Raw genomic sequence first — 144,179 nt, forward strand, 5'->3', positions numbered from 1 at the left:
GTTTGAATAAAACCCCAAGCCCTGCTCTTCCATGGGGACCACCATGATCACTTTTTGCAACAAAAAGTCAGTCTAACGCTAGAAAGAGAGACTTCTTTTTCTCTGGATCTTTGGGGACATTTGACCTGAGGAAACGAGGAGATGGGAATTCTCGGAACGCTAGTTTGTAACCTAGAGCTATTGTGGAGACCACCCATCTATCCTGAAATTCTTCCTGCCAGACCTTTGAGAACTGCAGAAGTCTTCCCCCCACTCGAGCGAGCAGGGACGCCCCTTCATAAAGAGGATTTAGCGTTCTGTCTTGTGGGTTTCCTCCCCCAGGACTTCTTTTGATCTTGGAGTTGACCCTGAGGTTGAACCTGATGGTGGAGGCCATCGCGGCTGATGCCTGTCAGTGCTGGCTTAGCCCTTCTTCCTCTGGGCTGGCCTCTCAGCTGTCGGCTAATTGCCAGCTCTCTTCTCTTTCCACAGTTACCAGCTGTTCCCGATGATGCTTGTCTGACCTGCCTATTTAAAGCCTTCCAGCTCACTTCTCCTTTGCCTTCGCATTGGTCACATCACTAGGAACCATCTCCTGCTGTTTGTTTCAAGACTGGCTTGCTGACATCCCTCCTGGCTTCTATCCTGCTTGCAGTTGCTCTCCTAGGATCCCTGACTTCCGGCCTGGCTGATTACCCGATCTGGTTAATGAACTTTGGCTATGCTTGACTACGCTTTTTCTTTTTACCTTTTTATTTTTATTAATAAACAAGTGTGATTTGATTGTACTTCTGTCTCAGTCTGATTCATGGTTCCTGACAGTATGTGAAGGCATGAATTCAGAAGATACAGTCAATCCACTTGTTGGTAATATTTTTTCCAGATTGGATGAGCAAGATCACAGCATGGATCAGTTTGCCTTGGCATTACAAATGCTCCTGAATCGCAGAGCTCACCTGGAATCCCCCACGGTGGCTGTTGCAGGTCGTCGTTGCTGCTGCGTCAGTCTCTATGCAGGCACCCGCCTCCAGTATTACCTCTATAAGAGGTATGTCTGGTTCTGCTCCGCTTTCCCAGCGATTTGGAGGCGATCCAGTTCAATGCAGAGGGTTTCTCAGTCAGGTTGAGATATACTTTGAAATGCTGCCCCAGGCGTTTCCCACAGACGGAAGCAAAGTAGGGTCCGTGATATCTTTGCTTTCTGAGAGAGCCTTGGCCTGGGCTAACCCTCTATAGGAGATGCAAAAACCTGTTGTCTTGAGTTACCCTTAGTTTGGGCCTCCTTTAAAAGGGTTTTTGACATTCTGCTGCCAAGTGCCTCATGTCCATCAAACAGAGTACGAGAACTGTTGCCGACTACCCCACTGAATTCCGTACTCTGGCAGCAGAGGTTGCTTGGAACAATGAGGCCCTCCTGGCTGCTTTTTCCCATGGTCTCTCGGATTCCATCAAGGATGAGATAGCAGCCCGAGATATACCCACTGAGCTGGAGAGCTTGATCTCGTTTGCCATCCTCATTGACTCCAGACTCAGAGAAAGACTTTCTCTTAAGGAGTGCTTGCGGAAGCCTCCTGTATGTTTGCCTCCGAGCTTTGTAGTCCCACCCATGCCTCCCTTACCTCCCATGCCTCCTGGTACAGAGTTGGCCAGTGAAGATGAACCCATGCACCTGGGCTTCATGCGTCTCTCTGCGGATGAGAGAGTCTTTAGGAGGAGGGAGAGATTGTGCCTTTATTGTGGCCAGGCAGGTCCCTTTTTAAAGTCTTGTCCTACCCGCCCAGGGAACGACCGAATCTTGAGTTCCTGTCATGAACAGACCTTAGGTGGCGTTATTTTATCCCCAGTTATCCAGAAGGATAAGCCCCTGGTTTTGGTCACCCTTTCATGGGCTGAGTCGTCCATCAAGATACAGGCTCTAATCAATTCTGGGGCTGCAGGCCTGTTCATTGATGCTGCATTTGTTTCGCAGCACTCGATTCCGCTGCAGCTGCGTGACACTCCACTTGCCATTGAGGCTCTTGATGGGAGACCTTTACAGCCTGCCCATGTAACTCGTGAGATGGTTCCGTTGTCCATGGCCGTAGGGGCTCTTCACCATGAGATAATCCAATTCCAAGTTATTTCCTCACCCCGATTTCCACTGGTTATTGGTTATCCTTGGTTACAGAGGCACAACCCCTCTTTTGATTGGCTCCGTGCTGAGGTTCTCTCCTGGTCACCACAATGCAGTGAGACATGCTTCCTGAAGGTATCCAAGGTCCTGTGCACCGCTTCACTCCCCTCCCTGCCGGAGGAGTACCGAGATTTTGGCAATGTCTTTGATAAAGGTCAAGCAGGTAGTTTGCCTCCACAACGACCTTATGATTGCGCAATTGACCTTCAACCTGGTGCCATACCTCCTCGTGGCCGGGTTTCATCCGCAATTCCTTGTCTCCTGCTGGTGCTGGTTTCTTCTTTGTGAAAAAGAAGAGTGGTGAACTGAGACCTTGTATAGATTAAAGGGGTCTAAATCATGTCACGATTAAGAATGTCTACCCGATTCCATTGATTACTGAGTTATTTGACTGCCTCAAGGGAGCAACGGTTTTCACGAAGCTTGACCTGAGAGGGGTATGCAATCTCGTGCGCATTAAGGAGGGCGATGAGTAGAAAACTGTGTTTAATACCAGAACAGGCCTGTCACGCACCTGGTCTAGGAGCCCAGAATGCAGGGAGCGGCCTCTCGTAAGCCTCTGGCTCGAGAACCCCTGGTAGAGGAGACATGGGCTCAAGAGTTCAGAGGGCACAAGTGCCAAGCAGGTGTAGGACTGGTCCAGACCTCTGGAGAAGCAGTAGTACAGCAGGAGTGCAGGTCCAGCAGGCAGCAAATGGTGCACAGGAACTTGGCAGGAACACTGGAACAGCTGACACCGAGGAGGTGTCCTGTAGTACGGCAGAAGGCTGGAACAGCAGATAGCAGGAAGGTACTCGGAAGTCAGGCAGGAACACAGGCAGGGTCGGACAGGTTGGATCAATACTAGCGGGCAGAGTAGGTACCACACAGAGGCAGAAGGGTAGTCGAGGTACAAGCCGGGTCAGTAACAGACGAGCAGCAATCAGTCCAAAGGAAGAGGCAGAAGCGTAGTCAGGCAAGCCGAGGGTCGGAGGCAGGCAGCAAACGGACGTTGTCAGGAGCAGGCCGGGTAAACAGGAATCATGTCAACTAGATAACAGGTAGCAGGATCACAGGACACGCTGTAGACTGGACAGCAAGGAGGCACAGTGACAGATTCCCTTAAGTAGCCTTCTGGGCGCCAAAAACAAGCACCCGTGTGTGTCCGTGCGCCCGTTCGTGACATTGCACACCCACGTGCGCCCGCTTGTAACATCACACACCCGCATGCGCCCGTTCGTATCATCGCACACCCGCATGCACCTGTTTGTGCCAACACGCACCCGCGTGCACCCGTTAGCGCTGATGCGCGCTCTTGGATCCCGGTTAGTTCTTAGTATGGGGATTCTGCGGGCAGGTCTTCCATATACCACTGGATTACCAGGACGCCCATGACATTCCCCCCCCCCCCCAGGGGCAGCCTCCGGATGCCCAACTGCGCCATCTTACTCAGATAGGACTTCTCAAAGGCAAGAATCAATCTCTTGCCATGGATATTGGACTCCGGATCCCAGGAGTTTTCCTGAGGCCCATGCCCCTTCCACTTCACCAGAAATTGAACTTGATTGTGTCTTCTCCTGCAATCCAAGAGGGATTCAACCTCATTTTCAACTTTACCATCGATGATCACAGGTTCAGGGGGACCGACCTTCCAGTTGGCAAAGGGATCTGGAACTGCGGGTTTGAGTAGGGCCACGTGAAAGACCGGATGAATCCAAAATGATTCCGGTGACTTCAGCTCATACGCCACGCTATTAACCCTCCTTACAACCGGAAAGGGACCCACAAATTTTGGACCCAATTTCTTGGACAGGCAAGTCAATTTCAAGTTCAAGGTAGATAGCCAGACCTGATCCCCGACCTTGAGATCAAGTTCCCCCATTCTTTTCCTGTCAAACACCTCTTTATTGTAATTCTGAGTCCTTGTCATGGTCTCCTGCAGAAGCTTGTTGTTTGAATCAAAGAAGTTTAGGTTCTCTTGGACGGCTGGTACCGGACACTCTGGAAGGTTGTTGGACAGGAACAGAGGATGGAAACCGTAATTTGCAAAAAACGGGGATTGTTTCGTGGCAGAATGAACAGAATTGTTATATGCAAATTCGGCAAGGGGTAGAAGAGGAACCCAATCATCCTGGGAGAATGAGGAAAAGCAAGGCGGAGATACTGTTCCAGCGTCTGATTCGTTCTCTCCGTTTGGCCATTTATTTGAGGGTGATAGGCAGAGGAGAAGGAGAGGTCAATCTTCAGGGTCCCACAAAGTGCCCTCCAAAACTTGGAAGTGAATTGCACTCCTTGATCTGACATAATATTTGCGGGGATGCCATGGAGTCTCACTATCTCCTTGATGAACGTCTTGGCTGTCTCCGCGGCAGAGGGTGTGCCCTTCATTGGCAAAAAGTGAGCCATCTTAGATAATCTATCCACCACCACAAATATTGTAGTATAATTTTCTGAGGGTGGCAGCTCGACAATTAAAACAATGGAGATCATCCTCCATGGTCTTTCCGGGACGGGTAATGGCTTCAACAGTCCCCATGCTTTAGACTTGCTGCCCTTGTTCTGGATGCAGGTAACACATGCCTCCACATACTCCTTACAGTCCTTCTTTAACTGTGGCCACCAGAACGTACGCTGAAGCAGTTCTGAGGTCTTGTGCACCCCGAAATGGCTGGCCAGCAAGTGATCGTGACAAGAACTAAGGACCGAAACTCGCACTTTCTGGGGAACGAAAATCTTGTCCTTATACCATAGAAGGTCATCCCTGGCCTGTAGAGTGGTATCAGGTGGGAAAGCAGCACCAATAGAAGCTTGTTTGATTTGAGACAGTAAGTCCCCTTGAAGCAGGAAGAAGTTTCCTGAAGACAGGATGGTGTCTGGGGACAAAGGAGCTTCAGGTTCACTGTACATTCGCGACAAGTGTTCGCGACATTCGCGACAAGGCTTGGTGTTCTTCGGCCCGGGACGATAAGTTATGTGAAATGAGAATCTGGTAAAGAAAAGTGCCCACCTGGCCTGTCGTGGTCTCAGTCTCTTGGCAGTCTTCAGATATTCCAGATTCTTATGGTCTGTATAAACAAGGAGCGGGGGAGCTGCTCCTTCCAGAAGATAGCGCCATTCTTCAAGTGCCGCCTTGATTGCCAATAGTTCCCGATCACCAACGTCATAGTTCCTCTCTGCCTCGGATAACTTATGAGAGAAAAACGTGACTGGGTGCAGAAGGGATTTAGGTCCTTATCTCTGGGAAAGTACTGCCCCAACCGCTATCTCTGAGGCTTCTACTTCCAAGATGTATGGCAGGGTCGAGTCAGGGTGCTTTAGAACTGAGGCTGAGATGAACAGGTCTTTCAAAGTTGTAAAGGCCGCTTGAGCTTCAGGAGTCCACTGGAACTTTAGGCCCTGCTTGGTTAATCCTGTGATGGGGGAAATGATGATGGAAAACCCCCTTAAGAACTTCTTGTGGAAGTTTGCGAAGCCCACAGACCATTGAATACCTTTCCTGTCAGTAGGGGCCGGCCAGTCCGGAATGGCAGAAACCTTCTGAGGGTCCATTTTAATGCTTTTCACCGAAATGATCAGACCAAGGAACTGGATGCTCCGTTGTTCGAAGACACATTTTTCAGGTTTGGTGTATAAACCGTGAAGTCGGAGTCGCGTTAAAACGTTTCTAACGTGTTCTCAATGTTCAGCTAGGGAGGAGGAAAAGATCAGAATATCATCCAAGTAGATAATAACAAATAAATCAAGATAGTCTCTGAAAATGTCATTTACAAAGTGCTGGAACGTGGCAGGGGCATTGCAAAGGCCAAAAGGCATAACCAAATATTCAAAATGCCCGAACCGTGTGCGGAAGTCGGTTTTCCACTCATCTCCACTCCGAATGCGGACTAGATTATAGGCACCCCGAAGATCCAGCTTGGAAAACACTACTGCTGACCCCAGTCTCTGGAACAGTTCTGGCACTAAAAGCAGAGGATATCGGTTCTTAATTGTGATCTTGTTAAGTGCCCGATAATCTACGCATGGACGTAGGGAGTCATCTTTCTTCTACACAAAGAAAATTCTTGCACCCGCCGGGGAGGTGGAGGGTCGGATAAACCCCTTTTCTAGGTTGTCATCAAGATAAGTCCTCAAGGTCCCTAATTCCATTTCTGACAACGGGAAAATTCTTCCAAAAGGGATCTCCGCTCCGGAAAAAAGTTCTATCGGGCAGTCGTACGGCCTATGTGGAGGTAGGGTTTCTGCACCCTTTTTACTAAAAACATCCAGGAAGCTGTGGTAAACTTTGGGTACAGCTTGACGGATCTCAGCATCCACTTCTAGGCAAAGTAGAGAAGAAGGGGCATCGTTGACTTCCGGTAGACAATGCTGAAGACAGTAAGGGGAGAGGAATTCCATCTTCCCCGAGATCCAATCGATTTGTGGATTATGGACTCTCAGCCAGGGCATGCCTAATATGATGGGAAATAGAGGAGACTTGACGACATCTAAACACAGTAACTCCTGGTGAGTCCCGGCAATGGTGTTAAGCAGAGGTAAAGTCTCCTGAGTTACTGGCCCTGATTTAAGAGTAGAGCCATCGGCCAAATACACAGAAAGTCCTTTTGCCGTAGGCAGAAGGGGAATGTCATATTTGGAAGCAAAGGACAAGTCTATGAAGCCACTGCAAGCCCCTGAATCAATTATAGCGTTGGTTCGAATATTCCCTCCTGGGAGCTGCAACAGAATAGGAACAGCCAGGTGAGTAATACTGTTCGGCAAAATGGGAGTAAGAGCAGGAGAAATGGAAAAGCACTTACGAAGCTTTGCAGGGCAAGTACGTACAAAATTTCCCGGTTCTCCACAATACAGGCAAAGGTTACCGGCCCGCCGGCATTGGCGCTCTTCAGGGGTTAAAGATGGTCGAAGCAAACCCAGCTGCATAGGTTCTGGAGTATCCGAGACGGACATAGCAGGAGCTGAAGAGGCTGAATGGGGGGAACTAGGCACACGCGGTAACATCCAAACAGGACGAGAGGTTCCAGAAGATCGTTCCATGCGACGCTCTCTTAGATGTCTGTCTATCTGGATGGACAAGTCTATGAGGGCTTCTAAAGTCTCAGGGATGCCCACTCGGGCCAGTTCATCTTTCAAGGACTCTGAAAGACCCATACGAAACTGGTACCGTAAGGCAGCATTATTCCAGTTTGTGTCGGAACTCCAGCGTCTGAATTCTGACACGTAGTCCTCCATGGGTCTGCGGCCTTGCTGCAGGGCGTGCAAAGCTGCCTCTACGGTGGCCGTTAGCTGCGGATCCTCATAAAGCAGAGACATGGCCTGAAAGAAGGTGCTTAAGGTATCCAGAGAGGGATCCTTCTTTTCCAGGAGACGGTGAGCCCAGGCCTGGGGTTCACCTGCCAGCAACGAAATAACAAACCCCACCTTGGTGGCCTCAAGAGAAAAATTCATTGGTTGTAGGGCAAAGAAAAGTTCACAAGAGTTACGGAATGCCCTGAATCTACCCCGGTTGCCAGGCATGGGAACCCTAGGTTCTGGCGGCATCATCACCACTGAAGGTGCAGCAGAAGTCCCGGAAGCAGAGGGTGTAGATGCAGACAGGGCTTGGACATGTTCCTCCAGCTGGCTATAGCCCTCTTGCAGGCTATTCACCACCTGAGTAAGACCAGCAAGGTGGCGGCAGAGCTCGTCCATAGGAGAGGCTCCCTGCGTGGGCTCTGACATGGCTGTCCAGTACTGTCACGTACCTGGTATAGGAGCCCAGAATGCAGGGAGCGGCCTCTCGTAAGCCTCTGGCTCGAGAACCCCTGGTAGAGGAGACAGGGGCTCAAGAGTTCAGAGGGCACAAGTGCCAAGCAGGTGTAGGACTGGTCCAGACCTCTGATGAAGCAGTAGTACAGCAGTAGTGCAGGATCAGCAGGCGGTGCACAGGAATTTGGCAGGAACACTGGAACAGCTGACAGCGAGGAGGTGTCCTGTAGTACGGCAGAAGGCTGGAACAGCAGATAGCAGGAAGGTACTCGGAAGTCAGGCAGGAACACAGGCAGGGTCGGACAGGCCGGATCAATACTAGCGGGCAGAGCAGGTACCACACAGAGGCAGAAGGGTAGTCGAGGTACAAGCCGGTTGGCTAACAGACGAGCAGCAATCAGTCCAAAGGAAGAGGCAGAAGCGTAGTCAGGTAATCCGAGGGTCGGAGGCAGGCAGCAAATGGATGTCGTCAGGAGCAGGCCGGGTAAATAGGAATCAAGTCAACTAGATAACAGGTAGCAGGATCACAGGACACACTGTAGACTGGACAGCAAGGAGGCACAGTGACAGATTCCCTTAAGTAGCCTTCTGGGCACCAAAAACAGTTGCTAACGCGCGTCCTTGGATACTGGTTAGTTCTTAGTATGGGGAACTGTGGGCAGGTCTTCCATATACCACTGGATTACCGGGACGTCCATGACAAGGCCATTATGAATACCTTAGGTGGCGTTGTTTCATCCCCAGTTATACAGAAGGATAAGCCCCTGGTTTTGGTCACCCTTTCGTGGGCTGAGTCTTCCATTGAGATACAACCTCTTTGAAACGCTCAGGCAGTTTTCCAGGAATTTATTAACGATGTCCTCCGAGATTTGTTGCAATTGTGTGTGGTGGTTTATCTCGATGATATCCTCATATTTTCCAAGTCCCTGGAGAGCCACCACACAGATGTCTGTTGTGTACTTCAGAAACTAAGAGAGAACAATCTCTATTGTAAACTGGAGAAGTGCGAGTTCCATTGTGAACAGGTTACATTCCTGGGCTATGTCATTTCCACTGCTGGTTTTTGATGGACCCGGAGAAACTTTCTGCAGTCCTACAGTGGCCTCAACCCGTGGATTTATGTCCTCTGCAGCGTTTCCTGGGCTTTGCCAACTACTATCGGAAGTTTATTCTTAACTTCTCGTCTCTGGTCAAGCCTCTGACTGATATGACCAGAAAGGACGGTAACCCACAGAGTTGGTCTACGGAGTCCATTAAGGCCTTTGAGACTCTCAAGGCTGCCTTTGTTTCTGCTCCTGTTTTGGCACATCCTGATCCTACGTTGCCTTTTATCCTAGAAGTTGAGGCTTCTGACACTGGAGTTGGCGCCCTTCTGTCTAAACGTCCTAACTCTGAGAGCTCTATGCATCCGTGTGGCTACTTTTCCAAGAAATTGTCACCTGCTGAGTGCAATTATGAGATTGGTGACAGAGAGCTGTTTGCGATCATTTTAGCCCTGAAAGAATGGAGACATCTCCTTGAAGGTACCATTGTGCACGTTCTTATTCTAAGGCCGCGTACACACGGGCGGACTGTTCACCCAACTTTGTTCGTCAAACAATCCGACAAACAGTCCGCTCAAAATTTGCATGAACGGACTTGACCACACACGATTAACGAACAGTCCGCTGAAAGCGTGCGCGATGACGTGAACGGCACGTACGACGGGACGAGAAATATGACGTCCAATACACTGCAATGCAACCTTCGCCGTGTAAATCCTATCTGAGCATGCGCGAAACTTAGTTTGTCGAACAAGCCTACACACAAGCGGACTGTCCGCTGAAACCAAGTTTCAGCGGACTGTCTTACGGAAATTCCGAAAAACTTTGTTCGTCAGACTGTCCGCTGAAACTGTCCGCTGAAGCCCACACACGAGCGGACTGTCCGCTGAAACACTGTTCAGCGGACAAAGTTGGGCGAACAGTCCGCCCGTGTGTACGCGGCCTTACTGACCATAAGAATCTTATATTCTTGTCTGAGGCTAAGCAACTCACTCCCAGAAGGGCACGATTAGCTCTTTTCTTGTCAAGCTTTAATTACATTGTCTCATTCTTACCCGGTACTAAGAATGTAAGGGCTGATGCCTTGTCATGACAATTTTCCTCCACTTCCAAGTCGGAGTCAATTCCGGTTCCTATGATTCCTCCTGATTGTATCTTGGCTACGGTTCGTGCCAGTCTTACTTCTCCTTTGGGTGAAAAAATTCTTGCTGCTCAGGTCCATGCTCCTCCTGATAAACCTTGTGACCACTGCTTTGTTCCTGAGAGTCTCCTTACTGCAATGATCCAGACTTATCATTCTCCCAAGGCAGCTGGCCATCCCGGGAAGAATCAACTCATTTGGGCCAACTCCCAACAATTCTGGTGGCCTAGTCTACGGGCTGATGTTACTGCTTTCATAGATGCCTGTCCTGTGTGTGCTCAGAGTAAGACTCCACGACACCTTACAGTGGGCCTCATACAACCCATACCCAGTGGAGAGAGGCCCTGGACTCACCTGTCTATGGATTTCATTGTGGAATTGCCCAACTCCCAAGACAACACTGTTATCCTTACGGTGGTTGACCGGTTCTCAAAGATGTGTCATTGTATTCCACTTAAGAAGTTGACCACCTCTAAGGAACTGGCTTCCATTTTTGCTTGGGAGATCTTTCGCTTACATGGGCTACCCAAGGTGATTATCTCAGACAGGAGCAGTCTTTTTTTCTCCCGGTTCCGGCGAGCATTTTGTGCAAAGTTGGGAATCCAGCTTGCGTTCTCTTCTGCGTATCACCCGCAGTCTAATGTGGCAGCAGAAGGAGCCAATCAGTCCTTGAAGCAATTCCTACGTTGCTATATTTCTGACCATCATAACAACTGGTCTGACCTATTACCTTGGGCAGAGTTTGCTCACAACAGTGCCTTGAATTCTGCCTCCCGATTGTCTCCATTTATGGCGAATTATGGTTTCCAACCTTCCATGTTGCCTGACTTGTTTGTTCTGCAGAGTATTCCTGCATTAGAGGAGTGTCTCCGTGGTCTTCGTTCCACTTGGGTACAAGTCCAAGAGGCTTTGCGTCATGCTAATGATAGGTACAGACTCCATGCTGACCGCAGACGCCTGCCTGCGCCTTCCTACCAGGTTGGGGACAGGGTCTGGCTGTCTCGCAACCTCCGATTTGTGTTCCCTCACTGAAGTTTGCACCTCGGTTTTTTGGGCCTTTCCGTATCCTTCGCAGGATTAACCCAGTAGCTTACGCGTTGGACCTTCCTCCTAGTATGCGCATCTCTAATGTGTTTCATGTCTCCTTATTGAAACCGTTGGTCTGTAACCGATTTACCACTTTGGTGCCATTTTCAGGTTGAGAACGATGAGGAGTATGAGGTACAATCCATTGTTGACTCCTGTGGGTTCCGTGGGCACATACAGTACCTAGTGCATTGTAAGGGGTACGGGCCGGAGTAACGCTCCTGGGTTTCATTCTCTGACGTACATGCCCCTGTCCTCCTCCAAGAGTTCCATAGACAGTTTCCCCTAAAGCCCAGTGGCCCTCTGAGGGAGAGGGAATCATTGAGGGGGGGTATTGTCAGGGCTGGCTTAGCCCTTCCTCCTCTGGGCTGGCCGCTCAGCTGTCGGCTAATTGCCAGCTCTCTTCTCTTTCCACAGTTACCAGCTGTTCCCGATGATGCTCGTCTGACCTGCCTATTTAAAGCCTTCCAGCTCATTTCTCCTTTGCCTTCACGTTGGTCACATCACAAGGAATCTCCTGCTGTTTGTTTCAAGACTGGCTTGCTGACATCCCTCCTGGCTTCTTATCCTGTTTGTAGTTTCTCTCCTTGGATCACTGACTTCAAGCCTGGCTGATTGCCCAATCTTGTTAATGAACTTTGGCTATGCTTGACTAAGCTTTTTCTTTTTACCTTTTTTATTTTTATTAATAAACAAGTGTGATTTGATTTTACTTCTGTCTCAGTCTGATTTATGGTTCCTGACAATGCCCCTAGCACCGGTGAAAAAGACAGTTTGAATGAGAGATATTTACTCTTTTTCTTAACTGACAAAAGGGTACTTTTCCCACTTGATATTTTTTGTATATATTTGTCCAAATCCTCCCCCAACAGCTTTTCACCACGGAAAGGGAAACCAGCCAGGAGCTTTTTGCATGGCGCTTCGGCTGACCAACTTTTCAACCATAAGATTCTATGCATTTGTACCATTTGTAAGGTGAAAGGTTTGAAGAATAGAATCTCCAATTACGTCAATTGCAAAACAGCTCAGCTAACTCCTGGGCCTGCTGTTCAGGGAACACCTTGAGCACTTGTTTCAAATGGTCTCTCAAGGACTGACATACCCCAATTGCCACCATTGCAGATTGAGCCACTGAACCTGCCAAGGAAAAAATGTTTTGTAACAGGAATTCCAATTTTTTATTTGTTGGATCCCTAAGCATTTGCGCATTGTCAACCGGACAAATCAAACTTTTATTCACAGAAGATATAGCAGCGTCAGTTGTTGGTATACTCCACATCTTAGTAAATTTTTCCTCCCTAGGATAAAGTGTTGAAAACTTTTTAGGAGGGAAAAAGTGTTTATCTGGTTGATCCCACTTAGGCATACATAAGCTTTTCTAGTAATGAATGGACAGGAAAGGCACGCAAGGCTTGAGGAGGTTTCAGTGAACCCAAACAGGAAGTGGACTCTTCAACCGACTCTGTTTAGCGTTGCTTAATCATGGAGTGGACCATTTCAGTAAGAGAATGCACCAGCAACTTCTCAGCAGGTGAAGCTGAAGAAGGTCCTTCCCTACTTGATCCCTCGGAAGAGGAATCATCCGCCTCTTTACAGTCCCCTGGGGGGAATTCATCTTCCCCTCCCACTGTTCCTCTGTTTGATCCTGGGTGGTAAAAGGGGACCTAATGTGTTTTCTTCCACTCTGTGAAGATGTGATTAAAGTTACTAACCTTTCCTCCAATCCACTGATAGCTGAGGAGAAAACCTGCTCAGTTATATAGACAGGGGTTGAAGTGTCTGAAGCAATTGCAGCCCCTGATGACCCCGATGGCTCACACTGACATGCCTCCCTAGATCTTTCAGGGGGGGGGGTGGCGTTGCTGAGAGAGGATCCTTAGGGCCTGAGGGTGACCCCTTGGTTTTTGTGGTATTTATACCACCCCCTCTGGTCATAGTGCTGAGCACAAATGCAGAGGTACTAGCAAAAAAATGCACCCACTGCTGAGCAATAGTCCAGCAACTGCCGCTGCTATTAAGCTTAGCCTGATGCTTTAGTAAATGGGCAAGGAATGCCTGTGTCACTCATACTCACATGCCACCCATCTGCTCCGTGTCCCTCCTTCAGCTGTATGCACCTGAAAAAAGGTGCATTTAATAGCTATACAGCCTGCGTTATGGACGCTGAGGCATGCCAACGCTGCTAAACCCCGCCTCCCCTTCCTCCGACCACCTATTTCAAAATAGATCATTCTCCTGCGCAAGTGGGCTCCAATCCTGACCAGATCACATGGAGGAAGACTGGGGGGGAGGAGAGCTGCTGATGGGAACCACTGTAATGACAGCAGAAGTGGCGCGGCACACCGCCGACTGACGCCATGCTCCCTTTGTCTGGAGTAAAGCTATCCAGGTGGGGGGACATTCCTAGGAGAAAAACCCCCCTTCCCACATCTTTACCTGGAGCTTTGACCAGAGGAAGCGTGCAGCTTATTACACAGAGCGAGACTGACAAGCATGGAAGAGGTACGTGCTCTTGACAGCCCCCTGTGGTGACTATAGGCATGACAACATATACTTAAAGGAGAAAACCCTCACAAATTAGAAAAATCTGAAAACGTACACCAGGAACTACTTTCAGTCAGATATAGGCTTGGCTAGACTAGAATGCAGTGGATGTGTATGTAGGAGACAGTATATATATTTTATGCCCTGCAGATCACTGAATCGTCTGCCTGCCTGAAAGTGTATTTCAAAACGTACACCAGGAACTACCTGCAGTGAGATCTAGCTACACAGGATACAGTGTATATATATATATATATATATATATATATATATATATATATATATATATATATATATATATATATATATGTGTATATATATGTATATGTGTATATATATATATATATATATATATATATATATATATATATATATATACAAAATACACTGCAGCTAACTGAATCAACTGCCTGCCTGAAGTAGATTAGAGACAGCAAAGCAGGAACAGTCTGCAGTGAGATCTAGCAAACTGAATAAACCTGCTAAAAGTAAATGAAATAACAGTCTCTCTTTCCGTCAGCAACACAGTACACAAGGCCGACATGCAGACGGCTTTATATAGTGTGGGGCGTGGACTTAACCCCTTGAACCATAATTGGCCAAAGCATGCAGATCATAGTGCATGCTTGGCCAATCGTCAGCCAGCAATGCACTGTGATGACGCCCTATGGGGCGTGGTACGCTGCTCTAATTTGGCGCGAACGCCCCATAATGTTCGATCTTCGTCAGATGATCGAACAGCTGATGTATGACTCGAACTCGAAGCTCATCCCTATCCACCACCCCCATGCTCCGTTCAAATATATACAGTTCTCTATGCCCCCCTCATACACCATCCACATACACAGTTCTCCACCACGCCCCTACACTATCCACACACACACAGTTTAACACCCCCCCGCCCCCCATGCTCCATCCACATATACAGTTCATCCCCTCTTCCCTACACAATCCCTATGAACAGTTCTCCACCTCCCCATACACCACCAAAATATACAGTTATAAACTCCCCCATACGCCATCCACATATACAGCTCTCCACCCTCCCCCCCCACATGCACCATCCACATATACAGTTAGCCACCCCCCCTCCCCACCATACACATCACCAGTTCCCCATCCCACCGTTATACACCATCCATATAGCTCAGGCTGATGGGGGACCGATCCACCTCACAGAGATCCATTGCAGAGCACCTCTGTGACCATAAAAATGGGTGCTGGCATGGAAGGTACTGTACTAAACATTACACTCACCCCACCCCCATACACCATCAATATATACAGTTCTCCACCCCCTCCCCCCCAATACACCGTTCAAATATTCAGTTCTCCATCCCCCCATACACCATCCATATATACAGTACTCCTCCCCACCCCCATACACCATTCCTATATACAGTTCTCAACCCCCCTATACAACATATTATCCATTTGGTATTATACATTACAATTCAGTTCCGTAAGCAACACCTTATATTCTGGCAGTGCCCCTCCCGAGACTAGACTCTGGATCCGCCCCTGAGTAGAACCCCAGCTCAGTAGTACCCCCACTCATTAGATCATGGTTACCTGGCTAGCAGATGGGCTGGACAACTAGCAGCCATTCTAAGCATGAATTGCTGTCCAGAACCCTCGGGACTGCACTCTCCGCCCCCTGTACCTCCTGCAGTTTTTTAGCCTCTCTCCTGCAGGCTGCTGCTTGAGTGGGCGGGATGGGGGTGTGCCTTTTCTCCAAGATCGTCTGGAAGAGGGAGATGTGTGCAGCAGCTGCTGAGCAGAGAGATCCGTGTGAAAGTTCCTGGAGGTGAGCTCTGCTGCCAGCACTACATTGTGAGTTTCTTTACAGGCACCTCTATGCTGAGTCTGCTGAGTTACTGCAGCTTAGCATAGAGGTGCTGTTAGGTGAGGAATGAGATCTTCATCTTTTCATGACAAGTGAAAAATTGAACTCCTTAAAAGATTATCACTGGCCCCTGGTGTATGCCCTCCTGATTCCCCCCCCTCAGTGTATCAGTGTATGCCCTCCTGATCCCCCCAGTGTATGCCCTCCTGATCTCCCCCCAGTGTATGCCCTCCTGATCCCCCCCCAGTGTATGCCCTCCTGATCCCCCCCAGGGTATGCCCTCCTGATCCCCCCCAGCGTATGCCCTCCTAATCCCCCTCCCAGTGTATGCCTTCCTGACCCCCCTCCCCAGTGTACGCCTTCCTGATCCCACTCCTCAGTGTATGCCCCCTAATCCCCCTCCCCAGTGTATGCCTTCCTGATCCTCTCCCCAGTGTATGCCCTCCTGATCCCCCTCCTCAGTGTATGCCCTCCTGATTCCCCCCAGTGTATGCCCTCCTGATCCTCCCCCAGTGTATGCCCTCCTGATCCCCCCCAGTATATACCCTCCTGATCCCCCCTGACCCCCCCCCAGTGTATGCCCTCCTGAACCCCCCAGTGTATGCCCTCCTGATCCCCCCTGACCCCCCCAGGGTATGTCCTCCTGATCCCCCCCGGGTGTGCCCTCCTGATCCCCCCCCAGCGTATGCCCTCCTGATCCCCCCAGTGTATGCCCTCCTAATCCCCCTCCTCAGTGTATGGCCCCCTAATCCCCCTCCCCAGTGTATGCCTTCCTGATCCTCTCCCCAGGGTATGCCCTCCTGATTCCCCCCAGTGTATGCCCTCCTGATCCCCCCCAGTGTATGCCCTCCTGATCCCTCCCCAGTGTATGCCCTCCTGATCCCCCCTGATCCTCCCCAGTGTATGCCCTCCTGATCCCGCCCCCCAGTGTATACCCTCCTGATCCCCCCTGACCCCCCCAGTGTATGCCCTCCTGAACCCCCCAGTGTATGCCCTCCTGATCCCCCCTGACCCCCCCCCGGGTATGCCCTCCTGATCCCCCCCAGGGTTTGCCCTCCTGATCCCCCCAGCGTATGCCCTCCTGATCCCCCCAGTGTATGCCCTCCTAATCCCCCTCCCCAGTGTATGCCCCCCTTATCCCCCTCCCCAGTGTATGCCTTCCTGATCCTCCTCCCCAGTGTATGCCCTCCTGATCCCCCTCCTCAGTGTATGCCCTCCTGATTCCACCCCAGTGTATGCCCTCCTGACCCCCCCCAGTGTATGCCCTCCAAATCCCCCCCTAGTGTATGCCCTTGCGACCCCCCTCCCCAGCATGTGCCCTTCTGTTCCCTGCACACTGCCCTACATACTACTGACCTCTGTACACTACCCTTCCTACTACTGACCTCTGTACACTACCTTACATACTACTCACCTCTGTACACTGTAGTACACGGTATTATACATTGCAATTCAGTTCCGTAAGCAACACCTTATTTTCTGGCAGTGGCCGTCCCGATACTAGACTCTGGATCCGCCCCTGCTCCAGTTCCTGTAAATTCTTGGGCTGTCTTGCATTAACTGCCCATTTGAGATCTCTCCAGAGTAGGGATGAGCTTGGTGTTCGAGTCGAGCGCATGTTCGACTCGAACACTGGCTGTTCGCCTGTTCGGCGAATACCGAACGTTATGGGCCATTCACGCCAAATTCGTGTGGTGATCACAGCCCACAATGCACTGCACCATCGCAGTGCATTGCTGGCTCATGATTGGCCAAGCATGCACTGTGACCCCGCATGCTTGGCCAATCACAGTGCCGGCAGCGAGGAGAGCCATAATTGGCCACAGGCAGGATGCCTGTGGCCAGTTATAGCTCAGGGGGTTTAGTACACGCCCCACACTATATAAGGCCGCCAGCGCGGCAGCCTTGTGTAGTGTGTTCCGGCATGCATGAAGAGAAGGATAGGCAGGGACAGTGTGTTCTTTTCTCAGGCATCTGCAAGAGTTAAAGTGGGTGGTGTGTGCCTCCAGCACAGTATACACCTGTATCTACCCTTTATTGCTGGTGTTCTCTAATACAGGCATCTGCAGGAGTTAAAGTGGGTGTTGTGTGCCTCCAGCACAGTATACACCTGTATCTACCCTTTATTGCTGGTGTTCTCTAATACAGGCATCTGCAGGAGTTAAAGTGGGTGTTGTGTGCCTCCAGCACAGTATACACCTGTATCTACCCTTTATTGCTGGTGTTCTCTAATATATGCATCTGCAGGAGTTAAAGTGGGTGTTGTGTGCCTCCAACACAGTATACACCTGTATCTACCCTTTATTGCTGGTGTTCTCTAATATAGGCATCTGCAGGAGTTAAAGTTGGTGTTGTGTGCCTCAGCACAGTATACACCTGTATCTACCCTTTATTGCTGGTGTTCTCTAATACAGGCTTCTGCAGGAGTTAAAGTGGGTGTTGTGTGCCTCCAGCACAGTATAAACCTGTATCTACCCTTTATTGCTGGTGTTCTCTAATACATGCATCTGCAGGAGTTAAAGTGGGTGTTGTGTGCCTCCAACACAGTATACACCTGTAGCCAGGGGTGGACTGACAACTCATGGGGCCCCCGGGCAATAGGAGATTATGGGGCCCCCAGGCAATCAGAGAATATGGGGCCACACAGTATACAAAAACATACACACACAGTATACAATCACACAGTACACGTACACATAGTATACACAGACATGTGTAAGGCTCACCGCAGGGTAAGCCTGTATTTGTAGGAGGAGTCAGGCTGCATAAAGCCTGCCCTCCTCCACCTCCTCCTCGTTGGACGTCGGATCTCGTGTGGCTGACGTCACTTCCGGCGGGTTGGAGGAGGATGTCATTCCGCGGCTCGGGCGCTCATGGACGGGGGTGCTTTTGGCCCCCGCCGGCTCCGTTTGTGGGCATCGGTGGTGGGGGGGTGGTTCTCTCGCCGGCAGCTTCTGTCTGCACGGGGGATCCTTCCTCCCGCCCGCCTCCTTCTCTGGCTGCCTCTGCTGGAGGGGAGGGGGGGTGGGGGTTTCTGTCTCAGACTCCCCCTTGTCGTCCACCCGCCTCCTTCTCCCGCTGTGCCAGCCACAGGCTTCCCCCGTGTGGAGCTGCGGGGGGCGCTTCACCAGACGGTGGCTGTCTGCACGGGGGAGGCTTTCTCCCGGCCGCCTCGGCTACAGGGGAGGGAGGTTTCTTGTCCCAGGCTTTCCCCGGGTGATTCTGCGGGAAGCGCTTGTCCACTGGGGGGGGCTTGCACCGCCGATTCTCCTGGCGGGGGGAGGGGGAGGTTTTCGGCCGCGCCGGCTCCCCCTCCCCCCCTCACATATGCTGTGCACCCGCCCGCCCCTCCTTCCGTTGTTCACGTCGGGGGGAGGGGGGGGGGTGTTTGGCCGCCGTCCGCTCCTCTCCTCGGGCTGTTTCCGGCTCCAGAGGGTGCTGCCCGCCCCTCCCCCCGGTGTTCATGCGGGGGGGGGGGGTGTTTGGCCGCCGTCCGCTCCTCTCCTCTGGCTGTTTCCGGCTCCGGAGGGTGCTGCCCGCCCCTCCTCCCGGTGTTCACGCCGGGGGGAGGGGGGTGTTTGGCCGCCGTCCGCTCCTCGGGCTGTTTCCGGCTCCAGAGGGTGCTGCCAGTCCGCTCCTCCCGGTGTTCACGCCCGTCTGTTTCTCTCCTCGGGCTGATCCGGCGCCATGAGGGGACTGCCCGCTCCTCCCGGTGTTCACGCCGGGAGGAGAGAGTGTTTGGCTGCCCGTCCGCTCCTCTCTTAAAAGTGCTTGTCCACTGGGGGGTTTGCACTCGCCGATTCTCCTGGCGGGGGGAGGGGGAGGCATTCGGCCGTGCCAGCTCCCCATCCCCCCCCCCCTCACATACGCAGTATCTCTCCTGGGGGGGAGGGGGAGGTGATCGGCCACCTCTCCTGGGGCAGATCCGGCTGCAGGGGTGGGGGGGGCGGCATCTGCATGCTCATCCAACTCCATGAGGGAGCCGCCGGCTGGTGCATTCAGTTCTGGTAGGGGGGCTCCACGAAGAGGACACGCCGTCCGCCCGCTTCTCCCGCTGTTTCCACTGGGAGAGGGGGGGTTTCGGCTGCCATCAACTTCCCTGTCCTGGCTCCACGTGGGGGAGCCCGCCCGCCTGCTTCTCCCGCCGGGAGAAGGGGGGTGGGTTTGGCTGCCATCCGCTCCTCTGTCCTGGGGGGGGGGGGTCTGGCTCCACGAGGGGGCCACCCACTTCTCCTGATTTCTGCCGGGGTGGGGGGTTCTTTCGGCTGCCGTCAGCTCCCCTGTCCAGGGTAGATCAGGCTCCACTTGGGGGCCACCCACCTGTTTCTCCCGGCTATCTCTGATATTGGGGCAGCTGGGGGGGGGGGGATCCCAGGGACAGGTCTGCTCTTGTCAATGAGGATCAGTAAGGGCGAGACTCAGCCGCTACGCCTGAGCTCCACGTGGCGTGCCCTTCCCCCGCCTGAGCTCCACGTGGCGTGCCCTTCCCCCGCCTGAGCTCCACGTGGCGTGCCCTTCCCCCGCCTGAGCTCCACGTGGCGTGCCCTTCCCCCGCCTGAGCTCCACGTGGCGTGCCCTTCCCCCGCCTGAGCTCCACGTGGCCTGCCCCCGCCTGAGCTCCACGTGGCCTGCCCCCGCCTGAGCTCCACGTTCTCGGGTTATTCACGGTTTTCTCATACAATATTTTACGTTCTGGTGCATTTTATGGTTTCCCATGCGTTTTCGGTCCCATGCGTTCCGGTTTCAGGCCATTCACGTTCTCTTAGCGGTCACGTTCTTAAAGCATTTGCGTTTTCATGCATTTGCATTTTCTTGCAGTTGCGTTTGTCATGCATTTGCATCTTCGTGCAGTTGCGTTTTCATGCAGCTGCATCTTCTTGCAGTTGCGTTTCTTGCAGTTGCGTTTCTTGCAGTTGCGTTTCTTGCAGTTGCGTTTCTTGCAGTTGCGTTTTCTCAGGCAGTTGCGTTTTCTCAGGCAGTTGCGTTTTCTTAGGCAGTTGCGTTTTCTCAGGCAGTTGCAGCTTCTTGCAGTTGCGTTTCTCAAGCAGTTGCGTTTCTCAAGCAGTTGCGTTTCTCAAGCAGTTGCGTTTCTCAAGCAGTTGCATCTTCTTGCAGTTGCGTTTCTCAGGCAGTTGCATCTTCAGGCATTTGCGTTTCTTGCATTTGCGTTTCTTGCATTTGCGTTTCTTGCATTTGCGTTTCTTGCATTTGCGTTTCGTTTCAATTACGTTTTCATGCAGTTATGTTCTCGTTCATTTACATTCTCATGTAGTTATGTTCTCGTTTCGTTTTCCGTTCTCATTCGAGTTGACGTTCTCATGCTTGTTGGTTTCAAGCACGTTGTTTACTGTTCTTACGCAAATTTGTTTTTCATGCGTTTTGGGTCTCTCATGTGATTTACTTTTCTTATGAAGTTGTTGTTTCTCATGCAATTTTCGGTTTCTCATGCATTTGCGTTTCTCGTGCGTTCGCAGGTAGTTGGCGGTTCTTAAACGACGTACAGTTCTTACGCATTTATGGTTCTCAGGCATGTTAAAATTCTCAGGCAATTTACGTGTCTCACGCAACTTCTTGCGTTTCCCGTGTTTCTGACGTTTCCCCATGTTGTTATAGCATTTTCTTACGTTTCCCGTGGTTCTGACGTTTTCCCGTGGTACAGTTGACGGTTCATGCAACTACGGTTTCTCATGCTTTTTTATGGTTTGCTTTCCAGCGTTATGCGTTTTCGTTTCATGTTTTTGGCATTTCATGTTTTGCGGTCTCATGCAGTTATGTCCTCGTTTCATTTTACGTTCTCATGCACTCATGTCCTCGTTTCGTTTTCACGTTCTCATGCACCCTTGTCCTCGTTTCGTTTTACGTTCTCATGCACTCATGTCCTCGTTTCGTTTTACGTTCTCATGCACCCATGTTCTTGTTTCATTTTAACATTCTCATACACTCATGTTCTCGTTTAGTTCACGTTCTCATGCATTTTATGTTCTCGTTTCGTTTTACGTTCTCATGCGATTATGTTCCCATTCGATTTGACGTGCTTATGCTTTGTTTTCACGCACGGTTCTCACTCGTTTTACATACAATTGCCGTTTTCTCATGCAATTCACGGTTTCCATGCAGTTGGTGTTTCTTGAAGTTACGGTTCTTACGCAATTTTGTTTTTCATGTGATTTAGGTCTCTCATGTGATTTACATATGAAGTTGGTGTTTCTCATACATTTGATGGTTTCCATGTAATTTTACAGTTTCTCATACAATTGCGTTCTCGTGTGTTTTTGCTGGCAGTTGACGGTTTTAAACGACTTGCAGTTCTTGCGCTTTTATGGTTCTCATAAATTTATGGTTATCAGGGTTTTACGTTTCTCATGCAATTCACGTATCGGATGCATTGTTCATGGCTGTTATTTACGTGATGCAACTTCTTGCGTTTCCCTTGTTTCTGACGTTTCCCCATGTTTTTCTAGCATTTTCTGACGTTTTTCCATGGTTTTGACGTATTCACATGTTTCCTTACGTGTTGTCCGGTGTTTCCTTCCGTATTTCCCATGTGCCGCACGTTTCATGTCTCATGCCTTTCATGTCATTACCCTTGTGTAGTTTCTTGATTCTCAGGCTTTTTTATGTTCCTCATGCTTGTTAGTGTCGGATGTATTGTACGTGTCTGAGGCTATTTACGTGTCTCATGCATTTTCTCGCGTTTCCCATGTTTCTTTTGTTTCTCGTGTTTTCTTGCCTTTTTTCGTGTTCTTACTTATTCCGATATGCCGCACGTTTGTGTCTTAGGCTTTTCTTTTCTCTTGTGTACCCCCCAGGGTTTTCTTTTATGTTTTTCATCAATTTGTGAAGCCTGCATTTCCTAGGCAGGTCGTGTTTTCTAGCAGCCGCTGTTCTTAAAACCGCTCACGGTGATCGGTTCACGCTTCTCATGTTTTCGTTCAGTCACGTTTCCTTATCGCAGGTTACGTTCTTGTCGCAGGTGTTTTTGTTTGATCACGATTCTCTCGCTAGTTGTGTTCCTGATCAGTTGGGTGCCATTCCTCACTATTTACTTTAATTTCCTAGCTGCGTCTCCGGCCAGGAGTTGTCCTGGGGTATGGAAGTTTGGTTAGTCAGTTTTCACTGATCCACGGTTTCTACTGGCTCAGGGGCTTTCGTGGATCACGGGGCCCGGGCTAGTATCTGTAGGCTCGGGTCTCAGAAGCGGGTTTCCAGTGACGCACTTTCTTGTCAGTTCCAGTTGTGGTGGATTGGTTTTCCATTTGGTTTGCACTGCAGCCTCGATCATTGGGTTTTGTTTTTAATTCCAGGAAAGCCCATGACACTGCTTGGCATGTTTCCAGGTTAGGTTTCCAGTCCTGATGGTGATACGTCCAGTTCCCTTTGCTTTTCTGTTTTTGTTTTAGTTTCCTTTTTGGCTCCTCCAGCTGGTATCAGCCTTCAGCACTTTCTGGGCGTATCCAGTTAAGTCCCAGCATTTTCATGTTGAATGATCTATCAGGTTGTTTTATTTTTTCGGCTTTTCCGTTTGAAGCCATCCGGGTCTCCAGCGGTGGGGACTCCCTGCTGTGCTTAGCTGGTTTTCCATGGTGGGTTTCATTTTATGACGTTCACGTACTCTCAGGATTTATCTTGTGTTGGTCGCTGGGTTGGGCTCAAGGGGGTGCGATAGCTGGCCTTGTGATTCCTGAAGCCAGGGGAGGGGCTACTGCCTTTCTTAGCGTTTCCTTTTCTGCGGCAAAGGCATAACTCATTTGCCACCACTCCAGGTTAGACGTTATTCACTGGGTCATCTGGTTGTTGAGCTTTCTTCCTACTGTGTTATTTTTTGGCCCCTTTAGGCATACTGACCACGTGACCTTTGGCACACTTCAGGTCTTTGTTTCCTTGTTGCTCTTTGTTCCTTTCCTCATCATCCACAGAGTGACTCTGAGTACAAGTGTAAGGCTCACCGCAGGGTAAGCCTGTATTTGTAGGAGGAGTCAGGCTGCATAAAGCCTGCCCTCCTCCACCTCCTCCTCGTTGGACGTCGGATCTCGTGTCCCACCCACCCATTCCCTTTTTTCTTTTAATTTCTTTCTTTACATTTCATACTTGGGTATGCCCCCTTTAGGCATACTGACCATGTGACCTTTGGCACACTTCAGGTCTTTGTTTCCTTGTTGCTCTTTGTTCCTTTCCTCATCATCCACAGAGTGACTCTGAGTACAAGTTTCTATTGGCTGAGAAGGTACTGGAGAGGATTTTTACATACTGTCCCTGGTTTTACTGAGGCTGGCAGCCCTGATGGGGCCCCCTAGTGGCCAGGGGCCCTCGGGCAGTGGCAAGTGACAGAATGGTCAGTCCGCCCCTGCCTGTAGCTCCACTTTATTGCTGGTGTTCTATAATACAGGCATCTGTAGGAGTTAACTTGAGTGTTGTGTGCCTCCAGCACAGTATACACCTATATCTACCCTTTATTGCTGGCGTTCTCTACTACAGGCATCTGCAGGAGTTAAAGTGGGTGTTGTGTGCCTTCAGCACAGTATACACCTGTATCTACCCTTTATTGCTGGTGTTCTCTAATACATGCATCTGCAGGAGTTAAAGTGGGTGTTGTGTGCCTCCAACACAGTATACACCTGTATCTACCCTTTATTGCTGGTGTTCTCTAATATAGGCATCTGCAGGAGTTAAAGTTGGTGTTGTGTGCCTCAGCACAGTATACACCTGTATCTACCCTTTATTGCTGGTGTTCTCTAATACAGGCTTCTGCAGGAGTTAAAGTGGGTGTTGTGTGCCTCCAGCACAGTATACACCTGTATCTACCCTTTATTGCTGGTGTTCTCTAATACATGCATCTGCAGGAGTTAAAGTGGGTGTTGTGTGCCTCCAACACAGTATACACCTGTAGCCAGGGGTGGACTGACAACTCATGGGGCCCCCGGGCAATAGGAGATTATGGGGCCCCCAGGCAATCAGAGAATATGGGGCCACACAGTATACAAAAACACACACACACAGTATACAATCACACAGTACACGTACACATAGTATACACAGACATGTTTCTATTGGCTGAGAAGGTACTGGAGAGGATTTTTACATACTGTCCCTGGTTTTACTGAGGCTGGCAGCCCTGATGGGGCCCCCTAGTGGCCAGGGGCCCTCGGGCAGTGGCGAGTGACAGAATGGTCAGTCCGCCCCTGCCTGTAGCTCCACTTTATTGCTGGTGTTCTATAATACAGGCATCTGTAGGAGTTAACTTGAGTGTTGTGTGCCTCCAGCACAGTATACACCTATATCTACCCTTTATTGCTGGCGTTCTCTACTACAGGCATCTGCAGGGGTTAAAGTGGGTGTCGTGTGCCTCCAGCACAGTATACACCTTTATCTACTATTTATTGCTGGTGTTTTTTAATACAGGCATCTGCAGGAGTTAACGTGAGTGTTGTGTGCCTCCAACACAGTATACACCTGAAGCTACCCTTTATTGCTGGTGTTCTCTAATACAGGCATCTGCAGCATTTACAGTGGGTGTTGTGTGCCTCCAGCACAGTATACACCTGTAGCTACCCTTTATTGCTGGTGTTCTCTAATACAGACATCTGCAGGAGTTAAAGTGGGTGTTGTGTGCCTTCAGCACAGTATACACCTGTATCTACCCTTTATTGCTGGTGTTCTCTAATACAGGCATCTGCAGGAGTTAAAGTGGGTGTTGTGTGCCTCCAGCACAGTATACACCTGTATCTACCCTTTTTTGCTGGTGTTCTCTAATAGGGATGGCCTTACGGTTCGCCCGGTGGTCAGTTCACAGCGAATTTTGCGTGTTGCATGTTCTCCAAACCAGCGGACTTCTGGCGCTGTTCGCGCGGTGGACATATTCGTTTACATTGTGAAAGAACTTTGACCCATGATGACACATCCATCATGGGGTACAGGACAGCCAATTGAGACATTTCAGCACATGGACAATTGGACATTCCCCCTACCTTATAAATAGACCTCATCTGGCGGCCATTTTACATTCTGTCTTTTGTCAGTGTAGGGAGAAGTTGCTGTGTGGAGCAGTGACAGACTGTAGTGACACAAATCACTAGCTATTAGGTCCAAAAAATTCCTTTTAAGGACTGGTATAGGTGTACAGTATATAGGGTTCTGGTGCACTGCTGCTGACTGCTGTGCTGCTGATTGCTGAGTGCATTGCTGACCAATTCTGCAGCTGTCTTTTGTCAGTGTAGGGACAGGACGCTGTGTGGCGCAGGGACAGTCAGTTTAATCACTAGCTATTACTATTAGGTCCACAAAGGTCCATTTAAGGACTGGTATGGGTCTACAGTATATAGGGTTGTACATGTATAATATACTTTCTTTCAAATATAGAAAGCTTATTATACTTGACTGCTGAGCTGAGTGCTGACCGATTCTGCAGCTGTCTTTTATCAGTGAAGGGACTGAGGGACAATCTGCAAATCACTAGCTACTAGGTCCACAAAGGTCCATTTAAGGACTGGTATAGGTGTACAGTATATAGGGTTGTACACGTATAATATACTTTCTTTCAAATATAAAAAGCCTATTATACTTGACTGCTGAGCTGAGTGCTGATTGATACTGCAGCTGTCTTTTATCAGTGTAGGGACTGTCTGCAAATCACTAGCTACTAGGTTCACAAAGGTCCTTTTAAGGACTGGTATAGGTGTACAGTATATAGGGTTGTGCACGTATAATATACTTTCTTTAAAATATAGAAAGCCTATTATACTTGACTGCTCCACAAAGGTCCTTTTAAAGACTGGTATAGGTGTACAGTATATAGGGTTTTACACGTATAATATACTTTCTTTCAAATATAGAAAGTATATTATGGTGCACTGCTGTGCTGCTGAGTGCTGACCGATTCTGCATCTGTCTTTTATCAGTGTAGGGACTGAGGGACAGTTTGGTGTTTGGAGCAGGGACAGTCTGCAAATCATTAGCTACTAGGTACACAAAGGTCCTTTTAAGGACTGGCATAGGTGTACAGTATATAGGGTTGTACACGTATAATATACTTTCTTTCAAATATAGAAAGACTATTATACTTGACTGCTGAGCTGAGTGCTGACCGATTCTGCAGCTGTCTTTTATCAGTGTAGGGACTGAGGGACAATCTGCAAATCACTAGCTACTAGGTCCACAAAGGTCCTTTTAAGGACTGGTATAAGTGTAGTATTTGGTGTGCAGGAAATAGGGGTGTAATCAATGTATAAAATACTTTCAAATATAGAAAGCATAGTATAGTGCATTTCCACTGTGCAGCATTGTGACTGCTGAGCGGTTCTGCAGCGATACTACAAAGAGTGACAAACGCAATAAAAAAAAAGTATTATAACTGGTGTGATAGACCAGTGGCCCCCAAAAACGACAGATTGAAGCGGGGTGTTACATACCTTCTTCTACATACATACTGCACTTCTCTATTGACTTTTGTCACAGGGTCATTTAAAAAATGACAGGCAGTGGAAGAGGCAGGCCCTTCCGCAGGGGTGGGAGGGGTAGGGCAGGAGCAACAGACTTGAACCAAAGTGGCAAATTGCAGAAGGTGCGTGCGATTACATAAAAGGATGCACCAGACTTGGTTGAGTGGCTCACTCAGCCTTACTCTTCTGCACCATCCTCATCCTCTCGATCTGCACCCTCTTCACTCTCTGCTGTGTGCACCCCAAAAGACACTACCACCAACACCACCACCACCACCACCATATACCTTCCGCTTGAGTCACACAAATTATTTTCCAATCCATCACAAGACATTTCCGATGCGCAGCCATTCTTGGCATTGGATCAGAAAGAGGAGGTAACAACAACCGCCACTCAGCAGTCTGACGACAGTACCCAGATCAGCCCAAGGAGGAGGTTGGTCCGCGGTGTTGCTGCCTACTCCGAGAGCTCTAATTATAGCTGATGACATGTCTAGTTATGTCACGTGGGTGCCCACAAGAGAGGAAGAGGAGGGGAGTTCAGAGGGAGATATGGACCATCAGATAGGGAGGAGAAGCAGGTGGAACTTAGATTGCACAGGAGGGACAAAGCAGACTGCTAATGTATCAGGAGTGAGGCATCAACCATGTACGGACACATCTGGTGCTCCCAGGGCGCCGGCACATGGCTCCGCCATGTGGGCTTTTTTTAACATGTTCACTGCTGACAATAGTGTTGCCATCTGCAATCTTTGCAGTCAACGCATTAGTTGCGGTAAGCCAAACACTCGCCTAGGGACGACCGCATAAGAAGACACATGAGCTGCCATCACCGAGCCCAGTAGGAGCAACGGAACCCACAAAGCCACACTCCAGGCTCCCACCGTCCAGCCTCATCTTCTACTTCTCCTTCTCCTCTCTCCTCACAATTGTCCTCCACTCTACTTTCCATCATCCCGTTATCACGTTTTTCTGCAAAAAGGCAGGTTTCGGTGGGCCAAATGTTCGAGAGTAAAAAAATGATGACGCCGGATAAACCTCTTGCCCAACGGTTGACGGCTGGCTTGTCAGAACTGATAGCCCACCAACTACTGCCATATAAACTGGTGGATTTGGAGGCCTTTCGAAAATTTGTGGCCATTGGAACACCACAATGGAAGGTCCCAGGAAGTATTTCTCACAGAAGGGCATCCCAGAGCTATATGGCCATGTTCAGTGGCAAGTGAATGTATCTCTGGCACACAGTGTCGGTGCCAAGATACATCTGACCACAGACACGTGGTCTAGCAAACACGGGCAGGAAAGGTATATAACTTTTACTGCCCACTGGGTGAACCTTCTGATGGCCGTCAAGCATGTAACCTGTGGCACCGTGTATATTTAGTTTTACTGCCACGGATTGCATGCAGGCCTGCCTCTTCTTCTCCTCCTCCTACTCCATCCTCCTCCCTCTCCTCCTTGGCTGACTCCTCCTTTTCCACTGCTAGAGTCTCTTCCACTGCGCCGCCCAAGATCCTCACAACCTATTCGACATGCCAGGTGACACATTGCCATGCTGTGCTGCATCTGTTGTGCCTGGAAGCCAAGAGCCACATTGGCCCTGCACTCCTTTCAGCTTTGCGTTCACAGGCAGATCATTGCTAACACCGCTCAATTTGACAGTTGGTAAAGTGGTGTGTGGCAATGGTGCCAATCTGCTTAGCGCATTGAAACAGGGCAAAATTACACACGTGCCATGAATGGCACACGTCTTAAACTTGGTCGTGCAGCGATTCGTTGTCAAATACCCTGGGGTCCAGGACATCTTGCGGCAGGCAAGGAAAATCTCGGCCCATTTCAGAAGATCTTACACGGCCATGGCTCGTCTTGCTGACATTCAGCGGCGACGCAATCTGCCGGTCAGACGTCTTATTTGCGATTGCCCGACGCGATGGAACTCAACCTTCTATATGCTTGATAGGCTGCTCCAGCAGAAATTTTCAGTTAACGACTACCTGTACGAACTCTGCGGCAGAACAGGTTCTGGGGAGCTGGGTTTTTTTTCACCACGCCAGTGGCTGCTCATATGTCACGCATGCAGACTCATGCGGCCATTTGACAAGATCACCAAACTGGTCAGTCGCAGCCATGGCGCCATCAGTGACATGGTTCCTTATGCCTTCTTTATGGAGCGTGCATTGCGTTATGTCATTGATCAAGCCATGGAGGAGCAGGAGCAGGAAGATGAGGAAGTTACAATTCTGGATGAATTCCCAGTGGGGCTACTCTATCTGAGACAAGTCAACAACAGGAGTCTGAAGAGGAGTCAGAGGAAGATGGTCCCGGGGTGGATGAGGAGGAGCAAGAAGAGCATGCTTTAAACATTTCTGGGATCCCTGTTGTTGTGCTGGTGTCAGACAGTGAGTGAGACTGCAGCAGGGAAGCCAATCAACAGGCAGTGCCAGCACCATGGCTGAGGATCAGCACTGGACTGGCACCTCTGGACCACTGTGACACTGCCACAGGACTGCGCTGCCCTGACTGTGGCACTGATCATCTCCTGCACCCCCTTCATAACCTGCCCTGACCTTGCCTCTCCTCCATGGCCTTCATGCGCTCCTGAATTGTCAAAATTTCACAGATAAAAAAGAATGCTTGTCGTTGTCGATCCCAGATTCACTTAATACTTTTGTTAGGTCAGTGTCCATGTTGTGGGACTATGTGTGCACAACTAGTAAGTATTTTGTGGCTGAAAATATGACCTGTAGGTTTTTAAGGTTCGCCTGCCATTAAAGTTAATAGGGTCCGCCGCGAACTTTGCGGTTCGCAAACTTTTGGCTCCGTTCGCGGGTTCGGGTTTGTGAAACGTCCCGTCGGAAGTTCGTCCATCACTATTCTGTAATACAGGCTTCTGAAGGCGTTAAAGTGGGTATTGTGTGCCTCCAGAACAGTATACACCTATAGATACCCTTGATTTCTGATGTTCTCTAATACAGGCATCTTCAGCATTTACAGTGGGTGTTGTGTGCCTCCAGCACAATTTACACCTGAAGCTACCCTTTATTACTGATGTTCTGTAATACAGGCATCTGCAAGAGTTAAAGTGGTTGTTGTGTGCCTCCTGCACAGTATACACTACCCAATTGCTGGTTTTCCCATCTCCCTGCAGGCCATTACTATGTCTGGAAGGCCACCAAGGAGAGGCAGACAGTCACGAGACAATAAAAGAGGGCAAGCAGGCTCTGTGTCTAGAGACAACAGTGCTGGTCGTGGACGCGGTGCATAGTCATCAGCACATGGCCATGAGACACGCTTGTCCTTATTTTCAGCACCTGGACGTGTTGAGCCGCATCATGCCGAAGACTTGGTAGAGTGGATGACCAAGCCCTCCTCATCCTCCTCATCCTCTCTCACCCAGGCTCAGGGTACTAGCAAAGCAGTTGCCAACACGTCCTCTTCCCTCGTCTCAATGTCATCAGTCACTCCTTCCCTAGACCCACCATGTCCTCCTGAGGAGTCCCCCGCACTGTTTGAGCACCGTGTTGGGTACATGCTCCAGGAGGATGCCCAGCATTTTGAATGCTCTGATGATGATACCCAGCTAGAGGAAGGCAGTAGCATGAGTGTAGAGAGAGGGGATGCTCAAGAAGGACAGCAATCTGGCAGTCATGTTCCACCAGCTGTAGCATACTGCCAGGTTTGCTCCAGTGATGGAGAGGGAGGGGATGATGAGGTCACTGACTCCACGTGGGTGCCTGATAGGAGAGAGGAGGCACATCTCCAACGAGGCAGGATGCCCTCCGGGGGCCAGCTTAGGGGCAGCACACTGACTAAATCACACCGCAGAGCTCTGCCTGTGCAGGGCGCTGCCTCTGCGCATTATTCCAAAAGTTCTTTGGTGTGGGCCTTTTTTGAGACCAGTGCATCAGATCGCACCACTGCTATTTGCAACATATGTCTCAAGCGTATCTCATGTGGCCAAAACATCAGCCGCTTGGGCACCAAATGCTTGACCAGACATATGTTGACCTGCCATGCAGCTCGTTGGCAAGCGTATCTTAAAGACCCACACCAAAGGACAAAGCGGACCTCTCCGTGCTCCTCATCATCTGGGATCTCCAACCCCACTAGACCTTCAGTCCTCTCTGAAACCTACACTGAGAGGAATGAAAGTGTAGAATTTGGTGTGTCACAGCCAAGTACTTGCAGGCACTCTGCTAGCAGTACACCAACGTCCGATTATAGCAGGCAAATTTCCCTGCCCCAGCTGCTGGACCATCGAAAGAAGTTCACTCCCAGCCATCCACATGCCCAGCGGTTGAATGCTAGCTTGGCTAAATTGCTAGCACTTCAACTGCTGCCTTTTTAGTTGATGGCACGTCCCCAAACGCCACTTTTTCTCATGGAAGGCGATTCCGGCTCTCTACCGGCATGTGGAAGGCAATGTCCATGCCTCGCTGGCATATTACCGCTGACTCATGCTCCAGTAGGCATGGACAGGGACGTTACCTATCCTTCATTGGGTCACTCTTCTGGCAGCTGGGAAGGATGCAGGACAAGGTGCAGTAGTGTTGGAGGTTGTTCCGCCACCACGCCTCCAAAATGCTACTACTGGTTGTGACACACCTCTCTCCTCCACCCCCTCCTCTTTTTCTTCCTCTATGGCCTCTTCCAGTGCTTTGTCCTCAGAAACAACGGTGCTCCGTAGGCGTTCAAGGGTCTATGCAAGTATGCAGGCAAAAAGATGCCATGCCGTGCTTGCGCTTGTTTGTTTGGGGGACAGGAGCCACACTGTGGCAGATATTTTGTCAGCTCTGCAGGGGCAGGCCGAGAGGTGGTTGGCGCCACACCAGCTTTAGCCAGCAATGGTGGTTTGCGACAATGGCACCAACCTCCTCTCCACCCTCCGACAGGGACAACTGACCCATGTGCCCTATGTGGCTCCCATCCCTAACCTGGTGGTGCAGCAGTTCTGGGGCAGGTACCCGGGCTTACAGGATATCCTGAGGAAGGCCAAGAAAGTCTGTGTGCATTTCCACCGATCATTTAATGGCAGTGCTCGGCTGGCTGAGCTCCAACAGGAGTTGAACCTGCCCAAGAACCGCCTTATATGTGACATGTCCACCAGGTGGAACTCAACGTTGGCCATGCTGCACACGCAGCAGAGGGCCATCAATGAGTACCTGTGTGACTACGGCACCAGAACAGGGCCAGGGGAGCTCTTTTTTTTTCACTACGCCAGTGGGGCATGATCAGGGATGCATGCACTGTTCTGTCACCATTTGGGGAGGCCACAAGGATGGTGAGCAGTGACAGTGCATGCATCAGTGACACTGTACCTCTTGTCCACCTTTTGGATTACATGCTGCGTGGAATAATGGACAGAGCACTTGAGGCAGAACAGAGGCAGGAAGAAGAGGACTTCCTTGCTTCTCAAGGCCCCCTTTATCCTGACAGTGTTCCTGCTGTCCCACCCATCACACAGAAAGAGGAGGAGACTTGTGTCAGCATGGAGGTGGAGCCTGGCACAGAGCACCAGCAGTCTTTTAGGGATGATTTAGAGTCCCAAGAAACCCGTGGACTTGTATGTGGCTGGGAGGAGGTGGCTACGGTTCATGTTGTCCTTAGTTTCATAGTTTCATAGTTAGTTAGGTTGAATAAAGACACCAGTCCATCCAGTTCAACCTGAGTGAGTGTCTACAATTGTCCCTTTTCCCTGTACATTGCTATACCCACATCGGTCCCTATCCTCAAGGAGCCCACAATCCAAGGTTCCCATTCATATACTAGGGCCAATTTTGGACAGAAGTCAGAAGCCAATTAACCTACCTGCATGTCTTTGGATTGTGGGAGGAAACCGGAGTACCCGGAGGAAACCCACGCAGGCACAGGGAGAACATGCAAACTCCAGGCAGGTAGTGTCGTGGTTGGGATTTGAACCAGCGACCTTCTTACTGCTAGGTGAGAGTGCTAACCACTACACCACTGTGCCACTCTAGTGACCCAGAGGACTTTGGACAAAATTCCTCAGCTAACCTAAGCTGCATGGCCTCCCTGATCCTGCAAAGCCTGCGGAAGGATCCTTGTATTCTTCGGATAACGGAGAGAGACCATTACTGGCTGACCACTCTCCTGGATCCACGGTACAAGGGTAAGGTTGCGGACTTTATCTTGCCGTCGCAGAGGGAGCAGAGGATGAGACATCTCCGGGAGGCCTTGCAGAAAGGTCTGTGCAATGCGTTCCTACAGACTGGGAGGTTACAAACTCCTGGTCCTGGACAATGTGTTGCTGAGGCTTCGGCTGGTCACAGAAGGAGCGGTGGAGAAGGTGGCCTTCTGACCGATGCGTTCAGACAATTTTTTAGTCCGCAGTCCCAAGATATGATAAGTTCCAGCAACCATCGTCAGCGTCTGATTTACATGGTGCAGGAATACCTAGGGGCAAGGTCAGACTTGGACACCTTTCCCACCGAAAATCCTCTGGCTTACTGGGTCTTGAGGATGGATCACTGGCCAAAGCTTGCACAGTATGCAGTTGAGCTACTGGCCTGTCCTGCAGCCAGCGTTCTTTCGGAACGCACCTTCAGTGCTACTGGAGGCTTTGTAACGGTTGATCGACTGACCTTCATGAAGATGAATCAGTCTTGAATCACCACCAGCTACCAAGCACCTGAAGCTGATATAACCGAATATTTTTGTTTGAAATGTCACATCCCTTTGAGACTGCCTATGCTGATGCTGAGTGACTGTCCTGTTATGTTATTAAACAAGTAAAAAGGCACAATGCAACAATACCTCAATAGATAGTTCCTAATAGTCCAAGGGGGCAGAGGTGGGTATATGTGTAGATATACATATACATAAGTCTGTCAGGGCTGCCACCGAAGAGACCAGAAGCAAGGTCCAGAGGAGCTGAGAAAAAAATAAGGAAAGGGGCGCCTCTGAATATATATCAAAATAACATTTATTACAAAGAAAATATCCACTCACATGAATAACTGCAACATTGCGTTCAGGTGCATCTGTAGACAGGAAAGGAGGAGATGGACTACAAGTCACAACAGGTCTATATACCGCCGGCAGCACATCAAATCCAGTAGGGATGGAGATGATGGGACACAGCAGTTGCTCCTTATTCTTCCAATGATAACACACCAAGTTTTTGAAAGGGATCAGCAGAAAGTTCATGCGACCAGGTGTGGGTTCTGGGAATGGGTCTGACGCCAGCACCGGTCACCAGCTATGTCTTTTTGTCTTTTCGTGGGTTTACCTTCAGCATATAGGGCACATGCCTCATCCACCAGTTCCTTGGGGTATTTTTTGTTGGCAAATTTCTTTTTTAACAAAATACTAGATGCTGCATAGCCACTATCCAATGTACAGTTCTGTCTTAGACAACAGAACTGTTGTTTGGGTATGTTTTGAGTCCATTTAGGGTGGTAACTACTAAAATGTAGAAAAGAGTTGGCGGCTGTTGGTTTTGTATAATTTTTGGATATTATAGTTTCGCCAGCATGGCCTAATTCGAAGTCAAGAAAGGCCAGGCTGGTCAGATCAGAGACATGAGTGAAAGCTAGTCCATAAGGGTTACATTTACAGTGGTCCAGAAAGGAAGCAATGAGATTGGAGGGACCATCCCAGATCACTATCAGATCGTCAATGTAACATCCAAAGAAAACGATGTTAGCTGAAAAGGGATTATTGTACCAGATTAATTTTTTTCCCCAGTAACTCATTGGTACCACGTTGATGGTCTGCTTGCAAGTATGACATTTTGCTTATTGGTGTGTGTACGTGTATATATACACATGTTTATCTATATGTGTGTGTATTTGTACATGTATATGTGTATATGTACATATATGTTATTAATAATGCTAGTGATCAGGTGTTAAGGATAAATTCACAGATAAACTAATGATTTTATTATGTATAGCACTGTGTTTTAATGAATTTACTATCCATTACTATCCATTATATATATATATATATATATATATATATATATATATATATATATATATATATATATATATATATATATATATATATATATATATATATTATTTGTTTTTTATATATATCTTTTTGATATCTTACGATTCATTTAATTAAATTTAGGTTTTCTTATATATTTTCACTATATATTAATATATATGGGGGTGGCAGGGTCATCTATCAGTAAGTATTACCATGCCACCCCCCCTCCTTCCCCACACATCAATTTCCTTCCTTCCCCATTTTTAGTTCCTTTTGTTTGTTGTTTTTTTCCCCTCTCCCCCTCCCCCTCCCCCCATTTATTTATTGTTTTTACCATTCATTATTTACCATGAATAATATATTTTTTTTATTCTTTTTTATTCATTATTATTATCATTTTTTTTCTCCCTCCTCTTTTATATATATTTTCTTCTTTATTAATAATGCTGGTGATCAGGTGTTAAGGATAACTTAACGAATAAACTGATGATTTTATTTTGTATACCATTGTGATTTAATGAATTTACTATCCATATATATATATATATATATATATATATATATATATATATATATATATATATATATAGATATATATATATATAAAGGAAAAGGAAAAAACCGCGCTTGTCAAAATAGTCAAAGATAAAAGAAATAAGCAGCAAACCCAAATGTTATACTACATTTGGCATTAAAGAAAAAAAGGTGGGTTGCGCTAAAAAAAAATGTAAGCAAAGTTATACCAATGTGAATAACCAAGAAGGATATTTTATCAATCCTATACTGAAAGAAAATTAAGTTGTGTAAGGATGTACAATAAAAAATCAATGAAGATAGCAAGTACAAATCCCTATTGCTATTAGAAGCAACATAGATAGTAGTTAATTGATTTTATAACCACTAACCAGCCAATCAAACTGTGTATGTAATAATTTTTTTACAATAAATTAATTTAGCTTAATAAATTAAATTTGTGAAACATAATTATAAACAATATTATAATGTCCATATATAGTCTTTGGTTGAAAAAGAAAAAAAGATTGTTTTCAATAACTCCACGGTGATACAGTGACAGCAAACCATCCAAAATTACTGTGAATAGTGCACGACCTCCACCACAGATATTACTGCCGCTTACCGAAGGTATATGGTTCTTTGTTACAGAGAACCATACAGCGCAAGTGACTGATTCCCCCAGTCCAGGGTAGGATGGATACAGGAACCCGTTACTTCTCCCAGCCTCCAAAAAAGCTTCCTCTCATCAGTTTACATAAGGGAAATAAAACTCGCAATAGTGTAAAACCCAAGTATTTTAATAAAGTAGAAAAAACAGATTGCGCACTTACAAAATATCGATTGTATAGATCGCATAACAAATTCGAGCCGGCCGGTCTCGATATGCAGCGCCCAATACTTTCGGAACAAACACGTGAGCTAGTGGCGTCAGGACGTCGCTCCTCCTCCCTACGCGTTTCGTCACTATGGGACGTGGTCACGGGGTACGGGCGGCGTCCTGACGCACCGCTTAAATAATGAAAACAAAAACCAAGCCTCGGTCTGGACCCGGAACTGAAACGGAAGACACCATCTTGGTTTAGGGAAAAAAGCACTAACTAGTGCTGCGGAAAAAACCACCCTCCTAACGGGCATGTTAAATACAAATAAATAAAAAGAATTGTACAAATTTAAATATTCTACACCCAATCCGGAAGTGTACACACTCAAGTGTCTAAAAAAACTCCCGAAGGTATTCAATCAAATTAAGGCAAGTGTAGTTGAATTACCGTTATAGACACATTATAGGGGGGGAGAAAAAAAGAACCTTTATATCTTTTTCTAAATAAAAACCACCACACAGGTATTAGCATTTATAGATTAGCCCACTTAGTTGGATATACCACATGGGTGATCCGCCAAGTTCCAAAGGTCAATCCCTTAGGCTATACATTGTACAAAACATCAATTAATATGCGCAAATAACCAAAATAAAAAGATATATTGCACTTTTGGAATTAGGTATATAAACCATAATCAATATATAAAGACTAAAAAATAAATAAAAAATAAAATTAGATACATAAAAAATACAAAAGTATATATATATAAAAAATATATATATAAAAATTATATATATAAGAAAATAGAACTATAAAAAATATTTGAAAAAAATGATATATAAAAAATATATATGTACAGACATTAATAGCAAAAACATACGGTCCTAGGAGTTATCAATGAAGCAGTTGACATCAACATCAATATTTAACCCAAAGGGGGTATAACTCTTTAACTTATGTACCCAAGACATCTCTAATCTAAAGATGCTGCGGACCAAACATCCACCCCTCCAATTCGGCCTATATTTGTCTATGCCCAGGAACAACGTATTGGAGGGATCTCTATTATGGACAGTTAGATAATGCTTGGAGACTGAGTGTTTAGTAAACCCCTTTCTGATGTTGCTTATATGCTCGTTAATGCGGACCTGTAAGGGTCTCTTGGTCCGGCCCACGTACTGCAGGCCTCACGGACACTGAAGTAAATAAACAACCCCAGTGGTGGAGCAAGTAATGAAAGAATCAATAGAAAAGGTTTTTGAAGTACAAGAAGAAGAGAAACTAGTGGTCCTTCTTGTAGTACATCGATTAAGTTGGCATACCTGACATCTCTTACATTGATAATATCCCTTTAATTCGGAGAACAAATTCAGTCTCTCCTTTGGGGGGTTAAGAACATTGGGGGCCAATTTGTCTCTGAGATTGGGCACACCCCTAAAAACCACCAATGGTTTGTCTGGTAGGATGGCATTCAAGACCCTGTCACTCTTCAAGATGTGCCAATATTTGTTCATAATGTTCTTCATGCTAAAATGTTGGCGTGAAAAAGAGGTGATAAAAGGGCATCGATAAGAACCGGCACCACCCTCATTACTAGTTTTAGCCTTCAATAAATCACCACGATTAGTACGAATGACCTGATCTAGGGCATTTTTAAGGAATTCTGAGCTATACCCTTTAGCCAGAAAACGCTTAGTGAGGACTTCTGCCTTTGCTAAAAAGATGTTATCCTCTGAGCAGTTACGCTTAACTCTGAGGTATTGACTTTTTGGGACTGAATCAAGCCATGATCTATGATGGCAGCTATCTCGGGGTATGTAGGCATTCCTGTCTGTAGGTTTAAAATAGGTGGAAGTGATAAACCTATCCTCCTTGACAGAAATGACCAAGTCCAAAAAATGAATCTGTTCCAAACTCGCTTCATAACTAAAATGTATTCCTCTATTGTTGATATTTAGGAATTCCATATACTCAGACAGAGCAGATAGGCTGCCGTCCCAAAGAAGGAGGACGTCATCTATGTACTGGACCCAAAGGATGACCTCTGACCTTGGCTCCCCATAGATGACATCCTCCTCCCATTTGGCCATAAATAGGTTAGCCAAATTGGGGGCATACTTAGCCCCCATAGCAACTCCTCTATCTTGGCGATAAAAATGCCCATTAAACCAAAAAAAGTTATGAGTTGCTGTATAGTCCAACAGGACCATAATGTAGTCAATCTGCTCTTGTGGTAAGTTCGACCCCCTTTCAAGGAAAGAACGAACGGCTTCTAGGCCCAAACTGTGAGGAATCACAGTATAAAGTGAGGTGACGTCGACTGTTACCAGCCACATCCCTGGTTTTGGTTTGTAGTGAGACAAAAGATTAATGATATCTCTAGTATCTTTTACATAAGAAGGCATAGAACGAACTAAGGGTTGTAAAAAGAAATCAATGTACTTGCCCACCCGGGACGTAACCGAATCTATTCCACTAATAATAGGACGACCCGGGGGGCAAGTAATGCCGCGTACACACGGTCGAACTGTTTGACGTACTTAGTCCGTCATACAATCCGACATACAATCCGGCGTACTTTCCACTGAACGGACTTGACCACACACGGATACCCAAACAGTCCGACGAAAGCTTGCGCGATGACGTACAGCACGTACGACGGGACTAGAAATAGGAAGTCCAAGACACAGCAAAGCCCTGTAAATCCTTTCTGGGCATGCGCCATTCTTAGTCCATCGGACTAGCATACTGACGACCGTATTGTCCGCTGAAACCAAAGTACGACGGACAGATTTTTGGAAAAACCGAAATTCTTAGTACTCCGGACTACACGCTGAAAAAGTCCGCTGAAGCCCACACACGAGCGGATTGTCCGCTGAAATGTGTTTCAACGGACTAAGTACGTCAAACAGTTCGACCGTGTGTACGCGGCATAACACTTTTATGGATTTTCGGCAAGTAGTATATTATAGGAATTCTTGGTGCCTTAGGCACCAAGAATGCTTTCTCCTTTTTATTCAAAATAGAATTTTCAAAACCCCTAGCAACAATAAATTCCAACTCTTTTTTATATTTCTCATTAGGATTGTAACGTAACAGAGTATATGTATTGGTATCACTCAAAATACGACACATCTCATTCATATAGTCATCCTTATTAAGGACGACTATTCCCCCTCCCTTATCGGCTGGGCAATCTGTTTTTTTCTACTTTATTAAAATACTTGGGTTTTACACTATTGCGAGTTTTATTTCCCTATATATATATATATATATATATATATATATATATATATATATATATATATATATATAGATATAATTTATTTTTATATATATCTTTTTTGATATCTTATGATTAATTTGCTCATGCTATTATGATTATCGATACAATGTGCCATCCACATTTATTTATTTATGTATTATTTATTTCCCATTCCATTTTTTTTTTATTTCTGTTTATTAATTTTTTAATTTCTATATCTTGACTAATTAATTGCATATTTTCTTTTTTTATTAGTATTTCCATAGTGTGTGTATTTTCTTCTCTAGCACTTGTATTTTTAAATGTATGTATTTGACCATGGCCCTACCCCCTGACAGACTATAAAGATACTGCCTCGTGCCTACATTTCCCATGCTTGAGAAAGGAGTGCCGCTATTCTCTCCACCTATAGCGCGAATACTCGGAAATGCATCGCATATCCGTGATGTCACTGCCCGGCGCCACGCTTCACTGTGCTTTCCAAGCCTCGTTCTGGCTTCCTATACATGGCCGTGTTACACCAACAAACACGGAGGCCTTTCGGGGGATACGGACAAACACTGCACGGCTGGTGACAGGTGCTGGCGTCAGACCCATTCCCGGAACCCACACCTGGTTGCATGAACTTTCTGCTGATCCCTTTCAAAAACTTAGTGTGTTATCATTGGAAGAATAAGGAGCAACTGCTTGTCCCACCATCTCCATCCCTACTGGATTTGATGTGCTGAAGGCACTATATGGACCTGCTGTGATTTGTAGTCCATCTCCTCCCTTCCTGTCCACAGACGCACCTGAACGCAATGTTGCAGTTTTTCATGTGAGTGGATATTTTCTTTGTAATAAATGTTATTTTGATATATATTCAGAAGTGCCCCTCTCCTTGTTTTTTGTCCTGTTATGTTGACTGACTATCCTCTTCCTCCTCAATGATCCTGCTGATAGCTTGGAAGAACATTTTTGGTTCTGGGTGATGCCATCAGCCCAATTTTCAGCCCCTGTTGAACAGAGGCGTGTAATTACAATTTTTGATACAATGCTTTGCAGCAGGGCTCATTCCTGCACTCCAACTAGAGTATATGGGAGAGGTTGCAGTGTCGTGGCACCAGCACCAGTGCCTAAGGCCCAATTTTTCAGCCCCTGTTTAACAGGGGCATGTAATTACAGTTTTTGATGCAATCGCTCACAGCAGGGCGCTCTAGCGCCCATCAAGAGTCACTTTGAGGGCTTACAGTGTTGTGGCAACGCCAACACCTTAAGCCCACATTTCTGCAGAGCATATAGGGCAGGCCCCTACTTTCAAACATCCAACTTACAAACATCTCCTACTTGCAAACGGAAGGAGACAACAGGAAGTGGGATGAAAAAAGACGGACGGGCAAAAAAATTATACAGGGATGATAACCCTTCCCTATGTTTTCCAAAAAGCATAAAAATAGATTTTTTGACTGGAGCTACACTTTAAAAATGTACCAGTCCAAAATTACAAACAGATTCTACTTAACACAACAAACCTACACAGTCCCTGTCTTGTTTACACCGCCTGTATACTGCTGTTCTGAGTATATAGGGCCTGGGGGTCCCACACCTTTCCTTTTTTTAATTTATGTACGGGGTTCCCCTTAATATCCGTACTAGACCCAAAGGGACTGGTAATGGGCAGGGGGGCTACCCATGCCATTTTTTTCTCATTGATTTTCATCCATATTGCCGGAACCAGACATGACATTAAAACCGGAAGAAGTTTTAAATTACTTTTTTTCTGTTAAATGTAATTTTGTGCAGGGACTGTTCTAAACACGGGAAACACGTGCCACTTCACAGGCATACTATAGACGCCCCCAGACACGATATTTAAAGGAATATTTCACTTTTTTTTTCACTTTAATCGTCATTAAAATCAGTGCTCCCGAAAAAAACGTCAGTTTAAAAAAAAAAAAAATTGGCATTGGGGCAGGAGCCGGTCCCCATTTGGGGCAGGAGCCGGTCCCCAAACCCTTTATAGAACAATATCTTGCTCATTAGCCATTAAAATGAACACTTTTTATTTTGAACGTTCGAGTCCCATAGACTTCAATGGAGTTCTAAAGTTCGCACAAATTTTCGGTCCATTCGAAATTTTTGGTGCAAACCGAACTGGAGGGTGTTCAGCTCATCCCTAATCTCTACCTCTGGACCCCCAGCCCCCCCCCCCCCCCGTTGTGTAGTTTAAAAACCCCTCTAACTTTTCAGTCATCTTCACTCCCAGCAGATCTGCACCCTCCTCATTTAGGTGCACTCCCCGTCCCTTCTATAGAATTGGTGACCGACTGAGAAGTCGGCCCAGTTCTTCAGGAACCCAAACCCCTCCTTACTTCACCAGCTCCTCAGTCACTTGTTTACTTTGCTAATCTCCCCCTGCCTTTCTGATGTGGCTCGAGGTACTGGTTTTATTCCTGAGAATACTACCTTGGAGATCCTTTTCCTCAATTTAGCTCCTATGTCCCTAAAATCGCTGTTTAGGACACTACATCTGCCTCTGACTTTGTAATTGGTGCCAACGTTCCCTTTGAAAGCTGGGTCTTCCCCAACCCCCCCAGTAATCTTTCTACCAGATCCATGATGTGCCAAAACCGAGCGCCTGGTAGACAGCATACAGTTCTGCGCTTCAGGTCTTTGTCACAGATTGCCCTCTCTGTCCTTCTAAGAATTGAGTCCCCTACCACCAGAATCTGTCTATCCTTTCGCTCCTCCCCCCCACACTCTCACTAGAGGAGTTCTTCCCCTGGCAGCTAGAAGAGTGCCTCAGCTCCAGCAGTGCTGGTCCCTGACCGGTTTCACCAATGTCACTCAATGGAGCATACTTATTGGGATGCTCCAGCCCAAGATCGGCCTCCCTGGCACTTCCCCCTCTGTCCTCCCTGACCGTCACTCATCTACTCATTTTTAGTGCCTGCACCTTTTTATCTCTACATGCCTCTGTGCTAGCCCCTGCTGGGTACGTTCCCAGCTCTCCTTTAGTATGGAGGGTCTTCTCAGTGCTGAGAGTTGCTTCCCTAGATTCAGAACCTGGGCTTCTAGGTAAACAATTTGCTTACAAGGAATGCATACATACCACAAGATGTACACCGAGTCGCATCGTACCTACTAATGAGGATTGGGGATTATACTCTGTCCAAATTACCTAACAACTAGCTTCCTGACACTAATACTCAACAATACAATACACAGATACTCAACAAGACAATACACAGGTACTCGCCACCCATGTGCACTCACAGCCCTCGTGCACTCGCAGCCCTCGTGCACTCGCAGACCACGTGCACTCGCAGCCCACGTGCACTCCCATCTGTTATGTGTTTGATAAAGACAGGCAAGTAATACCGTAAGAGGAATCTGGGGTTGCTAGTAAAACAGGCATTTCTTGTCTGACCTCACTGCTTCAAAGAGGTCCAATATTTCTGTGAACATTATAGAAAGATCTCTTTTCTAGGAAATCATTAGCTGGGAATGTTGTGCTCAGAATGGACATTAACCAGTTACATGTCGGCACTTTGAAGAGGGATATCTTCTTCAACGGCCAGTCTACTTTCAGATAAAAGTGGTGTCTGCGGCGGATTCTTTGCGAGATCACTTTTATCGGTGGCTGGAGAGGGGCCCCCCTCCCTCTGTGCTCCGCTGCTGCCCGTCGCTTACTAGAGCCGCCGGCAGCAACGGAGGCAATTGGGTCCTTTCTTCTCTGTGGTATGGAGATGATTGAGGGGAAGATGGCCCCCACCCATACCATTGCAGGACGAAAGCGACATCAAAATGTCACTTCTGTCCATAGCTCTTAAAGAGACTTTTTTTTTTTTTTTCAAACAACATTTTTTTGTTTGACCCCTGATCTCATATTCTTCATATCTTTTTTTTTCTATTACAAGGGATGTTTACATTCCTTGTAATAGGAATAAAGGTAACACAATTATTTTTTTTAAAACAGTGTAAAAGTAAAAAATAAAAGGTAAAGTAAATAAGACAAAAAATAAATTTTTAAACATGCTCCATCCCACCGAGCTTGCGTGCAGAAACGAATGCATGTGTGAGCAGCGCCCGCACATGAAAACGTGTGAGGTATCACCGTGATTGTAAAGCCCCACACACACTATCAGTTTTTCTGCTGAGTTTTTCCTTCAGATTTACCAAAACCATATAATATGAGGTCAAACCTTAGGAGTTTCAATTTGCATGCAATCAGGCAGGCCCTTCTACTACATGGTTTTGGTAAATCTGAAGGAAAAGCTCAGCAGAAAAACAGTGTGTATAGGGCTTTAGAGTGAAAGCACTAATTCTAGCCCTAGACCTCCTCTTTAACTCAAAACATGCAACCTGTAGAATTTTTTAAACATCGCCTATGGAGATTTTTATGGGAAAAGTTTGCCACTGGGCAAATACAGTGTGACAGAAAGTATTGCAACGGCCGCCATTTTATTCTCTAGGATGTTAGAAAAAAAATATATATAATGTTTAAGGGTTCTAAGTAATTTTCTAGCAAAAAAAAAACTGTTTTAACTTGTAAACACCAAATCTCAGAAAGCGAGTCAGGGCTGAAGTGGTAAATTGCTTCAATACAGGACACTTTTACCCCCTCCATGCCCATGCCAATTTTCAGCTTTTAGAGCCATCACACTTTGAATGCCAGCTGCGCTTTCATGCAACACTGTAATCAAATGACATTTTTAGATATTTTTTTTCACACAAATAGAGCCTTCTTTAGGTGGTATTTAATCCCCTGGGTTTTTTATTTTTTGCTACAAAAAAAAGTGTTTGTTTCTATCAGAAAATGTTTGAAAAGTAATGTTTCATCTTCACTGGTGTGCGTCGATGAAGCTGAACTGTTGGGCACCGATAGGCGGCACTGATGGGCACTAATAAGGTGGCACTAATGGGCACTGATGAGACAGTACTGAAGGGCACTGATGAGGTGGCACTGATGAGGAGACACTAATATGCAGCACTGACAGACAGCACTGATAGGCAGCACTGATGGGCTGCACTGATGAGTAGGCATTGATGGGCATTGAAAGGCAGCACTGACTTTCATCACTGATGGGCACAGAGTGGCCTCACTAATGGGCACAAATTGGCATCACTCATGGGCACTGTTGGGGCTGCATTGATGATTAGTGCTCTAATTATCTGTATGGGTCTCATATAGAAAGTAACAATCAATTCACCTCTTGTCCATAGTGTCAGAATTATTTTGCTTCAATGTCTTCTCATCCTAATTACACCTGTTCCTTTCATTTTTTTTTACCTCAAATTACATGGACAGGATTTGATAGGTCTATCCATATGGACCAGTATCTGCTTTTTGATTCCCACCACCCAGTAGAACACAAACAGGGGGTTATAGGAACTTACCAACATTGGGCTAAGCTAGTAACAACAAACACAAGCAATGTGATTGCAGGGATCCTCCTAGCTGTGCTGTTGTATTCTGAAAGCGGGGACTCCCGTCTGTCAGAATACAATGAGCAGGGGTGATCGAATGCTAGTTTTCCAGTAGTACCATTCAACAGAAGCCAGGCTAACGATTGCCATCCATTGAACAGAAAGAGTTACACACAGATTCCTGTGTATTCCTACTGAAACAGGTATAGTTCAGTCCATTTGTACCCAGTTTTTAGGGTAGGCGATGGCACCTCCTCCGTTGGGCATCAACCAAGGGTCACATGGGAGGTCTACCCCAGGGTTGGTTTTTCTATTCTACGATAGGCAGTTTGGATAGGGTCTCGGCCTCACCCATGGAATATCTTTGCTTGAACAGACAGCTGAATTCTTACTTTTTCTTTTTTTTCACTTAGGCTACTTTCACACGAGGCGCTTTACAGGCTCTACAACACTAAAAATAGCACCTGTAAAGAGCCTTTCCTGTCTCTCCAGTGTGAAAGCCTGAGTGCTTTCACACTGGAGTGGTGCACTTGTAGGCTGGTAAAAAAAAGTCCTACGAGCAGCATCTTTGCAGCAATGTAGGAGCGATGCTAAAAATAGCAGCACTTTACCGCCGACGCCCACCCACCCCAGTGTGAAAGTAGCCTTAAAGTTTTATTGGGGTATTACAAATTTTATGTAGCCATGGTGTTAGCACTACTGACAAACAATCCGCCAAGTGAATCATCCCACTGTCAGACTTAATACATCCTTCCCAGAGACAATGAACAGTCTTTTTCAAGCTTTGTTTTTGTTGTTTTATTGGGGGGTACAACTTAGATAGAGATTGGGTTATGGGATGTCCATGGAATTAATCATTGCCATCATATTTAAAGAATTCAATATACTTTGACAAAGTTAGAGCCTGAAGATTGAATGTGTATGTTTAACTGAGTATAAATCTTCTCCTGCAGCTCCCTGCAGACTGTTACTCCCTCTGCAGCTCCCTGCAGACTGTTGCTCCCTGCATCTCCATGCAGACTACTGTTCCTAAGAGTTCTCCATCCGTCACTGTGAACACCACTTTTGACTGTGTAAAAGCAATGGTCTTAGATCTCTTCACCCCCTACCCAAACTTGCTTCCTCTTGTGCAAACATGATACCTCCTGCACAATCTTGTAGTTTCTAATTAAAGTATGACACATCCTCTTCTATTGGGTAGTATGAACTCACTGTGACTAAGCCCCTCTACTGGCTCTAGTGACTCTCTGCTACTAGGCCAGAGGCCTGCAGAACCTCTCCCCGGAGGCCTTGTAGGTTAAAGTAGGGTTGCCACCTGTCCGGGATTCACCCAGACAGTACGAGTTTTGAAACATGTACCGGGTCTCTGACCACCTGAGAACCGGGCACATTATTCATTTCAGACCCGTCAGTGGCTCCTTGCGCGGCCATGTCTCCTCAATTTCGGGTCCACAGCGGAGTAGCACTGCTTGATTTCAGCTCCTGTTCAGCTGTCAGTGCAGGACGGGAGTCGGGACACAGAGGCAGAGGTAGAGCCTCCATGGTGCTCTCCTCCAATCCTCTGGCTGGCTGCAGAAGGGACAAGGATGTGGGCGGAGCCTCCCCATTCCCTGCTGCTCTGGAATGTGTGCAGAGATCGCGCAGGGACTGCAGCCCAGCTTGTAAGGTAAGTTTTTTTCATTGTCAGGATTTCATAGTGCTCTCACCTCTCCTCCTCCCCCATGCACTATATACCCCCTCCCCCACCAAACACTATATAAACCCCCCTCCATACACTATACACACACCCCTCCCCCCACCATACACTATATACACCCCTCCCCCCCACCATACACTATATACACCCCCTCCATACATTATACATACACCCCTCCCCCCACCATACACTATATACACCCCCCTCCATACACTATACACACACCCATCTCCCCACCATACACTATATAACCCCCCTCCATACATTATACATACACCCCTCCCCCCACCATACACCCCCTCCCCCACCATACACTATATACACCTCTCCCCCCACCATACACTTTATACATCACCCTCCCTCCACCATCCACTATACACCCCCTCCCCCCACCATACACTGTACATACACCCCTCCCCCCACCATACACTGACATCCCCCATCATACACAATATACACCCCCTCCCCCCACCATACACTATACATACTCCCCTCCCCCACCAAACACCCCCTCCCCCCACCATACACTATATATACACCCCTCCCCCACCATACATCCCCTCCCCCTGCCATACACTATACACATATACAGTCCTCCCATAAATACTGTTCTTCACTCCCCCAGACACCATCCATATATACAGTTCTCACCGGGTGACAGCGTCCTCTGCTCTACCGACACCATCCACTGCCCTACTGACACCATTTACTGCCCTACTGACACTGTCCACTGCTCTACTGACACCATCCACTGACACCATTTACTGCCCTACTGACACCGTCCACTGCTCTACTGACACCGTCCATTGGTCTATTGACACCATTTACTGCCCTACTGACACCGTCCACTGGTCTACTGACACCATTTACTGCTCTGCTGACATTGTCCACTGCTCTACTGACACCGTCCACTGCCCTACTGACACCATTTACTGCCCTACTGACACAGTCCTCTGGTCTACTGACACAATTTACTGCTCTACTGACACTGTCCACTGCCCTACTGACACCATTTACTGCTCTACTGACACTGTCCACTGCTCTACTGACACTGTCCCCTGCTCTACTGACACTGTTTACTGCTCTACTGACACTGTCCACTGCTCTACTGACACTGTCCACTGCCCTACTGACACCATTAACTGCTCTACTGACACTGTCCACTGCCCTACTGACACCATTTACTGCCCTACTGACACCATTTACTGCTCTACTGACACTGTCCACTGCCCTACTGACACTGTCCACTGCTCTACTGACACCATTTACTGCTCTGACCCTGCCCACTGCCCTACTGACACAATTTACTGCCCTACTGACACCATTTACTGCTCTACTGACACCGTCCTCTGGTCTACTGACACCATTTACTGCTCTGCTGACACCGTCCACTGCTCTGCTGACATTGTCCAATGCTCTACTGACACCGTCCTCTGGTCTACTGACACCATTTACTGCCCTACTGACACTGTCTTCTGCACTACTGACACCATTTACTGCCTTACTGACACCATCCACTGCCCTACTGACACCATCCACTGCCTTACTGACACTGTCTACTGCCCTACTGACACCATCTACTGCCCTACTGACACCGTCTACTGCCCTACTGACACCGTCTACTGCCCTACTGACACCATTTACTGCTCTACTGACACTGTCCACTGCCCTACTGACACCATTTACTGCTCTACTGACACTGTCCCCTGCCCTACTGATACCATTTACTGCTCTACTGACACCATTTACTGCTCTACTGACACTGTCCATTGCTCTACTGACACCATTTACTGCCCTACTGACACCATTTACTGCCCTACTGACACTGTACACTGCCCTACTGACACTATTTACTGCTCTACTGACACTGTCCACTGCTCTACTGACACCATTTACTGCCCTACTGACACTGTCCACTGCCCTACTGACACCATTTACTGCTCTACTGACACTGTCGACTGCCCTACTGACACTGTCGACTGCCCTACTGACACTGTCGACTGCCCTACTGACACTGTCCACTGCTCTACTGACACCGTCCACTGCTCTACTGACACTGTCCACTGCCCTACTGACACCATTTACTGCTCTACTGACACCATTTACTGCTCTACTGACACTGTCCACTGCTCTACTGACACTGTCCACTGCTCTACTGACACTGTCCACTGCCCTACTGACACCATTTACTGCTCTACTGACACCGTTTACTGCTGTACTGACACTGTTTACTGCTCTACTGACACTGTCCACTGCCCTACTGACACTGTCCACTGCCCTACTTACACTGTCCACTGCCCTACTGACACCATTTACTGCTCTACTGACACTGTCCACTGCCCTACTGACACTGTCCACTGCTCTACTGACACCAATTACTGCTCTGACTCTGCCCACTGCCCTACTGACACCATTTACTGCCCTGCTGACACCATTTACTGCCCTACTGACACCGTCCACTGCCCAACTGACAATGTCCACTGCCCTACTGACTCCATGTACTGCTCTACTGACACCATCCTCTGCCATACTGACAACATTTACTGCTTTACTGACACCGTTTACTGCTCTACTGACACTGTCCACTGCCCTACTGACACAATTTACTGCTCTACTGACACTGTGCACTGCTCTACTGACACTGTCCCCTGCCCTACTGACACCATTTACTGCTCTACTGACACTGTCCACTGCCCTACTGACACCATTTACTGCTCTACTGACACTGGCCACTGCCCTACTGACACTGTCCACTGCTCTACTGACACCATTTACTGCTCTGACTCTGCCCACTGCCCCCTACTGCCACCATTTACTGCCCTACTGACACCATTTACTGCCCTACTGACACTGTCCTACTGACAATGTCCACTGCCCTACTGACTCCATGTACTGCTCTACTAACACCGTCCTCTGCCCTACTGACAACATTTACTGCCCTACTGACAACATTTACTGCTCTACTGACACCATTTACTGCTCTACTGACACTGTCCACTGCCCCACTGACACCATTTACTGCCCTACTGACACTATTTACTGCTCTACTGACACTGTCCACTGCCCTACTGACACTATTTACTGCTCTACTGACACTGTCCACTGCCCTACTGACACCATTTACTGCTCTACTGACACTGTCCACTGCCCTACTGACACCGTCCACTGCCCTACTGACACTGTCCACTGCCCTACTGACACCATTTACTGCTCTACTGACACTGTCCACTGCCCTACTGACACCGTCCACTGCCCTACTGACACTGTCCACTGCTCTACTGACACTGTCCACTGCCCTACTGACACCATTTACTGCTCTACTGACACTGTTTACTGCTCTACTGACACTGTTTACTGCTCTACTGACACCTTTTACTGCTCTACTGACACTGTCCACTGCCCTACTGACACCATTTACTGCCCTACTGACACCATTTACTGCTATACTGACACTGTCCACTGCTCTACTGACACTGTCCCCTGCTCTACTGACACCATTTACTGCTATACTGACACTGTTTACTGCTCTACTGACACTGTCCACTGCTCTACTGACACTGTCCACTGCCCTACTGACACCATTTACTGCTCTACTGACACTGTCCACTGCCCTACTGACACCATTTACTGCTCTACTGACACTGTCCACTGTCCTGCTGACACTGTCCACTGCTCTACTGACACCATTTACTGCTCTGACTCTGCCCACTGCCCTACTGCCACCGTCCACTGCCCTACTGACACCGTCCACTGCCCTACTGACAATGTCCACTGCCCTACTGACTCCATGTACTGCTCTACTGACACTGTCCTCTGCCATACTGACAACATTTACTGCTCTACTGACACCATTTACTGCTCTACTGACACTGTCCACTGCTCTACTGACACTGTCCCCTGCCCTACTGACACCATTTACTGCTCTACTGACACTGTCCACTGCCCTACTGACACCATTTACTGCTCTACTGACACTGTCCACTGCTCTACTGACACCATTTACTGCTCTGACTCTGCCCACTGCCCTACGGCCACCATTTACTGCCCTACTGACAATGTCCACTGCCCTACTGACTCCATGTACTGCTCTACTGACACCGTCCTCTGCCCTACTGACAACATTTACTGCTCTACTGACACCATTTACTGCTCTACTGACACTGTCCACTGCTCTACTGAAACCATTTACTGCTCTACTGACACTGTCCACTGCTCTACTGACACCATTTACTGCTCTGACACTGTCCACTGCCCTACTGACACCATTTACTGCCCTACTGACACCATTTACTGCTCTACTGACACTGTCCCCTGCCCTACTGACACCATTTACTGCTCTACTGACACTGTCCACTGCTCTACTGACACAATTTACTGCCCTACTGACACCATTTACTGCTCTACTGACACTGTCCACTGCCCTATTGACACCATTTACTGCCCTATTGACACCATTTACTGCCCTACTGACACCATTTACTGCTCTACTGACACTGTCCACTGCCCTACTGATGAAGCTGAACTGTTGGGCACTGATAGGCGGCACTGATGGGTTTACTGTTCTACTGACACTGTCCACTGCCCTACTGACACTATTTACTGCTCTACTGACACTGTCCACTGCCCTACTGACACCTTTTACTGCCCTACTGACACCATTTACTGATCTACTGACACCGTCCACTGCTCTACTGGCAGACAGTGTCCACTTTTATGGTAGGCTATTTTCACTGACCTTTCTTTTATTAATCAATTCATATTTTATGGGTACACTAAATACTTTTGTTTTATTTAATCATGCCCCTTTAAGTCCCCCCACTGTTAATGCAATTTGGCTATAGCAACTGTTCACCATAGCACACTTCATTACTACTCTTTTTGGGTAACCCAAGGTATTTTAAAATCCTATAGCGTGTACTACAAAAATTGCCGTGCACCGTGAAAATGTTCGAGTTTGGCTTGAAGAAAAGGTTGCAACCCTAGGTTAAAGTCTAATCTTCTAGGAAATGGACTACTGCTCCCAGCCAGTCCAACTTGCAAACCATGTGCCAGCCACACTGATTTGACACACATCCCCACAGTCTCTTCTCTGACCCAGGACTCTTCACCGTCCAACGTGTGCATGATAAAGACTCTGCTAGTGACCGTGTAGAAGCAGAGTTCCCTCACAGATTCCCTGGCACCTCCAGCCATCCACTGTTGTAACACTCACTGACCTTCCAGCCCTGAGTCTTTGATGAGGAACTTGTCCGGACCGTACATTCAGAAAGCTTCTCCTGCCCCTCTGCTCCAGGAGTTCCCTGCCACCAACCACGTGGTGACAGAGACATTGCCAATGACCATGTAGAGGCAATGTTCCCTCACAGTTCTCCCCTGGGCCTCCTCCTGCAAACACTAGACCCCCCCAGATGGGGGTGTGCTGCTGTCTAGCATTCCATTTCTCACCCACTGCTACTCTGAACCAGAGGTGGCTCTAGGCTTTGCGAGGCCTTAGGCAAATCTGAGACATGAGGCCCCATTCACATCCATAATGGGAAAAATAATTCAAGCGATAAAAATTAACTGTATAAATTGCATATATCAAGAGTTTTAAATTCTATGAACTATGAATTCACTGTTTATTTAATTTTCTCTAACCAATTCTTCTTTAATCAAATATATATATTACAAATAAAAGACATATTTTTCTTTGACATGAAGGTCAGGTTAATATAACCCAGCCAGCACAGAGTTCCCCCATATATCAGAGTCTGCAGTGCAAGGGAACTCTGCTATAAAGGGGAATGCTGCGGATCATGATCTAAGGGGCAACCTGCAGACTTTGGTGTAAAGGGGAACTCTAATGTAAGAGAGGGGGGAGCTCTGGAGTTCCACCTTGCATTTAAATTGCAAACTCTAATGTGGAGGGGGCTCTGGAGCTCCTTCCGCAGAGTGAGAGAGTCGCAGACATGATGCAAGAGATGATCAGAGACTGCAGACATGATACAGGAGATGATCAGTGACTGCAGACACGATACAGGAGACGATCAGAGACTGCAGACATAGTACAGTAGATGATCAGAGACTGCAGACATAGTAGAAGAGATGATCAGAGACTGCAGACATAGTACAGGAGATGATCAGAGATTGCAGATGTGATACAGGAGATGGTCAGAGGTTTCAGACATGATACAAGAGATCAGTGGTAGCTGGTGTCACAATTCTGGGGGGGGGGGGGGTGCAAACAAACTGGGGGGGGGGAAGGAACATCAAATACAGCCACTGTGCCCATCAAATACAGCCACTGTGTCCTCAAATGCAGCCACTGTGTCCTCAAGTGCAGTCACTGTGCCCATCAACTGCAGCCACTGTGTCCAAGTGCAGCCACTGTGCCCATCAAAAGCAGCCACTGTGCCCATCAAAAGCAGCCACTGTGACCATCAAATGCAGCCACTGTGCCCTGAAATGCAGCCACTGTGCCATCACATGCAGCCTCTGTGCACATCAAATGCAGCCACTGTGCCCATAAAATGCATGCCAGCCCCTTCGTGGCAGACAGCATCTGTTTCATTGGGGGGAGGATGTGTGCTAGGGGGTTTTGGAAGGGAAGAAGATATGTGCTGGGGGGGGTGGATTTCATATCCAAGCCCCCTTGTAGCACAAGTCCAAAAGTCCCCCCAGCACACAATGGCGCCACTAGGGTTGGTGTCACTTGGTGTGGTAGAACATGGTGTCACCCCCCTGCACTTAGCAGGCTAGTGTTCTGGTGTAACTCTCCCTCCTTAACCTGTCACAATGGATGGAGCAGGGATGGGATTGGGGGGGGATAGAGCTGGAATGGGATCGGGGAATGGATGGAGCCAGAATGGGAATGGGGAATGGATGGAGCCGGGATGAGATCGGGGGGAAATGGATGGAGCTGGGATGGGATGGAAATTGGATTGGATCAGGGGGTTGGATGGAACCGGGATGGGATTGGGGTGGGGTGGATGAGCTGGGATAGTATGGGGGGGATGGATGGAGCCGGGTTGGGATTGGGGTGGGGTGGATGGAGCCGGTATGGTATGGGGGGATGGATGGAGCAGGGATGGGATTGGGGTGGGGTGAATGGAGCCGGGATAGTATGGGGGGATGGATGGAGCCGCAATGGGATTGGGGTGGGATGGATGGAGACAGGATGAGATTGGGGTGGGATGGATGGAGCCAGGATGGAATCGGGGTGGGGTGGATGGAGCTGGGATGGTATGGGGGGATGGATGGAGCTGGGATTGGATCGGGGATGGATGGAGCCGGGATTGGATCGGGGGATCGATGGAGCCGGCATTGGATCGGGGGGATGGAGCCGGGATGGGATTGGGGTGGGGGGGATGGAGCTGGGGATAGATGGAGCTGGGATTGGATCAGGGGGATGGATCTGGGATGGTATGGGGGGTTGGATGGATATCCTCTCTCCCAAATAGCTCCAAGTTCACTCTGCTTGTCCCCCCTCCCTTGTCCTCTTCTTTATAAACCCCTCCCCTCCAAGGCTAATGTTTAGATTACACAGACCTCAGACCAGCGTGGCTCTCGGGGAATGCTGTGACTAGTTCCCTCCTACTCCACTGTGTACAGGAAAACATCACAGCACAGGAGGAGGAGGAGGGGCGGGATCAGTTCACTCCGCTCCGCAGTGTACTGTGTGTCAGGCAGCTGGGGAGAGATCCCGGCTGCAATGCACAGCGGAGTCGTGGAGTGGAGCTTGCGGCGTGCAGGAACGGAGACACCCCGCACAAGCTGTGGGAATCTGATTCGCCAGGACTTCAGGCCAAGAATGCAAGGCGGTCCCGGCAATGGAGCTTGTGGTATGGGCAAATTAGGCGGTTGCAACTTGCGAGGCCCCTGTGGGGGGTGAGGCCTAAGGCGACCGCCTAATTTGCCCAATTAAAGAGCCGCCTCTGCTCTGACCATTCCCAGCCCCTACATCAAAACAGACAGGCCTAGCCTAAATTGCAGCATAGGCCTGCCTAAATTTGACTGTGCTGTACAACCTAGTAAAATAACCCTTACTAGCACCAGGGCCGTCTTTAAGGTAGTGCAAAAGGGGCAGCTGCCCTGGGCCCTGTCGTTGTTGTGGGGGCCCAAAGCAGCTGCCTCATACTTGCCAACTATCCCAGTCTAAATTCCCTTGTCCCTTGAAGTTTTAGTCCTGTGCTGTGTTCCAATATCTGTGTGAAGTGTTGCTACTAATGCTGCCCAGCTCTGCCCGTTTGTTGTGTACAGATGACTCACTTTGCCCGGGGTCCAATCAATATTAAAGACGGCCCTGACTAGCACCTACCTTCTGGTAGAGGGTGCTACATTTGTATGTACAGTACATGAGTCTTAAGACAATGTTGATGCAGTACAGAGAATGTATAACAGAAACAATCTCGTTATAATCATTTTAAAAAGTTATATATTGCAGTCCAGGGGATCGTTCCTATTGGCGCGCGTGGGGGGGGGGGGCATTTGGGATATGTGAAGAGATTGGGTTGGGTAGTGGGCAGCATTAACTAATAGGCATGGAGAGCAGACAAGGGCGTGAGTTAGCGTAGCAAGGTCTCTGGCCTTGTCCAGTCTAATGAGAACTTTCAAGGCCAAAGATAGCTGACATCCTTCTGTGTGTGGTGGGTTGTGTGAGGCATAGTGGGTGCAAGGTGGACAAAGTTATTGGGTGCCAGACACTTCTTGGCTGTAAAAGAGGTTTTATTTCTCTTAACAGTCCTTTTTGTATTTTTAGGGCCAGGACACCCTTAAAGCGGAGGTCCACCCTAAAGTGGACCTCCGCTCATCGGAACCCTCCCCCCCTCTGGCGCCACAATTGGCACCTTTCAGGGGGGAGGGGGGTGCAGATACCTGTACAGTACAGGTATTCTGCACCCACTTCCGGGATAGCTCTCTGCGGAAAGGGGCGTAGATTACGCCCCTTTCCGCAAGTGCCCGCCCCTTTCCGCAAGTGCCCCGCTGCCTGCCGGGAAACACACAGATCCCAGAGGCAGCAGGGACCGTCCTTATTGCGCATCGCGATTCGCGCAATGCGCAGTAGGGAACCGGGAAATTAAGCCGAAAGGCTCCATTTCCTGATTCCCATACCCAAGATAGTGGCGGCAGCACCTTACAGACGATCTAGAGATCGGCTTCGGGTGCCGACATCGCGGGCGCGCTGGACAGGTAAGTGTCACTATTTTAAAAGTCAGCAGCTGCAGTATTTGTAGCTGCTGGCTTTAAAAAAAAAAAAAACGCGGAGTCCCGCTTTAAGTAGTTGTAAATTCAATTGGTAGACTCTGAGACTTCAATAGGAGGACAGCCGTGCAGGGAAAGGCCCCAACAAGGCACCCCATTTGCACATGCAATAATGCTGTCTCTTATGACAACAGTCTTTAACAGTTCCTAACTAGGGATGAGCCGAACACCCCCCGGTTCGGTTCGCACCAGAACTTGCGAACGACCCCCGCGTTCGTTACGAACGTTCGAACCCCATTGAAGTCTATGGGACTCGAACGTTCGAAATGGAAAGTGCTAATTTTAACGGCTAATATGCAAGATAGTGTCCTAAAAAGGGTTTGGGGACCTGCCTCCTGCCTCAGGGGACATGGGTCACTGCAAAAAAAAGTTTTAAAAACTGCCGTTTTGGCGGGAGCACTGATTTTAATGACGATTAAAGTGAAAAAAAAGGTGAAATATTCCTTTAAATATGGTGCCTGGGGGGTGTCTGTAGTATGCCTGTGAAGTGCCACGTGTTTCCCGTGTTTGGAACAGTCCCTGCACAAAATGACATTAAACGGAAATAACACCATTTAAAACTGCTTGCGGTTTTAATGTTATATCTGGTTCCTGCAATATGGTTGAAAATCATTGAGAAAAATGGCATGGGTAGCCCTCCCTGCCCATTACCAGCCTATTTGGGTCTTGTACGCATATTAAGGGGAACCCCATACCCATATTAAAAAAAGGAAATGTGTGTGGCCCCCAGGCCCTATATACTCAGAACAGCAGTATACAGGCGGTGCAAACAAGACAGGGACTGTGTAGGTTTGTTGTGTTAAGTTGAATCTGTTTGTAATTTTCAACCGGTACATTTTTAAAGTGTAGCCCCAGTCAAACAAACTATTTTTAAGCTTTTTGGAAAACATAGGGAAGGGTATCACCCCTGTATAATTTGTTTTGTCGTCCATCTTTTTTCATCTCACTTGCTGCTGTCTCCTTGCGTTTGCAAGTAGGAGATGTTTGTAAGTTGGATCTTTGAAAGTAGGGGCCTGCCCTATATTATAGCGGTATGTACTGGGTACAGAGCACGCAGACAGCACGCACTATCTCCTAACAGTACTGACTGCAAGCTCTATTATTAACCACTTGACCACTGGGCACTTAAACACCCTTAATAACCAGACCAATTTTCAGCTTTCGGTGCCCTCACATTTTGAATGACAATTACTCAGTCATGCAACACTGGACCTATAGGAAATGTTTGTCCTTTTTTTCACACAAATAGAGCTTTCTTTTGGTGGTATTTAATCACCTCTCAGTTTTTTATTTTTTGTGCTATAAAAGAAAAAAGACCGAAAATTCTGCGAAAAAATGATTTTTTCTTCGTTTCTGTTATAAAATTTAGCAGATTAGTAATTTTTTCTTCATAAATTTTGGCCAAAATTCATACTACTACATATCTTTGGTAAAAATAAGTACAAATTGATGGATATTATTTGGTCTTTGTGAAAGTTATAGAGTCCACAAGCTATGGTGCCAATATCTGAAAATTGATCACACCTGAAGTACTGACGGCCTATTTCCTTTTTTTTTTTTTTTTCCACAAAATTGTCATATTATCAGGTTATTTCACACACACAGCATATGCATACCAAAAGACCCTGGAGAATACAATGGTGGTCGTTGCAAATTTTTATCTCACACGGTATTTGCACAGCAATTTTTCAAACGCGTTTTTTGGGGGGAAAAAACAGTTTTGTGCTTAAAAAACAAACAAAAAAAACAGTAAAGTTAGCCCAATGTTTGCATAAAGTGAAAGATGAAGTTATGCTGAGTAAATAGATATCAAACATGTCACTCTTCAAAATTGCACATGCCCGTGGAATGGCGCCAAACGTCGCTACTTAAAAAATCCCCATAGGCGACGCTTAAATTTTTTTTTACTGGTTACATGTTTTGAGTTGCAGAGGAGGTCTAGGACTAGAATTATTGCTCTGGCTCTAACGTTCTCGGCGATACCTCACATGTGTGGTTTGAACACCGTTTTCATATGTGGGCGGGGCTTGCGCATGCGTTCGCTTCTGCATGCGAGCACATGGGGACATGGGCGCTTAAAAAATTTTTTTTTTTTTTTATTGTTCATTTTACTTTATTTATTTTAGTTTGACATTTTTTTCCCCAAAAATATATTTTTGATCACTTTTATTCCTATTACAAGGAATGTAAACATCCCTTGTAATAGGAATATGGGGTGACAGGTCCTCTTTACAGGGAAATCTGGGGGTCAATATGACCCCACATCTCACCTCTAGGCTGGGAAGCCTGAAATAAAAAAGAAAAAAAAGATTCTGGCTTTGATCGTACTGGCGAGTTGGTAGAAGCACCGGAGGGCGGTGAGGGGTGGGGGGCGTCTATGGCTGGGTATTTCAGGGTATCACCGAGTATGGCTAGGTATCTCCGAGTATGGCTGGGTATGGCAATTTATGGCAGGGTATTGCAGAGTATTGGCGGGGTATTGGCGGGGTACTACAGAGTAATAGCAGGGTACTGCAGAGTATTGGGGGGTACTCCAGAGTAATGGCAGGGTACTGCAGAGTAATGGGGGTTACTGCAGAGTAATGGGGGGTACTGCAGAGTAATGGCAGGGTACTGCACTGCAGAGTAATGGCGGGGTACTGCAGAGTAATGGCGGGTACTGCAGAGTATTGGGGGGTACTGCAGAGTATTGGGGGGTACTGCAGAGTAATGGGGGGTACTGCAGAGTAATGGCAGGGTACTGCAGAGTAATGGCAGGGTACTGCACTGCAGAGTAATGGCGGGGTACTGCAGAGTAATAGCGGGGTACTGCAGAGTAATGGCAGGGTACTGCAGAGTATGCACTGGTATTGCAGAGTATTGGCAGGGAATTGAGGGGTTAAATTTGGTGAGCAGCAATGTGGGCACTGCAGATGCAGCCCACATCGCTGCTGACACCGATCTCTTCCCCCTCCGCTGTACCGATCGGATCACGGTAAACGGCCGCTCGTCGCGGCCGTTTACCACGTGATCGCTCCGTCAAATGACGGAGTGATCACTTGTAAACAAACCGGCGTCATGTTATGACGCCGGTTTGTTTACAAGTGATCACTCCGTCATTTGACGGAGCGATCACGTGGTAAACGGCTGCGACGAGCGGCCGTTTACCGTGATCCGTGATGCGCCGTGATCCGTGATGCGCCGGGTCCACAGGTCACGGATGCTCTCGAGTGCGCGCCCCAGGGGGCGCGCGAGAGCACAATTCTGGGAGGCCGTTAATTAACGGCCTCTCAGAGTTAAACAACCGCCCTGAAGCCGTTAATCGGCAATGGGCAGTTGTTAAGTGGTTAAAGCTAGATCACTAGCTATATAGGTGAGGTGAATATAGTGGTGTATACTGCGGTCAGGGCACAGACAACAACCACTACACAGCAGCAAGATAGGAAATCAGCCAAAAACGATCAGTGTGTACTGTGTTGAAGGTACACAGAACACCCACTGCTTCAGATGCTAACACACTACACGAGGCCGCCTCAAAGGCGGCCTTATATAGTGTGGGGCGTGCACTAAACAGCCTGAGCTATGAGCTAGTGTGGGGCGTGCACTACACAGCCTCGCTGCTGGCGCTACGATTGGCCAAGCATGCGGGGTCACAGTGCATGCTTGGCCAATCATGAGCCAGCAATGCACTGCGCCACCGCAGTGCATTGTGGTCCGCGCGCGCCACTCGAATTTTGACGCGAACGGCCCAAACGTTCGGAATTCGCCGAACAGCCAATGTTTGAGTCGAACGTACGTTCGACTCGAACACGAAGCTCATCCCTATTCCTAACTGAAACGTAACAGTTTCTTCAGCTTCACTACAACTGCCCCTTGTAGTTCTTCAACACTTGAGCTCCCGGTCTCTCACTAGACCCTCTGATTCACTAAATCTGAATCCTTTGAGCTCCTCCAAACCTTGCAGTGGTATCCCCCTCAAGTGTCACCCACGCTTCCTTGCTGGGTCCCTAGCCTAGAGCTCCAGATACTTCTTAGCCCTTGTACACACGGTCGGAGATTCCGACGGAATGTGTCCTATCGGACCGTTTTGTCGGATAATCCGACTGTGTGTGGTCTCCATCGGACTGTTTCCGTGGGAGTATCCGACGGACCAAGTTTTCCAACTTGTCCGTAAAAAATTTCCAACAAAATGTTTCGATCGGACATACTTCGATCATGTGTAGCCTACTCCAACGGACAAAGTGCCAGGCATGCTCAGATCAAATTCCTAGACCAAAGCTATTGGCTACTAGCCTGAACATAACGAAATAACGTCATCACGTTATGTACAATCGGATTTTCAGTCAACTTTGTCCGACCGTGTGTATGTAACAGTTTCGGACAAAAACCGGTGGACAAAATCCGTCTGACAAAATCCAACGGATTTGGTTTCAGAATGTCCGACCGTGTGTACAAGGGCCTAAGCTTCAGCCCTGCTGACTGTCTCAGACCCTAGCTTGACACACAAGGCTGCTCTGCAAGAGTCACTTTCACTGGTTGGGTCCCTGACTTGATCACCACCTGAAGCTTACAGATTGCCCGTTTGGTGAGAATGCTACTCCGGTACTTGCTTCAGTTACGCTCTGTGGTCCCTAGTAATAAGGTAGTTGGTCCCTTTGTGGCGACAGCTTCCCTTCTACCTTGGACCACTGACAGGTTCTCTGGCCTAGCAGCCCTGGCCACATGACATACGCCCACCCAGAAAGCCGTCCAGGTGGCACAGAACATAGATCACCTGACTCCACCTGAATATATAGGTTCTCCCAGCAGGCTAAGGGATTCAAGAAAACCCCTGCCCATTGGCTGAGATACCCTACATACCCATAACCTGACCTTGGGTTGCCCTTCTCATATCTAGTACCACCAAGTACCCGGCCACCTAGTGGTAGAAGAGAAAAGTGCAACAGGGCCAAACTTAGGGAGAAATCAATAGATCTCTATCAATTAACCAGGATAATTATTCCTGGCAAGTAAATTTGTGAGGAACAACCCTGCCTAAACTCCAGGGTGATACATCTCCCCCTGCCGAAGAAACTACGTCTTGGAGTTTGCAGGAAAATAATTTGAGCTCCCAAGCCTGAGAGCAAATGTCCTGGCAAAAACTGAGATGGGTGGGGAAACAGGGAAAGAGTTAACAATATAACAATATAAAATAAACATAGTGCAAATATAAGGGTAAATGGCGCTACCTATATAATGAAAGGTGAGAGACCCTGTTCACTTGTTAGGTGCTATGTGCCTCTGTAGTGACTAATAAAAGTGCATATACCAATAGTGCAATCCTAATAAATTACCGGTGGTGAAAACCTCACTAGGTTGCCAAATAAATATGAACTTGATATAAATAAATGTTTAAAAGTGATACATAAACTGTGATACTCCATTACCAAAAATGCAAGTATATAAAAAAATAAATGTATATATAAAAATAGATCCAAAAGTGTAAGACAAATATTAAATAATAAAAAATATAAAACGATCCCAAAAAATTTGCGTGCCAAGTCCAAAAAATACATTAAAAAAATCAACCCAACCAAAGACTTACGTGATAATTAGGTGCTTGGTGATGATAAACACAGAAACAAAATCCAGGTGACTTTTAAGTGCACCACCTCTTGGGTCCCCACTCACCAGCTCCAATAACTCCTACAGGGGTATCTCACATAGCATATAGGCTTGATGTACCGATACTGTTTCAACATTTTCCCAACTGTATTGTCCATTAACTTTATTTCAAATGGACTACATTTCCCAGCAGTTCCTTTTCTTCTTCCAAAGGCAACTCTACGCACAAAGGGCATGATTGCATCTCAAGCAACAAGCAGTCAGGCCAGGGTGCAAGGGACCACACTTTGGCACACAGGCCCCCTTGCAAAAGTATCTTCAGTCTGTCCACACGACAGCCGAAGACAAAAAGACTTTCTTCAACATTTGCAACCAACAATCTGCTGAAGTCCACAGATCTCTCTTCAGGGTGAAACACCCCAACAACTTTAGTTTGTAACCAACAGATGATCACTTTCTGAAACTGCCAGCAGCATTAAATCCAGCACAGTTCTGGCAATACAGCTTTCTGGGGTGTTCCTCATTAACAATACTTTAAATGGGTGTGCAAGCTGGTTGTTAGCATAGCATCCTTGACATTACACAACCCATATTTGTAATCCACAAGGTAAAGGCATCATTGAGGAGACTTCACCAGTAATATCTGGGATCTGGTAGTGTTACATCTTCTCCCTTGGCATTTACAGTAACAACATAATATTTAGCATCTTTCTTGTCTGGCCTTCAAAAGGGTCACGCTGTCCAGATTAATTTTACGGCCATGGCCCCGACATCTTCGGTGACAATTTCAGAAAGTTGGTCTTGAGAGGGATCTGAAGGAATACAGGGTGGAACATAGGAACAGGCATGATCAACCAAGTGTTGTACAGCATAAAAAAGGACAATTGACATGGCAAAAGCATTGTACTGTATCTTGTACCTTATAGGGACAGGAGCATACATTTTTAGGATTACAACTACAGTTTTTTTCCATCTGCCTACCCCCCCCCCCCCCCGCTCCAGTGCCACATTTGGAAACTTTTAGGGGGGGAGTGGGGAATGGGTACCTGCTTTTGATAGGTACCCTTCCCCACTTCCAGAGATGGCACCGCAGCGCAGTCCCTCAGAAGTTTGGCCCCTTCCTCCTCCTTCCTCAACTGCCAGGCCAAATAAGAATACCAGCACACTTTGCGCATGCGCAGTAGGGAACTGGCTGTGAAGCTGAAAGGCTTCACTGCCGGTTTCCCTTACTAGGAATGGTGTTGGCCTCACCCGAAAGCCGATCCAAAAATCGACTGGAGTGCCAACATTGTGGGTACCCTGGACAGATAAGTGTCCTAATATAAAAAAAATTTCGTGGGGGGAAGAACACCTCTTTAAGTAAAAAAAAGTAAAAAGTAAAAGTAAAATAGACTTTTTTTTTCGAGGACAGTGAGTTACACGTTTTGGTCAGAGAGTACAGCTGGTTCTCAGCATGAAATTGGACATGTACATCAAACTGGAATAACTATCCCTGAACAGGTGTGGGGATGTTTGATACCATTTCTATTCACTGTATTGTTGTGTTAACATCTCTACCCCTGTGATTACATGCAACAACAACAATGTAAATTAAAGGATTAAGACCTACAGTATGCTGACTTCCTGACTAGAGTTGAGAGAATGTACCTTGGTTCAATTCGCATAGGAGGTTTGGCAGGCCCTTTGCAATGTCCAGAAATTGCAAAGCTTATCCAAAACATAATAAGGCCCATGTGGGGAAAATTTTGAACATAAATTCTGGTGATTTTCAAAGCTAATAAGCAAAACGCTTGTCAGACAATGGGCATAAAGAGCTGGAAACTGCATGTACCAGTGCAAAAAAAAAAAAAAATGTGTATTTTTTTCTTAAATGCTCTTCAGCAAACAGAGGGTCCTCCTTTTTCATTAGATCTCAAAGGGTACATGGGAAAAACACCCTTACTTTCTAATGCATGCTTGGGGATACTCATATTCATGCTGTGTTACATGCGACACTATATTCTGGCATAACATCCTTTGCTTGTATAATTGATTTTTTTTTTTAACTTTACATTTAGCTTGACTTAAATTCAGCTGCAGCACCAAACCAGATTCATTTCAAATGTTTTTTCTTAAAAAAAACTAAAGCTAAAGCATTCAGCTTCATATCAATCGCCAAACAGTGGCAAAATGGTTTTATAATAGTAAAGACACCCCCCCCCCCCCCAGTACAGACCTCTCAGTACAGATGGACTTTCCAATCCTAGACCTGTCAGTACAGGCAGACCCTCCAGCACAGACCACTACATACAGAAGGACCCCCAGCACGGACTCCTACATAAAAACATCCCTCCTCAGTACAGACCCATCAGTGCAGATGCTCCTCCTCCTCAATACAGACACCCCCTTATACAGTACGGACCCCTCAGTAAAGACAACCCTCCCCCTCAGTACAGACCAAACCATGAGGAGTTACAACATGCAATATAAAAAAAGAAATTTAAGTTAAGTAGCCTCAGCATCTCCAGAAAGAACTAGAACCTGGTGCAGGGAATTATTTGGACATTTTTGGATCTACGTATAAAAAATTCACTTTGCGAATGTCATTTGTGCAAAAGTAATGAATAGTACCCATAATGTTTGTAATATTTGTGCAATGTCAGTATCTTTGTTGCCTTTTGCTGGGTGAATTTAACATTCCCTTTTCATTCATTCTCCGAAAGAACATTTGATCATAAAGGCTCCTTCAAACGGACGTGTCCATGTATGGACCCTGCTCTGCTCAGCGGGGGAACGCTCCGTCAATCCCCGCTGAGCAGGAAGATGACAGGTTTGTCTCTGCACACTGTGCAGGGATGGACCTGTCAGAGCGCCGCTCTCCTCTATGGGGGATCGGATGAAGACCGTAGAGTCTGTCGTCGCCTAATCTGATCCACAGACATATGGAAAAAATAGATTTAGCCTCCGTCACACTTTTTCTGATCGGAGCATGTCGGATGTCAGCGGACATGTCACCACTGACATCCGTCCCTCCATAGACCTAAATGGAGTGTCCATTCAGGTCCACCTAAAAAACTTACAGGCGGACCTGAACGGACCACCATGTGAAAGGGGCTTAAGAGTTAAAAAAACATTTATTAATAGAGAAAATATTAAAATTATAAGTTAGGAACTTTCTTACCAGCAGGGGAAATAATATTCGGAAGGTCTCAACAATTGATAAGAATTCTTGAACATCCTAAAATGACACTTGCTGTGGTTAAATAATTATGCAAATGTATCCTTACCAGTTTGCAGGGCAATGGGGGATTAGCTGTAGAGGAGGCAGTTGGGATAAATGCACTGCTCAGCTCCTCAGGGGGAGGAGGATGAGGACGGCTTGGCTAGCCAACTTATGAACACCTTCACTGTATAGCACACCCACTGCCAAAAAGAAAAGGCAGACAAACTGTCTCTCAAAGATGAGGTGAATGAAGAACATGCTGGCTTTAAAAAATAATACCGAAAATAAATAAATAAACTCCAACGTTATATTATATATTTATTTATTGTAAACAATGAAAGTGTGAAATCAAAGAAAAAATCTGCAAGGGGGTCCAGCTGCTAAACATAAACTGAAGTTGTTGCAGACACACACAAAAAGGTAGTCCTAAAAAAAGAGTGTTTCTGGAATAAGAACTTTCATTATGGTCCTCATCATTTAATAAAGTATTTTAATGTATCTGGGGCACCTCTGGCATGCAAGGGTGTGTTGTCATCTTTGTAGCATTTGGAAAATAATATTTCTTCTCACAATATTTGAAAATAGAAGCTATGCTCTCAGCAGAAATGCATTGTGGAAATGTTTCCAAACTCTAAATGTTGGTCTTACCATTTTACTGGGAGGAGGTAAAGAAAACCAATTTACTGGCCAGTATCATTATGCTGTGATGGTGGAGAACATTAATAGGAATCATGTAAAGTTTAAAAAAGGATAAACTAATTTGCCAGACAAATGTACCCTCCTTCCTTTCAACTAAGGCTCGAGAGGACAGAAGCTATCATCTACTGTATCCCAACAATTCCCCAACTGTAGGAGGTACAACATAAAACCCACAAGCAAACTAAACTGGGGCCATTCCCCTGCAGTGCTACGGGGAAAAAAAATCTCTCGTTAGAGATCTGCATTGAGTACTACAGTGCTACTAGAATGAATTGTATTCTGGGTTTGCTTGTCTTTAAAAGAGAGAATCTACAATAATATAACTTGCATGTTGGCTTTATATATGTATGTCTGTATATGTGTACTGTAGACTTATGGCTGTTTTTGTATTATAGAACACCTACAGAAGATCAGAAACCTTTAATTTTGAAACATGTTGGATGTCTCACTGCATAACTAATTCATGTTCAAGGTTCTTGGTAGCAATTTCTTGTGCTATCTGCACATATGTACAAGCCATTTGTTTAATCATCTTTTTAATATTACTATTACATTTTATCCTGTTTAATAAAATGTAGAATTTTTTATGTTTTAATATTTTTATTGGGTTTTTACAGAATTGAAATACACGGAGTAGAATACATAACAAATGCAGCTGTGACATTATTATTATCCATAAATTAAACACCTGTATGACAATTGCAACGATGGATTTACTGTCCTGCTAAGGTGGAAATTCTTAGCCCTTGTACACACGATCGGAGATTCCGACGACCAAATCCGTTGGAGTTATTCCGACTGATTCATTCTGGACCCGGTCCGGAAGTGATGTTGCATACACACGGTCGGACCAAGTTGTCTGAATTTGCGGTTGCCAAGAACGCGGTGACGTAAGCCATGTACGGCGGGCCTACAAAGGGGAAGTTCAGCAACACGTCCGGCACCCTTTGGGCTCCTTCTGCTGAACTCGTGTTAGTAGAAGTTTGGTGAGAGATGATTCGCGCTTTTCAGATTAGTGATTCAGATCGCTACTGCTCTTCGGTTTGTGCTTGTGTGTGCGTATCTGATAATCAGTGCATGCAGTCAGTAAGTATTTGTTTCTCATTGTGGACTATATCTTGGTATAGTACGCTTTGAAAGGCATTTCTTATTGTCTGCTTGCTTCTGCTATTCAGGTCGTTCTTTCAGGCCTTGCTGTTTATCGGTTCTTTCTGTTGTCCGTTCTGACCAGCCGACCGTTTTCATGTTTCATGTTTCATGTTTCATGTTTCGTCTACATATTCATCATAGAGTTTGTGCTGTGCAGGGGCTTCATGTTGGGGTTCTTACTTTGACACAAGCCCTGTCCATGAACAGGGAGGGGAGGCGTTTGTGGACCAAGAATTGGTTGCGCCAGCGTGACCAGTTCTCGCACATGCCTTTGCTCCGTGAGATCTGTGAGAATAATCCTGATGATTTCAGGAATTATCTCCGGATGACGGACCCCATTTTTCACCGCCTGCTGGCTTTGCTGACCCCTTATATCAGCAGGCAGGATACCTGCATGCGGCAAGCCATTACTCCGGAGCAGAGGCTCATCGCCACGTTGCGCTACTTGGCGACAGGGAGAAGCCTTCAGGACCTCAAGTTCTCTACAGGCATCACCCCCCAGGCTCTGGGGATCATTATTCCAGAGACCTGTTTTGCCATCATTCAGGTCTTGCAGAAGGACTATATGAAGGTAAGTTTTATCCTTTAACATCACATTCTATGTATTTCATGATTGCTAATGTCTTGCATTTCTTTCCTCATTCCCCAATTACCATCATTGCAATATGCTCTAATTCATATGCTCTGCCCCTTTGTCCTCATGCATATTTGCCTCACTAACTTCCCCACCATGCTCTTCTTGGCCCATAAAACTATAGTCTAGTTACTTACTAATGTCTTTTGTCAGCTCCATAGTATTGTTTTCCTAAACACCCCCTATAATGTCTACAAATGTGATGTGTGTGCTTCAATTCATGCAGAGTCACTTTTTTAAATTTTTGGGGTTGTGCCAAACTCATTAGGAACCCCCCTCCCCCCAACTGCTAGCAATCCTCTATCTGATGACTATCTGATGACTTTACGAAACCCAATACACATACCTACCTTTTTGATGATCACATTTATGGATGAATTCACCTAAGCATGTAGTGCTAGGGCCTGCCTCAATACTTTCAAATGCTATTTTTATTTTATTTTTTCACCTATTAATTATCTTGATATGTAATAGCAGAATGTTAAAATGTGCTTCCATTTTGGCTTTTTTTTTGGTATTATGACACTTCTTACCTGTCCGGTGGGCTGCCAATAGTGTAACTAAGGAGGGGCTTCTCAAAGTATCACACATTATTTAGGCATTCAGCTCTCAATCAAGTGGAGAGGGTTACCTGTCCTAAACATCCCCCCTCATTTTTTAGCAAGGGCCCATCAGATGGGGGGGGGGGATGGGGGGTTCGATGACTCTCATAAGGGGACCTTATAATTTAGGCTTTGACTTGGAAACTCCTTCATTTACTGCTTGGCTTGCTTTTAGGTGTCTCCTAGGTAAATTTAGGTTTTTCCTTGTTGTGCCTTTTTCACCAACAGTGCAAACCTAATTTCTGAGCGAGATAAGGGGACAGTCTCTTCTTCAGATAAGCTTATTATGTTGTGGGTCTGCTACACACGCACCTTGTTTTTGGTAACTAATGTATGTAGTGCATTACTGACCACAATCATGCTAATTTTTAGCACCATGGCAGGAAAATGGCATGATTGTCCTAATTTACACATCACTGTGGGTGTTTTTTACTAAAGGCACATCCACTATGCACTACAAGTGCACTGCAAAAATGCACCTGAAACTGCACTTGGAGTGCAAAGTGGAGTTGCCTTTAGTAAATAACACCCATTCTCACCACAAACTAAAATGTTTCTCTAAATACATGTTTGCTGCAATGAAAAAGGAAGCCACACATTGTTTATAATTTAACTTTTTAATCTAAGCACATTCACATGTGCGTTTAGAAATGGTTTTTACAACAAAACAAGAAATTGTGTGTATCAAAAAAAGACTTTCAGCTAATGTTTGTTTACTTGGTGTTTTTGTGTAAACAGGCATGTATCAAAGCGTAACATACAGAACACAGGAACTTACAAAGTTCAACTTTGAAAAGTGAAGACAATATCAGACATGAGTATGTACAAACTGGGCTGATATTGCCTTCATCACATGGGGTGTGACCCCTGGAAAATCCAAATTTGGAAGATACACACAGTGTGTCAACATGTGCTATCTCCCATCATGGGGGATCAATGTACATGCGTTGGGGCTGCAACCCCTTCATCTCAGCCACTTTACACAAAAACGCGTACATTGATCCCCCATGATGAGAGATAGCGCATGTTTACACACTCTGTGCATCTCCCAAATTTGTAATTTCGATAAATACAAAAGTTGTGTTTTAAAATAGCAAAACTAAAACCCTATATAGTTTTTTCTGTTTCATACTCTCCCCAAAACATCAATGATGTTCTTCATTTTATTTTCCAAATCCCAATTGCACCCCATTATCTCCCCAATCAGGATCTGGGCACTTTTACTGGTAAAACGGGAATCTTCTTCCACATCACCTACAAAACAAAGCAAAAAAACACACCATGTAATAAAAATATGGTGACATACATTGATGAGCTTACACGACACTCACCTGTTGTGGTGACAATTTGCCCAACCTCCACGATCTCTCCTTCTTCCTCCTCCTCCTCCTCCTCCTCCTCCTCCTCCTGCTTCTCTGTTTCTGGTTTTCGAAGTTGCCCTTCTTTGGGGGGGGGGGTCCCTGGTGTCCTCATACTTGCCGAGTCTTCTCTTCCCTATGAGAATGTAAAAATAAAAAAATTAGCACACAGAGGGCAGAAATAGGAATATGAAACATTGCTTGGAAGTGTTGTACAATTGTGTTTTTTGGCCGAGTTCCAAGGTGAGAACATTATTGGGGACACTTTGTTAAGCTGGAATACTTCCCTTCAGAACGGTGTTTCTTACGAACGAATGAAACCATGAACTTGAAAGTGGCTATTTTAAAATGCACAACATGAAATCAAAGCACATGGAGCAGTATGCAAGCAAGAATAATCATATGAACACACGACAACTACTTACTTTTGTCAAGAACACGCTTGATCCTTATGTACTGCTCGTGCTCCCTCAGTTTCAGGTCTGACCAGCGTTTTCTCAGTTGATCCTTGGATCAGCGTACCCCAAAATTCTTATGAAGACTCTTTACAACTTTAGTCATGATCTTGGCCTTTCTGATATTTGAGTTTGGGTAAGGTCCATACTTCCCATCATAGTCGGTCCTATTCAATATGTCCACCATCTCCAACATCTCTCCAAAAGACATATTTGAGGCCTTAAATCTTCTCTTCCTGGATCGGGACATTTCAGGCTCCGGGCTTTCCTCACCCTCCTCCTCGTTAGTGGAACTATTATTAGTACGCACCTGCATTCTCTCTGCCATGTGCTCTCCCCACTGCGCTGGAAGCGAAGGGGCGGGGAATAGTCTGGAAAGAACATCAGGGGCGGGCGGAGTTTCATGCATGCGCACTGTATATAAAACGCAACGCGCGTATCTCGTCCGTATGATCGGTGAACAGAGGGAGAAGCTGACGTGACGAACGTGCAAACGAAGGTAACATTTCGAACTTGGTACATCACTAGGCTATACTGCTTCTAGATTGAGGCCTGCATTAGTGGAGTTTAGACTGACATTAGGGTTTGTCTTGTGTTGTGCCTTGCAGACATTATGGACGGGTTCAACGATCATAGCTTCCTCCCTCTGTTCATCGATAAATACGGAGACATGCCCTGCCTGTGGCAAGCAACACACCCACAATATAGTAACAGACAAAAGAGGCAGGCAGCAATGTTGAAACTGGTTGAGTTTGTGAAGCCGGTGGTCCCCAAGGCAGACGTTAACTATTTAAAAAAGAAAATTGGTGGCCTCAGGAGTACATATATGAAGGAGAGGAAGAAGGTGCTGAAGTCCATGCAATCTGGAGCTTCAGCAGATGACGTTTATGTTCCCACCCTGTGGCATTATGACAGGATGCATTTTCTGTCAGACCAGGCTGAGGTCAGAGAATCCCTCTCTACTCTTCCTTCCACGCGTCCTTCTATGCTCCATTCCACACCCGTTGAGTCTTCCGACGCCCAACCTGGGCCTTCCACTCAGGAAGAACTGTGGGAGCCCAGCTTGAGCCAGGTATAGTATTGTTGTACATATTTTGGGAGTAAAAATGAATGATGTTAACTTGATTTTTGCTCACTAATTGCTGAGTTTTGAAAGTGTTTCACATATCAATAGACAGTAGTGGCTAAAACCTTTGGGACAAGAAAGAAAAATGTTGGGCACAGAATGATAGTCTTTTCTATTGGTTAACAATTTGCAACAGTGTTGATGTGAAAATTGTGTGTGTTTGATGAACCAAAAACTCAAACTATGTCCCTTTTTCATACACAGGAAGAACTCAGCCAGGAACAGGAGGGTGTGGAATGCAGCAGCCAGGAGGTGGCTGTGGAAAGTGGCAGCCAGGAGGAGGCGGGGGTAAGCGGCAGCCAGGCAGTGGGTGGCCAAAGGAACCTCACTGAATGCCAGGTCCCTCCCCTCTGCCTTCCATGCAAAAGGGCGAGAAAGGGGGGGGGGAATGTTGAGGAGTCGGCCCTGAGGCTGATTGGTGAGGCTTCTGCGGAAAAACTCACCTACCAAGAGGCCTTTGCCGCTTTGGTTGCGTGTAAGCTTGATAAAATGGAGCAGGGGCAACAGCTCTTGTGCGAGGAGGTTATTATACACACCCTCAACAAGGGTCTGTTGGGCCAAATGACACAAGAAACACACTTGTGTGGTTTGGCCCATGCCCCTGCTCCTCCTCCTCCTTCTGCCACACCTCCAGCACCATAGCCACAGCCTGGAAGGAAGCGTGGAAGGAAGACCAGAGAGTGATGACCTGGGTTCAGTCTGGTCTGACAGAAGATGCAGCCTGTTGTAGTACCACAGCCTGGGAACATAGATGTCATCTGCTGCTGTTCCGGGTTTCATGGACTTCAGGACCAGACTTCTCTCCCTCAGACATGTACTCCTCAGGCCACCAAGTTTTGCGTTTAAATAGTTTATGTGTGCCCTGGGGGCCAAAGGCTTCGCTAATCTCCCCAGTTTCTCCATCGCTGCCTCCCTCTTTATCTGTTACTGACACCGAAATAAAGATATTTTTTGTTTGAAGAAATACTTGCGTATGTGTTTTACTTCAAAAAGGCCAGTTTATTTGTGAGCAGGCAGGTACATTTCTCCCCAAAAAAGTGACATGAATAACAAGGGGCACCAACACTAAACAACCTCCTGTAGATTAAAAAAGAAAAACAAAATATCAAAAATACAATAATGTTGTTGTGGTAAGTTAACACACAAAAAACACCCCAAAAAATATAGAAAGGAGCAAACTGACAAAAAAGGAGATGTTGAGGGAAAAACTAAAAAAAATGCATACAAAAAAGATTAAACAAAATCTAAAATTGTGTAGATGTGACGAAATCCAAAATTGTATTTCCAAAATGGTTAAAAAACAGTCATGAAATACGTTCGGGAGAAGTGTGTGTGACTATGAGCATCAAAAGAAGTTCCTTCTTGCAGCATTGTAAAGAACAAGAGAATGCGCTTCATGAAAGAATTTTTAACATTGCAGCGTGACGAATGTGCTATATCGATTATGAGCAGTAGTTTTACCTGAACGAGCGCTTCCGTGTCGGAATTTGAATGTGAGCATGCGTGGCACCTTGTCCGTCGGAGTAGGCTACACATGATCGGAGTATGTCTGATCAGAGCAGTTTGTCGGAAAATATTTCCAGCAAGTTGGAAAATTTGGTCCGACCGATATTCCGACCAAAACAGTCCGATGCATACCACACACAGTAGGAATATCCGACAAACCGCTCCGATCGGACACATTCCGACGGAATCTCCGACCGTGTGTACAAGGGCTAAGTCTTAAACATTGCTAAACATTTGTTATAGGAGCCGGCCTTCTCCCCAGACACCCCAGCTGGGATCTCACTGTGCCTTAGAGTGAAGGGCAGCCCCTTTGAGCTAAACGTTTATGTCCACCATTCTTTTAAAATATACAATATGGACATTATCCACTTTGGGAAGGCATTTGATGTATTGTATCATGCAAGAAATACAAATCTTAAGATCTGTGTGATGTTTCAGAAACATATTAACTAGAAACAGATATATAACAATCAACTGAACTGAAGGTTCCAATGCTTGATAATAAACTATTCTTAGCCCTTGTACACACGGTCGGATATTCCGAAAGAAACTGTCGGATTGGACCGTGTTGTCGGATAATCCGACAGTGTGTGGGCTCTATCCGACTGTTTCCGACGGACCAAGTTTGAGAGCTTGGCTATAAAATTTTCTGACAACATGATCCAATGCACGTCCGTTCCGATCGTGTGTAGCCTAGTCCGACGGACAAGATGCCATGCATGCTCAGAATATACCCCTCTTTTTTTTTTTTCCATTATGCGTTTTTTTTTTTCCCTCTCTCTCTACGTGTCCTCCTGCCCCTCTTACGCTATATAGAGATCGGAAAAAAGGGACGAAGGGTACGTTTTTTTATAGGTCCTTTACAGCATCTTTACAGGTGCCCTAATAAAAAAAAAAGTAAAAAAAAAAAAAAAAATCCATCAAGTCGCAGAATTTCCAATTTCTGAAAGCAAAAGTGAAGAGAAGTATTCCATCTAAACTAGGGAGCCTGAGAGGTGAAACGGCAGGATATTCTTCTCTCCCTTTACCCCTCCTTTCAAATCAATAAAAGCAAAGATTGGAACCGAGAGGTACTCCCCTCTATACAGGACAACTATTTTGTCAAACAAGATAAGTGAACAAGATACATGATGAGGGGAAGATCACATAAAACAACAGAACCTAAAACCCAGAGGGAGAGTTTAAAGCGGGAGTCCACCGGGACTCCGCGTTTTTTTTTTTTTTTAAAAGCCAGCAGCTACAAATACTGCAGCTGCTGACTTTTAAAATAGTGACACTTACCTGTCCAGCGCGCCCGCGATGTCGGCACCCGAAGCCAATCTGTAGATCTTATCTCGGGTGCTGCCGCCGCCATCTTGGGTATGGGAATCAGGAAATGGAACCTTTCGGCTTCATTTCCCGGTCCCCTACTGCGCATGCGCGAGCCGCGCTGCGCAATAAGGACGGTCCCCGCTGCCTCTGGGATCTGTGTGTTTTCCCAGCAGGCAGCGGGGCACTTGCGGGAAGGGGCGGGCACTTGCGGAAAGGGGCGTAATATACGCCCCTTTCCGCAGAGAGCTATCCCGGAAGTGGGTACAGATACCTGTACTGTACAGGTATCTGCACCCCCCTCCTCCCTGAAAGGTGCCAATTGTGGCACCGGAGGGGGGGAGGGTTCCGATGAGCGGAGGTCCACTTTAGGGTGGACCTCCGCTTTAAATACTAGTGTAACTGCTAGTTCAATACAAAAATACTTGCCAACTAAAGAGGGTAACCAAAAAAGCCCAGATGTAGAAAAAAAAACATCCTTGCCAACCAAAAATGCAAAAAAAGGAAATGGCTAAGTTAAAAGGAGCCCAAGGAGATAAAACAAGAGAAGAAACACAAACAGAGAGAGAGATGAAAACTTACGAGGGGGAAGGGGAAGAACAGCGAAGTATAGCTCAAATGCCCACAAAGATCGAGATGATGGCAATGTTTGAAAGGATGGAAAGTTTAATTAAGAGTGAGATTACAAATGTCCGGATGGATCTGGGCCATTTGCTGCGGAGAGTAGAAGAGGCTGAGGAGAGAACTGAGAAACAAACACAAGAAATCGCAGAATTAAAATCGCAAGTGAAAGCACTGCAAATAAACCAAAGAAATACCTTTTATAAAATGGAAGCACAGGAAAATCAAAATAGACGCCAAAATCTAAGGATAAGAGCCCTCCCAGAGCAAAATGGAGAGAAACTGGAAGAAAAAATAAGGACAATATTTAACCCCCTACTAGGACGAGAAGAGGACGAGGAGTTAAAGATCGATAGAGTACATAGAATCAGAAAGCCTCTAGGAATGAAGGAGGAAACCCCACGAGATGTCATTGTTAAATTCCATCGGTATACAGACAAGGAGAAAATATGGAGGAACCTCAGAGAGAGACACCCGTTGCAATACGAGCAAACAACTTTGCAAGTATTTGCGGACTTGTCAAGTGAAACATTATCCAGAAGAAGACAATTAAAACCATTACTAGAACATTTAAGACAAGCTAATATTAAATATAGTTGGGGGTTCCCTGCAGCATTGATAGTACATAGGGACGGAAAGACGGTTAGATTGAAATTTCCGGAAGAAGTACAGGACTTTTGTACAGAGTTACAGATTCCAACCATTAGTATACCTAAGCGATCGGAAAGAGAAGAAAGACTAATTGAAGAGGGAATAGGGCAGAGAGCTTAACGTAGCGGGGGGTAGGGGGAAAGGCGGGAGGGGGGGCTGGTGTAATTTATTACAAAAGAAACGAGATGGGAGAGGTAAAGTAAATAAAAGTTAATGTGGGTATGGGTGGAAACGGGAAGAGCCTCCCTGGACTATCTGCTCCCTCCTCTCCCCCCCTATGTCTACCAGGCCTTCATGGCCGGGGGGGAGTGGAGGGACACGGAATGCCGGGCTTGGAGCTTCACCCCAAGGGGTGAGGTACATATTCCAGGATGGGGATATATTCTGGATATAGGTACAAGGACCAAAGAGGGGTCTGGGAAGGTTGGGAGGAGGTTGGGAGGGGGGGTGGGAGGGGTGGGGGGAGAAAGAAGACTCGACAGCAGAGAACCTCGTTAAGTGAGAAAAGAGAAAAAAAACAGCCTGACTAAAATCTATGTTTATAGTTAATTGTTTGTCATATAACGTTAGGGGGCTAAATGAATCAGCAAAGCGGTTTAAAAATTTGAAAGAAATAGAACAATATGAAGCGGGTATAGTGTTCTTACAGGAAACCCATCTATCATATGAAAGCAAGATTAGAATATATTCCCCTAGGTTCCCGGTGTGGTTTTATGGAGATTCTTACTCAAGGAACTCAAAAGGGGTAGCTATCGGTATAGGACGGGAGGTATACTATAAAATAGAAGAAAGATTAGTCGACCCGGAGGGTAGATACCTCTTTCTGAAGGGGAAACTATGGGGAGTAGGCTATACCCTCGCTAACATATACTGCCCAAATAGAAGTCCAACGGCTTTTCTGAAAGGAATATTGGAGAAATTATGGGATTTTAAAAGAGGAAGAGTAATTATAGCTGGAGATATGAACTTTTGTATGAATCCGCAAATGGATAGTTCGTCCCGTGTGCAGGGGATTGGGAAGGAGCAGAGGAGAATAATAAAACACAGGCTATATCAGTATCAGCTTATGGATGCATGGAGAACTATGCACCCAAGGATACGAGACTACTCGTTCTATTCCCCTGTACACGGGACGTACACAAGGATCGACTACTGGTTAGTGGAACATAGGGTTCTGGACGAGGTGATATCCACAGATATAGGAATTAGAACATTGTCTGATCATTCTCCAATATGCCTGAAGATCAAAATCCCAGGATTTCAGAAATCTCCTTTTTCCTGGAAATTGAATAGGGAACTGTTGGACGAGAAGGGAGAATAAATAATTAGAAAGGAATTGGAGTTTTTTTTTTACCACTAATTTAAATGAAGAGAATATGGAAAATATTATTTGGGAGACACATAAAGCTTATATAAGAGGGATATATATTTCACTAGGTACAAATAGGAAGAGAGAAGATATTAAAAAGAGTAGGGAGTTGAGGGAGGAAATCCATAGATTAGAGCAAGAACATAAAAAGGCAAATGGCAGGGAAAGTGGACAGGTAGTGGACCTATTACATAAACTGGCTATGAAAAGAGAGGAACTCTGGGAATTAATGGAACAGGAAATGAGGACGATATATAATAGGATTAATAAAGAGAGATATTATAGCGGCATTAAAAATAGTAAGATCTTAGCAAAGATATTGAGGAAAAAAAGATCGAAGAATTTATATAGAGAAAATATTAAATAAAGAGGGAGAGTCGGTCTATAAAACTAAGGAAATAGCAGAAGTTTTTAGAGAATATTATGGGCAGTTATATTCCGTGAGAAAAAAAGAGACAGAAAAACAAGAGATGAAGAGAAGGGGAAAAATCAAAGACTATATATTTCAAGCAAATATCCCTAAAATACCAGGGGAATTGGCGCAGGAATTAAGGAATCCAATCTCAGTCCAAGAAGTAATACAGGCAATAAAAGAGACCAAAGGAGGAAAGAGTCCAGGGCCTGATGGCTATATAATAGAATATCTAAAAAAGTTTGGAGACATACTAGCCCCAATTTTATGTGCATATTATAATGGACTAGGTACAAAATATGGACTGAGCGAGGAGGCCTCCACTGCGACAATCTCCACTATATTGAAAGAGGGAAAAGAGAATACAATATGCTCAAACTATAGACCGATCTCACTACTCAATACAGACGTTAAATTGTTCGCAAAAATATTGGCCGCTAGAATAAAGAAGTTAATGCCTAGCTTAGTCCATGCAGATCAGGTGGGATTCATTGAGGGGCGAGAAGGAAAAGATAATGGATTAAGGTCAATATTACTGCTTCAGAGGATGAAGGAGAGTAGAATCCCCAGTCTACTCCTATCAATAGATGCTGAGAAAGCTTTTGACCGAGTAGACTGGGGATTCATGATGGGTACCCTAAGGGGAATGGGGTTTGGACCCAAAATTTTGAAGTGGATAAAGGCACTATATAACAGCCCCAAGGCAGTGGTAAGAGTTAATGGGGTACTATCAACAGCCTTCAGAATGAACAATGGGACTAGACAGGGGTGTCCGCTGTCCCCCCTATTGTTCGTTCTGGCATTGGAGCCACTCCTGGAGACGATAAGGAGAAACCCAGATATAAAGGGGGTTGAGATAGAGGGGGAAATACATAAGACAGCCGCATTCGCGGATGATATTCTGTTTTATGTATCTAGCCCACAAATCTCCATGCCAAACTTGTTAAAGGCTTTACAGGAATACGGGGAATTATCTAACTTTAAAATTAACCCAAGCAAGTCAGAAATCTTAATTCTCATTTCTATGGCAAAAAGAAATTAAATATTTAGGGATTAAACTGACTGCATCAATAGAAAAAATATATCAAATAAACTATATCCCCCTTCTAGAAGAATTGAGAGAAGAAATAAGGAGAATGAGAACAAAGCCCCTGTCATGGTTAGGAAGAATTAATGCCTTAAAAATGATTATTAAACCTAAAATCCTTTATAAATTTCAGCTATTACCAATATATATCCCCCCTATATTTTAAAATGATAAATTCTTTAATTTCTAAATTTATCTGGAACAACAAGAAACCTAGAACCCCACTGAAGACTTTGCAAAAGGGAAAAGATGAGGGGGGTCTGAATGTCCCAGACTTTAGAAAATATTACGAAGCAGCAGTGTTAACACGGGTGGTGGAATGGGCAAAATTAGAAAGTAAAAAAAGTTGGGGAAAAATAGAACACAGTTTATCAGGCACAAATCTAGGTAGAGAAATCCGGACTCCTTTAAAATATAGATCACTAGGGAAGACAACACCTTTGGTCACAAAAAATGTGTTTAGAGTATGGGAGGGAATACACAAACATAACAAGTGGAAATATAATTCCCCTTTAATTTATTTAAAAGATAATGATTTTTTTGCACCTGGTAAAAGTATAATAGGAGGGAAATGGATAAAACAAGATAATATGCAATTAATTAAAGAGGGGAAATTGAAAACACTAGCAATATTACAGAAAGAAAATGATTGGATGGATTTGAATGAGTGGCGATACCTGCAGCTTAGACATTTCGTCTCAAGACTACCACAACCGCTTAGAGATGGAGAAAATTTGACTGCCTTGGAGCGGATATGTGAGGGGAAATCCCCAAGGGCAGGTATTGCCCAGTTTTATAAGGTCTTGAGACGGGAATGTGAAGCGGAGGTACCAACTTTCATTAAAAAATGGGAAGAAGAGATAGGAGCACGGGGTGAAAACCAAAATATAGAAAAAATATTGAAGATGGTGCACAGATCCACGGAAAATAGTAAGATGATAGAAACAAATTATAAAATTTTAGTAAGATGGTATAGGACCCCAGATATAATGGCAAAGTACCAGGAGGGACAATCTGGGAAATGTTGGAGGAATTGTGGACAAACGGGAAGTTTGGCCCATATATGGTGGGACTGTCCCAAGATTAAAGAATATTGGAGAGAAATAATAAGATATATAGAAGTAATAGCTAAAATACAGTTACCTGAGAACCCATGGTTATGCCTATTCCATGCAGTAGATACCCCAATTAAGGAGTATAGGAATTCCCTCACAAGCTCATTAATAAACGTGGCAAAAAGTCTGATTCCGAAAAAATGGAAAGAAATAGAAGCACCCAAAGTAAAGGAATGGCTAGGAAAAGTTGAGGAAATGTATAGTATTGAAGGGCTGGGAATGGAGGAAGAAAGAGAAAGAAAGAGATTCCATGTGAAATGGAAATACTGGAAAATGTTTAGACAATCTATGATTTTTAACGAGGTAATGGGTCAGTAGGGGTGGGGAGAGGGGTGGGAGGGAGATATTTTAGAAGAACTCGAGAAGTAAAGAAAGAAAACCAGGATAATGTGAAAAATTGAAGGGCATGAATGTATTTTGGTCCTATGGTTTTCTTTTAATACTTGATTATGTTTTGTACACAACTTAAATGAAAAATTTAAATAAAGAATAAAAAAAGAATATATTCTGAGACCGAAGCACTCGGTCAAAACTACCGCTTGTAATCGCTATAGCACATTCGTCACGCTGCAATGTTAAAAATTCTTTAATGCAGCGCATTCTCTTTTTCTTTACAATGCTACAATAATGAAGTTTTGCTGCTCATATTCACACACACTTCTCCCAAACGTATTTCTTTATTCTTTTTCCTCATTTCATGAATACAATATTTTAATTCGTCACATCTCCCCAATCATTTTTTTTTTTGGTTTTAAATTTTGTAGTTGTTTTTTTTAATCAAGATCTCCTTTTTTGACAGTTTGCTCATTTTTTTGGTGTGCTTTGTGTCTCAACTTACCACAACACCATTATTATCTTTTTTATTTTTATTTTTTTAAATCTAGAGGAGGTTGTTGGGTGTTGGTGCCCCTTGTTATTAATTTGACTTTGTATTTTTGAAATGTACCTGCCTACTCACAAATAAACTGTCCTTTTTGAAGTAAAACACATAGACAAGTATTTCTTGAACCAAAAAAAGTCAGTAACAAATAAAGAGGGAGGCAGCGCTGGAGAAACTGGTGAGATTAGCGAAGCCTTTGGCCCTCAGGGCACACATCAACTATTTTAACGCAAAAATTGGTGGGCAGACAAGTACATATCTGAGGGAGAGCAGTCTGGTCCTGAAGTCCAAGAAACCCGGAACAGCAGCAGATGACATCTATGTTCCCAGGCTGTGGTCCTATAAGAGGCTACATATTCTGTCAGACCAGACTGAATCCAGGTTATCACCCTCTGGTCTTCCTTCCACGCTTTCTTCCAGGCTGTGGCTGTGGTGCTCAAGGTGTGGCAGAAGGAGGAGGAGGAGGAGCATGATCCAAATCACACAAGTGTGCTGCTTGTGTGATTTGGCCCAACAACCCCTTGTTGAGGGTGTGGATGATGAACGCCTCACACAAGAGGTGTTTCCCCTGCTCCATTTGCTGGAGTTTGCAGGCAGCCAAGGCGGCAAAGGCCTCTTGATATGTGGGGGTGGATTTGAGGGCGCTTTGGGTGGGCAAGCCAGGGCGAGCAGCTTCAAGGGCTGTGAGGTTCACATTTTCCATCAAGTCTGCATCAGGGTCAACTGAGGCCACATAGTTTACGGAATGTTTTTCAAAACATTGTGCAGAATGCAGAAGGCAAGCACAATATGATTTTGTTTATATTCCGCCATGTGTATTGGCGTCAAAAATAGGCGGAACCGGCTGGCCATTATCCCGAAAGTGTTCTCCACTACTCTTCTGGCTCTAGCCAGCCGTACATTAAAGATTCTCAGAATTTCGTCCGTGCAAACACTCCACCATCCGACATCCGGCCATTTTGCTCCATGTCCACATACAGGAAGTCATACGTCGCTGACACCACTGCCAATATCACAATACTATTATACCCCTTGAATTATAATAGTAGGACCTCGAGTTGGGGGGTAGGACGATGTGGACGCGTTTCCCATCAATTGCACCTCCACAATTGGGAAAGTCCCAATGGCTGGCAAAGTGGGAGGCCACAGTCTGGCATTCCTGTGGTGTTGAAGGAAACTGTGGAGTGAAACAAGAAAGAAAATTAGTAATTTTGCACATCAACATTGCAAGCAGATTAGACACAAACATTTTTGGACAATATCAGAATATCAGTATAGCATTTTTGGAAATTAGTGTTTAAAGCCTAAAGTATAAGGTCCCCTTAGCAGATTCCTCACCCCCCCCCCCCCCCCCATCTGATGGCTCATTGCAAAAAATTAGGGGGGATGTTTTGGACAGGTAACCCTCTCCACTTCATTGAGAGCTGAATGCATAAATAATGTGTGATACTTTGGCCAGCCCCTCCTTACTTACACTATTGGCAGACCACCGGATAGGTAAGAAGGTAAGAATTGTCATAATACAAAAAAAGGAACAAATGGAAGCACATTTTGACATTCTGCTATTACCTATCAAGATAATAATAGGAGAATAAAAACTTTCAATTGTAGCATTTGAAAGTATTGAGGCAGGCCCTTGCACTACATGCTTTGGTGAATTCATCCATAAATCTGACCAGAAAAAAAGGTAGGTATAGTGTGTATTGGGTTTGGCAAAGCCAGCAGATAGATGATTGCTATCAGCTGACCTAAAAGTTGGGGGAAGGGGAGTTTCTAATGAGTTTGGCCCAACCAAAAAAAATAAATCTGGCACTCTGCATGAATTTAAGCACACACATAACATTTGTACTCATTTTAGGGGTTGTTTAGGGGAAAGCAACACTACGGAGCTGACAAAATACATTGCTAAGTGACTAGACTATAGGTTTATGGCCCCAGAAGAGCATGCTGGGGAAGTTAGTGAAGGCAAATATGAATGAAGGAAAAAAAGCAACTTGAAAAGCTTCTAGCATGCATGAGGACAAAGGGGTACAGCATATAAATTACAGCATATTGCAATCATGGTAATTAGGGAATGAGGAAAGAAATACAATACATTAGCAAACATTAAATACATAGAATGTGATTTTAAAGGAGAAAACGTATCTTAATATAGTCCTTCTGCAGGACTTGAATTATGACAGAACAGGTCTCTGGAATAATGATTCCCAGAGCCTGGGGGGAGATGCCTGTCGAGAACTTGAAGTCCTGAAGACTTCTCCCTGTCGCCAAGTAGTGCAACGTGGCGATGAGCCTCTGCTCCAGAGTGATGGCTTGCCGCATCCAGGTATCCTGCCTGCTGATATTAGGGGACAGCAAAGCCAGCAGATGGTGAAAAACAGGGTCCGTCATCCTGAGATAATTCCTGAAATCATCAGGATTATTCTCCTGGATCTCACAAAGCAAAGGCATGTGCGAGAACTGGTCATGCTGGAGCAACCAATTCTTGGTCCACGAACTCCTCCTCGCGCTGTTCATGGACCGGGCTTGTGTCAAAGCTAAAAGCCCAACATCAAGCCCCTGCACAGCACAAACTCTACGACGAGTATGTACACAAAACATGGCTTAAAAACGGTGGGCTGGTCAGAACGGACAACAGAAAGCACCGATAAACAGCAAGGCCTGAAAGAACGAACTGAAAACCAGAAACGAGCAGACAATAAGCAATGAAAATCAAAGCATACTATATACCAAGATATAGTCCACAATGACCAATAGGCACATGTGCGAACATGCACGTACTGGTGCCAAATGGCCTATTTAAATTGAACAATGACATGAACACATTTCTGAGTGGCCTTTCAGCTTCTTCCTGTTTGCCTGTGCCCTGATCCATTTCCTGCCTACCTGTGTATGACCCAGCTTGCCCTAAACCCTCCTCTGAATTTCCACCTGCCTACCTGTGACCTCGGCTTGTGCTTTGATTCTGCTGATCCTGCGCTAGTCTCACATTCCTGTACTTGCATTGCCTGGCTGTTGATGAGCCCTTGGCTTGTGTTATGGCTATGATCTTGCCTACTGATCCAGTGTCATGGAATCCAAGTTCCAGGTACCTGTCTGGTGATCCAGAGCCATCGGTTTCCTGTTAAGACTCAGCTGGTGCCACCTGCTATACCTCCTGCCACTCTGTGTCCTGCATTCCCTTTCATCTCTACCAGGGGAGTTAGACAGGAGGTGCAAGAGAAGCCCCCTCTGCAGCTCGATCTCCACCAGGTGCGCAAAGTCAGTCAGCCAATCAGGAGGGAGCGGGGTGGAGCCAGGCCACGACTCTGTGTCTGAATGGACACAGTGAGCTGCGAGTCAGCTCTGGTGCCCCCATAGCAAGCTGCTTGCTGTGAGGGCACTCAACAGGTGGAAGGGGTCAGGAGCACCGAAGAGGGACCCAGGAAGAGGATGATCCAGGCTGCTCTGTGCAAATCCACTGCACAGAGGAGGTAAGTATACCATGTTTGTTATACCTCAGGCCACCTCAGGCTTTCACACTGGAGTGACAGCAGAGGAACTTTACAAGCGCTATTTTTTGCGCTAAAACACCTGCAAAGTGCCTCAGTGTGAAAGAAGCCTTAAGAGTACCTGTCACTGCCTATTATGCCGCGTACACACGATCAAACAATCCGGTGGAAAAGTCAGGCGTACTTAGAAAGTAGTTTTGCATCAAAATTTGTCCGCCGGACTCGCAGTCCGATGGACAATACGGCCTGGTATGGCTCAGGAGGGGGGGCACTCCCTCGTCCCTACCCCCTTTCCTGACCGGCCAGGTGGCGTGCTCGGATAAGGGTCTGATATGGACCTAGGGGGGACCCCCACGCCGTTTTTTCAGCGTAGGGCTTCCCCTTTAAGTCCATACCAGGTGACGGGGCCAGCGACGCTTCCTTCGATAGTCCCGGCTACCAGGAGCCGTGCTCAAAATGAACAGATTTTCCTCCGTGTGTGTGGGCAAGTCTGTTCATTTCAAAAATCCGGTGGACTTTACAGCGGTTTGTCCGCCAGACTAAGTCCACCGGATAGTCTGATCATGTGTACGTGGCATTACTGTCACAAGGGATGTTTACATTCCTTGTGACAGCAATAAAAGTGATGATTTTTATTTTATTTTTTTAATAGAATTTTTTTTTAAGTGCCCCTCATCCTTGTGTGCTCGCACACCATAGAAAACGCATACTGTTCGTAAGTAGTGCCCACAAATGTAAATCGTGTTCAAATCACACATGTGGGATATCGGTACAATCTTCAGAGCGAGAGCAATAATTCTAGCAAAAGACCTCCTCTGTAACTCTAAACTGGTAACCATTAAAAAAAATGTAATATGTTGCCTATGGAGATTTTTTAAGTACTGTAGTTTGTCGCCATTCCACAAGTGTGCACAATTTTAAAGCATTAGGTATCTATTTACTCGGAGGTAACTTTACTGTTAAGCTGTTTTTAAATTCGGTGAAGTGTATTTTCCCCCAAAAAATTGTGTTTGAAAGACCACTGTGCAAATACTGTGTGACAAAATATTGCAATGGCCTCCATTTTATTCCCCAGAGTTGTTGCTGCTAAAAACACACACACACACACACACACACACACACACACATATATATATATATATATATACACATACACACACACATATATATATATATATATATATATATATATATATATATATATATATATATATACACATACATACACATACATACATGTGTATATATATATATATATATATATATATATATATATATATATATATATATATATATATATATATATATATATATATATATATATATATATATATATGCTTGGGGGTTTTAAGTCATTTTCTAGCAACAAAAAATATATATAAATATATTTTAACTTGTAAACAACAAATCTCAGAAATAGGCCTAGTCCAGAAGTGGTTAACCAAATTCCTCAAATGCTTTTAAAAGATTATGTAGAAAGTAAATGGAATAAGGAGTTGGGTCCACACCTGAAAAGAAAACAGAGAATTTTCTTTGTTCCATGATGTATGGTCCTGTGTTTGCCCACTACCCTGGTCTCGCCCCCAGCCTCACAAATACTGTAGTCATCTGAACAAAGCAAGAGATGTTTCACACTGTACTGGGTAATAAAAGCATAATGGAAACTACTAATAATAACAGTTTTCCTAGGAGCCCTTGAAAGATTAAAGCAAGCAAATAGAAAGAGGTTTGGTCAGGGTGTACCACAAGCTAAAGTATTGCAGTAATTGATGGATGGAGCCACTCTGTGGGCTAATTTGATATTTGGCTATGTTTGCACTTTAGTAAGGAGAACATAGGTATCCCATTTTCCTCATTTTATAGATTTTCTTGTAAAAACCTTGGTTTCCCCCTACCAGGCAGATAGTATGAATTCTCATATGTACTGTACTTATATTGCTGGTCATTCCTAAACAAATCTCATGCCTTTAAAAGTACTGCTAACAAAGTAGATCTCCAAGTTATTGCAGGGCAATCATTTTTCTTTACATACCCTTTAATCAGTGGATCTTGACATAGTTTAACCTCCTTATTGAAAGAGAAAATTAAAAAAACTTAAGTGAGGTCAGATTAGTTGATCTTCCCTTTAACAGGTGTTTGGATACATGGCTCCTGTGGATCATTTCTTCTACAACAAAGGCCAGTATTTTGGAGTTCCTCTTTGCCTTTGTAACTTTAACTACTCGCTGCCCGCCCACAAAAGTTATACTGTGTGGGTGAGCAACACAGCCCCACCGGTCAACGCACCTGTTGCCAGGGACTTTCAGGTTTGCGAGTAGGCATGCGCGTGCCCTAGTGTTGCCACCTTTTCTTCAAGCCAAACCCAAACACTTTAGCGGCATGCAGCATTTATTTAATTTTTTTAGATCAGCAGTCAGCAACCCTCCCCCCCATTAGAGACCCGCATTAGCTCAATACCCTTATATTAGTGTGCCTTCCCCCCATAGAGACCTCTATTAGAGAGACCACCCCCCTTATAGCATCCCATTCTGTTATATTGTCTATGCCTTACCGGCAGAAGGGACACTGGAGTCTCTGTGTGAGTGGTAACTGGCCAGAGTTAGGGAGGGAACCAGCTAAGTGTGTCTGAACTGGCTGGAGTTAGGGGGTGGAGCTGAATGGGAGGTGGAGCGGCTCTAAGAAAATCCTATGTGTGTGCACAGCGGCAAAAGTGTCATTGTTTGCCAGGACACTGGCAGTTCTAGCAACCAATGACTGCAAAGTATTCACAGGCTGGCAGGGGGTGGGGCAGCAGACACCCCACAGGGTAGAAGGCAGAGAGAGAGTGTGCACAGCAGAGGAAGTTGCAGCCAGCTGGAATAATTACTGAATTCAAGGATACCCCCCACTGAGTTACCACAGTTCCATTCCCAGGACAGATACCGGACTGCAGTGCTAGGACAAGCGCAAGTGGAATGTGTAACAGTGAATAATAAACGTATAAAGTGCAACGGGCTTGATGCAAAAAATTGTATAAATAATTATATTAGAAAGGCACGCATCATAAATAATTCCAAAAGAATATATGGTGGCTAATAAAAAATAATAAATATATAAAGTGCTAAGTGCTAGTGCAATCAAATAGCAATAATATTCGGAAAGTAGGCACCATAAAAAAATAAGTCTCTCAATAATGTTCAACAGCACCAGAAGAGTTCAAATAAATTCTTATCCAGGAAACAGCAGGTGAAATATGATGCAAAAAGATATGGGCTCTCAGAACTCTCACCTCCACTCCTTGATATAATAGCACATCAAGTACAATGAATAACCTCCATTCTCTCCTTTACCACCAGGGGGTCTTCAGTTGTTAATAACATAAAAATGATGGACATCCACACTGGGCCACCCACCTACCCACGTCACTCATGGGAACTGTTTTTTCCTTTCCTCTTATTATCCTTTTTATCTTCTAATAAACTGAATAAATTCTTTTGTCTAGATTTAGATCGGCAATCGGGGGTTAATTCCCCTCCCAGTTGCTGGGTAAGGCTCTTTTTTCCCCCAACTGGGCTCTGGCTTGTCCAGGGGCAAGGGCAGATAGGTAAGACCCCGCTCTCACTATGTATCGCAATTTTGTCTCCTTTATCGATTTGATAAATGTATTGCTATTGCATGATGATCATTGTATATTCATATACTCATAAATAAATGTATGTATTTTTAGATGTAGGTAATATCCTGAAGAAGCTGAGAAGCAAAACTAGTCGAATTACCTCACCTTCCCCTATGAAAAAAAAAAGAGCTCATGGATAGCAATTAGGGACTGCTAGAAATAAAATTAACTAGCAGAGATCTGGCCTGATCTTGCTAACCCTGCAGTTTTGTGTACAATATATCAGAGGTGGCAGTGATCAAAAATTATACTGACACTACACTTGTTGGGGGAGAGGTGGTGGATAAATGCAAGTGCTGTCAGTGGTCAGAGCTGATCCTGCCAACGCTGAATTTTTGGGGACACTAGTATAGTTCTAATTGTTATGCCCTGTACACACGACCGGTTTTCCCGTCGGAATAAACTCTGAAGGTTGTTTTCCGAAGGAATTCTGCTGAAACTGTCTTGCGTACACATGATCATACCAAAGTCCGACTGTCAAGAACGCGGTGACATACAACACAACACACAAAAAGGAAGTTCAATAGCCAGCAGCCAATAGCTTCCGTCTCGTACTTTCTTCAGAGCATGTGTTTTTGGTCCGTCGGAACAGCATACAAACGAGCGATGCCCCATACACACGATCAGAAATTCGGCCAGCAAAAGACAGATGAGAGCTTTTGGTCAGAAAATGCAATTGTGTGTATGCTTCATCGGAATTTTGCTGGCCGAATTTCAGCCAGCAAAAGATTGAGAGCATATTCTCAATTTTTCGCTCGGAAAACGTTCCAATCTGAAAATGCATTTGTGTGTATGCAATTCCGGCACAGCATGCTCAGATTCAACTACGAGACAGAAGCTATTGGCTACTGGCTATTTAAGTTCCTTTTTCTAATCCCATCGTACGTGTTGTACATCACCGCGTTCTTGATGGTCGGAACTTGATGTGACCGTGTGTATGCAAGACAGCTTGAGCGAAATCCCATCAGAATTCCATCGGGAAAACCATCAGAGCTTTTTCCGACCAAAATGCCGATCATGTGTACTTAGCATTATACTATATCCTGACACCCCCGTTCGGTTCGCACCAGAACTTGTGAACAGACCTAAACTTTGTGTGAACTTTAGAACCCTCTTAAAGTCTATGGGACTCAAACTTTCAAAATCAAAAGTGCTCATTTTAAAGGCTAATATGCAAGTTATTGTCATAAAAAGTGTTTGGGGACCTGGGTCCTGGCCCAGGGGACACGTATCAATGCAAAAAAACATTTTAAAAACGTCAGTTTTTTCAGGAGCAGTGATTTTAATAATGCTTAAAGTGAAACAGTAAAAGTGTAATATTCCTTTAAATTTTGTACCTGGGGGTTGTGTATAGTATGCCTGTGAAGGGGCACATGTTTCCCATGCTTAGAACTGTCCCTGCACAAACTGTCAATTCTGCAGGAAAAAAGGTAATTTAAAATCACTCGTGGCTATAATGAATTGTTGGCCCCCCGTAATGCAGAGAACAGTCATTGAAAGTCATTGATTAAAAAAAAAATGTGTGGGGTTCCCCCAAATTCAATTACCAGGCCCTTCAGGTCTGGTATGGATAATAAGGGGAACCCCGTGTCAAATAAAAAAAAATGACGTGGGGTTCCCCCCAAATATCCATACCAGACCCTTCAGGTCTGGTATGGATTTTAAGGGGAACTCCATGCCAAATTAAAAAAAAATGGTGTGGAGTTCCCCCTAAAAATCCATACCAGATCCTTTATCTGAGCACGCAACCTGGCAGGCCACAGAAAAAGAGAGGGGACGAGAGAGCACCCCCCTCCTGAACCATACCAGGCCACATGACCTCAACATTGGGAGGATGCTTTGGGGTCGCCCCCAAAGCACCTTGTCCCCATGTTGATGAGGAAAAGGGCCTCATCCCCACAACCCTGGCCTGTGGTTGTGGGGGTCTGCGGGCGGGGAGCTTATCAGAATCTGGAAGCCCCCTTTAACAAGGGGATCCCCAGATCCCAACCCCCCCCCCCCCCCCCCCGTTTGAAATGGTAAGGGGGTACAAAAGTACCCCTACCATTTCACAAAGAAAGTGTAAAAAATTGACATACATAGCATTGGAAAAGTCCTTTATTAAAAATAAAAAAATAAAAAAATTAAAAAAAGATTCCATTGCATTGATACATGTCCCCTGGGGCAGGACCCAGGTCCCTAAACACTTTTTATGACAATAACTTGCATATAAGCCTTTAAAATTAGCACTTTAGATTTCTCCCATAGACTGGGCAGCACAGTGGTGTAGTGGGTAGCACTCTCACCTAGCAGTAAGAAGAGTCTCTGGTTCAAATCCCAACTACGACACTACCTGCCTGGAGTTTGCATGTTCTCCCTGTGCCTGCGTGGGTTTCCTCCGGGTACTCTGGTTTCCTCCCACATTCCAAAGACATGCAGGTAGGTTAATTGGCTTCTATCCAAAATTGGCCCTAGTATACGAATGGGGACCTTGGACTCTGGGCTCCTTGAGGGTAGGGAATGACATGAGTGTGCAACATACAGGGATAGGGACAATTGTAGAAACTCACTCAGGTTGAACCGGATGGACCAGTGTCTTTATTCAACCTTACTAACTATGTAACTATGTAACTTGTACAGGGTGTTCCTTGGCGTTTCGAATTTGCCGCGAACACTCCAAATTGTTTGCTGTTTGGTGAACAGGCAATGTTTGAGTCAAACATGAGTTCGACTCGAACTCAAAGCTCATCCCTAATCCTGACTTCTGTGAAATGTAGAAGCAACTTTGGGGATAAATGCTTGGTCAGTCCCAAGAGTTACCCTATCCTCCAATATCTGCATAAAGGGCTCTCTAATTGACAGAGCCTGTAGTTCGCTCACTCTGTGAACAGATGTCATAGTGATTAGAAAAACTGTTTTAAGGGTAATCAGTCTTGAGGATGCCTGATAAAGTCTCAAAAGGCTCCATAATGACTGCTTTTAACATGATAGACAAGTCCCATGTTGGAATTTTACGACATGACGCTGGTCATAGTCTAGAGACTGCCTTACAAAATCTATTTATAAGTGGGTGCTGTTGTAGGAAACGCTGCAAGTAGGCTGATAGGGGTGCAATTGTTTTTATCAATGCCTTCCTGCATTTCTGTTCTCTGTTAGCCTGAGGTTAAACTTCCTCCAAACTTTCAGGTATATGGTCCTGCCACAGGGGACATGTATCAATGCAATGGAATATTTTTTTTTTTTTTTTTTTTTAATAAAGGACTTTTCCAATGCTATGTATGTCAATTTTTTACACTTTCTTTGTGAAATGGTAGGGGTACTTTTGTACCCCCTTACCATTTCAAACGGGGGGGTGGGATCTGGGGGTCCCCTTGTTAAAGGGGGCTTCCAGATTCTGATAAGCTTCCCACCCGCAAACCCCCACAACCACAGGCCAGGGTTGTGGGGATGAGGCCCTTTTCCTCATTAACATGGGGACAAGGTGCTTTGGGGGCGACCCCAAAGCATCCTCCCAATGTTGAGGTCATGTGGCCTGGTATGGTTCAGGAGGGGGGTGCTCTCTCGTCCCCCCTCTTTTTCTGTGGCCTGCCAGATAAAGGGTCTGGTATGGATTTTTAGGGGGAACTCCACACCATTTTTTTTTAATTTGGCATGGAGTTCCCCTTAAAATCCATACCAGACCTGAAGGGTCTGGTATGGATATTTGGGGGGAACCCCACGTCATTTTTTTTTATTTGACACGGGGTTCCCCTTATTATCCATACCAGACCTGAAGGGCCTGGTAATTGAATTTGGGGGAACCCCACACATTTTTTTTTTTAATCAATGACTTTCAATGACTGTTCTCTGCATTACGGGGGGCCAACAATTCATTATAGCCACGAGTGATTTTAAATTACCTTTTTTCCTGCAGAATTGACAGTTTGTGCAGGGACAGTTCTAAGCATGGGAAACATGTGCCCCTTCACAGGCATACTATACACAACCCCCAGGTACAAAATTTAAAGGAATATTACACTTTTACTGTTTCACTTTAAGCATTATTAAAATCACTGCTCCTGAAAAAACTGACGTTTTTAAAACTTTTTTTTTGCATTGATACGTGTCCCCTGGGCCAGGACCCAGGTCCCCAAACACTTTTTATGACAATAACTTGCATATTAGCCTTTAAAATGAGCACTTTTGATTTTGAAAGTTCGAGTCCCATAGACTTTAAGAGGGTTCTAAAGTTCACACAAAGTTTAGGTCTGTTCACAAGTTCTGGTGCGAACCGAACGGGGGTGTCAGGATATAGTATAATGCTAAGTACACATGATCGGCATTTTGGTCGGAAAAAGCTCTGATGGTTTTCCCGATGGAATTCTGATGGGATTTCGCTCAAGCTGTGTTTTTGTGTGTTGTGTTGTATGTCCTTGCGTTCTTGACAGTCGGACTTTGGTATGATCATGTGTACGCAAGACAGTTTCAGCAGAATTCCGTCGGAAAACAACCTTCAGAGTTTATTCAGACGGGAAAACCGGTCGTGTGTACAGGGCATAACAATTAGAACTATACCAGTGTCCCCAAAAATTCAGCGTTGGCAGGATCAGCTCTGACCACTGACAGCACTTGCATTTAGCCACCACCTCTCCCCCAACAAGTGTAGTGTCAGTATAATTTTTGATCACTGCCACCTCTGATATATTGTACACAAAACTGCAGGGTTAGCAAGATCAGGCCAGATCTCTGCTAGTTAATTTTATTTCTAGCAGTCCCTAATTGCTATCCATGAGTTCTTTTTTTTTTATAGTCGCACTAGGTACCTGTAAATTTAGCACCCAAAAAAGGTACTCTAGTGAATAGGTCTACAGGATTCTGGGCATGATGAGATGAGAGTGACAGCTAGCTCAGAAGATGGATAACAGGTCCCTGCTAAAGCCAAGCGTACCCAGCCCCAGGTTGCTGAGGTGCTAGAAACACATAGTTATGCTCATATGTAGCAGAGTGCCATCTATTGTATAACAGATGTACTGTACCTCCATGCTACCTGAGCAAACCTTGCTATAGGCCCCATTACCATTCCCAATTAATAGAGGCCACACCAAATTGGTGTAAAATTGACCATAGCATCCCTAGGAAGTCCAGCCAAATCCAGACCCCACATGGAGTCAGATGGGGAGCTTTCTCTTCTGATGGACATGGAGGTGGAGGTGAGCAACACACAGGCAGGACTTCCTCCTTCCCCAGATCGGCCCAATCCTATTGCCTCCTTCCCTCCCAAAGGTCAGTCTGTATACAACTCAACATTAAAAGATATGCTCCTGTTATTAAGAGTCTCTTTCCAGTCAAATATATTATATTGCATGCAGGGCTTCAAACAGGATCTCACACTGGTAGGAGAAAGGGTCGGTCAGATGGAGCACAAGATGGAGGAGTATGCCTCCTCTTTTAACTCTCTAATAGATGCACAGGAACAAACTGAACAGGCTCACGGAGAAAGTGGCGGACTTGGAAGATATCAAAATCAGGGGCATCTACGAGACGGTCTTCCAGGGTCAACTGGCTCATTATACTACGGAATCTGTTCAAGTGTTTGGTGTGGTAGGAACCGTGACAACTATAGACAGAATCCACCAGATCGCTAAGTCAGCTTATCTTCCTCAATTAGTCCCTTGGGGGGTTTTACACAGGGTCCACTTTTATCAAGCCAAGGAGAAGATCCTATCGACATTTAGATGCATGGATCTTTTCCCAAGCCAATACTCCAGGTTGCATCTTCTTCCAGACCTTTCTCAGTACACCTTGCAAAGCAGCAAAAACGTTGCCACAATAAATGAAGGCCCATAGAAACCACAAAATTGTTTATCACGCCTCCTTGCTATACACACCGATGAAATTTGCTGGGCTGGGAATGCCCAATCTCAGACTCTATCACAAAGCAACCTTACTCGTTCAAGCCAAAAAACTTTGGGATATGTCCTCGCTACAGCCATGGACCCTAATCGAAGCAGCAGACATCGTACACGCGCCCTCGCATCTCCTAGCAGCCATATGGATGGGTTTTCACCCCACACAATCCTTTCTACCTACTTTGAACGCAACTTTAAATAACTGGAAATCTATATCACAAAGCTCTGGGGGAATACACCCCCAAGCCCTCCGTCAAATGCCTCTTGCATCCATCTCCCTCCTCTCCCCGGATCTACCAATACAGAAGTGGCTGGTGCAAGGCATCCGGAATATTGGGGATCTATTTCAGGACGACCATCTCCTCTCCTTCCATCAACTTACAAATCGATTCCTCCTCTCTCACAAGGATTTCTACATATATTTGAGAATACGTCACATTCTTTCCTCAATTCCAACATTCACTTGCAACTCCACTAAAGACATCGTCCAACTTCTTTGCTCGCCCAAAAACAGAACCCGCGGCATCTCCTGCTTCTATGCTCTCCTAGCCCAGCAGTCTCAACTAGAAAGCCCTCCGGCAATTACTCACTGGGAGGCCAAACTGAATACTCATATTCCCCCATCAGACTGGTACCGGGCAATTCGCCTATCAGCAAGGTACTCAAAAAACGTGTCGCATTGGGAGACTGTAATTAAAATTTTATACAATTGGTACTACACTCCTGTAAAACTGGCCCGCATCTTCCCCGCTCATTCCAGCAAATGTTGGAGAAACTGCAATACGGACGGTCATACACTTCATATTTGGTGGGGGTGTCCCTTTATAAATGTATTCTGGACAGACATCACTACTTTCATGCATGAGGTAACCGGCTTGTCTCGTGTCATTACCCCGCAGATGGCCTTATTTGGCCTAGACATCTCAGTCTGGCCTCCACATTTTCACCCTATTGTCACACAAATCTTTATAGCAGCCCGTTTAGCTATAGCACGCCGATGGAAGCAACCCACTGCCCCCGATATCAGCAATGTCATTGAAATTTTAAATGAACACTTGCTGATGGAATATCTTTTTGCAAAATCACAATTGTCTTTGAGGAAATTCCACTACCACTGGAAGCCCTGGCTCTCCGACCCCAGGGCTAAACCCTGTACCTGATTAGAACATAACTTTTACCCCCCGCGATAACCTCCATGTAAAGGTAATCTTCCAGATCTACTCTCCCTTAGAGTACCCTGAACCCACTGCGATAAGAATGACACGGAGACAGGCTAAACAGCTCACTAACTAAATACTAATCTCGATCCACTACTGGTATCCACCCCCTTTCACTTCTCCCTTCCTTCCCCTATCCCTCCTTTCCCCCCTTCCAGATCCCTTTCCTCTTGGGGAACTGGAATAATCCCTAAAGCTCGGTGCGCTTGTTTGAGCTATATGCTCTTTGTTATTGTTGTTTATGGACATTATGTCTTGCCTATGTTTTGTCCGCAATTTTCCATGTCTCAATCTGTACTTTATTCATCATTTTCAATAAAACTCTTTGAAAATCAAAAAAAAAAAAAAATTGTTTATCACTGGTGCAACGCTTGATCCCTAGTGTCAACCAAGAAGGAGCAACTACAACATTGGCATCTCTTGAACATGTCCATAAACTGCCCAAAGACTGGAACATCATCACAGAATTTCCACCATCTCCAGCTGCCTCCTGTGCTCCTAACTCCGCTCCACAGGCCTGGAAAATACCCTCTTGCAAGAGCTCCTCTACACAACAACACGTTGGTGAGCCCTAAACAAGGTTTTCACAATATTATAACCTAAAAACCGGGGTATCTGGCGCTACCTATGATTAAGTAAAAATTAGATAAAGTATAGAGTAGAGATACAAAGTGAGTATTTTTATAGTCCCTAAAAATACCAGCAATCTCATAAAATGCGCTCTATATCTCAAAGGCCTATATAAGATATCCTATTCCCACACTAATGGGAATATTAGCCTCTATCAGGGACAAGGTTCAATAATCCCAAAGACTGCTGGGCGCCAGGAGCTCTATGTGATTTAACCAATGTGAACCCCTATGCGACTTTAACAATAAAATTACATAGATAATCTTGGGTGTGGCCTGGTCCGGAAATAATACGCACTTGTATCAGAAGGACCTAGACCTCAGCTTCCAAAAGGTGCTTATGTGCAAAAATATATAGAAATATGTGATATGGTGCTCACATGCAACTTATGCCAGAAATCGCATAGATGTTGGTGCATGTGAACTCATCCAGCAACATCTCACCCTCACGTATAAGCAAATCTACTCCTAAGGTGCAAATGTGTAACAGATTAAATCAAACATACAAAGTGCGTGTGCCTATATCCGAAGTGAATCAGAATTATAAAGTGCAAATTATTGAAAACATAAACTCCAATCTTCCTAGTGAAATACCCTACCACAAAAATATATTGAGTAAGACTGAAAAATAAATAAAATGATTAAAAAATAGAAAATAGTCAGAATCTAGATAAAAAAAATCTGAGTCTGAAAACAAGAAGAAAAAAGCACAAAACAAACAGGCACCACACCCTAGATTGAGGTGTATATAGAAAAGACCTAGAAATTATAGGCCAAAAACCCTATCAAACCCTATTTTTAGGTTAAAACATTGCCAGAGTTCAGGAACTAGAACGGATAATCACACAAGCCAAAATGTCAGGAAGCCAGAGATGAGCGTAGCAGAACAGCAAGCAGGATCTGGAGCCAGAAGGAATGTCAGCCAAGCAGGTCTTTAACAGGAACACAGGAGAGCGTCTCTAGAGATGTGACCAAAGCGAAGGCAGAGATCATCTGGGCTGGATGGCTTAGTTAGGCAGGATTGATGAGCAGGATATCAACAGGTAGGTCACTGTGGAGAGATAGTAGCTGGAAATTAGCCAGCAGCTAACTGGCCAGTTCAGAGAAGGAAGGGCTGAGCCCAGCCCTGAGAGTACCCCCTCCTCAATGACCCCTCCCACTCGGAGAACCACTAGACTCGAGGGGAAAACATCTATGGAAATCACAGAGGAAGACAGAGGCATGTATGTCAAAGGATGAGACCCAAGAGCGTTCCTCTGGACTGTACCCTTTCCAGTGCACCAGGTACTGTATGCGCCCACAGAACCTACAGGAGTCAAGAATGTACTGTACTTCACACTCCTCATGGTTCTTAACCTGTACAGGGTAAGGGCGTGGCACCGAGGTGGTAAAGCGGTTGCAGACCAAAGGTTTTAATAAGGAGACATAAAATTCATTTGAAATATGCATATTAGAAGGAAAGGTCTAATTCGTAAGCCACTGGGTTAATCCTGCAAAGACTAGAGAAAGGCCCAATAAACCAAGGTGCGAACATTAGCGAGGGAATACGAAGTTGAAGGTTCCGAGATGACAGCCAGACCCTGTCCTCAACCTGGTAAGAAGGCGCAGGCAGGCGCCTGCGGTCAGCATGGAGTCTGTACCTATCATTAGCTTGTCATAAAGACGCCTGGACTTATACCCAAGTGGAACGAAGACCACGGAAATGCTCCTCTACTGCAGGAATATTCTGCAGAACAAACGAGTCAGGCAACATGGAAGGTTGGTAACCATAATGGGGACAATTGGGAAGCAGAATTCAAGGCACTGTTGTGAGCAAACTCTGCCCATGGCAATAGGTCTGACCAGTTGTTATGATGGTCAGAAATACAACAACATAGGTATTGCTCCAGGGACTAATTGGCACATTCTGTGGCCCCATTAGACTGCGGGTGATACGCAGAGGAGAAAGCAAGCTGAATTAACAACTGTACACAAAAGGCTCACCAGAACCAGGACACGAACTGACTACCCCTGTCCGTAACAATCCCCTTGAGTAGCCCATGTAAGCAAAAGATCTCCAGAGCAAAAATGGAAGCCAGTTCCTTAGAAGTGGGCAACTTCTTTAGTGGAATACAATGACATATCTTTGAGAACCAGTCAACCACCATAAGGATAACTGTGTTGCCCTAGGACTTACATAGTTACATAGTTAGTAAGGTTGAATAAAGACACTAGTCCATCCAGTTCAACCTGAGTGAGTGTCTACAATTGCCCCTATCCCTGTATGTTGCATACTCACAACTCACAATTGTGGTAACTCCACAATGAAATCCATACACAGGTGGATCTAGGGCCTCTCTCCATTGGGTATGGGTTGTAGGAGGCCCACTGAAAGGTGTCGTGGAGTCTTACTCTGAGCACACACGGAACAGGTAGCTACAACGGCAGTTACACTTAGCACATAGACTAGGCCACCAGAATTGTTGGGAAATGGCCCAAAAGAGCTGATTCTTCCCAGTGTGGCCAGCAGTCTTGGGAGAATGTTAAGTCTGGAGCACGGCAGTACGGAGACTCTCTGGGACAAAGCAGCAGTCACAAGGTTTCTCAGAAGGAGCATGGACCTGAGCAGCAAGAATTTTGTCACCCAAAGGAGAGGTGAGACTGGTGCGAACCGTAGCCAGAATACGATCCGATGGAATCACAAGAACCGGAACTGACTGCAACTTGGAAGTGAAGGACAATTGTTGTGACAAGGCGTCAGCCCTTACATTCTTGGTACCGGGTGAGACTGAGACAATGTAATTGAAACTTGACAAGAAAAGAGCCCATGGCTCCCTTCTGGGAGAGAGGCGTTTAGCCTCAAACAAGAATGTGAGATTCTTATGGTCAGTAAGAATGAGATTGAGAACTGGCAGAATGGTACTTTCTAGGAGATGTCTCCATGAGCAGTGTAGTTAAGATATCACCAACTTTTCCTAACCCCATTTTTACCCCTAACTTGCCCAAACCACTTTCCCCTGCCCCACCAATGATAAGACCACACATGAGTTCCTGAGTTTAAATGGCCAAAGCAGCCTTTTATTAACAAAACTTAAATAATTTTCAAATAACATTTATAACGGCAACTTTTTTAAACATACAGCTTGTTGGTCTTTGACGGCACCCCCAACTTAACATTTTCCACCAATACACTGTGGGACCTTTTTACCATACCAGGCCTCCAGCTGTATCACAGGTCGGAGACAACCCCTTTCCCGCAGTGCAACCTTAACCATACTCCAGCATACAGTTCCACTGGAATACCACAGATGGGGCCCATAACACCGATGAGCCTTCCACCACTTCCATCACATGTGTTATCTGCCACCATCAAAGACCAAGGACACCGCCACCGCCTGCAAGGTTAACACCTTACCCTTAAGGGCCCCTCCACACCTGCAGGGCTCGCTGGATCCCATCCTGAATACCCATCGCCCAAAGATCAATTCCCACAGCTGACAGATGAACTCCATCACCTCACAGGTATAAGCCCACATTAAGCTCCAGCCCCATGTGTCTGATTACCAAACCCACATTCCGTGCAGCAAATCTACCCACCACTTTGTGCACTTTTATCCAAATTTTGTTAAACCTTGTAACCAATCTCGCCATGCTCCAAGTAATCCTCACAACTATGTTGAACCACAGCAGCAACATGTCGGGGAAGGCTAAATGGAGCATCAGGAAATCCAACTTAATGGCCAAAATCAGTTCCCTGCTTTGCCTGATTCCCAAATTGTTCCCTAGCACATGGAGAACCAAAAAGTCTGGCGGCCGATTGAGTCAAGCGTATCGCTCCACCTCCGGAACAACCCTGCTCCACACCAACCCCCCGGAATTCTCAACCACCAGATACATGCCTGCCTCTGCGAAATGCCCAGCTGTCTGCCATCCAATCTAACATCTGCTCTCCTTGCCCCCCAAAAGACATAAGAGTGCCCCAAGATCTAGACGAGGGGTATGTAACCTCCATCTGAAATGACAGAATGACAAACAAGGGTAACACCAACAACCAAACACATCACATAAATCATGAAGGAAGTAGAACTAACAAATCTAACGCACCCTCAACTCCCCCACCCCTAAAATCCAACTGCTAACAGTTGTGGCTGCACATAAAAACGGAATCTCCTGGATTTCCAACGCCCAATCTTTTTAACTACTGTCTCACCAACCCACAACAGATTTTTGTGTCTCCCATAGAGGGTTTGCCCAGGCCAAGGCTCTCTAGGAAAGCAAAGATATCATGAAACCTACTTTGCTTCTTTCCATGGGAAATGCCTAGGGCAGCATCTCAAAGTGTATCTCAGCCTGGTTGAGAAACCCTCTGCATTGGACTGGATCACCCCCAAATCGCTGGGGAAGCGGGGTGGAACCAGACATACCCCTTATAGAGGTAATACTTGAGGCGGGTGCCTGCACAGAGACTTAAGCAGCAGCAGGAGGGTCGGCCTGCAACAGGGTGGCCACAGTGGGAGATTCCATGTAAGTCATGTGATTTAGGAGTGTTTGTAAAGCCATGGCAAACTGATCCATGCAGTAATCCAGTTCATCCAAACTGGAAAAAATATTACCAACAAGTGGATTGACTGCATCCTCTGAATTCATGGCCTTCGCCTACTGTCAGAAACCGTGAAATCAGGCCGAGACAGAAGTACAGTTAAATCACACTTGTTTAATAATAAAAGTAAAAAGAACAAGCATAGTAAAAAAAATAGCCAAAGATCAGTAACCGTAACGGATAATCAGTCAAGCCAGAAGTCAGGGATCAAAGTAGTGGAACAGCAAGCAGGATCTGGAGCCAGAAGGGATGTTAGCAAAGCAAGTCTTGAACAGGATCGCAGGAGATAGCTTCTGTGATGTGACCAAGGTGAAGGCAGAGCTCCTCTGGACTGGACGGCTTAAGTAGGCAGGACTGACGAGTAAGATATCATCAACAACTAAGTAACTGTGGAGAGACAGGATCTGGCAATTAGCTAACAGCTGAGCGGCCAGCTCAAAGAAGGAAGGGCTGAGCCCAGCCCTGACAGTCAGTCTGCTTCGATTTGGGGGGCTGCCTCGAATTGATCTAGGATTGGGAAATGAGTTAATGTTACGAATGATAGTCTCTTCGCATTACTCTGCTAGGCTCGTATCTGATCACTCGCCACTCCTAGTAGATATCCAAGTGGGGGGCCGAACATTGTCAAGCCTTGTGGAAGCTAAACCCTTTAGTTTATCAAACTGATATCTCACATAAAAACTAAGACCAAAGAATGGGAAATGCTTGTTTCATGGGTGCAGAGAACAGAAGCAACCTACATTGCTGACCCCTCTGCTGACTCCAAGAGTGTATGGTTGGCTTCACAATCAATGATCAGACAATTATCTTTACACTTAGTGGAAAATAAAAGTTTCTTTCTGCAAAAGCAGCATTTTGAGGAAGGGAAAATATGGGACATATATGTTAGCTCTCCTTGCCTCCCTCACATATAGCAGCAGTAACTGATGCTCACAGAGTACCCCTTTACTCCACTCCAGCTATCATCACCATCGGCATATTTAAAGATTTTTTTCAAGGATGTCTATACAGTAGAACCTTGGATTATGAGGAGAATGCTTGCAATCCAAAGCACTCGCATATCAAAGCGAGTTTCCCCATAAAAGTCAATGGAAATGAAGATAATTAGTTCCGTATTGACTTCTATTGCATACAATACTGCATGTGGCCAGAGGTGGGGCGTTCCGGAGAGCCTCGGAAATACTCTGGGACAGCTTGGTTGCACTCGGAAACCCTCAAAAAAAACTCGAAAACACTCGGGAACGGAGTATTTCTGAACGGCTCCGTACCATTCCGAGTGTCAAAGTCACCCCCGCACCTCTGGTCAAATGCGGTACTGCACAACCCATTGGCTTGAGTCATATTACTCTCAGACATGCTGAGATCAGTGAGAGAGATGGAATTCTAAAAGGGAAAAGATAGAGCCTAAAGAGGAAGGGGTGTGGTTTACAGATCACAGGGTGGGGCTTAAACAGGAAGAGTGTGGTCTTGGCAGGAGGGGGTGGGTCATATTTAAATTAGGGGGTGCATGAGTTTAGTCACGCCTAGGGCAGCACGAAACCTAAGTACACCACTGCCTACAATAATTTCTAAACCAGAGGGCTTAAAGGTGCATTCTAGGAGGGCAATGACAACCTTCTGGGTAGCATACTATGGGTATCCCCAGAGAAAATCTGTAAAACAGCAACCTGGTCTTCTTAAAATAAGTCCATATCACATTATAAAATTGATCAGACCCAGCTGATGATGGTGGACTTGTCAGATCTGTTGTTGTGTGTCCATTTGATTCATGTCCTTACAACTTGTTTTGTGTCTGCAACCTCCTGACTGATAAGTTATTTCCCGTTGTATGCTGCCATAATGTGCCAGGAAAAATTGAAAATTGTATACTCGCCTTTCTGTAATTTTCCTTTCTGGGTGCATCTTCATGGCAGCATGTAGATGCGATGCCCACCCCTGAGGTGATAGTTACAGAGAATGCTACGGTCCAGACTCCTTTCAAATTCATAGCTAGCCAGTTCTATCAGGTTAGAAGGTGGAGCCACAACCCAGTGTGTGATGCCATGAAGCTGAACCTGGAAAGAAACCCCGCAGCAAAAGCCAGGAAAATAGGCGGAGGGCAGGCATGACATAGTTAACTGGGGACGAGACTGTGTCCTTAAGGGGCGGTTCTCTGCAGAGGCTGAGAGGGGAGGAGCAGAGTTGAATGTGTTAGAGTGGGCAGCTCCTCCCCTCCTCAGTCTGCAGGGAGAAGCAAACTTAGCATGGCGGCCGTGGAGGAGCTCTTCGCTCAGCTAAAGGCCGAATCGGCATCCCGCGGACCGTGATGGCTTGAGGCGAGGCTGGCGGCGGCGCTGGGTGAGGTACCCCCGGCAGCCGAGCGGGAAGGTAGCGGGCGGGTGCGAGTGCGGCGATCTCGGCTGCCGGCTCGCTTTTCGCCGGACCCCCCTTCCCCCCCTCACTGGGACACATGGCAGCAGCAGCAGGGATGGCAGGGGTCACTCAGGCCCACCCGCGAAACGCGTGGCGCGGCCTGCGGCGCGGCCTGTGGCAGCAGAAGGGTTGGGGGACTGTGGCACTGGAGCGGGACATGTGGGTGGGTGCTGGCCGGAGGCTAGCGTGGGCAGAAGGCCCAGGACTGTGCGGGGGGCCCCACCTCATGGCTTTGAGACGGCGGGGGCGGGGCTGGCATCGGTGACGCCCAGGAAGATGGGCGCTGGGCGCAAGGGACGGTCGGCAAGTGGCACTCCTGGGGTGGATGGACGGCAGCTGTCCCCTGCTATGGGACGGCGGGCTGTGGCGGACGGAGGAGAGATGGCAGCTGCCAGCAGTGGTCTTGGGCGGCACTGCGATTGGGGGCAAGCTGGCCCAGGCAAGGCCTTGAGGAAGTCGGCGGGCGGATCTGGCGTGTTGCGGAAGACCAGGGAGCTCCGCGGATCCCCGGCACCCAGTGACGATTCTGATGGAGGGCAGTCGGCAAGCGAGGCAGGAGAATTGTCGCAGTCGGAGGACGAGGGACAGCAAGGCGCTCTGACGGCAGTGGACCAGGGACCCTCGGCTGGTGGGACTCCATCCAGGCAACACGGTGAGTCTGCTTATGTTTGTTCTGCTATGTCTGGCAATGTGGGGGGGAAAGCGGGTGGGGGCCGGGGATGCGCGGGGCGGCCAGTGGGGGCCGCGCCCATTGCGCTGGCCGCGGTGGTCTCGGACCGCGCGGCGGCGGATGAGGGGTTGAGGGGTTTTCTGGCGGGTTTAAAGGAGCTGGTCCATCGGTTCGAGCCGGGAGTGGGCGGGGACCGGGCCCCAGTGGCGGCTTGGGTGGCCCCGGGCATGGGGGGTGGGGTTGGCGTGGGGGAGCAGGGTGGGTCGGGGGGGTGGACGGTGGGGGCTGCGGAGCCGGCGGCGCCTGCCACCGCGGTGGCTGCGGTGGCTGACCTGGGGGCGGGATCGACGCCCGCGGGGGGTGGGACGGCTTCGAAGGCCACCAAAAAACAGGACTTGGTCCGTTTGGCGGATGCAGCGAAATGTGAGGTGTATGTTTGCTTCGAGGGGCCCCTCGGGGTTCATCTGAAGTCTGAGGTCAGGGAGAAGATCTGGAAGGGTGAGTATGTTGAGATCTTCGCCCTTCTGGCGCTGGAGAAGTTCAATCTGGATAGGGTGAAGCCGGAGGATCACAAGAAGGAGGATGAGGAGAAGCGGCGATACAGGCTCATTCCCAGGACATTTACCAATTGGCTAGAGGTGTTCGCGATTCTGGCTAGTGTGATAGGGGAAAAGAACCCGGAGCACTGCTCTGCGCTGTTTTGCTACTTGGACGCCGTGGGAGAAGCCTACAGGGTCTACGGGGGAACGGCGTGGTTGCGTTACGACGAACAGTTTAGTCAGCGGAGGGCGATTCTCCCGTCCTTGCGATGGGATCATAAGGACATCAGTCTATGGATGCGCCTTATGACTTCAGCGCGGTCGACTGGTCAGTTTTTTCCAGGCGGGGCCGGTGGGTCCACTAACCACGGACAATCGGCCACAAGGAAAAAAGGGGTATGTTGGCAGTTTAACGAGGGGTCTTGTAGGTTCGGGGGGTCGTGCAAGTACAAGCACGAATGCACTGGCTGCGGTGGGGGTCACCCATCTTCCCGCTGTTTCAAGCAAGGAAAGGGCAAGTCCGGTGATGCGGTTGGAAAAGGGGACAACTCCGGTGAAAGTGGGAAGGATGCTGCCTTTTCTCGATAGGTATCTGGATCGGGAAGCAGCGCAGTTGCTGGCCCGGGGGTTTGCGGAGGGTTTTCATATCCCGGCGCAACTGGGGGAGGCACCCCCTTTGGCTCGTAATCTGCGTTCGGCGTTAGCTCACGCCGAGGTGGTGTCTGCGAAACTGGAAAAGGAGGTGGCTTTGGGGCGCATGAGCGGCCCCTTCCCGACGGCACCCATTCCAGATTTGGTGGTGTCACCCTTAGGTGTGGTGCCCAAAAAGGAGCCTAATAAATTTCGGCTCATTCATCATCTCTCGTATCCAAAGGGGGGATCGGTGAATGATGCTATTGACCCGGAGATTTGCGCGGTGTCTTATACGTCCTTTGGCGCGGCAGTTTTTTGGGTCCGGAAGTATGGGAAGGGGGCATTGATGGCTAAGACCGATATTGAATCGGCTTTCCGTCTGCTCCCGGTCCATCCGGACAGCTTCCAGTTGCTGGGTTGTCATTGGCAAGAGGGATTCTACGTCGATAGATGCCTGCCCATGGGATGTTCCAATCGTGTGCTCTGTTTGAAAGGTTCAGTTCTTTCCTGGAGTGGGTGGTGCGGGACGTCGCGGGATTGAACTCGGTGATCCATTATCTTGACGACTTCCTCTGCGTGGGCCCGCCTGCTTCGGAGTTATGCCCGATACTGTTGGCTACGCTGGAACATGTTGCGGAGAAGTTTGGCGTTCCCTTGGCACCGGACAAGACGGAGGGCCCGCGGACGGTGTTGAGCTTCTTGGGCATTGAGCTGGACTCAAGAGAGGATGGAGTGTAGGTTGCCGGAGGAGAAACTGAAGGCGCTCAAGCGGAGATTCGTGGGATGATGGGCTTACGCAAGGTTCAACTTAGGCCGTTGCAATCGCTGCTGGGTATGTTGAACTTTGCGTGTCGCATACTGCCAATGGGGAGGTGATCTGCCGACGGCTGTCGGCCAGTACTGCTGGGGCCACCTCCCCCAAGCACTATGTGCGCTTGGTCAGGGCACATAGAGATGACCTGGCGACGTGGCACGTGTTCCTGGCTAATTTCAAAGGCAGGGCGTTGTGGATGTCGGGCCCAGTCAGCAACTTTGATCTGGAACTGTACACGGATGCGGCGGGGGCAGCGGGTTTCGGTGCCTTTTTCCAGGGAAAAAGGAGCGGCTGGGCCTTGGCCGGCTTCGTGGAAGGCGGCGGGCCCTGGTTAAAAACATGTTGCTGCTGGAACTTTTTCCGGTGGTTTTGGCGGTCGAACTGTGGGAGGAGGCTTCCGGAATCTGAAGGTGCGCTTTCATGGGGACAATTAGGGGTGGTGCAGGTGATCAACAAGGTGTCGGCGGCATCGGTGGTCAGGTTGCTCAGGCACCTTGTGCTGCGCTGCTTACAGTTAAATGTGTTTTATTTATGCTGTGCACCTTCCCAGGCGTTGAGAACGTCATCGCTGATGCTTTGTCTCGCTTCCAGTGGGACAGGTTTCGGGAATTGGCACCGGGGGCAGAGCAGCAAGGGGTCCCTTGTCCGGAATGGCTATGGAGATTGTCTTGGACGAGTAGCGGGCTGGATACGGCGGTCGGTGAGCGAGGCGACATGGTCCGCTTACAGCAAGGTGTGGAGAGAGTGGGCTGCCTTCATGCAGCAGGCACGGGGGTCAGGAAGAACAGGATCTGCGCTTGTTAGTTACTCATTTTGTGGGCAGGAACTTTGAAGCTGGGGTGTCTGCGTCCGGGCTTACAAAAAAATTAGCTGGGCTGGCGTTTTGGTTCAAACTCAAGGGTTTGCCGGACACGACAAAGGATTTCTTGGTCAGGCAGGCCATGAAGGGATATAGGCGTCTCAGGTCAGGAAGGATTCCAGGCGCCCGGTTTCGTTCGAGCTTTTGAGCCGGTTGTTGGAGCAAGTGGTAGGTACATGTCCATCGCCATACGAAGTGGCTTTGTTCAGAGCGGCGTTTGCTTTGGCATTTTTCCGGGGCTTTGCGGGTTAGCGAGCTGGTTAGCCCATCGCGGAGCCGGCAGGGAGGTTTGGGCTGGGACGCGGTGGTGTTGTTGAGGTGGACAGGTTGTCCATCTGGTATGCCGCTCGAAAACGGATCAACAGGGCAAGGGTAAGTCGGTGCAGGTGTTTGCCTTGCCGGGTTCGCCTTTGTGCCCTATTGGGTTGGTGCAGAAATTTTTGGCGGTTCGCCCAGCAATCCAGGGGCCATTTTTGGTACATCAGGATGGGCAATTTCTCTTGAGATTCCAGTTTTCTGCGATTTTAAGCGATGCTTGCAGGCATTGGGTTTGGGGAGCAGAAGTTTCCTCACATTCATTCCGCATTGGGGCGGCCACGGAAGCAGTCAGGTGGGGTCTAGATGAGGCGGCGGTTAAGCGCACTGGGAGGTGGGAATCCAGGAGGTTTCAGTTATACGTTCGCCCTCATTTATTGGTTGCGTGAAGTGCTGGGTGGGGGGTAGGAGACTGCATATGTGTTGATTGTTTTGGCTTTTCCTTTGTGGGCTAATGTCTTATATTGATGTTTGGGGTTATGTTTTCTTCTCTTCCTTTCTTCCAGGCGGCCGGCCGGGCATTGTGTGGATAGTAGGCCACTCCTATGTTTGTTGGGGGGCGAGACGGGGTGATGCCCGCCCGGAGGGTCGTCAGCTTGGGTTTTCTAGGCAAGAGGCACTGATACGCTGGCTGGGGGTGCCGGGCATGCTGTGGGGCAGGGCGGTGTCGGAAGTCCACCGTTTTGCACACTGGGACGGGCCTCCGGATGTGCTGGTGCTGCACGTCGGAGGCAATGACCTAGGTGTCAAGACCATGCTAGATCTCATCAAGGAGATCAAGTTTGATTTTTGGCAGCTACGCCTTGCTTTTCCGCACATGATTATTGTGTGGTCTGACATGGTGGCCAGGACGGCATGGAGGTTTGCAAGGTCGATAGACAGGCTGAACAGGGCCCGGAGAAAAATCAATAAGGAAGTTAGCAGTTTTGTCGTCAGGAATGGGGGTTTGGCTATACGGCACCTTGAACTGGAAGTGGATACCTGGCGCTACCTGAAGAAGGATGGGGTCCACCTAAACGATGTGGGGACCGATATTTTGTCCCTGGGGATCCAGGATGGGATCCAGCGAGCTGTGAGGGTGTGGCAGGGCATGCAAGGGTAAGGTGTTGCCCTTGCGTGCTGTGGTATGTTGTTGGTCTGTGCGGATGAAGGATTTTACCCCAGGGATGGAAGAGTTCGGGGCCTATCGGTGGTATAGTACCCGTCGGTGGTGATATAGCTAACAGTAGTTTAGCTACAGTGGGTGATCAGGTGCACTGCGGTCAGTGTTTGGCCTCTGAGCTAGTTTGTCAGCTTGAGGTCCGTTATAGTTTGGGTACCGCAGTGCCGTTAATGGTTTATGGTGATTGGTGGGTTATCCTAGCACAGACCAACGGGGAGGAGTTGCAATGGAGGAAGTGCCTTACTACCTGATTTAGTTATGTTAATTTATGTTATTTATGTTAATTGTTTGAATATTTTTGATAATAAAGATAATTGGCTGCTACGGCCATGTTTACTCCAGATGGGTGTGGTCTCAATTTCTGGGGTAGTAAATGAGGAGGGGCGTAGCAGTTTAAGAAGGAAAATGTTGGGTCAGTAAGTCACATCAGTCATACAATAGTCAAGGAAAATTACAATTTAACATTTTTCTAAACCTGTCAGTGACATGACATTTGCTGGTAATTTTAAACACTTTTCCTTTGTAAATATCAGTGCTGCTCCATCACTTTCTGTACATCATAGAGATGTGCCCCATTCACAGGAATAATTAGGCTAACCCCTGGCATGTTATTTAGCCACTTGACCTCTGCATGAGTTATCCTCCTTCATGAAAAGGACTTTTTTTGCAATACGGCACTGCGTAACTTTAACTGATAATTGTGCAGGCATAAAAAGTGTTGTACAAACAGAGCTTAACAGCATAGCTTATGTCCGCAGCAGCCCTCGCTCCCGGGACACCGACCGCCCGCAGATCTGCGGACATCGCGGCGTATTTCCTCCGCAATCCGGCTGCATTGCCACAGGCCGCGGAAGCCAGCATGGCGCCGCCGCGCACCTCCACGGCCTCTGCATCGCACAGCAGGAAGACGGGTAAAGGATCACAGCACACTCAGGCGGGACAGCGGTCACCGGAGCCGAGAGCTGACTCCCCGATCCCCTCTCCAGACATCCTCACTGAAGGGCCACATGCAGTGTCAGGGTTCGCCTCCCAGAGCCAGCCACCGCTGGAGGCCTGGAGAGAGCTGATCTCGCTTCTCCCCACGAAACAGGACATTGCAGAATCTACTGCTACAATTGTGAGTACCCTGTCCAGGGAGATTAATGAGCTTAAGCAACAAATAGACTCAGTAGACGCGCGGGTGACCACTGTGGAGCAGGTTACAGGCACGCTGGAAGCCAGGGTACAGGCCCTGGAGAACGCCCAAGGGTCTCATGCTCGCCGCCTGATCTCGCTGCAGTTGTCCGTGGACGATGGGGAAAACCGTAGCCGTCGGAATAATGTGAGGATCCGTGGTCTTCCTGAAGCGACTACGGGCAGTGACTTGAAATCCACAGTGACAGCCATCTTGAATGCTTATCGTGACATGCCCCCGGCGGAGGAATTGGAGCTGGACCGGGTCCATCGCGCACAAGGCCCTAGAGGTGGGGATCCTGCTGCCCCGAGGGATGTTCTAGCCAGGGTCCATTTTTATTCTGTCAAAGAGCAGATTATGCATCAAGCCTGGGCTAAAGGCCAGATGGACTTCGATGGTGCCACTGTACAGGTGCTCCCAGACCTGTCTCGTCTGACATTGAAGATGCGGGGGGTGCTGCGCCCTTTGTTGGATTCCATTCGGGGGATAGGGGCTACCTACAGATGGGGGCACCCCTTTCACCTGATCGTCCTTAAGGGGAGTGACTCCTTTGCTCTGAGATGGCCTGATCAACTCCCGGACCTGTTCTCGTTTCTGGGGGTACCTGCATCCCCTGTCCCGAACTGGCTGGACTGCCTGCCCCTCTCGGACAGCCCCCTGACCCTTCCACCTAGGCCTCAGCGGTATGGCAGGAGACGTCGTCGCTCCAGATCTCAACAGGCCCCCAGGGCCGACTTTGCTTCTCCGGAACCCTGAAGTACCCAGCTGGTGGACTACTGTTGATAAGTGGACTTTCTTATTGTATTTGTTACACAGGATTGGGGCTCATGTGGGGGAGTTCACCCGGGTGCACCTGGGGGGAGGTGGGGACCTCTTGCTCCCCGGGGGCTGCTTGCAGTGAAGTTACTTTTGGGGTTTTTGTTTCTTGTTTTTTCTGCTAGTCCTAACTTAGCTGTACTGGATTTGTGCCTAGTCCCATGGGGCGGGTGGAGGGGTGCGCCCCGGCATCCTCGCTGATGGCGATTGGTGGGGGCGGGCGCGGGGAGGAGAGGTGACGGGGGTCGGGTGGGCTGGGTTTGCGGGTGGTCACGGAATGGGTATAGGCTTTTGGTTTGATATGTTCATTGTGCTCGTTAAAACCGGTGATTGGGACTGGTCCGCACGTCTCCCAACTTTTAGACCGTGCCAGTCTCCCACACTCCACCAATAGGTTGCGCTAGTGTGCGCAAGATTTTTTTCTTGTGATTTAGTAGGGCGCCGGTGTGGTTGCCACACTTGTTTGGTGCCAGCTTTTCTTTATCTCTTTCTTACCTTCTTCTTCTCCTCTTTCCCCCCCCCCTTTTTTTTTTTTTCCCCTCCCCCCCATACCTTCTTTCCCCCGGGTCCGCCTGGGGCAATATGCCGCCCAGGCTACAATCCACGATGGGGGGTCTACCCCAGGGGGTCAAATTTACGTCTTTAAATGTACGGGGCTTATCTACTCCTGAAAAACGGTCCAGGCTCCTGTCAGATCTGAAAAAGTCCCACACCCAAATAGCGTTTTTACAGGAGACGCACTTCAGGCAGCGGGCGGTCCCCAAGTTGGGTAACAGAGGCTTCCCCACGGTGTACCATGCACCCTCTCCCATCTCGAAATCTAAAGGGGTTAGCATCCTGATTGTGAAGTCGGTGCCCTGGACCCTGTTGGCACAGCGGGTGGACCCGCAGGGCCGTTTCCTACTGGTGAAGGGTAAGATTAGAGATGATATTATTACCATGCTGAATGTCTACTTTCCGAACTCGAACCATTTAGGTTTTATGAGAGCCTTGGCCCCTATACTTCTGGAGGCTAGTGAGGGGGTACTCTTGATGGGTGGGGATCTCAACTACGCTCAGGAGCCACTGGTGGACGTGTCCAGGGGGGCGTCACACCTTACTTATTCCTGCCTCAAAAAACTGAGGGCGGAACTACATGGTCTGAACTTGATTGATCCTTGGAGGGTCCTGCACCCGGCGGAGAGGGACTATACTTACTTCTCCCCGGTGCATCATACTTACTCCAGGATTGATTGCTTTCAGATCCGACATAAAGACCTCTCCATGGTGACTTCTGCCCAGATTGACCATATTTCTTTCTCGGACCACGCCCCCATACATTGATTCGGATTGGAGCGCAGAAAAAACGGGAGAGAAACAGGCAAATTGAAGCATTGATCAGGGAGGTGCGCTCTCTTGAACTTCTGCATAAGAGGTCTCTAGCGGCAACTCATTTGGAGGCCCTGGCCCAGGCCAGGGAGAACCTGTGGGGCCTTCTGTATCAGAAGACGGTTTCTCGGTTGGCTTGGGCGAAACGTTCATTTTTTGAATATTCCAATAAGCCTAGTGCGATGCTGGCGAGAGCCCTTCGGGGTCCGAGACAGCGCACCTTTATCCCCTATATTACTACTAGACAGGGTTCTAGGGTCAATACGTCTAAGGACATGGCGAGGGAATTTTTTGACTATTATCATGACCTTTATAATCTCCACCGGGGAGAGAGCGCAGAAGCAATCGCGTCTAGACAGGTGGCGGCAGGTGAGTACGTCGGGGCCTCTGGTATGCCGACCCTTCCTGCGGAGGTCCGTGACTCCCTGGAGGTGGACATTTCCGCAGAGGAATTTCAGGTGGCATTGGCTCAGATGGAGCCCCGGAAGGCACCAGGTCCTGACGGCCTCACTTTGTCGTACTACCGCACTTACACGGACCTTCTGGCACAGCACTTCCTGCGGGCGTTCAATGCTGCGAAGGGGGGCGATGGACTGCAAATGGACTCGCTTAGGGCATACATATCCTTGCTTCCCAAGGAAGGCAAGGACCTGTCGCAGTGTGGGAGCTTCCGCCCAATTGCACTCCTGAACGTTGATTTGAAGCTTTTCGCAAAGATCCTTGCCAACCGACTAGCACCTCATATCCCGAATTTAATACACCTCGATCAAGTGGGGTTTGTCCCCATGCGAGAAGCCCGAGACAATACGACTCGGGTCATCAACTTGATTCATGCAGCTCGGGTGGGGGGGAGGCCCTTTCTACTGCTTTCCACCGACGCGGAGAAGGCCTTTGACAGAGTGGCCCGCAAAAAATGCCAGGCCACTCTGTCAAAGGCCTTCTCCGTGTCGGTGGAAAGCAGTAGAAAGGGCCTCCCCCCCACCCGAGCTGCAGGGCTGGGCCCATGCATGCAGGGCTGGATATCGGCGTTATATTCCAAACCCTCGGCGGCTGTGCGCGTGAACGATTGGCGCTCTGACTTTTTTCCAATTACGAATGGGACGAGGCAGGGTTGCCCCCTGTCCCCCCTTATTTTTATTTTGACACTAGAACCCTTCATGTGCCATATACGTAATGATCCAAACATAACAGGTTTTCGGAAGCCCTCGGCCCACCACAAGCTCGCGGCCTACGCGGATGATTTAATTTTTTTTGTTTCCACTCCTCATGTCTCCCTTCCGAATATTTTGGAAGCACTCCGCGTGTACGGAGCCTTGTCGAATTACAAGGTCAATTGCGCCAAGTCCGCAGTCCTGAACGTCTCTGTCCCTGAAGCGGAGACTCGTGGTCTTCGCTCGGCTTTCCGATTCCACTGGGCAGCTGATTCTATTAAATACTTGGGGATCAATGTTACTTCGGACCCAGCGCAATTGTACCTGCATAATTATACCCCCCTGTTGCACAGGCTGAAGTCCGACTTGGAGGGATGGCACTCCCTGGCGTTAACCTGGTTTGGGCGATGCAACGCCTTTAAAATGACGGCGCTGCCTAGGATCCTATATATTTTCCAGACTGTGCCTATTCGCGTTCCTCCGAGATTCTTTGCGCAGTTGCAGATCCTCCTTAGGAATTTCATCTGGGCGCGGAAGCTTCCCAGGGCCAAACTCCAGACCCTTGCTAGACCCAAAGACCAAGGGGGGGTGGGTCTCCCCGATTTGTGTAGGTATTACAGGGCGACTCTGCTGACTAGGGTCGTGGATTGGCATTGCCACGGTCCACACAAACAGTGGGTGAAGATGGAGATGGAAGATGCGTCCATCCCCCTCTTGACCTCCCCGTGGCTCCTGGCATCCCCACCCAGGGATCTGCGGGACCACCCGCTCATCGGGGCAACACTGGCAGTGACGAGGACGTTATTCCGTACCACCGATATCTCACCCCTCCCTTCCCCAATGACCCCGATAGTGGGGAATCCGGACTTTCCTCCGTGGTTCACTAACAAACGATTGCGGCAGCTGGTGGATTCGGGTAAGCACCGATTGCGAGGGGCGTGGCCTGCTGGGGATCTCCCGAGTCTACAGGTTGTGGCGGGACTTACAGAGCCACCACTCAATGCGTTCAGCGCATACCAACTCCGGCACTTCTTGCTGGCGATCCAAAAGACCCCCTATGTGCCCAGAGGCCTTACCCCTTTCGAGATGTTGTGTCATGAAACGGAACCTGTGCGGCACTCACTCTCCTTGATATATAATCTATTGGCTTCTCTAGACGGGGGATCACCACCTGCGCACATTCACCAGTGGGAAAAGGACCTGGGTACCCGTTTCACCCCACAGCAGATAGGGAAGATATTGCTTTTGACCCACAAGGCTTCCATCGCTAGTTATATTCAGGAGTCGGGATACAAAATAGTCTCCCGATGGTATAGGGTCCCATACCTCCTGAACAAGATGAATAACTCAATCCCCAACAACTGTTGGAGATGCCAATCTGCGACGGGGACTATGGTCCATATCTTCTGGTCATGCCCTGCATTAGGCGCATTCTGGAATGATGTGGCGGCGACAATTAAAAAACTGACTTCGGTAGACTTACAGGGTGACCCGGCGGCGTGCCTACTCCATCTGACGAATAGACCTGTGCAAAAATATAAACAGACTTTGACAATGCAACTCTTGAACGCAGCGCGGGTATGCATTCCTGCAATGTGGAGGCAATCTCCGCCCCCGTCTAGGGCCCTGTGGTTTTCCAAAGTCAATTTTATCCTCCGTATGGAGGAATTGACTGCCACCCTCCACAATAGAGAAGAAAAATTCTGCGAGAAATGGAGACCATGGAGGTACTTTACAGGTACAACGGAATACCTGCGGGAGAGGGTATCTGCTACCGACACGGGGGCCGATTAGAGGCTCCTGTCATTGTTAGTGCATGTGGAGATGGGTGTGCTGCTCTAGCCCTGTAGGTAGAGGTGGGCTTTTGTGGGGCCCCCTAACACTTGCCCCCCCCCCCTTTTTTTTTTTTTTTGTTGTTCTCTTCTCTCTCCTCTTTTCTTTCCTTTTCTTTCTCTGTCTATCTTTTCTGACCGACTCAATTTTGACCTGAACAGGTCCGTGGTATGTCTTGCGGACCCATAGTGTCCGTATAGCCGTTACAATGGTGAAGGTCTGTGGATGTTTGCGAGAGGGGTGTTGCGTGGTTCACGTACATCCCCCTCGGCTTGTTACTCTAAATGTGTAGGAGGATATTGTTTTTCATCATAGGCTAACGACTACAAATACCTCTTATATGTGAGACTGTTTATGAATATGCATACTTCTTTCTAGTGTATGTTTATGGTCATGATGTGCAGGACCAGGTTTATTTGTGATTGTTTTGTTTACTGTATCTGTCCTGCTTTGAAAACTGAATAAAGGAATTAAAAAGAAAAACATATCCAATACATTTTTTAAGAAAATCTATTTTCTTAATGACATGATCATTATCATTGTATTTAACTATCCGAAAGCTAGGTATCTCTTCAACCACTGGTCCACTTACTCCAATTATGGGTAATCCAGAATTCCAGCCGTATTTATTGTCAACCAGGTTCCTACGATGGACAATACTGACTCCTTCAGCGATTAAACAAGCATTAACAACTAAGGGATTGCAATCGTTTAATACAATAGCAACTACAGAATATAACTACCCATGTAGTTGGCTGCACTATTTTCAGCTTCAGCATTGTTATATACAATAATCGAACAAGTGTTTGACAAGTCCTTTAATTAAAAATAAATGTGCCACAATTTACCTCCAATGTCATCATTATCCAGCGATGTAGATCCATGTCAATCACAATACCTGTTGCCTGCTGACCCACTGAAAAAAACAGCATGCCTACAAACACCTGTTCCCATTGCTGATTTATATACAGCTACTACAAAAAGGTGGGGCCTCTTAGGAAGCGTCATTGACCATATGTGTACCGGATCACTCGGGAGATCACCCCTTTGTTAATGCAGCTGTCATTTGTTGGAGCTTGAAGATGCGTGTTAATAACAATTAATTGCATCTGCTAAAAAGCAAAGCATATCTGTGCGTGCCGGGAAAGGACATGATTTGCGCATGTTCCCAGCAAGCATAGATGTGAACCTGGTCCTAATGAGGTCCGTAGGAGCTGCAGATGAACAGGTATCCCCCGATCCTACACAGCCAGGCTCACTGAATCACAGAAAAGTCAGAAAACAGTCCGTAGCTTTGTTTTTGTTGTTTTATTAGGGGGTTAACAACTTGGATGGGGATAAGGGTTTATGGGATGCCCATCTGACTTCCATAAGAACATCAGGGACAACTTCCTATATACAGACTCCTCTTCAGCTTTCCTCCTGCACATACTTTGATCTTTTTCTTGCACAGTTTCTGTTGGCTTACTCCTAAGGCCGCGTACACACGCGGGGACTGTCTGCCGAAACTAAGTTCGTCAAACAGTCCGCTCAAACTTTTGAATGAACGAACACGCCCACACACGGCACTTTTTGAGCGGACAAATACGGCAAACTTTGTTCGTCGTACTAAGTCCGCGCAACTTTTGAAATGAACGGACTCGCCCACACACGAGGCAACAGTCCGCTCATTTCGAGCGCGTGTGCAGGTAGGCGGGGCCCGCGACGGAGACGTCGCGGGCTCCGCCGCCTGGAATGTACTTAAAGGGGAACCCCCAACGCCGAAAAAAATCGGCGTGGGGGTCCCCCCCAAAGTCCACAACAGACCCTTGTCCGAGCACGCTACCCGGCCGGCCAGGAAAGGGGGGCGAGCGAGCGCGCCCCCCCTCCCGAGCCGTACCAGGCCGCGTGCCCTCAACATGGGGGGTGCCTTGGGGAAGGGGGGGGGCCGCGCGGCCCCCCACCCCAAAGCACCTTGTCCCCATGTTGATGAGGACAAGGGCCTCTTCCCGACAACCCTGGCCGTTGGTTGTCGGGGTCTGCGGGCGGGGGGCTTATCGGAATCCGGGAGCCCCCTTTAATAAGGGGGCCCCCGGATACCGGCCCCCCACCCTATGTGAATGAGTATGGGGTACAATGTACCCCTACCCATTCACCTGTAAAATAAAAGTACCCAAAAAAAAAACACAACACACGAGATAAAATATTTTATTGCACAGCTCCGGGGGTCTTCCGTCTTCGGGGGTCTTCTCGCCGGACTCCTCCGCTATCTTCTTGTAGCTCTTTTGCTAGCGGAGGAGTCCGGCTTTCTTCCTCCCCGCCGCCGGCCTCTTCTCCCGACTTCGGGGGTCTTGTCCCCCTCTTCGGTTCTTCTGCCGGGCCACCGCGCCTTCTTATAGCTCTTTTGCAGGCGGTGGCCCGGTCTTCTGTCGCCGCTGTCGCCTTCCGTTCTTCTTCTTGTTGTTCTTCTTCTTCTCCAGGAGATGTTGACACGTCGCTCTCTCCGGCCGGAATGCCAGAGCCGCGCTGTGCGGCCACTTATATAGTGACAATGGGGCGGTGTCACATGGTATATGTCACATGGGTTGGTCACATGGGTTGATGTCACATGGGGACTATGACATCGTAAGGGGGCGGGGTCACCATGTGACCAACCCATGTGACATATACCATGTGACACCGCCCCATTGTCACTATATAAGTGGCCGCACAGCGCGGCTCTGGCATTCCGGCCGGAGAGAGCGACGTGTCAACATCTCCTGGAGAAGAAGAAGAACAAGAAGAAGAACGGAAGGCGACCGGAAGGCGACAGCGGCGACAGAAGACCGGGCCACCGCCTGCAAAAGAGCTATAAGAAGGCGCGGTGGCCCGGCAGAAGAACGGAAGGCGGCGGCGACAGAAGACCGGGCCACCGCCTGCAAAAGAGCTATAAGAAGGCGCGGTGGCCCGGCAGAAGAACCGAAGAGGGGGACAAGACCCCCGAAGTCGGGAGAAGAGGCCGGCGGCGGGGAGGAAGAAAGCCGGACTCCTCCGCTAGCAAAAGAGCTACAAGAAGATAGCGGAGGAGTCCGGCGAGAAGACCCCAGAAGACGGAAGACCCCCGGAGCTGTGCAATAAAATATTTTATCTCGTGTGTTGTGTTTTTTTTTTGGGTACTTTTATTTTACAGGTGAATGGGTAGGGGTACATTGTACCCCATACTCCTTCACATAGGGTGGGGGGCCGGTATCCGGGGGCCCCCTTATTAAAGGGGGCTCCCGGATTCCGATAAGCCCCCCGCCCGCAGACCCCGACAACCAACGGCCAGGGTTGTCGGGAAGAGGCCCTTGTCCTCATCAACATGGGGACAAGGTGCTTTGGGGTGGGGGGGGCCGCGCGGCCCCCCCTTCCCCAAGGCACCCCCTATGTTGAGGGCACGCGGCCTGGTACGGCTCGGGAGGGGGGGCGCGCTCGCTCGCCCCCCTTTCCTGGCCGGCCGGGTAGCGTGCTCGGACAAGGGTCTGTTGTGGACTTTGGGGGGGACCCCCACGCCGATTTTTTTCGGCGTTGGGGTTCCCCTTTAAGTCCATACCAGGCGGCGGTGCCCGCGACGTCTCCTTCGCGGGCCCCGCCTACCTGGAGACGCGCTCGAAATGAGCAGACTTTCCTCCGAGCGGGAACAGTTTGCTCATTCCGAAAGTGGCCTACACACGGGCGGACTGTCCGCTCAAACCAAGTTTCAGCGGACAGTTTTTCGGAATTTCCGAAAAACTTTGTTCATCAAACTGTCCGCTGAAACTGTCCGCTGAAGCCCCACACACGAGCAGACTGTCCGCTGAAACACTGTTCAGCGGACAAAGTTGAGCGAACAGTCCGCCCGTGTGTACGCGGCCTAAGAGAACTGGTGGACTCCTTCTCAGTTCAGTACAAGCCCTTTACAGGCAGGAGGAACTTAAAAGGAGCACATGTGGAGTGAAACAGCTTGTAACCTTTCCTTCCACTTCCTCTGTGGCCACTGATCCCAGAACCACTTCTTCAGGCTATGCTAGTCCACCTGACTGTAGCTACCTCTTTCACCAGCCTTACCAGATCAGGAGATTTCTCTGGGAAAACATAGAAGACTTAAGCCCACCACTGCCTTCAAGGGAGACTGGCTACATGTGGCAGTCTCCCCCCTCTGTTAGTTCCACCACTGTTGAATTACTCACTCTGTCCTATCTCTGCTCCCATAGTTACATAATTACATAGTAGGTGAGGTTGAAAAAAGACACAAATCCAACCTATAGCCCCCATGCCTCCAGGATATCCTCCTCACTTTTTTTTTGGCAGGATCCTTCCAGCACCCGAGCCCTGGCCCAAGGCAGGACACCCGCCCCCCCAACTAGGGGGTAACCCTCTGGACCACGGACTGCCTCCTCAACACTATCTCCATCTTCCACCTGCTCCTGCTGGCCTGGTCCATGTCTATTTATAGGGCTGTCTCATCCCCCTGCCAGCCCACTTTGACGGATTGGCTGAGGCCCCACAAACAATCATGGCAGCCCTTCCTAGCTCCCACCCTCTAGTTCTAGAAGGTTCTCCAACTTCCAGCACCAGGGAGAGGCCCCAGAGCACTCTCAAGATGAGTCACCCAGCCCTGTTCTCCAATAACCCTGACCCAATTCCATTTATGAATTGGAGTTCTATTTAAAATTTCAAGTTGCAATCCACAATGGTACAAAATATAAAAAAGTTCTCAAACATAACACGTAAAGGCCAAAAAATAGCTTGTAACAGAGAGCCAAAAGGTACTTATTTCATGCGGAATAAATTGGGCAATAAAATAACTATTGTAAGTATACAATTTAATTCAAAGTACATTAGCATATGTAAGAGCTGTGAATTTAAATGTACATATTGAACCTTTAAGTTTGCTCTTCCAATGTCGTTTATTTTGGATAAACAAAAGTTGGCACAGATATAATAATAAAACAAAGACAATTCAGAACGTAAGGACATTTGCTCATTTCCAGAGGAAGTACATACAACTTATTAACTTAAAGAAGGCCAGTGTGTTTTATCTATACTTTCTGAAAGAGATCCAATGGTCCCATTGTTTGTAAAATTGGGTAGTGATACCATCTCTATGGGCCATAATTTGCTCATACCTGTAGCCTTTATCAACCTTTTGATTACCTCACCAACATTCAGGGACAAATCAGACTTCCATTTTCTCTTTATCACCAATGTGGCTGCCAGTAAGATGTTCATCACCATTGGCCTGAGCGAAGATGGGTAGCAGTCAATGTGGATACTCAAAATCCTAACTTCTTGTATTTTATTATGCCCGTAATTGTGGATATTGGGCAGAAAATTGCCTTCCAAAAATGTATAAGGTGAGGGCAATGTAGTAAGGTGCCCACCTTGCCGCAACCACACTAGCAGTCATTTGAGCTACAACGGTTACATTTTGCTGTGATGTATGGGGTATAATACCACCAAAAGAGTATTTTTTAAACAATTTCCCAGTTTGTGACTGATCTTGTAAAGCATTGATTATATTTAATAGCCTTTTTTCCATTGTTCTTGAGTAATTCCCACGTTTGAAAGGGGGGGGCTAAAGATACCTGCTAAAGATACCTGCAAAGCCTTAATTTTTTTTCCTATTTAATTATTTTCAGATATATAGGAACAAAAAAGGGTCAACTTGCCATATTTAAAGTAATTACAGGTTTCAGGTACATTCAGGTGTATTTATAAGGGGGCATGGCCAGCACGGCATGTGAGCAGACGCTTTAGCACAGAGCTCCCGCACATTACCCTGATTTGATCCAGTTTCCAGTAGGATAAAACACCCGGCTTTGCTTCAGGAAGCACGGGAACACCCGGAGCACGCCCCGTCAGTGTCTGTTACTGAAAACAGGCAATGATGACACAGAGAAACAGATGGCCTGCAGTCTGAATCCTAACATGGCAGAACTTTGTCCTCTGCACAGAAGGCCAGAGGGGGAGATAAACCTAAGGAGGGGTGAGTAAAAACCTTAAGGACCCCAAAGACGGGACCGGAGACCCCCCCAAAAGACATGCGCTACTATGCAATGAAGCTGACAGGGAAATCTGTCCAGCAAAACATGCCTGATCTTGGCACAGACAGAGAATGGAGAGGCAGATATATAGGGAGGAGAGATGGGGCAGGGAGTGTCAGCCATCTTGACACAGACAGCTGGGCACATTGAAGAGCAGGAAGAGTCAGAGGACAACGGAGAGGAAGAAGGTGAGAAACCGACTCTGGCAGCTATATTAAAGGCTGTAAACAAATGCACAGCATCAGTGAATAACTTACAAGCCCACTGTGGAAGCCTAAAAGAGGAGGTAAGTCTAGTTAGGCAAGACATTCAAAAAATTTGAGAGTGTAAAACCTCAGTGGAAAGCAGAATCAATGACATGGAGGAAAAAATACCCGGCATGATTAGAGAATCCCAAGCTACAACCCAGTCTAGCTAAAGCCACTGATCTGCGAGCTGAAGATTTTGAAAATCGCTTAAGGTGCAAGAATGTGCAAACTGTAGGGCTGCCTGAGAAGGTGGAGGGCCGAGATCCCACTCAATTTGTGGAACAATGGCTCACTGACATTTTTGGCAAAGAGGCATTTACACATCTCTATGCAGTTGAAAGGCTCACAGAGTACCTACCAGGCCCCTACCACCAGGCCATCCCCCGTGCCCTCTGCTAGAAAGATTGCTAAACTACAGAGAAATTATACTGAGGCTGGCACGCAGGGCTGCCATCAGGGGGGTACAGCCCATACACCTGTAAGGGGCCCGAGCATCTGGACGGGCCCAGCCAGGTGAGAGAAGGAGAGGACGGGTGTAGGGGAGCTCCGTGGTTGCACTGGCTTTTGGAGTGAATGTGAGTCGGCAGCTGTATCACTGAGCATGCATTGGGCTCTTTGCTGCCACCTCTGGCAAATTCCTGCATGTGCAATCCCCGTATTTGCACAAGAGCTAGGACCAGGAACACCACCTTACAAGTAAGGGCTGTTCTACAAGTGAAGGGGGGAGGGTGTACATGTGTGTGTGTTCAATGGGTACATGTGTCTGTGTACGTGTGTGTGTGATCAATGGGTACATATGTGTGTATCTGTGTTCAATGGGTACATGTCTCTATGTATATGTGTCTGTGTACATGTGTGTTTATGTCTCTGTGTACATGTGTATGTATGTCTCTGTGTACATGTGTCTGTGTACATGTGTGTGTGTATGTATGTGTCTGTGTACATGTGTGTGTATGTCTCTGTGTACATGTCTCTGTGTACATGTCTCTGTGTACATGTGTGTATGTCTCTGTGTACATATGTCTGTATGTGTGTGTATGTGTCTGTGAACATGTCTGTGTACATGTGTGTGTGTGTGTGTGTGTGTGTGTATGTGTCCGTGTACACGTCCCTGTGTACATGTGTGTGTATGTCTCTGTGTACATGTGTCTGTGTACACCTATGTATGTCTTTGTGTACATGTCACTGTGTACGTGTGTGTGTGTGTGTGTGTGTGTGTATGTGTCTGTGTACATATGTGTGCATGTGTATGTGTGTGTGTGTGTGTATGTGTCTGTGTGTGTGTGTATGTCTCTGTGTACATGTGTGTGTATGCCTCTGTGTACATATGTGTGTGCATATGTGTGTGTGTACATGTCTGTCTGTGCCTGTGTGTCATATATATACAAATGTGAGGGAGCTGAGAGAATTCAGCTGCTGGATCTGGATGTCTCTTTTTGGCAGATATAATTTCCTACTGTTAAACCTTGAAAGTACTAATGACTTATAATACATTGTGCAGTTTCATATATGACACTGTATGAGTGTTAAAATAAAAGTGTTTGCACTGAAGGACTTGGTGGGATAGCTAGTGGGTGGATTCGGTGGGATGGCCAATGGGTGGGCCCTGGGAAATGTTGGTGGTCAGGCCTGGGGGGGGGGGGGGGGGGCAGGCCTCAAGCTGTCTAAGGGGCCCCACAATTTCTGATGGCTGCCCTACTGGTATGGGAACGCAGAAATGTTCAAGAATTTCCTTTTATCCAGACTTCTCAGCAGAAGTTTAGAGAAACAGATCACGGTTCTCTGATGTCAAAAAGTGCCTGCAGCGACTGCAGGCCTAATATGCAATACTGCACCCTGCAAAGCTCTGCATCACCTTAGGGGGGTGAGCATACTTCTTTGAGAATGCTGCAGATGCCTCGGCGTGGCTGGATGCTAAGGAAAACACACTTAGACAAGCTCAGCGACCTATGGCAGAGGAGGACTGAATACCACACCACTATGACAAGAGGAGTTGTGCAACATCAATCTACCTGACTCCCACCCCATCTTTTAAATGGGAGCACTGTTGTAAACATACAATAATTTAAAGTTCAACAAAATTCAAGTTAGGAACTGTGTTTGTGAATGAAACTTCTTATACCTTTCCTCAATTTTGCCTTTATCACTGTACTGAGCAGTCAAGAGGACAGGACCTGTTGTCCCCAGTTCATCAAAAGTTGTTCTGTACATTTCAGTGCAAGGGTGTACAGGTAACTCAGGCTTTGTACACTACCTGGCCTTCACAGGCCGCTTCACCTTCCTGTCGCACCACACTGCATCAGTTTAAAGCACCGTTGTGCTTGTTGAGCCGTTATTTTTACCGTTGTTTTCTCAGAGCATTAGAAAGGTCATGTTACGCCCACGTTGCAATATTTTCTATACCTAATACATGGTCGGGACTGCCATTGAACCATGGACATAGGTTTGTGGAACTGGTGACCCTGCTGCTTGGAACTTTTGGGAAGAGAGGCTCCCTCCTTCACTTTTGCATCATACCGACGAACACTTTTAAGATGACGGAGGTACCAATAATTTCCTGAAACATCAGGGGTTTGAATGACCCCTTGAAATGCACCATGGTGTCCTCTTTATTAAGTAAATATTTACCTGCTATTTGTGCCTTACAGGAATCGCATCTCACCCCTGACTCTGTGTCTTGCCTGGGATTCAGGTGGGTGGGGAGGGCGTATCACTCCACTCACACCTCATTCTCTAGAGGGGTGAGTGTACTGATACACAGTTCTCTGGATTATGAGGAGGTTGTTTCGGTGACCGACACCAAGGGAAGATACTTTATTTATTGTGTCGTTTATTCACCCTTAAATGTATTCTTACTTTTCTGTATATACCCACACCGTAGGAAAACCAGATTACTAGAGTGTTATTAGAATTTCAACTCAAATTTCCTAAGGTACCATTATATGTCTTAGGAGACTTCAACTGCTACACAGACCCTGCTTTAGATAAACACCCACCTGGTGTACATGGAAGGGGGACTAGGCGCACAGCTCTGAAAAAATGTATGGATGAGGTGGGGTGGAAGGATCCGTGGAGAGCTGGACACCCTGGGTTGAGACTGTTTTCTTGTTTTTCTTGTCTCCTCATTGTTGAGTATAGATTTATGTTTGTGTTTACATGATGCAGCACGCTATATATCGGAGATTAATTATGCCCCCCATAGTGTGTCAGATCACTTCCCATTAGTGGTAGGGCTGGAGGTGCACATGTCATCTGACTTGGCTAGAGCTCCTTGGAAGTTAAATGCCTTCTGGCTCCATCTCTTTCCCTCACGTGAGCATATTGTGACACAAATAATAGACTTTTGGTGCATTCACACTGAGGAAGTAGATACTAGGGTTACCTGGGAGGCATTTAAGGCGATGCTAAGAGGAATCTTTATTAGAGAACTCCAAGGGGTTAAACAAAACACTAATGCTCAGAGGGAGGGTATGGAACAGCTGGCAGATGACTCTGAGAAGGCCTTTGCTGAGAATCCCACGAATAGTAATAAAGAGACATGGTTGGACGCTCAGACGGCTCTACACCACATGACCGTCGTGGCGGAGGAGAACAAGAGGCTCTTTAGTAGATTGGCCTTTTATGAGGAGGGGGAGCACACAGGTCGCCTCTAGCCAAAATTGTCCTTGCCCAACAAATGTCCCCATCAATTGGGGCGCTATGTACAGATACGGGACAAATAACTAATTCCCCATCTCAGATAATGTCTACCTTAGTACATTACTACTCCTCCCTATACAAATCCAAGCAAAACATATGGTAGATTCCCTTAACCGGTATCTGGAAACTGTACAACTTCCCCACATGTCTTCCTCATTTAGGAAGCAATTAGATGCCCCCTTAACTTTAAAGGAACTGCAGGTGACAACCGATGCGTTTCCCAACCACAAGGCCCCAGGAGATGACGGTATGCCTATAGAAGTTTACAAGCAATATGAACACTGTATACTACCCAGACTGCTAAAAGTGTTTAATGAAGCTAGGAAGAAGGGAGAGCGCCCCCAATCTATGTCTAGAGCCACAATTGTTCTAATACTGAAGGCACAAGCCCCTTGACCCAGACTCCTATCACTCTATTTCCTTGTTACAAAATGATGTTAAGATTTTGGCAAAAGTCCTGGCTATACGCCTTAACAAAGTAATTTCCTCAATAATCCATTCAGACCAATCAGGATTTATGCCCCAAAAATCAACAGCTATTAATTTAAGACGGCTCTTCCTCAACATCCAAATCGCCAGAGGATAATGACAGAGACCGGAAATTACGGTCCCTTGATGCTTATAAAGCTTTTGATAGCATTGAATGGGAATATCTCTGGGCAGTCATGCACAAATTTGGATTTGGAAACATATTTATTTCATGGGTCAGACTGTTGTACTGCTCACCGATAGCACACATCAGAGAGTGATGCCAAATATCTCAGAGTTTTAAACTATACAGAGCTACAAGGCAGGGATACCCCCTGTCTCCTCTGTTGTTCGCTCTGGCCATAGAGATTCTATATGCTTTGGTCTGCTCCAACTCTTCTATACAGGGCTTTAGATATAGGGAACTTCATGAAAAAATAATGATGTACGCTGACGCTACGATGCTATTCCTCTGTGATACATCATCGTCCCTCAGGAAGGCAATGAAGGTAATAAGGGAGTTCGGGGAATTTTTCAGATTGGTCATAAACTGGACTAAGTTCTCTATTAGGCTGCTGAATGTGACACCTGACCCTTCAGTACTAACCATACAGGACATTCCACTATCAGGTTCTTTTAGATACCTGGGTATACAGGTAAGCCCCCACCCGTTAGACTATATTGGACTTAATCTGACCCCATTGTTCAACCGATGTAGAAATAGGGTGAAAATATGGAGCAGGCTTAAAATATCCTTAGCAGGACGTGTAAACCTCATAAAAAATATTATGATACCACAGCTACTCTACGTGATACACAACACCCCAATGGTCATTCCTTTGAAAAAATTCTGCATTATAAACTCAATTTTTAGATTGCTCCTAAAGAAACTAGAGCAATTACAATGCCCAAAAGAAGCTGGAGGATTAGCGTTGCCTAATCCCTGGCTCTATTATTTAGCCTCACAGCTACAACACATAGCAAGGGTTGTGCGCCCCTAGCAGGAGCAGCTCCTGAATTTAGCTGACTCTTCTCCCAAATTACTCAGCTTCAGGACAGGGTCAGGGGTAGCAGACAGCATAGAGGCCTTGCACTTTAGCAAGTCCAATAGGCTCTATCCTACTTATGCACTTATGCAAAAAGTGTGGAATAAGGTAAGAACTATGCAAGGAGTACAGGGATTCACTAAATACAGCCCCATTTGGAATAACAACCACTTCCCTGAAATAGCAAAACTGCCCTATGGCACAAAATGGATAAAGTTTGGTATCTACCACCTGACCCATATTTTCAGAGAAGGAAAGCTGAGGTCATTTCTCGGGGTTAAGGAGGACTTCAGACTCCCCACCACAATGTATTTTTATTACATACAGCTTCAGCACGCGATCAAGGCACAGGGGGATGGGGACCAATGGCCCTTAGATACCACTTCTGTCTTTAACTTTATGTTTGAGGTCTCCAACTATAAAAGATTTATTTCTCACAGTTACTCCATGCTACTTAACATGTTCCAGGGAAACACCCCTCTGAAGGTGATGTCCCAGTGGGAATGTGATGTTGGTGTTTTCAAGGAGGAACAGTGGGAAGAGGCCTTACAGGCTGTCCCCCCATGCTCCCTAAATGTCGCTCAGCGCTTATAACAGCTCTATATTTTACTACAGGTTCACTATACACCAGCTAGACTGGAAAGTATGGGGGTAAGGCCAGGCGCAGAGTGCACTAGATGCAGCAGAGAACACAGAGATTTGATACATCTCCTCTGGAGATGCCCGAAGCTCCACCGGTACTGGACACAAGTACTGGACACTATCACTGGAGTCTTCCAGATTAAGATACCTGCTGACCCCAAACACTGTCTATTGGGTATACTGGATGCACTACCCTTGGAAGACATCCCCAAACAAGCAGTGGTGAGGGCCCTTTTCCAGGCTCGGAAATTAATACTGAGGCATTGGAAATCCACAGAACCCCCTACTTTACTGGGATGGATTGTGAAAATGGGGGATACTATAAGATTAGAAAAGATCATATACCTGCATATGGGTAAGAGGGATAGCTATATGTTTTGCTGATTGAGCAAAACATTTAATGTGGTCTTTGCTTATTCGTGGGAATGTACGAGGGGAGGAAGGGGAAGGATTATTAGTACAAGAATAATGGAGAGTTATCATTCCTGTGTCCACACACTGTTATGTATAATACGTTGATGTTATATATGTTTTGAATTGACAGTACATGTATACCTGTCTTGCTCTGGACCATGTATGTATATATATACTTTCTGTGCTCAATAAAAACTTTTTGTTTGATAAAAAAAAAAACATATTTATAAGATTAAATAATACAGGAAATATGATGGTATTTACAGCAAAATCACTACAGTATTCACAAAGTTGAAAAATAAAATCGTTAAATAAGTTTCTAGATCTGTGTTTTAGGCTAGTCCCACATAAGAAGCAGTAACTAGGAGTATGACTGAAAAGGAATGAGAAACAAAACAAAAAACAAAAAAAAGTATGTGGGGGAGGGAGGGATAAAAGGAGAAAAAGTAATCTTCCCCCTGCAGCAATTCCTGATCAAAGTTGTCAGCTTTACTTTGAGTTCCTGTAAAGTCACCATGGTGTCCAACTTTTAAAATGTTTGTCAGACTTGTTCTTAACACAATAAATACTGTAAGTTGTTCCATTAGTTGAATTTGTTAAAAAGCCTTCATTTTAAAGTGGTTGTAAGTTACAATCCTCTTTTCACTACAGGTAAGCCTATAATAAGGCTTACCTGTAGCTACCATGGATATCTCCTAATCCTGCACAGTTTAGGAGATATCCCCTGTATCAGCATGTGCCAAAGTCATTGGCACATGCACACTAAAGCAACGGCTCGTTCGTGCCATTGTTTCAGCTGACGTGCTGTTACCTGCGGTGTGGTGTCATCGCAGCCCCAGCCAATCACAGCGCCAGAGTCCGCAATACCAGGAAAAAACTCCGGGAGACATGTCGCCGGGCACAGCAGTGTGCCGGGACCACTGCGGGGGCTTCGTTCTAAAGCAAGTATTGCATAAGGAGCGAGTATGCTATGCATAATGCCTTTGTCTTGTAGTGTTTATTTTTTTTTATTTTTTTGTGGGTTTAAAACCACTTTAAACTATAATGAATCAGAATTGGCCAGAATTTAATAGGATTTACACACTATAAACTTGGATTCACTTCAAAGTTTGGTTTCACTGAATTTTGAATAGCTTGGCAAACCACACCTGGGCAAATTAGGCCATCACAACCAGTACAGTGACATCATTGGGTCTAAAAAAAAAAGTATGCAATTAAAATATAGGTTTTAATAAAAATTTCATTATTATGTTGATGAGGGTTTGAAAGGAGGAACTTTAGGCTTTAGGCTCAGTTCACACTGGAAGCGGCTATGAATTGCACAGGAACGAAGTGCTTCCCTGTTCCCTGGGTCAGGGATGAATCAAGGACTAATCTTTGCCTGAATTCGGGCGTAAAAATGGAGCCAGCGATGAACAGTGTTTCTGTGCAGTGCGCTCCGCAGCTGCCCTGGAGATATGTCAACCGGATCCATAGATCCTGCTATGCGAATTGGATGCAGAGAATTCCACATCCACTTTACATAGGTTTGAACCTAACCTTAGGTTCCAACACAGCCGGGCAATTATCACCCTGTGAGGAGGCCAGCAATACCAGCCCCTGTACTTCTTACATCACATGGTCATCAGGTGGTCCTTGTAAAGTAAAATAAAAGCCTAATGTAATAACAGCTTAACTTTCACTGCACCTTCCTGCCTACGGTACACTTTGTTTTTTATTGTTTCTCTAATTGTAAATGGAGAGTTGTCATTAATCTTATACTTTTTAACAATGATACAGCAATTTAGAGTATGTCCTAAACAGCTGTGTCAAAAGTAAATGTTATATGATGACTCAAGCCTTAAAAACAATACTGCCAAACCTTACCTGAAAACAAAAAGTACCTGTCGCCAGAGGGTGTTAAAACTACTAGCATGTTACATTTCTCAAATATTCTTCAAGGGCAGGGATCCGCAGCACATTGAATATTATATGATCAGTTTGTTAATTCAGTCTAGATTATGAAACAAAGTCATGGCTATCACCATAGACTTAGGCCTCATACACACAGATGTTATAAAAAAAAATGGGCTGTAAAGCTAGTGACAACGGCTGGAAAAAAACAGCATTAAAAATGTGATTTTATTAGCGTTTTGCTTTGGCGTCCATGCGCGTTTAACAGTGTTTGTAAGCGTTAACGTTAAGGCGCATTTAAAAAAAAAAAAAAACATCCCTCTGCTATTTTTCACTTCCAAATTTCCCACAATGCCAAGGAAAATGAATAAACAACATGCAATATCATTTCATGGGGCCATTTTGGTTGGAGAGAGTGTCTGTGTGAGTTTGTATTTGTATTGTATTTGTGGAGTTTTTGCTATTTTGCGTGCATTTTCTTTGGATTTTTGCATTATGGATCCTGTTGTGCAAAAGATTGATGAAGTAATCCTGCTTATTATCTTGCTGAGGATTCGTAGAAGAAGACAGTTGGAGTAGGATAGAAGCAGTAGACAACGCCGCTTCTGGACCCATCCGCTGATATCCCAGCGGCTGTCAGTGGGTTACTTCACTCAGATGTATGCAGAACTGCCCATACACCCGGAAAAGTTTTACAACTTTACTAGGCTGTCTGTGACGCTGTTTGATGAGCTCTTGGAGAGACTCTGGCCACGGTTGACCAGGATGGACACTGTCATGCGTCGCTCTGTGTCACCGGAGGAATGGCTGTTAGTGACACTGAGGTAAGTGAAATAAGTACTCATATGGGATAGGGTTAGGGGGTATGGGTTAGAGAATAGGAATAGTGGTAGAGTTTATGGGTTATGAGGTAGGGTTGGAGGGTAGGGTTTAGGGAACAGTGGGTTGGGTTTAGGGGTAAGGTTTAGGCAACAGAGGTTTGGGGTTAGGGGGTAAGGGATTAAGTAGGTTTTAGGGAATAGTGGGTTGAGGTTAGGGGTAGGTAGGACATTTTATTTGTATGCTGTTTTAATTAAATATTTTTACATTTTTATGTTAGGTTCCTTGCCACTGGACAAAGTTTTGTATCCCTTCACCATTATTACCTCCCCGACCATGCACCTCCCCATGTTGGCTGACGCTGGATTGCTGCAAAAGAAAAAAATATATCAATTGGCAGGCATGTAGGTAGATAGACAGACAGACATAGACAGGCTGACATAATGGATGGACAGTTACCTCATGTGTTGTGTCCTCAGCGTGGCTTTAACACTGCTGTCAGGGGGAGATGTGTGGGCTGAGCTGTCCGTGGCACTGAGGGTAGGTCTTTCCACTGCCCGAACTTCCCCTGCCCTCTCTCCTCTCTCTCTAATACTGGCTATTATTCTACAAAGAATAGAATTAAATAATTAGTTGTCATTATACATAGAAAATGCATATTGCCTGCAAAGAAATGCACGGGGTTAATTAAATGCACAGGGTTATATAAAAAAAAACACAATAAACATACTCTCTGGTGCTGTAGATCATTGCTTGCCTTATACAAAGGCTAGGTTTAGGTGGTAGACATGCAGCTTCCTTTTTGGCGTTGGGGCTCCGGATCGGGCTGATTTTTCATCTTCAGTGAGGTCGCTCCTCACACGATCGCAGAGAGATTTCCTACGCTGCTGCAAGACTTTGCCTAAGAATAGTGGACAAGTGGAAAGGAAGAGGTTAATTATGCATTCCACATTTATTACAATACAGAACAAACAGATCATGCATTCCATGAATAGGGATGAGCTTCGTGTTCGAGTGGAACATACGTTCGACTCGAACATCGGCTGTTCGCCCGTTCGGCGAATTCCGAACGTTATGGGCCGTTCGCACCAAATTCGTGTGGCGCTCACGGCCCACAATGCACTGCGATGGCGCAGTGCATTGATGGCTCATGATTGGCCAAGCATGCACTGTGACCCCACATGCTTGGCCAATCACAGCGCCGGCAGCGAGGAGAGCCATGATTGGCGACAGGCAGGATGCCTGTGGCCAATCATAGCTCAGGCTGTGTAGTACACGCCCCACACTATATAAGGCCGCCAGCGCGGCGGCCTTGTGTAGTGTGTTGGAATCTGTAGCAGTTAGTGGGTGTTCTGTGTACCTTCAACACAGTATACACCGATCGTTATCGGCCGATTTTTCGTTCTTGCTCTTCTGTAGTGGTTGTTGTCTGCGTACCCTGACCGCAGTATACACCGCTATATTCACCTATATATCTATCGATATATCTATCTTTTATAATAGAGCTGTCAGTCAGTGTTAGGAGATTGTGCGTGCTGTCTGCGTGCTCTGAACGCAGTATACACCGCTATATCCACCTATATAGCTAAATATCTTGCTCGTTTTAAATAGAGCTTTCATTCAGTGTTAGGAGATTGTGCGTGCTGTCTGCGTGCTCTGAATGCAGTATACACCGCTATATCCACCTATATAGCTAAATATCTTGCTCGTTTTAAATAGAGCTTTCAGTCAGTGTTAGGAGATTGTGCATGCTGTCTGCGTGCTCTGAACGCAGTATACACCGCTATATCCACCTATATAGCTAAATATCTTGCTCGTTTTAAATAGAGCTTTCAGTCAGTGTTAGGAGATTGTGCATGCTGTCTGCGTGCTCTGAACGCAGTATACACCGCTATATCCACCTATATAGCTAAATATCTTGCTCGTTTTAAATAGAGCTTGCAGTCAGCGGTAGGAGATTGTGCGTGCTGTCTGCATGCTCTGAAAAAGACGGACGGCAAATCAAATTATACAGGGGTGATAACCCTTCCCTATGTTTTCCAAAAAGCTTAAAAATAGTTTTTTTGACTGGAGCTACACTTTAAAAATGTACCAGTTGAAAATTACAAACAGATTCAACTTAACACAACAAACCTACACAGTCCCTGTCTTGTTTGCACTGCCTGTATACTGCTGTTCTGAGAATATAGGGCCTGGGGGCCACACGTATTTCCTTTTTTTAATATGGGTATGGGGTTCCCCTTAATATGCGTACAAGACCCAAAGGGGCTGGTAATGGGCAGGGAGGGCTACCCATGCCATTTTTCTCAATGATTTTCAACCATATTGCAGGAACCAGATATAACATTAAAACCGCAAGCAGTTTTCAATGATGTTATTTCCGTTAAATGTCATTTTGTGCAGGGACTGTTCTAAACACGGGAAACACGTGGCACTTCACAGGCATACTACAGACACCCCCCAGGCACGATATTTAAAGGAATATTTCACTTTTTTTTTTCACTTAAATCGTCATTAAAATCAGTGCTCCCGCCAAAACGGGCATTTTTAAAAGTTTTTTTTGCATTGACCCATGTCCCCTGGGGCAGGAGCCAGGTCCCCAAACCCTTTTTAGGACAGTATCTTGCATATTAGCCGTTAAAATTAACACTTTTCATTTCGAACGTTCGAGTCCCATAGACTTCAATGGGGTTCTAACGTTCGTACGAATTTGGGGTCCGTTCGAAAGTTCTGGTGCGAACCGAACCGGGGGGGTGTTCGGCTCATCCCTATCCATGAACATAGACTTACTTGTTTGTTTTTGGGTACCATGCGACATATCTTCCCACCCTGGGGTAATTGATGCACTTATCTCCATCCACAACTCATTTTTTTAAATGTGGTCTCCTGTGGGTGAGCAAGGTCCCACAGCTCTGGATGGGCCTCCACAGCTGTAATGAGAGCTGGTTGGGAGACAGAACTTACCATGCTCCCTGTTCCTCCTCTTTCTATATGTCCCCAAATCCCACAGGTGTGCAGGGGACTTTTGGGTAATTGCAGACAGGAATTTCCTGTTTTTCCTTACATACAGTGACCAATCACATTATAAACATTTTTAAAGCTTAAAAACGCTGACGCTAAAAAACGTCGGAATAGCTTTAAGGCATGTTTTTGCACATTTTTCGGTGTCAGCATCAAAACAGCTCTAGCGCTGGAGCCTCTGAGGGGCTGGTCCTTGTTTTTTTTTGGAGCTTAAAAATGACCATGCCTGTTACAGCTCAAAAACACCATGGTGTGTATGAGCCAATTGAATAACATGGAGTTGCCTTCTTAAGCAGCAAAAAAAGCTAAAAAAAGCCACTGTAAAAATGTCCGTGTGTATGAGGCCTTATCATTAGACACAGCAGGTAGTGTACCTGCTGCGGTATCATCGGTTCCAAACAAATTGTACAGAAGAATGCAATCTTGTGGCTCCTGTCAATGGGGAAATGAAACTTGCGTTTAGTTGAATTTTCCTTGCATTTGGGAACAGTTTGCTACTGATATCATTTTCAGTTCTTTGATAGGAGAATTTGACCTGTAGTTGGCCTCATTCTGACCTGCATTTGACCTTTTTCAAACAGCATTAACCTGCTTCAATTGTCTTTTGCAAACCTATGAACTTTTATAGGGAACAAGACAGTTCTAAGCAGACAATAGCCCCTATATACATTTTTAGCCCAAGGCAGTCAGCTTGAGGTGGGTACCTGAACTTGATACTTCAGAGAGACATCTCACACAGCTTCTCTTCTGCAAAATAGGGCAAACAAATGCTCCAGTGAGTTGGAGCAGGCCCAGGGGAAGATCTCCTCGGAGGGGTTGAAACAGATCTAACAGTAACAGTATCCAGAGTAAAAGTTCAGAGGAATGCAAAACCCACTCGAAGCCAACGGCAGGTCAAATGCACCTGTCAATCGATTCTAAATGATCTCAGAAGCACCTCAAAATAATGCTATCAACTTAAAGTGGAGGGCCACCCTGAAAAAAAAAAATGAAAAATTACAAAAAAATCTAAATTTTTTTTTTTTTTTACTTACCAGAAATGCCTGTTGCTAGGCAAATAATTCTAATCTGCCTCTTCCTCCTCCGTGGAGATGTTCTTTCTTCTCTCCTCCTCGTGTTGTCTTCTGGGTAGTGGGTCGCGCTGTGTTCTGGGAACTGTGTGTTCCAGAACACAGCGCGTCCCATTCACAAAGCGCTGCGCGACTCGCGCAATACACAGTAGGAAACGGGCAGTGAAGCCGTAAGGCTCCACTGCCTGTTTCCCTTAGAAGGAATGGTGGCGCCGGGACCCGAGAGCCGAGGGACGGGTCGGCCTCGGGCGGCCGACATCGCGGGCGCCCTGGACAGGTAAGTGTGCTTATTAAGTCAGCAGCTGCAGTGTTTGCAGCTGCTGACTTTTAATTTTTTTTTTTTTAAACGCCCCTCCTCTTTAAGACTAATGCCTGAGGCCGCGTACACACGGGCGGACTGTTCGCTCAACTTTGTCCGCTGAACAGTGTTTCAGCGGACAGTCCGCTCGTGTGTGGGGCTTCAGCGGACAGTTTCAGCGGACAGTTTGACGAACAAAGTTTTTCGGAAATTCCGAAAAACTGTCCGCTGAAACTTGGTTTGAGCGGACAGTCCGCCCGTGTGTAGGCCACTTTGGAAATGAGCAAACTGTTCCCGCTCGGAGAAAAGTCCGCTCATTTCGAGCGCGTCTCCAGGTAGGCGGGGCCCGCGAAGGAGACGTCGTGGGCCCCGCCGCCTGGTATGGACGAAAAAAATCGGCGTGGGGGTCCCCCCAAAGTCCACAACAGACCCTTGTCCGAGCACGCTACCCGGCCGGCCAGGAAAGGGGGGCGAGCGAGCGCGCCCCCCCTCCCGAGCCGTACCAGGCCGCGTGCCCTCAACATGGGGGGTGCCTTGGCGCGGCCCCCCCCCCACCCCAAAGCACCTTGTCCCCATGTTGATGAGGACAAGGGCCTCTTCCCGACAACCCTGGCCGTTGGTTGTCGGGGTCTGCGGGCGGGGGGCTTATCGGAATCCGGGAGCCCCCTTTAATAAGGGGGCCCCCGGATACCGGCCCCCCACCCTATGTGAATGAGTATGGGGTACAATGTACCCCTACCCATTCACCTGTAAAATAAAAGTACCCAAAAAAAAACACAACACACGAGATAAAATATTTTATTGCACAGCTCCGGGGGTCTTCCGTCTTCGGGGGTCTTCTCGCCGGACTCCTCCGCTATCTTCTTGTAGCTCTTTTGCTAGCGGAGGAGTCCGGCTTTCTTCCTCCCCGCCGCCGGCCTCTTCTCCCGACTTCGGGGGTCTTGTCCCCCTCTTCGGTTCTTCTGCCGGGCCACCGCGCCTTCTTATAGCTCTTTTGCAGGCGGTGGCCCGGTCTTCTGTCGCCGCTGTCGCCTTCCGGTCGCCTTCCGTTCTTCTCCTTGTTCTTCTTCTTCTTCTTCTCCAGGAGATGTTGACACGTCGCTCTCTCCGGCCGGAATGCCAGAGCCGCGCTGTGCGGCCACTTATATAGTGACAATGGGGCGGTGTCACATGGTATATGTCACATGGGTTGGTCACATGGGTTGATGTCACATGGGGACTATGACATCGTAAGGGGGCGGGGTCACCATGTGACCAACCCATGTGACATATACCATGTGACACCGCCCCATTGTCACTATATAAGTGGCCGCACAGCGCGGCTCTGGCATTCCGGCCGGAGAGAGCGACGTGTCAACATCTCCTGGAGAAGAAGAAGAACAAGAAGAAGAACGGAAGGCGACCGGAAGGCGACAGCGGCGACAGAAGACCGGGCCACCGCCTGCAAAAGAGCTATAAGAAGGCGCGGTGGCCCGGCAGAAGAACGGAAGGCGGCGGCGACAGAAGACCGGGCCACCGCCTGCAAAAGAGCTATAAGAAGGCGCGGTGGCCCGGCAGAAGAACCGAAGAGGGGGACAAGACCCCCGAAGTCGGGAGAAGAGGCCGGCGGCGGGGAGGAAGAAAGCCGGACTCCTCCGCTAGCAAAAGAGCTACAAGAAGATAGCGGAGGAGTCCGGCGAGAAGACCCCCGAAGACGGAAGACCCCCGGAGCTGTGCAATAAAATATTTTATCTCGTGTGTTGTGTTTTTTTTTTGGGTACTTTTATTTTACAGGTGAATGAGTAGGGGTACATTGTACCCCATACTCATTCACATAGGGTGGGGGGCCGGTATCCGGGGGCCCCCTTATTAAAGGGGGCTCCCGGATTCCGATAAGCCCCCCGCCCGCAGACCCCGACAACCAACGGCCAGGGTTGTCGGGAAGAGGCCCTTGTCCTCATCAACATGGGGACAAGGTGCTTTGGGGTGGGGGGGCCGCGCGGCCCCCCCTTCCCCAAGGCACCCCCCATGTTGAGGGCACGCGGCCTGGTACAGCTCAGGAGGTGGGGCGCGCTCGCCCCCCTTTCCTGGCCGGCCGGGTAGCGTGCTCGGATAAGGGTCTGTTGTGGACTTTGGGGGGGACCCCCACGCCGATTTTTTTCGGCATTGGGGTTCCCCTTTAAGTACATTCCAAGCGGCGGAGCCCGCGACGTCTCCGTCGCGGGCCCCGCCTACCTGCACACGCGCTCGAAATGAGCGGACTGTTGCCTCGTGTGTGGGCGAGTCCATTCATTTCAAAAGTTGCGCGGACTTAGTACGACGAGTGCCGTGTGCCGTGTGTGGGCGTGTTCGTTCATTCAAAAGTTTGAGCGGACTGTTTGACGAACTTAGTTTCGGCAGACAGTCCCCGCGTGTGTACGCGGCCTCAGATACAGGCCCTTATGCAGACCAAATATGGACATTTTAACTGTTATAATCTTCTCGAAGCTCAAGTTGACATCAGTTGAAGTAAACCAAAATTGCTCATGTAAATTGTGTAAAAACATTTTACAGAACTGTGGGGACTTTTGGAATTCCTACTATTGCAGTGGACTGAAACTTAAAATGTTACTAAACCCAAGACCCTGCATTCATTATATCTGGTCTCCCACAGTGCACAGAACATGGAAATGCAATTATTTTAGTAAATATAAACTGCTAAATTCCTCTTTTCATCAGCAGTATATTGCAGTTTTGTGACTTCTATCAGTGTCCGGCCGAGCACTGGTTAAAGTTTGTAGTTTTCATTCTCCTCTGACAGTCCTATGAGGCTGCAAGAATCCTGTCCCTCACATGCCCCTGTTCTGACATATAGCGTCCGGCCATCTAGAAGTGTCCGCCCCGTACTGTGCAGGCGCAGCGCTTGCACAGCACGGAGCAGAAGGAGATTTGGAAAATCTCCGAAGATGAACGGCACCTGCGCCCTGTGTCAAGGTGCAAGCCCCACCATACAAGCCCCATCATCCAAGCCTCACTGCGCGCGGCTCTTTTTATTCTAACTCTATGTCCACTTGGATAGTGGGGCTAGAACCTGGACTCACTGGACAGGCGCCGTTCATCTTTGGCTATTTTCAGAATGTGGTTGTCCTGTGTACTGCGCATGCGCAGTACACAGCGGACACTATCCGATGGGCATAGGGTGATTATATGTGATTATTATGTGATAGGACACCCCCTCCCAGCAAAAGAAAAAACTCTCTAGCAAAACATACCAACCTGAGCATGTGCAGAGTGCCCTCAAGATTCTGTACTATCAAGAGATGGATTGGGGACTGTGGAAAAAGGAGAGGATCAGAGAAGACAGTATCAAACAGCCTTTTTACACAATGCGCAGGATTAACCCCTTAGGTTCCACAGTGAGTGTAGCAAACATGCTTTACTGCATATATACGGTACACACTGATTTTACTGTGGTAGGTTTAGTAACACTTTAACCACTTGCCAACCACCACATGAACATTTATGTCGACAGAATGGTACGGACAGGCAAATGGGCTTACAGGTACATTCCTTTAAATATGCCGCCATGTGGTTTTGCGCCACTGGCAATGCACACGTGACCCTGCCGCGAGCTCCGTGAGTGTGATCGCGGGTCTCGCGAACTGGAAGTCTGTGATGCTGATGTAAACAAGCATTTCCCCATTCTTCCTAGTTACAGGACACTGAACACAGCTCCCTGTGATCGGGAGCGGTGATCAGTGTCAGACATAGCCCACCCCCCCACAGTTAAAATCACTCCCTAGGACACACTTAACCCCTACAGCACCCCCTACTGGTTAACCCCTTCACTTCCAGTCATATTTACACAGTAATCAGTGCATTTTTAATCGCACTGATCGCTGTATAAATGTGAATGGTCCCAAAATAGCACCAAAAGTGTCAAATCTGTCCGCCATAATTTCGCAGTCGCAATAAAAATCGCAGATCGCCACCATTACTAGCAACAATAAAAAATATTAATAAAAATGCCATAAAATTATCCCCTATTTTGTAGACACTATAACGTTTGTGCAAACCAATCAAGATTTTTTTTACCAAAAATATGTAGAAGAATATGTATCGGCCTAAACTGAGGAACAAAATGTTTATTTTATATATTTGTTGGGGATATTTATTATAGCAAAAAGTAAATAATATTGCGTTTGCTTTTATTGACAGAACTGTGAGCCAATGGCTCCCAGTGCCCCAGCAAAGCCAGCGTGACCCATAAGTGAGGGGAGAGAAGAGCTTCAGACATGCACAGCACTGGGCTCAGGTAAGTAAAAAGGGGAGGGGGGTGAGAGGGGATGCTGATTCCTTAACATTCTTTACCTCAATGCAAGGAATGCATAAAGGTAAAAAATGTTTAGGCTTTAGAACCACTTTAAGCTGTAGAACAGGACCAAAGTCCGAACCCCTTAATTATGCAAATAGCAACTTTATCTAATCCCACCATCATGCCTCATTATAGTATGATGAGGGATTAAGAGTGCAGCAAGGAGAGGAGGTAAGAGGATGCATAGTTTCTACTTCAGATGTGTTGGGATTAAGTACACTTAAAAGCAACGACTCAATTAAGAATAAATGTCTGTATACATGTCTTCTGGTAACATTTTTTTTTTTTATTACATTTTCCATTTAATTCTCTAGTTAAAGCGGAATGAAACTCATTGATTTAAACGTTTTTAAAAAAAACGGATACATTACCATTGTGTGCTGGGAATGTAACTTCACTCTTATTGGTTATACTCTCAACTAAACTGTTAGGCTGGGTTCACATATGTAAAAAATTGATTGTGGTGCAACAAAGATGTCCCAAAGGAGCAAAAGGGGACGTACTAAACTGCATATTGGTATGATGGGATGATTGGATTATTGGCTGCAATACTGAGAACTCTCCCTAGGTGTCAGTGTACTTTATACACATATATATGGTATTGACTGTTATTCTCAAAATATGTTATTCTTTCCTACAGTGCTTGATACAATGTTGCAAAAAGCAGTTGCCAATGTTTAAATGTTCACTTGCTGATATATATGCAGCTGCACAACAGGATCATAGTAAATTATACAGAAGTAAGGTAAAAATTACATTTGACCCGTTTTTGTTGGGAATATGGGTAGAATAATTATTTCTCATGGGGTTTATGGGAGCAATATCATGTTAACTCCTGACAATGAACATATTTAATCCATTACTGATAATAATATGCATATCATTATTTTTCTACATGGGGATTATGGGTGGAATATTGTTTATAAATATACATAGGAACCTATTTAACCCATTTCTGATAAGAATATGCATATAATTACTTTTCTACATGGGTATTATGGGTGGAACATTGTTTATAAATATACATAGCAAGCAACATATTAAACTTATTTCTGATAAGAATATGCATATAATATGTATATAGAACATAGCAAATAACCCCACTCGGCCAGAACAAGAAGAAAAAAAATCACACCAAGTTTCTACAACCACCGAGATTTACTCTGGTCCCAATTACCATTGACACCACCAAAATCATAATCAGAAACCTCAGAGACAGCACATCGCCAAACTACATCATTCCCACAAAACTTCTGAAAGAATGTACCAACATCCTGGCACCTATCATAACATACCTCATAAACCAGTCATTTAAAGAAGGAATAGTCCTGACCTCCCTCAAGCAAGGCACAATCAAACCCCTCCTAAAGAAGCCTAACCTAGAACCCAAAGACCCAAACGACCGCAGACCTGTCACAAGCCTCAACACCTTCTCCAAAATTATGGAGAAAGCAGTTGTACAATAGCTACAACTCCATCTGCACACCCATAAACTCTTGTACCCACTACAATCGGGTTTCCGCCTGGCCATGGGACAGAAACTGCACTTCTCAAAATCTGGGATGACACCCTCGAAGCAGATAAAGGAGAATCGTGTCTCCTGGTGCTGCTGGACCTCAGTGCAGCATTTGACACAGTAGACCACAAAACCCTACTCATTTGTCTCACAGAAGTAGCTGGAGTTGCAGACTCAGACTTACCCTGGTTTGCATCCCTTCTAGAAAACCGATCTCAGATTGTGAAACTAGGAACGTTCACTTCGGAAGCACGAAAAATTACATGCAGAGTCCCTCAAGCATCAACCCTGTCACCCGTGTTTTTTAACATCTATCTCCGCCCACTCCTCAAAATCATCAGCAACCAGGATCTACTTTATCACTCCTACGCGGATGACATCCAACTCTACCTACGCATCACCAACAAAATAGACCAATACCAGGCACTGGAAAACTGTCTCTCACTGATCAACGATTGGATGACGGAGAGCTCCCTTAAACTCAACGGATCCAAAACAGAACTCCTCTTCCTTCACGCAAACCGAAACAAAAACCCTGGCACGATTTCCACACCACTAACTAGCCTCGGACAACCCATCACCCCCAACACTAAAGCCAAAAGCCTCTGAGTCATCTTTGACTCAAACATGATGATGGATGCACAAATAGGATCAGTAGTCAATGGATCCTACCACCTTCTTCGCCTATTGCGTAAACTCATCCCCTTCATCCCCGAAGGAGATACAGCAGCAGTAGTTGGAACAATCATCAAGTCCCAACTCAACCACGCAAATTCCCTCTACCTAGGTCTTCCAAAATACCAAATTTCACATCTACAAACTGTCTAGAACACAGCAGCCAGACTAATAACTGGGAAAAAACATGGAAATCAATCATCCCGTCCCTCAGGACCCTCCATTGTTTAACCGTGAATGATCGAGTTACATTCAAGACCCTCTGCCTCACTCACAAATCTGCACAAGGAAAAGCCCCGCAATACCTCTGCGACAAAATAAAACACTACACCCCAGGTCACTCTCTCCAGTCATCTAACCAGAACCTTCTCCACATCCCCAAGACCCTTTACAAATTACAAGGCAAAAAAAGGTTTGCAGTACAAGGATCACAGCTATGGAATGCTCTACCCACGGACATCCACTCGGAGGAAAATGATCTGGCCTTCAGGAAGAAGCTCAAGACCCATCTCTTCTGAAAACCCTGGCGGACACTGTCAGCAAAAGCGCACAGATGCGATTTAGTTTGCATATGTAGCACTATACAAGTTATACATTCATGCATAATTATTTTTCTACATGGGCATTATGGGTGGAATATTGTAGTTAAACATACATAGCAACATAGTAAACCTATTTCTGATAAGCCGAGGGGAAGTGATGTCACCAGCCCGGGCAAGGAAGGAGGCAGACTAGAAGTGAGTACGATTTTTTTTTCCAATTTTTTTTTTGGTGGTAACACCACTTTAACCCATTTCTGATAAGAATATGCATATAATAATTTTTCTACATGAGTATTATGGATGGAATATTGTTTATAAATATTGTGACACTACAGTTCCCTTTCCTAGTAATTGTCGCCCAGGGTTCTCAAATAGGCAGGTTGAGGGGCTCCAGGGGTATTTAATGTGGAGGAATCTGTTTTATCAGTTTCCTCCAAAGTTTGTAAAATCCACTTTAGGACCTGGAGCCCAGAGATTCCATAGCGTTATGGGTGGGATGGAATCTCCAATCCTGGGACTGGGTTTTTGGAACAGCCAGGAGTCTGGCTGGTTGATTGAGCAGGTGGGTCCTAGGCTTATAGCAGAGTTAGGATTAGGGTTCTGGGCTCCACCCAGAGAGACAGGAGGTCTCCAGGAGTCCAGAGAGTGCAGGTGTGCACTAGTGAAAGCCAGAGACCCAAGTCCGAGGATGAGAGCAGTGAGGGGCTGCTTTCTAGATAGATGCTGTGTGTGTTGAAGCTGTGTGCATCTAAGGAGACAGATGAGAGCCTGAAGTGGAAGGCCTGAGCAGCAAGGAAGCTGGACAGAGGTACAGTAGTTGTACGGGAACCCTGTTGTATGGCCAAGAGGGCTGAAGTGTAAAGCCTAGGTGGCAGTACTGCTGAAGAGAGCCAGGTGGCTTGGCATTTTTCATGTATTGTTTTGGGAGAAGAACCCCTGTGTGGGCAACCAAGTGCATGTATGAACTTTATTTTGTTCCTTTTTAATAATTGTGGGCTACTATGCCCTTAAACTAAAGTTCCTGTTCGCTGTGAACTTACTGAAAAGGCATCTACCACGGAGTTAAACATCCCCTACAATATACATAGGAACCTATTTAACCCTTTTCTGATAAGAATATGCAGTCACTGCTAGGAGAGCATTATGCCACTGGAGGGCAGGCAGAACTTCTACACAAGCCTTCGACATATAATGGGAGCAACGCAATTAAGCGAATGACAGGAGGAAAAGTCTGGACTGTAGCCACAGACTAGTAAGAGGAAGCCGCCATCCTTCACTCAAGCCCACTGAACTTCAGAGGGTGCAGGAGGCCAAATCTTATAGGACAGGCTGTAGATTTAATAGATCACAATCAGGCCTGGACTGGGACAAAAAATAGGCCTGGGCATTTTAGGCTGAGCAGCCCGGGTGGCAGCCACGGAGCTTCGTGGGGGCTGTGGATGATGGGATGTGGGGTTCCAGCACCTTGTACCTCTGGACCCCTTTACATTACATGGTACCCACAGCTCTGGACCCCCTGCATGTTACACAGACCCCCTCCCTACAGGGCAGACCCCCTCCCTACAATACAGAACCCTTCCTACACTACAGAACCCCCCTACACTACAGAAGCCCCCCTACAATACAGACCCCCCTACAATACAGAGACCCCCCTACATTACAGACCCCACCACATTACAGACCCCACCACATTACAGAACCCCCACATTACAGACCCCCTCACATTACAACCCCCCCTAAATTACAGAACCCCCCTAAATTACAGAACCACCCCTACATTACAGAACCACCCCTACATTACAGACCCCCCTACATTACAGAACCCCCCTACATTACAGAACCTCTACAGACCCTTCTACAATACAGAACCCCTACATTACAGGACACCCCTACATTACAGACCCCCTACAATACAGAACCCCCCTACATTACAGACCCCCTACACTACAGAACCCCCCTACACTACAGAACCCCCCTACAATGCAGAACCCCCCTACAATGCAGAACCCCCCCCACAGTACAGAACCCCCCCCCCACAGTACAGAACCCCCCCTGCATTACAGAACCCCCTACAATACAGACCCCCCATGTACAATACAGAACCCCCGACAATACAGACCCCCCTACGATACAGAACCCCCCCTACAATACAGAACCCCCTACCTTAAAGAACCCCCACTACATTACAGACCCCCTACAATACAGAACCCCCCTACATTACAGAACCCCCCCTACATTACAAAACCCCCCCGACACTACAGAATCTCCCCACAGTACAGAACCCCCCCACAGCACAGACCCCCTACATTACAGGCCCCCCGACACTACAGACCCCCCTACAATACAGAACTCCCCTACATTATAGACCCCCCACATTACCAAACCCCCCTACATTTCAGAACCCCCTACAATACAGAACCCCCCTTCAGACCCATAATTACCTCAGATCAGCGCGGAGGAGGGGGAGACGGCTTCACTCTGCTCGGCTGTGTGAGACAGCTGAGCCGAGACTAATCAGTGACCACCATGTCAGAGAGAAGGGGGGTCCCGGCCCCCTGATGTGCCGACAGGTGTCGCTCGAGTGCTCCGAGGAAGCTCGCACGCACCCACCCCCCACTGCAAAGCGCAACTACAGCCGGTGTTAGAACACCAGTCCTGCATGTCAGAACCCGCGGCCAACTCTGAATATCCCAGACATGCAGCCCGCGCGGCCCCCAGCCCACCGGGAAAATGCCCGGTCTGCCCTATGGCCAGTCTGGACCTGATCACAATGAAGGTATCTCAAAGTTACTTTTGACATGAAATAAGTCCAGACCAAGCTGCTAAGATGGCTGGAAAGTCTCTTTTAAAAGTGCATCCAACCAGTCTCTTCCAGTTGGGGTCAGGAGGCCTAAGTGAAGTAGATGATTGTAGCTCCTTCTGGAGGGTTTGGACAACAATCTCAAAAGACCAGTGGGTCCAGAAGATAGGTGAGTGGACAATGGAGAACAGATCTCAGAAGAGAAAATGTTTGCAAAATGTTTTTGCTGCTACAAGGCCATCAAGCCAGTGATGCTGAAAGCATAGAAACATTTGGGGGCCTTTCTCCCCATTTTTTTTGTTTTGTTTTTAGTACCTAAGGCAGGAGCCTCCTGACCTGTTTCAGTTTGAGGGAATGGAATGTGTTCATATACATCAAAAGGTTCAAGATGGAATCCATGCAGAGAGTCACAGGTACAGTTCAGCAGAAGGACCAGTTGGAATCATTCGACTGGCCGACTCGTACTTCCATGTACCAATCAATGCCGAACACCAGAGGCGCGTAAGATTTGTGGTGGCCAGAGGTCACTTTCAGTTGTCTGCCTTTTACTGAATTGGCACAGCCCAAGGAATCTTTTTTTAAGATCTTGTTGACAGTGGTGGTACCTTGGGCCAGGTGGCACATGAGGGAGTTTCAATTTGCCTTCTTTAGCCTATGAGTTGGGCTGTCTATGGATCAGAAAATCGTTGTGTCTATACAAATTCAACAAGAACTAAAATTTTGGACATCACCACTGCTCTTCTTTCGATGACTCTGAAGCCTGATGCCAGTCTCTGGGGCTGGGGAGTCCACCACCTGAAGTGACAAGTGCAAGGCCATTGGAGCGCGGTGAAGCGCAGACTCCCCCAGTTACTTGAATGGGGGAAAAAGCCTTTTTCTAGCATTACATGCCTTTCAAGATTTTCAAGGGGTTGACAACAAGACAGTAGTAGCCTACATTGCCTAAAAAGGGGACACCAAGAGTCTTTTGATTGTTGCATCTTGCAATGAAACTTTTCGTGGGGCAGAGAATCACTTAATTCAGTTAAGGTTGGTCTTATTGCCAGGAGAGCAAAGCCAATTATTGGTTTGGGTAGGCAGAAAAAACAAAGTTACGTACCGGTAACCTTCTTTTCCGGAGTCTTTCAGGACAGCCACCTGAGAGACCTTGGCTCCTCCCCTCTTTAGGAAACACCTGTGTCAGCTTAATAAATTTCCTCCTCCCCTGCTGCTTCTCAGTTTTTTAAGAGCACCTCCAGCCTGCTTAGGGAGACACAAGAACATATGATAAACATTATCAATCATATCACATTTCCTGTAAAGGAAATCTTTACGTCTAAATACGGGTGGGTATCCGGCTGTCCTGAAAGACTCCGGAAAAGAACGTTACCGGTACGTAACTTTGCTTTTTCCCAAATGTCTTTCAGGACAGCCACCTGAGAGGATAACCAAGCACTTACTCTTAGGGTGGGATTATGGCTTGCAAGACTTTGTGCCCAAAGGCCTGATCTTCAGCCGACCATAAGTCCACTCTATAGTGTCTTGCGAAAGTGGCGAAGCTGGACCATGTTGCCGCTTTACAAATCTGCTCTGGCGTTTCTCCAGCTCTCTTCGCCTGCGACGCCGCCACTGCCCTTGTAGAGTGTGCCCTGATTCCTTTAGGGGTCTGCCTACCTCCTAACTTGTAAGCCTGTTCTATGGCTTCCCTTAGCCACCTGGCTATTGTACTTCTTGAGGCTTGGTGCCCTAACTTAGCCCCTGCATATAAAACAAATAAAGATTCCGTCTTCCTAATCTCTTTAGTTGCTTCTAAATCATGTAGGAGGCATCTCCTGACATCTAAACTATGGAATTTTATTTCCTGTTCCTGCACAG

Source organism: Lithobates pipiens, unplaced genomic scaffold (assembly GCF_037356315.1).
Source record: "Lithobates pipiens isolate NorthernLeopardFrog02 unplaced genomic scaffold, aLitPip1_a1.2 Scaffold_27, whole genome shotgun sequence".
Taxonomy (NCBI): domain Eukaryota; kingdom Metazoa; phylum Chordata; class Amphibia; order Anura; family Ranidae; genus Lithobates; species Lithobates pipiens.